The 144,179-nt window shown below is 37.7% G+C and overlaps 2 protein-coding genes and 1 long non-coding RNA gene across 6 annotated transcripts; 1 reads left to right on the top strand and 2 right to left on the bottom strand.

Moving 5' to 3' along the window:
* Window positions 1-28,838: 28,838 nt before the first annotated feature.
* Window positions 28,839-29,628, top strand: LOC132859870 (uncharacterized). The gene is made up of 2 exons (XR_009649768.1): window positions 28,839-28,909; window positions 29,167-29,628. It is a non-coding gene; the product is annotated as an uncharacterized LOC132859870 (long non-coding RNA).
* A 15,931-nt stretch (window positions 29,629-45,559) lies between these two features.
* Window positions 45,560-70,625, bottom strand: sar1b (secretion associated, Ras related GTPase 1B). 2 transcript variants are annotated; one of them, XM_060890717.1, is made up of 7 exons: window positions 70,577-70,625; window positions 60,099-60,174; window positions 58,016-58,135; window positions 51,288-51,353; window positions 51,075-51,178; window positions 46,960-47,091; window positions 45,560-46,812 (listed from the first exon to the last, which is right to left on the bottom strand). In XM_060890717.1, the coding sequence occupies exons 2-7, from the start codon at window positions 60,154-60,156 to the stop codon at window positions 46,696-46,698; spliced, it is 597 nt and encodes a 198-aa protein (XP_060746700.1). In that variant the 5' UTR covers window positions 60,157-60,174; window positions 70,577-70,625; the 3' UTR covers window positions 45,560-46,695. The 2 variants fall into 2 exon arrangements, with proteins under 2 accessions (XP_060746700.1, XP_060746699.1); XM_060890716.1 differs by lacking the exon at window positions 70,577-70,625 and adding an exon at window positions 70,082-70,228.
* A 9,631-nt stretch (window positions 70,626-80,256) lies between these two features.
* Window positions 80,257-141,056, bottom strand: dennd1a (DENN/MADD domain containing 1A). Of its 3 annotated transcripts, XM_060890712.1 has the most exons (23): window positions 140,909-141,056; window positions 133,323-133,381; window positions 132,093-132,136; window positions 131,664-131,713; window positions 131,461-131,580; window positions 131,310-131,379; window positions 130,873-130,953; window positions 126,078-126,131; window positions 125,739-125,849; window positions 122,694-122,794; window positions 120,785-120,830; window positions 116,938-117,039; window positions 116,720-116,845; window positions 115,607-115,708; window positions 115,442-115,529; window positions 110,783-110,823; window positions 110,632-110,703; window positions 110,190-110,246; window positions 109,964-110,089; window positions 84,357-84,427; window positions 83,513-83,641; window positions 82,723-82,978; window positions 80,257-82,189 (listed from the first exon to the last, which is right to left on the bottom strand). In XM_060890712.1, exons 1-23 carry the CDS (start codon window positions 140,929-140,931, stop codon window positions 81,299-81,301), a joined length of 2,820 nt encoding a protein of 939 aa, XP_060746695.1. In that variant the 5' UTR covers window positions 140,932-141,056; the 3' UTR covers window positions 80,257-81,298. The 3 variants fall into 3 exon arrangements, with proteins under 3 accessions (XP_060746695.1, XP_060746696.1, XP_060746697.1); XM_060890713.1 differs by lacking the exon at window positions 83,513-83,641; XM_060890714.1 differs by lacking the exons at window positions 80,257-82,189; window positions 82,723-82,978 and having other exon boundaries at window positions 83,546-83,641; window positions 84,335-84,427.
* Between the last annotated feature and the right edge of the window lie 3,123 nt (window positions 141,057-144,179).

The following is a 144,179-nucleotide window of genomic DNA, read 5'->3' as shown; positions in this document are numbered from 1 at the left end:
GTGCAATCATTAGTAACTAAATTTGGTAGTGTTGGTAAGGGTCTTGTACTTGCATTTAACTATTTGTTTCGAATTAACTGTAATAACGGTGCAGCTATTGCTTTACAGATCATATTGTATTTTCTATATGTACAGTTCAAATTATATTTGTCTAGGAAGGCTATATAGGTTACCATTGTCATCTATAATATCATTCACAAAAACAATTCCCTTTTCATACCAATCATGCCTGAACAGTGATTTCCTATTGATTCTGATGATTTCTAGAAATCTATTTAAACAAGTAGGAGGGCTTGATTTTCTTTTGCATTGTGATTCTGAGGTGACCAAAATTCCTGTTAAGTTGTCAAAATTCCACAAACAAGTTCTCCAATATTGGAAAATGATATTTACCCATAACTTTTCTCCTCACGGAAGAAACCTTATGGAACAATAGGGCCCTAAATTTAGTCTCGATTTTCTCTAAAGTGTCAGGATTAACACTCAGTATTAAAAAATGTGAGCTACTTGCCATTCACTCATCAACAGACTCTATCATCTCTTCAATTGAAGTCAAAGACGAAGTGAAATATTTAGGAATAGTTCTATCTAAAAATGCTATTAGAAGAGAAGACGTTAACTTTTCTAACCGGTTAATAGATATGAGGAAATCCTTGAGTCGCTGGCTTACCAGAGATCTCACTATTTTTGGTAGAGTCACTCTGTCTAAATCGGAGGGTATTTCCAAAATAATCTATCCAATAATCTATACAGTTAATGTTAAGAAAGCTAATTCAATTGTTTTCCAATTTCTGTGGAAAAACAAAACTCATTATATTAAGAAATCACAGCTGGTTAAAGACTATGATATGGGTGGTATTGGATTCTGAAGCAATGTTTGGGACATTTAAGATTAACTGGTTGAAAACATGTCTATCACAACCAATCTGAACAAAGAATCTCTATGTGGTTTCACATACCTAGAAATCAATTTAAACAGGTAGGAGGGCTTGATTTTCTTTTGCATTGTGATTTTGAGGTGACCCTTAACAACACTACCAAATTTAGTTATTAATGATTGCACTTTATTTCACAATAAATGTAATAATAAATTTATTAGTGATGCTTTGAAATCTATATTGTTCTTTGGTTACAACAGAGGATTGTGTGTACAGATTCCGAACATGGATACATTGTCCATAGAAAAATCACATTTTAACTTCATTAAATGGCCAATTTCCCCAAAAATTAAAGAGACCCACTTTAAAATAATCTATAAGATATAAATTTTATGTAGATCCTTGTGTTTTCTGTGAGGTGGGTGATGAGACTCTGGAACACGTTCTTTTCACATGTTCATATGTCCCCGTATCTAACAGCTTCTGGTCTGAGATACACAATTGGCTGTCACTTAAGATGGATAATATCCCTACTTTCAACCTGTCACACATACTCTTTTATATGGACAATATAGATTCATCAGTGTCTGATCTACTCAATATGATCATTATGATGGGTACATATCATATTCATTGTAGTAAGTGGAGGTGTTCTAAGCCTTCCTTTGTTTGGTTTATGAATGACTTTAAATTGTTTTTTTCCTCACCGAAAATGATAAAATCTACTAAAATTGCAAGGAAAATGTATAGTGACATATCTAGGAAACTACTATTTTGATGAGTCTCTCCTTATGTACTGTTCTAAATATATGTTTTTTACTTTCTTTAGGCTTTTTTGACTTGTGTATTTAAGCGTCTCCCCCTTTTTCTTTGTTTTTGTTTTTTATTCTTTATTGTTTCATCAAGAAATTTTTCTTGTACAGTGACAACATTTGTATTGTATATACACATGTATATCCTGTTCCCCAACGAGGGTTTTGTATGTTGGTGCTTTTTGTTAATAAATAAATAAATAAAAAAAAAATAAAAAATTGCATGAAAATGATGATACCAAACACAAATCATCAGATTTTCGAGTTGAAATCATATTTTTATCAACATATTGGCCTTTAATATCAACTATTATATTTTATATTATTTACCATAAAATAATGTAAAAAAGCTTTTTTCCGAGATTTCTGACATAAACACACTGTGTCCTATCATGTTTCATCATAACAAGGTGAAATAGCCCTTTTCAAGCTTGTCAGATGTGTGCAAATATAAGTTTACACGAAAAACCACTAAAGGAAGGCGCTAGAGCGCTGAGACTGCGGGAAACGCGTTTTCAGCTCCTGAGAAACACTATTGTACATGCATGCAGGGATTCACTCAAAACACATGCTGATACCTAAGATTGCATGAAAATGATCATACCACACACAAATCATCAGATTTTTGAGTTTAAATCATATTTTAATCAACATATTGGCCTTTAATATGAACTATTATATTTTATATTATTTAGCATAAAATAATGTAAAAAAGCTTTTTTTCCGGGAGGCACGGTGGCTTGGTGGTTAGCACGTTCACCTCACACCTCCAGGGTTGGGGGTTCGATTCCCGCTTCCGCCCTGTGTGTGTGGAGTTTGCATGTTCTCCCCGTGCCTCGAGGGTTTCCTCAGGGTACTCCGGTTTCCTCCCCCGGACCAAAGACAGGCATTGGCATCTCTGGAAAATTGTCTGTAGTGTGTGATTGCGTGAGTGAATGAGAGTGTGTGTGTGCCCTGCGATGGGTTGGCACTCCGTCCAGGGTGTATCCTGCCTTGATGCCTGATGACGCCTGAGATAGTTCGGATAAGCGGTAGAAAATGAGTGAGTGAGTGAGCTTTTTTCCGAGATTTCTGACATAAACACACTGTGTCCTATCATGTTTCATCGAAACAATGTGAAACAGCCCTTTTCAAGCTTATCAGATGTGTGCTTATAAAAGGTTGCACGAAAAACCACTAAAGGAAGGCGCTAGAGCGCTGAAACTGCGGGAAACGCGTTTTCAGGTCCTGAGAAGCATGCATGCAGGGAGTACTTTTCTACATGCATGCAGGGATTCACTCAAAACAAATGCTGGTACCCAACATTGCATGAAAATGATCATACCACACACAAATCATCAGATTTTCGAGTTTAAATGATATTTTTATCAACATATTGGCCTTTAATATGAACTATTATATTTTATATTATTTACCATCAAGGGTGTCGATTTGGTTAGGGACGTTAGGGACATGTCCCTACCAATATCCAGGGAACACTCAATTGTCCCTAGCAATAATTCATCCAAGCATATATATATACATAACCACTGATGTCCGTCTGTGTCTTGTGCTTTTTTACTTATTTCATTTAACATTTATCCAGGAATCATTAAATAAGTGAAAAATATTTTACAACGGCGTTCTGTAAAAAATAGCGCAACTTGTCGAACACAAATAGTTAACAGATCTACCCCCTGCAATGAATCCCGCCTCTGTAACTCACCTCTCTAAAAGGATTGGCCTTTGCCTTTTTTGAGTCCTGCTTTTTTGAGTGAACCCACGTCGCTGTTTGATTGGCTTTGTCTTTCTCGCTAATGTGTTGAGGTACAGTAGGAGGCTGCAGCTATATTCCTTTGTATGAAGCAATATGCAACATGATTATGCAGGCTACCGGTAAGAGTAAGAAAGTATTCTGTAAGAAAGTATACTTTTAACAGCAGTTTTATGCACAAAATACGGGGAATGTTGTCCCCACCAATGACAAATAAATTATGTCCCCACCAATGACAAATAAATTGTGTCCCCACCAATGTCAAAATCTAAATTACGGTATTGTTTACCATAAAATAATGTAAAAAAGCTTTTTTCTGAGATTTCTGACATAAACACACTGTGTCCTATCATGTTTCATGGAAACAAGGTGAAACAGCCCTTTTCAAGCTTGTCAGATGTAGTAGTAGTAGTAGTAGTAGCCTTTATTGTCACTGGTCACAGGTACCAGCGAAATTAGCCATCAACCTGCCCATACATACAATACATACAATACAAGGGGAGGACAGGACAGGAAGACAGGGGATTGAGAAGAGATACAGCATAACATGAGGGAAGGGAGGAGAAAAAAAACAACAACCCCCAGACTATCCTCCGGTGGGGAGTACAGTGTGGGAACAAGAAAAAAAACACCTCAGCAACATAAGCACATAAACAGTACGCCATAAACACATGACTTGCAACAGGGGAGTGGAGTGGGGGGTGGAGGTAATCCAGCACAGGCAAGCAGCCATCAGGTCCTGCGGCCTTTCGGCGCTGGTCACAGACCCGCTTGTCAGACTGGCGGTACAAAGCGGCGAAGGCGTGGGATGGGGGGTGCTTATACATTGAAAACCCTAAGTTCAATGAACTCAACCTATTGAGTAAACTCGTTCCCTCAATTGAATTGAGTAATGGATTTTCCAAAACTTGTTTATTTAAGTTCACTTAACTTGGTGCTCATGTAGACTGTACTTAAATTGTTAAGTTCATCTAACTTGGTGTTTTGTAATTTGCACTTAAACTATTAAGTTCACTTACTTACATATTTAAGTCAACTTAAAAACTAAACTGAAATTGCAAATGATTATAAATTGAATTGACTAACATCATTGTTGTTTTGACTGTTAAAGCTTTATTCAGTACAAAAAACACATTGAACATCATATTGAATGCATTTATTGTGCAAAATTGTTTAAACATTAAAACATATAAATTTCAATAAATGAAACAGAACTGGTCACAGCCACACTGTACAAAAATGTACAGATAAATGATATAAATTACATTTCAGTTTAAATTTCAAAAACATACTGTATCAGAAAACACCTAGGTCACAGCCACAGTCTACAACACTGTACATGTGGTAACAATATTATACATTAACTGCTGCACAACATCACTGCTAGAACTTTGTGCACTTTAACAACTAAACATTTTTTATTAACAAAAAAGCTGGTTTGCCAAAGACTGTACTTTGGTCTTGAGGGCATTCTGTCCCATTGACATCAGTAAACGCTGTATGAAATCAAATGTGTTTGCAAATGATTTGGGGTAATTCAGGTCTAATGCATAAATGAGACCAAGAGAAGACACATTGCTTGTGTGAGGTCCGGCATCTTGTCCATTACCACTTGACCTTCAAGTATTATGCCAATCGAGGAATTCAAATGCAAGGAGTTGGGGGGCTGAAGATCGGTGTGCTCGAATAAGATCCCCACTGGCACATCAAGGATCCAATTGCAATGATCAGACACCTAGTGAAGACAAAAAATAAGAAATCTATATTGTGATCATGCATTTATTGTAGAACATCAATGCATATTTAGCAGAATTCACACTAAATATATGCACATCACTAAACACATCACTTATATTGACATTGTTATTAGCCACATACTACCACATTAGCCACACACAAGTAAGCACAAAGCAAATTGTTAACTTATATAAATGTACTTACATTTCCACATGTTCTTGTTTCACCTGCAATATAAAAACAATTGAAAACATAAAATATTGACAGTCATTGACAAAACATCATAAAGAAAATGATATTTTATTATAATTAATAATATTCAAAATTAATGTTATTAATAAAACCAGCCTAAACCAGCAAATACGGATAGGTTAGCTAGACAATTAATTATTGATGATAAATGTGAAGATGGACTGATGAAGAACACTTTTTTCTTTCTAAAAACACACGATTAATGTATAAAGAATTTACATCTACTGTACATGTGGAAGAGTTGACAATAAAGAAAACTTGAACTTGAACTTCTTGTACAGTATTGTAACCACTTTGACAGGATGTCAGCAGAGACATGATTAAAGATAGCTTCACCAATCATGTAATAAAGATTAGTGTACTGGGCACCACTGCAAGAGAGGGATATGCCATCATTGTTGATGTCAACATCGTCATAGAGGGAACTGAGGTGCTGTTGGGATGTAAGAAGGAAAACACATTTGAAGTTTTTCATCTTTCTTGGGCTGGATGCTTCAAAATCTTCTCTGAAAGTTAGCTCTTTGCATAGAACGCTACTATTGTAAATCCGCTAGTTGGCCATTTTGTTTGACATTTGCAAGTGAGAATGTTCTAAAAAGGTTTGTTAATGTAAATTAGAGCAAAGTTTGTACTATACTGTACTGTAAAAGATACACACACACACACACACACACACACACACACACACACACACACACACAGAAGAGTGTACAGGAACATTGTTATTGGTTTTATCATTCCCTTTGTTTAATCTGTTTTTTTTTTTTCAGTAGTAATACATCACAAATTATATTAAGTAATATTTTAAATAATATTTAAAGTAAAGTTTAATCAGTATAACTAAAAAGATAACTATGGCTCTTGTGTTAAAAAAAAAATGTCGTCATTTATAAACATTACTGAATCAAAAGAGTCAATAAAATTTACTCAGAATTCCCAAGTAAACTTAACTTAAACATTTCTAATTAAAGCTACTAATAATTATGTTTAGGCTTTTAGTTGGCAAATCTTTGTAAATTTACTAGCCTTTTCTGACAAGTAAATCCTACTCTAATATGGTCCCAATAAATATTAAGCAATTTTATTTTTGATTTTCTTAATAATTCCTCTTCAAATTTACCATATCTGTCAATAAAGTTGTGACTAGAAGCACTATTTGATCTATTATACTATTTATACTATAATACTATTTGATTATAAATTTGATCCAAAATGAACATAATGCATAGAACATTCAAATTAATGCTCACAAGTAACATCAAACAATTTTACCATGGTATTTTAGGATAATTTTACCAAGAACCAAATTAAATTAAAGTCCGTAGTGTGTGATTGCGTGAGTGAGTGAGAGTGTGTGTGTGCCCTGCGATGGGTTGGCACTCCTTCCAGGGTGTATCCTGCCTTGATGCCCGATGACGCCTGAGATAGGCACAGGCTCCCCGTGACCCGAGGTAGTTCGGATAAGCAGTAGAAAATGAGTGAGTGAGAGTTAATTTATCTACCATTTTACTTTAAAAAAAAAGACAAAGTGTAATATTTACTTTTCATTTCTCTAGTGTTTTAAAAATATAGAAAGCATAAGATGCAGTGTTACTGAATTATAGAACTATCAACTACTATCCAAATAAAAACAAGCACAATAACACTAGATCAAAGAACTCAATTTATTGCAAAAAAATAAAGCATTTCAACGTCATTGAATTTAAAGAATTACAACGTCATTGCAAACCCATTGCCTTGTCAGAAAACAGAAACAGAAACATGTATAACATCATAAAAATGTTTACTAGAGAAAGCAATATGGCACTCTTCAGTGTAGCGATATTAGCTCGCGAAGCAAGGTAAATATTTATAAGTCATTATAACGTGTTATAGTTGAAAGTTGAAATTGACGGTAATGGAATTAACGTTACACTTATTTGGTCTGTTCATCCGCCGAACAGGCCGTGTAACCTTTATTAATTCTATGAAGGAGGTATCTTCCCGGCCAAGAAAGATTCACTTCCCTTTTACTTTATACCGTAATTTCAATTAAATTAACTTAATAGAGCATGTAGTTCAGACCAGATGTTGCAGGTACCGGAAACGGTTACTTGCATTGGCTTGCGGCACAAGAGTCTGGATGTAACGGAGAAATCTCTGAAGAGTCAGTTAGGGTGGGGTCAGATGTTCTTCCAAGTTCTCCTGAAGATCAGAGCAGCTGTTGTTCTTGGGAGTGAAGCTTGCCGGAAGCTCTTTGGAGGAAGATGGAGTCATCTCCAAGCTGTTCCAAAAGTCTGACCCCGAATTGGTGTTTGTGACATTTTAAAGGTCCCGAACTCCACCCATCTTTGGGGAGATGGCCAATACTACGGCCTGAAATTTCAGAGGGAAAAACTCCCTTTGTTTCAGGTGTCTGTGGGCGTGGTTTAGCTATAAAACTTTTAGATGACTTTAAAAGTTTTATCCAAGGTGTATTAAGACGGTATGGCGCCTTTCGTACTCAAATAAAATGCACCATTGTTTGAAAAATAAGTAACAGATAATTTTGTGGTCATTTGGATACTAAACATGAAGAGGAATGACGGCATAAAGGCAGCGGTACATTACATACACAGATCAGTAATCAAAGTGTAACTGATGTTACTATGATATTGTGTTCTGATAAAGGAAAAGAAAACAACAATAAAAACACAAAACAAAATTGCATTTTCCTTAGGAAAGTGAAAAACAGGTAATTTTGTACTGTATACATTCTGACATCAGACCTTAAAAGGACATACAGCATTAGAACAGGTATACATTATCATGCCAGGACCAGTAATTAAAGTATAACTGATGTTAATACAGTGTCGTGTTCTGATACATAAATAAAATACACCCTTGTCAGGAAAGTAAGGAGCAAATAATTTTAAGTCAGGCAAGCCTTAACAGAAGAGACACATTACAACAGGGTTAATGTCGTTGGATGTGGAGCATCTTATTTACTTGTTTTATTAGTAAAAGGAATGTCCCATTGTGTTGTGTGTGTGTGTGTGCATGTGTAGGTGTGTGTGTGTGTGTGTGTGTTTTATGGTTTGAGGGTCCCTGTGAATTCACCCAGGAAGGCCAGGGGGTTATCTGGTTCTCAGGGTGGTGTATGTGTGTGTGTGACACTGTGGAATGCAGCCCCTCAATAAAATTGTAAACTGGGTTGCTCATCGGTTGATTGAAGAGTAGATGCCAAAGTTTAAGAGGGGTTCCTGGGACATGAAATCTAAATGACCTGTACCAGACGCTACATCAGAAAAAGGGTCCTGCTTGTACATAGCCCATGAATTACCTGAAAGTGCTTATCAAGGTTGTTTGGACTTCCATGGTCACTTTTGCAAAGAAAACACTTCATAGTTTTATCTCAACTAATGCACCATTCTCACCCGCAACTCTGCAACTCTACTAGTCTCCTTTGTTTCCCCCATGTCAATGTTATAGATGGTTGTTTGCACAAAAGTGAAAAAGCTGCTCAGGGAAGAACTGTATGACGTACCAAAGACGTAATGGGCTTTAAAGAGTTCGTCAGAAGCTCCAACTGAACCTGTTGCCTTGCATGGAAGTGCATGTTTGTCAACCACAATGCAGTAGGAGTGAATGGTGCTCTGTGTGGATCCCTGGACGAGAAGGTAGGGCAGACGCTTTTGGTAATGTTGTCTAGATGCTGCTGCACACTGGTTCAAACCTACAACAAAACACATTCAATAGAATTGTTTTTGTGACTAACTTCTGACAATAGATCAGATCACCTCCAACTGCACAAGATTGAGGTGATGGAAGATATATTTTAAACAACTGTTAAAGAATTAGTTCACTTTGAAAAATGTTTTTCTGATAATTTACTCACCCCCATGTCATCCAAGATTCATGTCTTTCTTTCTCCAGTCGAAAATATAGTAAGGTTTTTGCGGAAAACATTCCAGAATTTTTCTCCATATAATGAAATTCCATGGTGACCAACGGTTTGAGGGTTCAAATGAAATGTCGGTCTCAATGTAGCTTCAAAGTCTCAACAATCCCCGCAGAGAAATAAGGGTCTTATATAGAGAAACGATCGGCTGTTTTCAAAATAAAAATAATACACTTTTTAACCACAATTGGACTTTTACAAATGGTTTTCTACAACAGGTGGGACTAAACAATTGGTGGCGCCAAAGAAAAGAAACAAACAAAGTCAAAGCCCGCTTATCTAACACTGCTTTATATTAGTCACGCTCATCTACAAACAAAGGGTGAAACCAAAATCCTAACTACGCTATATGTACTTCCCTCGCTAACTAAAATACAGGGGGAGACACCGCCCCTTACCTGAGGTATCTAGACAGAGAAATATACTACGTGGTGTACAATGTATGAGCGCGCTCCTTCTTACCTCTTCAAGCCCCGTACATAGAATAATATTGTACACAAACAACATTAAATGCAACGGCAAAATACACAACTTTCAAACAACTCTCACAACACGACAACCAACAATGAGTTGACACAATGTTCGCGCTTTTATGGTTGAGGACTTCTTGCGTCTCCGCCCTGCAACCGATATTGGGCAAACTGCATCGCACTCACGCAGCCAAGCCGCTGTAACAAAAGCATTCAAACCCGCAAACATACGTGCCTTGGCATATAACACTGTAAAAGGTTTTAGGCACTTGATTAATGTGAATTTTCATGTTTAAACCGTGTTTATGTGTGTGTGTGTGTGTGTGTGCGTGGTTGTGTATTTGTATATACATATGTACTATATGAATATCTATAAAAAATATCTGTGATACTGCAGTATTGCACTTACCTAGCATGAGCTTGAATGGTGAGTGCAATTTGTGTAACATATGTTATAAATGTTAATGTCAGAAATAGATTTTTTTTAAACAAATTTGAATAAATATACTGATCTTATTAATTATGTACCGGGTGTACCGGAAAACATTCTGTTTTCCTACTGGAGTTGTTATTCTTAGCCAACTTTTTATAAAATCACATGCACCAAATTCGCATGAGCCACATGCACCAAATTCGGATATGTTGTAGACCCTGGTCTGAAGTTTGTTGCTCTTACTTTTCTAAGTGATCGGAATTCCAGAATTCCTGGTACGGAAGCTCAAATCGGCCTTTTTTCCCATACACTTCCATTATAAACTTTGGAGGTTTATAACTCGGCACGTTTTCGAGTGATTTACACCAAACTCGGCCAGGTTCTTTAGGACCTTACTCTGGACGTAGTTTTATTTCGGGGTTCCGACGGAACTTTCGGTTTTCCCCACACATCCATCCATCTATCTATCTATCTATCTATCTATCTATCTATCTATCTATCGTTCATTCAACAGTAAAAATTACATGTACTCTTCTATGCAGTATAATAATAAGTAGAATACCATAATGACTGTACTATTGACACGGAATGTGCAAATCCTCAGTAGTCACTTTTGTTCAAAAGTATTGGCACCCCACCGGGTATACTGGTGACGTCACGTGTAGCCCCACCCCCAAAATAAGCGAAATAAAAAAAAAACATGGACATGTGACATATAAAAACACTCAGCACAATGAGGGGAAGTGCCTCACATGTATTCTGGCCACGTCACGTGATGTCACATGAAAATCAAAAATTTGCACAACATGGACATGTGACATATCAAAACACTCAGCACAACGAGGGGAACTGCCTCATGTGTATTCTGCTCACGTCACATGCTCATGTCCGCTCGCCTCCAAAAGTATTGGCACCCTAGCGGTCCAGTAGCTTTCACAATCTATCTGTCCACTTGCCTCCAAAAGTAACACTGACCCTTATGTCCACTCGCCTCAAAAACTCCGGCCTTTGTGAATACTTGCACCGTCAAAAAGCCAACATCAAAGTTTGTTGCGACGAACTTTACAAATCTAGTTTGAAATTTGACCAGTTAATTTATTTTGGAACAACTGCATTCAAGTTACGCAGTCATCTATCTGGCAGAGTTAAGGGTGCCTGAACACATACTAGAAAAGTGTACAGGTTCAGTGTGGAGTATAATCGCTTGATTAATATGCATCAAATGCTTATTGATTTTATCAAGAATACAAAGCAGTGTAATTGGTGTGGATTATCTTGGGATTATCCACAGTTTTAATGTACAAAAAAAGAAAAGCTTAAATTTTCTATTTACATGAAATCTACATGATGCTATTTTCATACATGAAATCAACTTAGTGTTTGTCAATGTTTTGTCTATAGGTCTTTGGTGGTCCCTATGTATCAAAGTCTGGATTTGGGTAATAGTCCATTTTAGCAGGGTGGACCATATATATATATATATATGTAGCGCCCCCTGCCCTACTTAGTTGTGTCAAGTCTAAGCTCTTTAGGGTGGGGCGACGGGTTCAATAACTTGGGGTCTCTCGACTAAAGAAATTACTATACTCTGATACCTAAACTCTGAAATACACAATAAAGAAACATTCTTAAAAAAACAGTTTTGTATTTATTTTTGTTACCGATATAAAATATTGCAAGGTGAATTATGGAATTTGTATATGTATATGTTTAAGTAAGTAAGTTGACATGTGTTACAACATATAAGAATGACTAACAATAACCAATAGGTATTATAACAAACAAAATTAGTGTCCAATCCAATGTTAACAGTCCAAACACTTCCCTTTGCAATAAACTTGAACACCCAGCAAGGAATATGCACTCAAAGGAAAATACTTAAACACTCTTACTGTTAACTATTTTAGTACCGGTGCAACTGCAAACTTTAAACCAACACATAAATTACACAAATTGCAAATTTCAAAATAAAATGTTAGTGGGCCCACTCACACAAGCAAACACTCACTCACCCAACCCCCCGATGCAGGCCTGTGTCGTTGCTTGAGTGCGTTGTGGCCTTGGAAATGTGTACAATTGGCCTCTTCACTCAAATGAGCCAAAACCAATAACAGATACCTTTGCTCTGGTAATCACTCACAATCCTCTGCGAATAGTGGTACGTTTCTCGTGACCAAAGGCAAACCGAACAGTCTTGATGAAGGCAAGTTTTCGCCACCGAGTGCTTTTCATTCACCCGATCACAACGTGAACTCAAACTGATCCCTCTAAGTGTCAAACTCAAAGTATTAAATAGCGCAACACCACGGTAATACGCCGAATGTAGTATATCCGTCCCGTAACGTTACGTATAGGCACTCCGGATCAACACAAACGGCGATTTCTTCTCCAAGGGGGAAAAAAAAAGGGGGTCTCACCAACAGTTGATAAGACGAAATCACAGTCCATTAACACATATCCTGGGTTAACATTACTACATAAACAAACACTTTCGCAAAGAAACAAATCCATATAACACGCGTTTAACGGTTATTTTAAATTTTGTCTTTGCTTTTTTTCTAGCCCCAGCGTTTCTGCTTCCGAACTCTCTCGAACGCCCCTCGTCTCAATCTCTCTCTTTTTTTTGATTGACTCATTAACCACCAATCACATTACACTCTCATATGCATGGGTGGGTATAAAATAATAAACATCCAATCACAGAAAAGATAAACTAGATGTCTTCCAGGTGCATCTTCACCAAACGTTAGTGCATACACGGGGTTTTTTTCTCAACTCTTTCGCCGCCATTTACGAATTAAAGGGATACACACACATTTTCAGGTCACATAAAAAATGTTAATCTCTTTAAACACAACACAGTTCACTGAATAGTTTACTTAAACCTTACTACAAAACAAACCTTTTCAGCCACAAATATCTGAATAGGGCAGATATTAAAATTAGCTTTTAAATAACTATGACTGGAGCTTTTATATGCACCTATTTTTAGTAAAAGAAACTAGTAAGAGGGTTACATTCTCCCCCTTCTAACTCCTCATGCCCTCATGAGGCAAAAATTCTACATCTGAACTACTGTTCTGACAGCAGGGCAGGGGTTCACAAGGACACACTGGGGACACTGGGCCAGGGGATGGCACCATACAGTGTTGCAGACTTTCTTCCTTACTTTAACAGCATCTTCCATATGTACGACCATCCCTTGATGAATAACTGTTAATGGTTTATCAGAGGGTCGGCCTAATTCATCATAGGTCAGTTTAATCAAAGGCTTTACCTCCCTCCGAGATCTGCGGCACACTGAAGGTTCTGTCTCCTGTTCTGAGACATTCTCGGGACCACTGTCTCCCCCTTCTAATTCATGACCCTCTGCCACTTCCATAAGATAATCAGGAAGTATTTCCGGGTCATCTTCTGCCACCCAATCTCTTATTACACACTCCTGGCCTTGATTATGGTCCTGACAGACGGTGTCTTGCTCTACTGTAAGCTGAGAAGTCGGCGGCCTACTTAGTATGCTGACTGGATCTGGGCGGTAGCACCAGAGATCATCATCATCACTGTCTGAAGTATCCACTTTCTCACATCCAGTAAGAGAAACCTTTTCCTTCACCAGTTTATTTTGGCGTTTTTTACCTGTTTGTGCTCTGGTTACCGGTGGTGGCATAATTTTGTTTGCGTCATCCGACCTAAACAGTCTCACATTGTCTCCAATGGGTAACAGGTGATCTCTGTGAATAGTCCTCTCACCTCCCATTCCACTTTCAGGCCGTAATCGGTATACGGGTAAGTCTTTGAACTTCTCAATGACAACATAGGGTAAGGAATTCCATCTGTTTTGGAGCTTGTGCTTTCCAGTGAAGGCAAGGTTTTTGATGAGCACTCTGTCTCCTACGGTAAGTATTTGGTGTTTCACTTTTTTGTCATAGAGTCGTTTGTTTCGTTGGTGGCTTTTCAGTGCAGTTCCAGATGCTAACTGATAGGCTTTTTGGAGTTCAGACTTAATTTTCTCAACATATTGCTGGTGTTTAATGCCTCTCTCACCTTCTGCAGGTATGCCAAAACACACGTCGATGGGCAATCGAGCCTCTCGCCCGAAGAGCAGGTAATAAGGGGAGTAACCGGTTGCCTCGTTCTTCGTACAGTTGTAAGCATGTACAAGCAAACTTATATGTTGACTCCACTTACTCTTTTGGGTTGGATCCAGGGTTCCAAGCATGGAGAGGAGGGTTCGATTAAAACGTTCGGGTTGTGGGTCACCTTGTGGATGGTAAGGTGTTGTCCGTGATTTGCGGATTCCTAACATTCCTAGTAGCTCTCGTATTAGTCGGCTTTCAAAGTCCCTTCCCTGATCAGAGTGAATACGGGAGGGTAAACCATAGTGAACAAAGAACTTCTCCACAAGGACTTTAGCCACGGTCACTGCTCGCTGGTCTTTGGTTGGGAAGGCTTGAGCGTAGCGGGTGAAGTGATCAGTTATTACGAGCACGTTGGAAATGCCCTTGGAGTCAGGTTCTAAGGACAAGAAGTCAATGCATACTAGGTCTAACGGACCATTGCTGGTAATATGGTTTAAAGGGGCAGACTTTGTAGGGAGGGTCTTCCTAGTAATGCAACGACCACAGTTCTTGATGTATTGCTCTATGTCCATGGTCATGCGTGGCCAATAAAACCGATCTCTTAGTAGCTCGGTGGACCGCTCCACTCCAAGATGACCTGATTCATCATGTAAAGACTGTATGACTACCAGGTGGTACTTTTTGGGCAGAACAAGCTGTAGTTTTTCTTTCCCACAATGGCGTTTACTGACTCTGTACAGTAGGTTGTTCTTAATGACCAGTTTTGGACACTGACGCTGTAGAAGTGTAAGGCTTGGGTCTGAACCTTTTACATAGGTAGGTGCTCTGCCACGTTCAATGTCTTGTTTGACTACACTTATGATAGGATCTTGTTCTTGGGCTTTCTTTAGGTCTGAATTTGTCATCTGCTCCATCTGTCCCATTTCCAGCTGAGCAGGATAGGAGTATGCAAGTGGGATGCTATCTGGTGAAACACCTAGCTGGTCTACAAGCCTGGTGGATTCATCGTCCCAAGGAAGACTGGCCAACTGACATATAGCTTTTACACCAGATTGTGGAATCTCAGTCCATAAGGTAGGAGCATCATCACTGACAGGGTAACGGGACAGCACATCAGCATCAATGTTATGTTTACCGGGCTTATACTGGAGACGGAAATTATAAGTAGCTAAAGCTGCTAGCCAGCGGTGACCAGTTGCATTCAGCTTTGCACTTGACAGCACGTAGGTAAGAGGATTATTGTCCGTCCGCACAACAAACTGGGCACCATACAAATAATCGTGATATTTATCTACGACCGCCCATTTCAATGCCAGGAACTCTAGTTGGTGGATCGGGTAACGCTGTTCTGAGGAACTCAGCTTTCTGCTCGCAAAAGCCACGGGCCGAAGACCTTCAGGATGTTCTTGATTTAAGACGGCACCCAGACCACTCAGACTAGCATCAACATGGAGGACATAAGGCAGGGTTGGATCAGCAAAGGCAAGTACTGGTGCATGTGTTAGACAATGTATGATTTTCTTAAAAGCAGCTGCGCAGTCTTTGTCCCATCGCACACCAAACACTTCTCTCTCATTGTAGTATTTCTTTCCTTCCCGCTTGCCTCGTCCTTTTGCGGGTGGATAGCCTTTCGTGAGCTCAGTTAATGGTCTTACAATGGCAGAGTAACCCTTAATGAAGCGACGATAGAACCCGCAGAACCCCAGAAATGATCGCAAGGATTTCAAGTCAGTAGGTGTCTTCCAGTGAGCTACCACTTCCACTTTCTCTGGGTCCGGGGCTATACCTGCTGCTGAAACAATGTGCCCCACATACTTCACCTGTGGTTGGCAAAACTGGCATTTGTCTATAGATACTTTTAGACCAAATTCCTCTAGTCGGTCAAGAACTTTCATCAGTCGCTCCTCATGCTCCTCGAGGGTGCGGCCAAATACAATGAGGTCATCAAGGTAGACAATCACTTGCAGGAGGTGCATATCACCAACCACTCTCTCCATAAGCCTCTGAAAAGTGGCGGGGGCTCCCGTGATACCTTGCGGCATGCGTTCAAACTGGTAGAACCCTAGAGGGCAGATGAAGGCAGTCTTTTCTTTGTCTTCTTCAGACATGGCTATCTGATAGTAGCCGCTACGTAAGTCCAAGACTGAGAACCACTTGCTACCAGACAAACAGTCCAAAGCATCATCGATCCGTGGTGTGGTGTATTGGTCAGGGATAGTGCGGTTGTTCAAGGTTCGATAGTCAATGCACATTCTTATAGCTCCACTCTTTTTCCGAGCTATCACAATGGGAGAGGCATAAGGGCTTCTAGACTCTTTGATAATGCCAGCGGCTAGGAGATCTTTAAGATGGCGTCGTACATCATCAATATCGGCTGGAGCGATACGACGAGATCGTTCTCTGAAAGGTCGGGAATCACTTAGTCTGATCTGGTGATTAACATCTTTTGCTAGACCTACATCCCATTCTTCAAGGGAGAACACGTTACTTCGTTCAGCCAACTTCAACCGTAATCTCTCTTCCCATGTTGCAGGTATTGTCGACCCACCAAAGTTAAACAACTCTGGATCAATAGGCTTTGAGTTTTGAAATCCAGGCGCCACAGTAACTGTGTCAGTAGGGAATACATGGGCAATTATAGTGCCAGCAGGAATGGACAGATCTTTGCTTGTTTCATTTTGGACCAAGACTCTAAAATTATTCGCATCCACAGCAGAGGAGGGCAATATCACCGGGGGAATTAACAGTCCAGCAGGAAGTGGATCAGCTGATGGAGATTCAAGTATGAAGATATCGTCTTTTAGTGGCTTTTTGGACTCCACTTTGCACGTAGCATAAAGCTCACTCCGGGACGGGACAGTAAAGTTTCCTGGGCCCACCCATTTCACTTTCCCTTCTGGCTGATCAGGATCAGAGTGTTTAAAGATCTGGGGTGCATGGCAGACTGGAGGAGTGTGAATTCGTAGAGTTTGGGCAGTATTTGTCACACTTGTGGGCTTGGTAAATGCTGTTAGTCTCTGGAAGAAACTGGCATTTGTGCCGATTATGACTGGAAACTGTGGAGGACCTTTGGGGTCTGGGCAGACTAAAGCAAGGATGGATACGGACTCTTCTACACCAGTGAGAGACACAGGAAATGAAACATCTACAATAATGTATCCTTTATAGGGATAACTGGACGAGCCAAGTCCCCAAATGGACAACCCAGTAAGAGGATGAATGGGCACATCTGGTAAGTTTTTAGAGTACCATGAGTCAAACACAAGAGTGACCTGAGAACCACTGTCCAAAAGAGCTTCACATGACTGTCCACAAATCTTCACTTTAACCATCGAAGTGGGTCCCACCAAACCCTTTGGTAGACCATTTGGCTCATAGGTGTGTATGTGGCTATTTTTTGAAAAACAGGTACGATCTCCAGAACAATTATTGTAGTTTGGATCATTTCTCATTTCTTTAGCCTTCCTTAATGAGCGGACTAGCTTATTGATCACTTGAGTGGAATTTTCAGGAGCTTGACATTTTGAAGCAATGTGTCCGTCCTCTCCGCACCTATAGCAAAAGTAATCACCCTTGTTCATGACAGGTTTTTGTCTAAAGGGAGCTGAGGAAGGCTGTGGCAAGGACGGGGTATAACTCATTGGATGACTGTGGCCAACACTCATAACAGCTAGCTGTTGTTGTAACTGCTGGACTTGTTTTTTCAAAGCTTGAACTTCTGAATCATTCTTTGTCTCGTGCTTGTCAGTGGTATTTGTATATCTTATCTTTGTCGTGGGCTCTACCATCATGGAAGAAGCAGGTAAAGCAGTTGGACGCCCCCCTTTCAGCTGAGCCCTGAGTTCTTGAATTTCTACTTTGAGCTCCCGTACAATTGATGGACTAATTTTTTCTTCTCCCTGCAGGTGTATGGGCTTTGCCGTGGCAGTGATCTTACGCCGAGTGGCTTCACTCTCTTCAGCCTCACGGATTTCATTCAGTAGGTTCAGGAAAGTAGGTGGTCGCTCTTTTCTCTCCCTTAGTCGCAACTGCAGGAGCATCAGGTCTGATTCAACGGCTCCTCGGATCAGCTGTTCTACTCTTGCTCTGTCAACCATGGCCGAAGACAAACCTCCTCTTTGAACAACTTTGGTCAGAGATTTCTCCATCCGTCTCAAGAAATCAGATAAGGATTCTCCAGGAGACTGGCGTAGTAGTCGAAAAGCAAAATACAAGTCTTCTCCAGACTCTGAGGATCCAAATGTGCTTTCCAGGGCTTCCAGGTACTGCAGGGCACTGACATCAGGACTAGAAAGACGAACTGCTTTTATGATTTCGAGTGCTGGTCCCTTTAAACTTTCTACAATTCTCCGACGTTTTTCTCTCTCAGAGCAGTCACATTCTGTTATCATTATTCTGGCCTGCTCAATCCAATGTTCCATGGTTTCCTCTCCTGCGGGGGTGGGAACAGTGCCCGAGAAGGTACGCAAACGACGGTAAGCATTGCTGTCACTTTGTGGTTTCACTGCTTTCTCCAGGATCTCACCCACAGCACGAATTATTGACTCAGGGGAACTGGTATTGGGGCCAAGAGAAGGAAACAGAGCTTGTAAGTCAGTCATAGACTTTCCCTCATCCATGAGAAACTTTGACAGTTTATTGGTGAATTCTACAGGGGCGGCAGGTGGTGAGTCACCTTCAGTGGAAACAACGATCTCCCAGGCCCCTTCACCATCATCACGCATCAGTTTGTTAGGACAGCGTGTGGCGTCAATGACTTCTCTACACTCACATAACACTAACAGAGTAGTTGGGGTGGGTCCATGCCGGGTATCTCGAACACGCACTCTTCCAAAGGCTTTTACACTTTGAGCCGCTTCCTCCATTTGTGCCACTTCCGTAGTTGCTGGTACGCCAGTCAGCAGCAGCGCATGCCTGGGGTCAATCCCTACCTCACTACACCAGCTGGTAAGTTCAGTTTGAAAAAGAGGGTTAGTTCTGAAAGACATGCTTCAAGAGTTTACAAATAAGTGCAGGAAGGGGTTAATTTCCTTTTCCACATCAACTGGGTATTAAAGTTTTATGTCTTCTGTTAGGGTACCAGAGGAAAGAAGAGATATCCCCGTACGGGCCACCACTTTATGTAGCGCCCCCTGCCCTACTTAGTTGTGTCAAGTCTAAGCTCTTTAGGGTGGGGCGACGGGTTCAATAACTTGGGGTCTCTCGACTAAAGAAATTACTATACTCTGATACCTAAACTCTGAAATACACAATAAAGAAACATTCTTAAAAAAACAGTTTTGTATTTATTTTTGTTACCGATATAAAATATTGCAAGGTGAATTATGGAATTTGTATATGTATATGTTTAAGTAAGTAAGTTGACATGTGTTACAACATATAAGAATGACTAACAATAACCAATAGGTATTATAACAAACAAAATTAGTGTCCAATCCAATGTTAACAGTCCAAACACTTCCCTTTGCAATAAACTTGAACACCCAGCAAGGAATATGCACTCAAAGGAAAATACTTAAACACTCTTACTGTTAACTATTTTAGTACCGGTGCAACTGCAAACTTTAAACCAACACATAAATTACACAAATTGCAAATTTCAAAATAAAATGTTAGTGGGCCCACTCACACAAGCAAACACTCACTCACCCAACCCCCCGATGCAGGCCTGTGTCGTTGCTTGAGTGCGTTGTGGCCTTGGAAATGTGTACAATTGGCCTCTTCACTCAAATGAGCCAAAACCAATAACAGATACCTTTGCTCTGGTAATCACTCACAATCCTCTGCGAATAGTGGTACGTTTCTCGTGACCAAAGGCAAACCGAACAGTCTTGATGAAGGCAAGTTTTCGCCACCGAGTGCTTTTCATTCACCCGATCACAACGTGAACTCAAACTGATCCCTCTAAGTGTCAAACTCAAAGTATTAAATAGCGCAACACCACGGTAATACGCCGAATGTAGTATATCCGTCCCGTAACGTTACGTATAGGCACTCCGGATCAACACAAACGGCGATTTCTTCTCCAAGGGGGAAAAAAAAAGGGGGTCTCACCAACAGTTGATAAGACGAAATCACAGTCCATTAACACATATCCTGGGTTAACATTACTACATAAACAAACACTTTCGCAAAGAAACAAATCCATATAACACGCGTTTAACGGTTATTTTAAATTTTGTCTTTGCTTTTTTTCTAGCCCCAGCGTTTCTGCTTCCGAACTCTCTCGAACGCCCCTCGTCTCAATCTCTCTCTTTTTTTTGATTGACTCATTAACCACCAATCACATTACACTCTCATATGCATGGGTGGGTATAAAATAATAAACATCCAATCACAGAAAAGATAAACTAGATGTCTTCCAGGTGCATCTTCACCAAACGTTAGTGCATACACGGGGTTTTTTTCTCAACTCTTTCGCCGCCATTTACGAATTAAAGGGATACACACACATTTTCAGGTCACATAAAAAATGTTAATCTCTTTAAACACAACACAGTTCACTGAATAGTTTACTTAAACCTTACTACAAAACAAACCTTTTCAGCCACAAATATCTGAATAGGGCAGATATTAAAATTAGCTTTTAAATAACTATGACTGGAGCTTTTATATGCACCTATTTTTAGTAAAAGAAACTAGTAAGAGGGTTACATATATATATATATATATATATATATATATATATATATATATATATATATATATATATATATATATATATATATATATACACATACGTGTATATATATACATATGTGTATATATATACACGTGTGTATATATATACACGTGTATATATATATATATATATATATATATATATATATATATATATATATATATATATATATATATATATATATATATATTTATATATATTATTGAAGTGCAGTTAAAAAAATAAGAGGTCTTTGACATTTATTTAAACAGAGGTCTCGGGTGGAGTGTTGCTTCCTCTCTCAGATGACGATAAATTCTTTTGAAAAGAGTGGATGTTTGACCCATCATCACCCATGTTTGACCCATCATCACCCATCACCCAAACACCCATGTTGTTTTAGGACTCACTTACATTGTCTAAAGTGAACCCACGTGGCGTGCACAACAACACAACATGTCATCCTCACACTTGCTGGCCTCCTTGCCAGCCCTGTACCTGTGCTACGGTAGTCAGTAGGAGAAAAGCATACAACATGGGAAAGTTAAACATTAAGTGGGCCATTAGGCTCACGGAGGCCTTGGAAGATCATAGGTACAGGTCAGTAATGAAAAGCAAACAAGAATATAGAAGGCCTTGGAAGATCATAGGCATGGGTCATTAATAAAAGCAAACAAGATCATAGGGACAGGTCATTAATGAAAAGCAAACAGTCACCAGCACACACACATACTAAGGAATAAAGGACTCATATACATGCAATGATAAATTTTAATAAAGAATGCTGTATCAAAAATCACTTCTTAATATAATATGGTTTAACAACACATTGCTGAGTATGTTGAGTCCTTTTGCTAACATGAACTGGTAGCAACTGCACTAAGAGGTTATCTTAAGATGCAGAACAGTGGAAGGACAAATAAAATCATATAAGAAAGAATGTTAATAATCATTAAGCTTACAAAGTTCAAGACAACCATACATACCCATGCCAGAATGAGAGTTGTGTTGGAAAAAGGCTCGGAGAAGAGAATAAAGATTAAGGCACACAAAACCAACGTATAAGCAGTATAGCTTGGAGAAGAGGGAATAGGCCCATATTTTGAAAGATAATGGAAAATGGAAAACTCTCCCCCATGGCCAAGACCAAAGAGCTGTCCAAGGATGTCAGGGACAAAATTGTAGACCTACACAAGGCTAAAATGGGCTACAAGACCATCGTCAACCAGCTCAGTGAGAAAGTGACAACAGTTGGTGCGATTATTCACAAATGGAAAAAACACAAAATAACTCAAACTCCCTCGCTCTCCATGCAAGATCTCACCTCGTGGAGTTTCAATGATCATGAGAACGGTGAGGAATCAGCCCAGAACTATAAGGGAGGATCTTGTCAATGATTTCAATGCAGCTGGGACAATAGTCACCAAGAAAACATTTGGTAACACATTTTTCTGTGAAGGACTGAAATCCTGCATCGCCCACAAGGTCCCCCTGCTCAAGAAAGCACACATACAGACTCATCTGAAGGAGACCAAAATCAAAACATTATGGAAACATTATGCTTTGGGGGTGTTTTTCTGTTAAAAGGACAGAACTTCACTGCATCAAGGGGACAATGAATGGGGCCATGTACCATCAAACTTGGGTGAGAACCTCCTTCCTTCAGCCAGTTCATTGAAAATGGGTTGTGGATTGGGTATTCCAGCATGATGATAACCCAAAACACACGGCCAAGGCAACAAAGGAATGGCTCAAGAAGAAGCACATTAAGGTCTTGGAGTGGCCTAGCCAGTCTCCAGACTTTAATCCAATCGAAAAACTGTGGAGGGAGCTGAAGGTTCGAGTTGCCATACGTCAGCCTCGAAACCCTAATGATTCTGAGAGGATCTGCAAAGAGGAGTGGGACACCACATTCTTGAATAGCTTTGCTGTTTAAACACCATAGAGACATCTGTAGAAAAAGTAAAACAATGTAATGTTTCTGTTTCAAGCATTAGCAGTGATCTCACAACAGACACAATTCTTCCAAAAAATTTTTTTATGTACATCAGTTATATAATTAATTAGATTTGCCCCCAGCAAACTAAGTTATCTATCTATCTATCTATCTATCTATCTATCTATCTATCTATCTATCTATCTATCTATCTATCTATCTATCTATCTATCTATCTTGCTGCAGTTGATGTCAAAGTGCATGAATCTACAATCAGAAAGAAACTTACAATCAAAATCAAAAAATGTAATTATAATGGAAGGTGTGCAAGGAGGAAACTTTTGCTGCTTAAGAAAAAAATGAGGGCAAATCTGAAGTTTGCCACAGAGACTAAAGCTGACTTCTGGAATAAAGTGCTTTGAAAGAATGAGTCTAAAAGTGAATTATTTGCACACCATAACAGAGGGCATACTTCACATAAACCAAATACAGCATTTCAGCAAAAGAACCTCATACCAACTGTGAAACATGGAGGTGGAATTGGTTATGGCTTAGGGATGCTTTGCTGCAGTATGACCTGGCCAGCTCACTATCACAATCCACTATGAATTCTACCTTGTATCAGAAGGCGGAACATGCTGAAGCAGAACTGGACCTTGCAACATGACAATGAAAGTAAATCCAGTAAATCCACCAAGGACTGGCTGAAAAGTAAAAAATGAGAATTCTGGAATGGTCAAGTCAAAGCCCATATCCAAATTCTATTGAGATTCTTTGGGGTGAGCCTGTGCCTGCAAGAAACCTCTCAATCACCACACAGCTAAAAAAAATTCTGAATGGAGGAGTGGGGAAAACTTTCTTCGAAGCAATGTCAGAATCTGGTAGACCGCTACAAGAAATCTCATTGAGGTTATTTAAGCCAAAGGGGGAAACACTAGCTATTAGGGGATATTTCCTTATTTTTTCCTCAGATAAAATACAAATTTTTGTTGATTTCTTTTGTTAATAAGTAAAAACAAAGTGATTTCTTTCAAGATCAGAAATTGATATGTTGACATTTCATAATAAAGAACTAAATATTTAATGGGTATCATTTTATGGTGTCCTTTCATGGTGTCCTTTCATTTTTTCCACATGACTATATATATATACCATGTGTCATACACTGAGTTTGGTTGTTAATTTCTGAAATCTGTTATTAAGCTTATCTTGATATGGATTTTAATACATCTTACCTACCAAGCTCCTTGAGCTAGGTCCCGGTTTGCTGATCACAAAACAGGGCTTTAGAGGCATGCAAAAAACAGAATTTATTTCATCATGTTGTAAGTGAGATCTAAGTAGTACCAGCAAGGCACATGAACAAAAGAAGAGAACATTCTTCTAACTCACAAATCGACAGTTCTTGACAGGTCCGTTAATGTAATCTAGAGAAAAAGGAATCATAAAAAAAAATCTTCTTACAATCTATTGCAAATAACACATCATGCCAGTTCCAGTCCTGACAGGTCATAGCTTAGCATCTTCAAAATAAAAGTCAGGTCCATAAATATTTGTTATAATAGCTGCCTACCACAATATATTGAAGCTGAAATTAAACAATGAATATGGATTATGAACATGAACTGTGCACAAATTACAGCACTTTTTATATGTAGCACCCACCCACGTCCCCAAGATATTTTGGCTACTTCAACTTCCCATGGTCATTTGGTATACCCTCATTATTTCACTTACAAGAAAGCAGAATAAGGATCTAGACTCTAGAGTTTGGTGTGGAATTTGCATTTGGATGTGGTTGTAAAAAGATAAATATACTGGTCAGCTCAAAAATTACAAAAGGCCAAACTAACTGTGGTGGTTGACAGAAGAAAAAAAAGGTTTGGGCAGAAGTAGGCATATAGGTATATTTGTCTCAAGAATCAAAAGATGACTTTACCAGAGTAAATACATAGGTTTTACCGCAATTTGTAAACCACTGGTAAGCCTTAGAAACAGAAATACCACATTAGTATTTGCCAAGTAAAAAAATATAAGGTTATAATACGGTCAATAAAAATATAATTTAGCCAAATTCTTCACATCTAATTGGTTGGCAATTTGCAATGCAGTTGGAAAATGGCACAAAGTATATTTCAGAAGCAACCAAAGAAGATTAATTTATTCTTTATTAATTTGTTCTTCAATGGTTAAGATAACCATGCTACTTAAATCCAATTGAGGAAAAAGTGAAGGCAAAACATCCATAGAACATACAAGAACTGAAGTCAGCTGCAATCATTTAAATTCTAAGGCATTACTCTGGTACTCTAGTACTCCAGAGTTCAGTCACTGGCTAAATGATTTGCAACCATGTATTGAAATGGCAATAAATTATTAGAAACCCAAAATGTGCTGTCATTCCTACACGCTCCACCAAATTTGATGTGAAGACCCTCAAAATAAAAGGTGAGGGTCTACACTACATCCAGGAGTCTGACAAAATAGCAGCCTTAATCTAGAAAAATAATCTAGAAAATATCTTAGACGGTCAGGTCCATAAATATTTGGGCATAAACAAATGTATTGTTATTAGCTATATATTACAGTATGTTTGAATTAAAATCAAATAATGTATATGATTTAACTTTATGAAATCATATAAAGGCTAAAATAAATTCTTTTTTTAAATATGTCATACAGCATAGATTCAAAACTGCAATCAATGAGACATGACATGTACCATATGTTTTTTCCTTCAGAAACATATAAGAGATCAAGTTACCAGTTTAGCAGGAAGCTGAAAGGTGTAGGTCAGCTTCAGTCTTTGGAAAAATGCTTCCTTCTCACATTCATCAGCAAAGTCAAAAAATCTTGCTGTCTCTGAAGAAGCCTCTTGGGTGGTCCTTTTCATGTCATTCTTATGGACATTATAGGCTCTTCTTTGAGGCTTAACTGAACCAGGATTAATCACTGATATGGTCTGCATGCTGATGACATCACTGAAGGTCACTTTTCTGCATTTTATAGGCATGGGTTTTCCTGTAAAAGGCTAAGTAAAGGCATTGCAGTTGGTGAAGAACCTCACTAAATCTCTTTTATCATAAATAAAGTACCTAAGTGATTGCTTTAGTTATTGCCATCAACTTGGAAGAAGGGTGGGGTAAAGCGCTCTGAAGGAAACTGATAACACTGCAGTGTTTCCCACAAGTTTACTTTATGTAGGCAGGCCACCGAGGCATACATATTAATAGCCAGTGCAATGCTGAACAAGAATTGCCCATCATTGCATGTACATTTCACTTATCTTACTGGAATACTGTTTAAATACTCCTTGTATTGGTGCATGTCTGTTTTCATGGTCAATAAGAAAAATGCAGATGTAATTGTTCATTCACAGCAAGTTGGTATCACCATAATACAAAACAGTATACTAGCGAGCTGTGTGGAATATACATAGATCAAATAAACTAATGCATTACTTAGACACAGAACCACAAGTAACTCAATAAATTAGCGTCAATAATTAAACATCAGTAAATACTATAGTAAAATTACTATCATAGTCAACAATGAAATGAAATGCAGGGACCAACCCAAGATTTAAATTTGTTCTAAATTTCAGTCAGCCAATAAAGCTGTAAGTTGGAGTGCTGAGGAAAGGTAGCATAAAAAAGCAGCATAATTTTAAGACAGATTTTTTAAAATTATTAATGCATTTAAATCTACTTCATACACATATCCAAAAATGTTTTTGTGAGGTGACATACGGCTAAGTATGTTGACCCATACTCAGAATTTGTTCTCTGCGTTTAACCCATCCAAAGTGCACACACACACAGCATTGAACACACACACCGTGAATACACACCTGGAGCAGTGGGCAGCCATTTATGCTGCGCCGCCCGGGGCTGTTAATTACATCTGTGTACTCATTTGTGACCACTCTCTCAAAACTAGCTTGCACTGACTAAAATGTTTCACTTAAAATTAAATTAAATTAAGATTTACCAGACCTGCTCCTTGTGGATTAGACATGAAAATTTTAAAGAATCATAATACTAAAAATGTGTTTCTTGAAAAACTGTACTGAGTTAATGAAACAAAGACTTACTCATAATATCTAAAAAGACAATAACTAATTTAGGAAAACAATGAATAAAGAAATCTAAATTAATCTTTTTGGTGTGACAGTATTTTAGTTTTGAGTTTGGAGTTTGGGATTAACTGAAATTACCACCTCTAGAAGCTAGACATCAGCACCCAACCTCTGGTGCTCCTGTGACTGAATAAAAAAGTGTGGAGACTATAACAACACCAAAAGGTGCAACAATTCAATATTAATGGTGAGGGTTTTGGAATGGGGTTTTCAGTAATAGAGTGTGTACATACATTTGTCCATATAGTGTACATGAATAACTCTTACTGTTAAAAATGCACACAATTAAGCATAATGTTACTAAAAGATATTAATAACAACAATTTGTACCTTTTTTTTCACAACAGGAGAAACTGCCACAACTATCTTAGTTAAAGGAGTCCTTTCTTCAAATCCAGGGTTTTTTCTTTTACCACCTTCATGCAGTACAAGTTCAGAATTAATGTGAATTCAGTGCAACATAGGGACACAACTTATTGAGGAATTTAAAAATATAGAAAAAAATACCTGAAGTATTCTTTTGGGACGTCATATATTCACATGGCCCAACCAAAGGTAAGGAGCTACAAAAAAGCAAAAAAAAAAACAAAAACAAAAAACAAATCTGCCTCTCTTGTATGCATAAAAGTAAAAAAAAAAAACAGCTCTAGTGTGAAAAAACAACAACAATATATGTTAGAACAATTGCATATTACAGACTCAAAATAAGAATCTGATATAAGTTAGCTCCTTCATTATTAGATATGTTTAAGTAACCATTCCATAGACTCTTACTCAAGCTTCCAACTCCCTCCTTGTGAAAAAAAGGTAAAGATCCATTAGACTGGACCTCTTACTTTCCCTTTGTCTGATATCTGGATTAGTGAATTACTTCCTATTAAAACTGCTGCTAAGAACTATTCCCTACATGACCTATTATTTAAAAATGACCGCCATAAACGCCATTCTAAACTTGAAAGAATAACTATCTATCTGTCTGTCTATCTATAGATAGGCAGACAGATAGATAATCAGATAACCCAAGGCCCTTTGGGAGGGGGAATCTCGGGCATGAAATATCAGAGAAAGCTTGTTCATAGATTTTGGAGCAAATACATAACTCTGTGTAAGGCATGGCCTTATTCACGTACACTAATGCATAGCAGTGTTTCCCTAGTATGCTATAGGTGTCAACATTCTCCCACAGACATCTTACAAGTGTTCTGGCTCTGTCCATCCTTATATAACTTCTGGACAGGAGTTTTTGACACCTTATAAGAATTAATTGGGGAAAAAATAGAAATGCTCTTACTGCATTGTCTACCCCAAAGGTATCAGTGTTCCTGACTGCTTCTGCTTTCTAAACTCGCCTGATCTCTTCTGATGCCCTACTTCAGGTTGGAGCTGTTGTAATGGTAGGCTTTGAGCTTGAGTCGCTATTATTAAACATTTGATTGCTTGAGCAGAAATAAACTTGCTTCACAATAAATATTTTACAATATAAAACAGTTATTCTAGGTCCATTAATTCGTTTGGATTGGCATAGTGTAAGAAATTATAAGATGCCTCAACCCAGATTTCACTCCAAGATACATGTCAGAAAGAGCTCATTCCAAAAAAAAGGCAAAAATATCATAGAGGTGTTCAGAATACTAAATAAATAACTTTTATCAAAAGTCATTCACCATTTAAATGAACGAATACATGAATACTGTACTGACCCCTTGTGGGAAGAGTTATTTGTGTTTTGTCCACGCAGAGCTACCGTAGTCCAGGTATTCTCTTAACATTCCTACAGCAAGTCATACTCCAGAGTGTTAAAGTCTGTAAACTAATATTTTGGCCCCTAAACATATCTGTCTGTAAGTATTTGTTTGATAGTGATCTTAGCTTCCATTAGATACCAAATTTAGTCATTTTAGCATGTTTTCTATTCGTAATTTATAAGAAAATATGTGGCGCTATTACTGTTAGCTTCCTTATGGCATTTTTCATGTATATTAGCATCGTGCTAATTGCTCGCTAATGAGACCGTTTTTTTGATTGTTTAGTTATTTCTAAGCTACTTATTTTATATTTATATTGTAATATGCATTCTCTTTGTTTCTGTATGTTACAGTTTTACAGTCTTTCCAGTAAAACACACTAAAAGAGCAAGACGCTTCCTAGTTCTTTATTGGAGACTGTTAGCTATCAGTAAAGCTAGTTCACACACACTAGTAAAGGCAGAATAAATACCATTTAAACAATAGCACCACCTATCCTTTTGGGTGATAACATCTGTAACAATTAACCAAGTCAATGTGTACGTGAACATGATTATCATTTAAAGACTTCCGGGCATCAAATAGCCATTTTTGTGCTACTCAATTCTTACACTCAATTTGCATTTATATCAAAAATTTAAATTACAAACATGAAAAATGGTATAAAATTTTTGAACAGGATTTGTCCTACAATCTTCTTGACTCTGATGAATCCAAAATACTCCATGTATTGTCACTGCTACACTGTAAAAAACTACTTCGTTAATATCTTCGATGCCTTCAATGTATTATTTTCTAAATAAAATGTGATTATATTTTGTGTTTGTTAAATAAAATTCCAATTCCTCTAATTCTTGAAACCATTACTGCATTTTGTCTAACAACCTGTGCTTTGCATGACAACACCCACTACTCTATCCAGCTGTATATATTTTTGTTGACAGAGCAAAAATGTAAATATTTGGCAAATATTCTCAGTATTAATTTCTTGTATATTTAACTGGTATAAAAACAATTTTACACATTCAATTTGAGTTGTTGTAATGAATCAGCATGGCTCTTTTTTTGAAACATCAAAAATAACATTTGAATTATATTAAGTAAGAAGTGAAATGTGTTGATCTAAGGTTAGGTATAAGTTTTGCTGACTTGGATGTGAAAGCAATAATACTCACCCAATAGGTGAGACAGGTTGGGGGGGTGTGAGAGAAAATGATTCTTTTGCAGCTTGTCTATCAAAAACAGGTGACAGCTCTATGGCGATAATAAGAAAGCACCAAAATTAAATATGTGCAAATCTCTATATTAAACATTCTATATTATTACTGCATTATTATATCATCTCTATATTCAGTCATTTTCACATAAGCAATGGTCTGGTAAATAGTAAAAGTGTCTGGTTAAGTCAAAACCCTTGACTCAATTGGACATCAAGCTGGGTTAAGAAAATCTTGTACCCTGCTATAAACTTTAGAATTTGTGTATGGAGATTTAAGTAATTCTACTCTAGGTTAAAATATAGCCATGGTCGACATATAATACCCAGAATGGAGGAGAGGTTTGGAGGGTGCTGCATGCCAATATTCACAGCATCACTGAAACTGAGAAGAGTTGAGTTCTTTATATAGCAGTGCAGCATTTCATCTTCACTGAATAAGCCTGTACCCTCATCTTAGACAAATAGAAAAGCAGACAATATTAACTTTTGTTCATTATCAGTTGAAGTTAAAATTAATGTCATCATTATTATATATTTCATAGAAAATATGCTATTCCTAATTAAAACACTTACCATAAGTATCAGCTTTGCACAAAGTCTCGATGGAAGGAAGTGGGTCACCTGTTTCCAGGTCTGAAGCCATACAATCCAGCAAGAAGCTGGAAACACCAGAGGGCATGATCATACCTAAATTGTAACAGGATTATGCAGCTTTTCATTATGATATGGCCAAATGGTAGACTGATTAACAAACTAGGATAACGAGTTCCAAACCCACTTGTGCAGTCCTGGCTGAGATCTCTGCCACTGGGAGTAACTATGCCCTAGAATACACAGGGTGACATTAAAGTAAAATTAACATGTTATTATTAATCAAACTTCCTTCCCGAGGTATTGTGGCAAAAAAGTTTGTACAGTACATTTTTCTTTTTGGAATAGCATCTCTTCACTCAACAACTTTTAGCCTCTGCTAAGCTCATTACTATATATGTAAGTACAAACTAATGTATAAAATACTTAACTTAAGTATTTTAAACATTAGTTTTTTTTACTTAGATATAGATAGTAAATGTTTAAATAATAATTAGATAGTAAATGTTTACATAACATGAAAAATTACTACTATTTTTTGCTTTTATTTTACTATTTTCTTCCCGTTTTTTTTCTGGGACGACTGAATATACTAAAAAATATTCTTTTACAAATAGCAAAATAGTTGATGTCTCTAAAAATATTTAAATTGTCCTCATTGGAATAAACGTTGTAGTGTTTTAAACTTGTCTCAGCCTCCAGAAACTGTATTATTGCGTTTGACCAAATCATCTAATATCACATACATACGCAATCTCTTGTTCATCCATATATACAATGATACATTTAGAAATGGCTGTTGAAACACAATTTTGCAATAACCTTCTCAGTCTTTGATTAAAACTGATTGAAAAAAGTTGCTAAAAAACCTTACTGTTGTTTCAGGTCCCCTTGAATATCATGTAGGCTGTGTCTTCTTGACACCACTGATCATACTTGAAAAGCTAAGAATGTGTTGTTGGTTTTAAGGGAACAGCGATCTCCTGGCTCAAGTTTTATTGGACTGAAGTTTGTAGACTTCTCTATGCATATATGTTTGGTGTTCCACAAGGTTCTGTTTTAGGCCCACTGCTTTTCTTCTTATTTACATTACGATATTTGGCAGGCGCCCATACCCAGTGCAACATACAAAGGTATTTTAAAATCTCTATAAATTAGTACATCAACACTGGTTCACTAGGCCACAGATTATAGAATCCATCAGTCTAAAACTCATTTCGGAGAAAATATAGTGCTTTTTTAAAAACATTAAACAAACATGAAAAAAAAAGTGCAAGTTTAAGTATTTCAGGAAGATGTAGAGCTTCACCGGTTGATTGAAGACAGCCATTGACTCAGCTGTTCAGACATCTGTTGGAAGTCCATTTCACCACCTCAGAACAGAAAAGATTTTTGACGTGTACCTACCTTGTACCCTGAGAGCGGGTGGGACCAGTCGAGCAGTGCTAGTAGATCTAAGTAGGCCTATTTTTGGCTTTGTAGGCAAGCATCAGTGTTTTGAATCTGATATGTGCAATTTCCAGAAGCCAGGGAAGTAAGAGCAGCAGTGGGGTGTTGTGTTTGGATCATTTGCAGAGGTCAGTTTGAGATTAGGAGTAGACCTGCCAATAGACAATTGCAGTAGTCAAGCATTGAAATGACAAGACTGAAGAAGCACCAAAGCAGATTCTGTGGATGAAAAATAAGCAAATCCTTCTGATGCTGTAGAGAACAAACTGACACGAGCATGTCAAATTAGCAATATGCAAGGAAAATGACAGTTGATTGTTCATGGTAACCCCATGGTTGCAAGCAGTGATGGAAGGGGAGGTTAGAGAGTGGTAAAGAGTAACCCCAAGTTTGTGAGCAGTGGCCAAAAAGGAGTTCAGAGTTGTGCAGGGATAACACAAGATCCTGACCTGGTAATGTATAACCTGGGATGACCAGCAATTCAGTTTTTTCTGGGATTGAGTTTCAGATGATGAGCCACTATGCATGATGAAAATGTCCACCAGACATGCTGAGAGCTTAGCAGAAGCCATGATATCTGAGGGAGGGAAGGAAAAGGAGATGTCAATCCATTCCATGTTACTTGATATAAGCGACCTTCCAGGTAAGAAGCAAACTATTCCCATGCTGCTCCATGAATTCCAAGACTCCTGAGGGTGGACAAGAGTGTCTTGTGGTTGTATTAAATGCTGCTGAAAGGTCAAGAAGGATGAAAATACAGCTTGGCTGTAGCAGAATGTAGTTTCTCAGTGCCACTTTAAAACCAGACTTGTTGGGATCTTTGAGGTTGTTCTGTGAAAGATAAACAGATATATGTTTGAAAGTAGTGCGTTCAAGAATTATAGAATGAAAAGAGAGAAGTTATACAGGTCTGTAGTTGCTGATGTCTGAAGGATCCAGAACAGGATTCTTTAGGATGGTAAAACCTTTGATCTCTTAAGGGTAGTTGGTACATGACCAGATGTTATGGACCCATTGGTGATTGTGGTGATGAAGGGCGGGAGGTCTGTGAGATGGTCTGGAGCATAATGGAAGTGATTGGATCCAGTGGGCAGATGTTAAAATCTTCAGTAATAAAGAAGGATGAAGCAGGTGGAGCTGAGGGGTTGGGTAGTGAAGCAAAGATGTTGTGGAGCTTACAAGGATCTTGTGCAGAGGCGTCAAGATTTTCTTTGTAACAGACAGTAATTGCTGTCTTTAAACAGAAACCAGAGTGTCTTTTGAAAAGATGTACGAGGATGAACGAGGATTACTGATGAAAAAGAGATTGCATGCAATCTCCCCTACAACTTTTTTCTGTAAATACAGTCATATATTACACTAGCTGGCTATTAAATTAAAGTTAACTGGCCACAAAAACAATCATACAAACAACATTTTATCATACATGTATTTAATATTACGTGATTTTAATAAATGCTAATCAACTCAATACAGTATTCAATTAGACCATTTACAGCCTGAACTAAATAGGGACTTGTAAGATGTAATCTGCAAGTTGATATATAATCATTTCCAATATCTGGGCATTCAATGTGTGTTTGTAAAAAGCAAAAACAAACATAGAAAGCAATAAAACGTTATATAAACATGGCTGCATGAATCGTGAGCAGTATAAAATGGGAGCATTGCTAGACCCTTTGTATGCTGTGTCTCATAAACTTTTCCTGATAAATCATTGTCTGATGAGGTACACCACTGAAGATACATCTGAAAATAGGCTTTTCTGTTTTGTGATTTTTATCATTTAAATCATTTGAATTATTTAAAATATAAAATATAACACTAGCTGAAACAAAACTATTCTTTATATCCTCTTAAATCCTCTTAAATACACCTTGCTCCTCATGCTTCTTCTACCTTCACATTTCACTGTGTAAACATCAACTTGCAGTCAACTGATTTAATTTCAGTTGTATATTCATAATACAACATTCTAACTGATGGCTGAGAAGATGTAATTGCCTAGCTAATGCTGTGTATTGAGTAGAATGTACATTTGTATATAGTTGAATGGAATCCCATTCCATTACAGACCTAACGATTTAAAAGAATAACATTAGCTTTTTAACTGCTAAAATAATGGTGTAAATCAGTGAAGGCTTTTTAACATGATTTGTTTATTTAGGGGCACCTAAATTAATGTTGTTAGTAATGTTGTTAATGTTGTTAGTAATTGTTTAAAAATTACACCATGGTAAAACAGAGTTCCAAAGTATACAAAAACAGTTTGTCATGGCCATGGCCAAACAGTTCTGATACCTAAAGTAAGCTTATGTATGCAGTTTAAAATAAAAAGAAAAAAGTAAATAAAAATATAAAATGTACACTAATAAAATGATCTGCAACACATACATTAATTTTCTTGCATAATATGAATAAAAAACAAAAAACACACTCCTCCCAAACCAGAATTGATTGGTGCAGCTTTTGCAAAAAAATAAAAAGAATTAAAGCTGCAAGCAGCATTTCCCGGGTTCAAGCGTTTAAGGCCTTTGGATTGACATGACAATATATGTCATGTCATGCTACATATGTCATGCTACAGAGGGTGCCACAACATATGTCATGTGAAGTACTCACCCGTCCAGTTTTCCCTAAAATAAACAAAGTCATATCCATTAGAGATGAGCCGGATACTTGGCTGAAACGAGTATCCGGTACGGATAAAGCACTTCTGCCGAGTACGAGTATTATACGAGTAATACGAGTCAATATCTGTGCTCGGATTGTATGAAAATCATCATTGGCTAGCTGATTGTGTCAGCGTTCTGTGATAGGCTAGTCACAGCGCCCCTCCCCTACAGTGATAGGCTAGTCACAGCGACCCTCCCCTACAGCAATAGGCTAGTCACAGCACCCCTCCCCTACAGCGATAGGCTAGTCACAGCGCCCCTCCCCTACAGTGATAGGCTAGTCACAGCGCCCCTCCCCTACAGTGATAGGCTAGTCACAGCGCCCCTCCCCTACACACATACAGATGTATTGTGTTGCTGTGTCTCGCTCTGCTCACTCACAGTCACACACAGAACAGTTCTCTGTCTCCCCCTCAGTCACTCGGGTTCGCGGGTCTTTTCCGTTAACGTTTAGGGTTTCTTCAGCTTTTTACTTCGGGTTGTAACGTTAATAATACGTACTTACTAACCAGTAGAGTTCTGGTAAACGTGGGTTCGTTCAGACGTGGTGCTTGCTTGGTAGAATGCGACTCGCATTGCGTCTCTGCTGTTGGAGATTTTTTTCTTTTTTAAACCTTCAACTGTCTCTAACCAGTAACCAGACACTGCGTGTCTGACACGTTTTTGCTGTATTTCATAAAAACATAAAGGTAGTAAGCTAGTGTTATAAATATTACAAATTAATTATTACCGGTTAAAGCCCCGCCCACTTCAAGACAAGTCCCGCCTACTTCCTGGTTAGGCCCCACCCACTCCGAGTCAGAACCAGAATCAGAATCTTTGCCTTACAAGTCAGCACAAAATTGGGTTTTTGGACTGTTGGGGGCGCTAGAGGGCTTTTTTTTTTTAAATGGCTGTTTTTAGTGATTTTTCCGTTATAGGGCCAATCGAAGTGGCCAATCGCCACGGTTTTTGAACTGTGACCACAGTTTGACATCTTTCACATGTGTCCCAAGTTTGGTGTTGATAGCTCATTTAATTCTTGAGTTATTGACATTTTAGTAAAACTGGCTCCTCACAGTCCAAACTTTTTGGGGTCCCTTAAGGACCCTGAATCAAAATTTTGACTTTTTTTTTTTAAAATTATTGTCTTTGAGACTCCAGAGAATATTACTGCACTGCATTGGTCTTGATCAGGCGAAAAACCTAGGACTAGTTAGCAAAAGTAGGTTTCGGATAATATGCGCGATAGCGAAAAAATTTAATGGCGCAAATGAAATTGGAGATATACGTTTTTTAAGTCATGAGCCAAGGATTCCAATGATATAAAGCACTTGAGATTTGGACATAGGGGTTTTAGGGGTTTAGGGGTTATGGGGACAAACACGTTTTGGGGCGCTGATTGTCCGATTCCGCTGAAACTTTGGCCCTGAGTAACTGTGACCAGTACTACCATCTGACAAGTTTGAGCTCTCTAGGCCTTACGGTTTGGGCTGCACGATCGTTTCTAGGGCGGAATAATAATAATAATAATAATAATAATAATAATAATAATAATAAAAATCCTAACAAAAACAATAGGTTTCCAGCGCTTCGCGCTTGAACCCTAATAAATAAATAGAAAGAATAAATATATCTTCCCTGGGAGGGGCTAAGGAGAGGAGATGTTCATCATCAGTACATGAGTTACCTATAGCGTTAGCTCTCTAACATTTAACCGTAGTGGCTCAACAGTTAGGACTCTAGGTTACTCATGAGAAGGTCAGGGACTCTAGCTGCCACTGTTGGCCCTTCATCACTGTATCATAGCTGACCCTGTACTCTGCCCCAACACTCTAACAACCTGGGATATGTGGAAAGGCTGAGAAAGCTTCTTATTTTACCTAAGCTACTTGCTATTGTCCTCTGTAATTGCTGTCCAGCTATTTCAGTCCAAAATATTGCAACAATGTTTAAAATCCATTAAAGTACAACTGTACCTAAGACATACACCATGTGTTTGAATGAGGAAAGTAGAACAGCGAGGTTACAGGGGGCTGAGGTAAAGATGGTGCCAGAGTTTAGGTATTTGTGGTCAACTGCCAGTGTGAAGGGGAGTGTGGAAAAGACTTGAAGAGGCTAGTGCAGGCAGGCTGGAGTGGGTGGAGAAATGAAGAGTGTTGTGTGACAGAGGATTGTCAGCTAGAATCAAAGGAAAGGTGTACAAGACATTAGTGAGGTCAACTATGCTGTATGGGTTAGAGACTGTAGCAGTGAGGAAAAGACATGAGGCAGAAATAGAGGTAGCAGAGATGAGGATGTTGAGGTTCTCTTTAGCAGTGATGAGGAAGGACAGGATTAGTAACGAGCACATCAGAGGAATAGCTCAGGTTGGCTAATTTGGAGATGGGGCTGCCAGGTCAAGAGGAAGGCCATAGAGGAGATATATGGATGTGTTAAAAGAGGACATGAAGTTAAGAGGTGCGAGAATAGAGGATGCCGAGGATAGAGTTAGGTGGAAACAGATGATTCGCTTTGGCGACCACTAACGGGAAAATCCTAATGTAGAAGAAGAAATGCAATAGTACCAATAGACACACCGGACCGTAATTGTAAAGGTATTGAAAAGTTTTAATGACCTTTATGTTATTACACTAAAGACACGCTTTCAGGGAGGCACACATGCCTTTTCCGGTGTCACATTTCGAACGTCCAGCGATCGTAAATGACGTTAACGCAGCTTACAAATGACCACTTACGGCATAAGGACAAGAAATAAGAACAACGCAACATTAGAAAAATAAATAGTGATTTAAGGTTTTTAACAGTCTTTTGAGCGAGACTTTGGTAAAACTTTAATTAGCTTTCTGCAAGGTTTAGTTTTGATTTGGTTTTCATTTTTTGATCAGATTAGTGTTACATTTAATTTTTGGTGCTGTTAAAAGTACATTTTCGCATCCAGTTTAAAAATCAATTACGTCCTAACATCCTAACAGCTTTTGTTTTTGTAGACAGCTTACAGTGAGAATTTATTTTGACTTCCTACAAACGGCTGAATTCACATGACCGTTTCTGATAAAAGTAGTAGGAAAATCATAATGCCCAGTTGTTGTTAACGTATTATTCTTTGACTTTTCCTATAAGTCTTGCTTCACCAGAGAATCTTATACTTTTCAGCGGTAAAGGTGGCCAAGAACCACTTACTTTGACAGACTGCGGCAAATTCACAGACATGGCAAAAATATGACCAACAAAAACCCTTCGTTCAGCACTGTGTACAACCCCCACCAGAGGCACTGTGGCTATCCAGTCCGCGTTCCTGCACTGCAAATTGTGCGCAAGCGCATATTTTACTACGCGTTACGACGCGGCCCGAACTGTACTGCGCATGCGTAGAATTTCACGACATTACAGCGCATTTTGTGACATTTCATATTAATGTATTTAAAGTTGTTAAAGGTTTTGATTAAAAATAGTAATACTACAATCACACAATAAGCGGTATGTTTTCTATTTATTAGCTATCTTTTACTTTCACATTAAGTTGTTAAATTACTAAATATTACACTTATACACTTCTAATAATAATAATAATAATAATAATAATAATAATAATCACAATAATAATAATATTTATTGTTGTTATTAATAAATATTTCTTTATATTAATATTAAATATTTCTGTATCAAAATGAATTATACTTTTGGCCAAAAATAGTCAAATTTGCATTTCATTTGTTCTTATTAATAATATGTTAATAAAAACAAATTACTTAAATCAATATGGTTTGAGTTTAAGCCATTTTATAAATCATTACATAGAACCCAAGAATGTCTGTGCATTCATTTGTCTTCTGTTTCAGAATATATATATATATATATATATATATATATATATATATATATATATATATATATATATATATATATATATATATATATATAACATTTATTTTAAAATATTCTAAAATCTAGAAATCAAATATAATCAATCCAAATATTAAGAAATGTTAACTGAGTTCCATGGAATATGAACCATCTCAAAATTTAAACAAGTTTATAAACATAACAACATCTATGACTGCTAAGCTTTTAATAAAACTGAATTATTATTAATATTCGTAAATTGTAACTCCTGGAGCATCCTGTTTTTTTTACTTGGCATGTCTATCAGGATGTAACCGAATCTAAATATAAATACAAACAGGAATCACACTATTTGCTTTTAATATTGAATGTTTTGAGACTATATATTTAGTAGCCACAAAAAAGTGGAGCAGATTTTTTTTACTAGAACTTTCCTGCAACGTGCCTTCTCTCAGGCAGACTACAGTCTGCACTCCTTTTTTAACACATAGATTATTGTTGATAGATATGTGGTAGTGAGCAAATGAGTAGTGAGTAACAAAAGACAAATAACAATATTTCTTGCAAGCAAAGGTCACAAATACAGTCATAAAAATGCTTAACTATGTTGTGATGTGTGAAATTTAGAGCAGTGGGTTAGTAACGGTTGTAGAGGACATTTGTAGGGGAAGAAAGCTTAACTCAGGATGACCAGCTTCAGCAGAGTTGCTTTGGAGTTTCATTTAAAAACTCACTAAGTCAGGGACTAAAGAATGTTTTGTTCTTGCATTTTTTAAAACTTCAAATAGTACAAACAGTCATTGTTCACAGCCTTTTGCACATAAGAGCAAAGCAACTTTTATCACATCAGATTATTTAATGGGTTTTAATTTAGATAAATTATAGATTTTGGTTAGATATGTGGTAGCATCTTTTAACAGGTTGTTGTTTTTTAAACGGACTTTGTAAACGGAATCTTCGCATAGTCTCACCCACTTAGTGGACCATGGGCCATCATGTTGGTAGTTCTTTACCATGACTTCATCAAAAATAACTTTGTGATGTTGCACATCTTGAATAAAATACATCTTGTTTTCCTGACCGTGCCAAATTTGTTAAGTGACTTGGTGATAAATAAAAGGCGAGGAGTTACACAGATTCTTGAGCTGTTTACTCTGTTTACTGTAGCCTGCAACTAATTCATATAAATCTTTAAGGGAAAATTTGCATTCTCTGTAAATGTGTCCCTCCTTGCCACATGAATAAAACACTGAAAGGATATCAGGGTTATAAGTGAGTGTTTTTTTCTCTCTACCTCTGGCAGCATGGTCATTTTTTCCATGAAATCTTTCGAACACTGTTCTCATGTACTGGGCTTTCTAACACCTATTAGAGATACAGTACAAGATTTCTTTGCATTAGTGTGACAGTTGAAACACTGTCATGTTAGCAATTATGTCATTATTTCTGTGCCAAAGACAGCGGCATGCATGGTTGCAGCGGCTTCTATAGCTCCAGGTAATAGTGCAACCTTTTGTATTAATACATGTCATAGAGACTGTAGTCATGACTGTAATGTAGTATGTAGTGTGTTGACACACACTTGGGTTCCAGCTGTTTGTGACTCTCAAAAATACAAACATAAATAACACTACTATACAAACTATACAAGACAATGCAGACGATGAGATACAATATAGATAGTATTAACTATGAATATAGAATATGAACATAAAGTGTTATGTACATAAAGTGTGGGAGTGCAAATAACAATTGTTACGTCCCATATTATTTGTTTTTTTTTTTTTTTTGGAATGGTGTTTTTGTTTTCTTCCCTTTTTCTTTTTTTTTCTTTTTTTTATTAACAAAAAGCACCAACATACAAAACTCTCATTGGGGAACAGGATATACATGTGTATATACAATACAAATGTTGTCATTATATAAGAAGAATTTCTTGATAAAACAACAAAGAATAAAAATTCAAAAACAAAACAAAAACAAAAAGGGGAGATGCATTAAATACACAAGTCAAAAAGGCTAAAGAAAGTAAAAAAAAAAACCAAATATTTAGAACAGTACATAAGAAGAGACTCATCAAAATAGTAGTTTCCTAGATATGTCACTATACATTTTCCTTGCAATTTTAGTAGATTTGATCTTTTTCAGTGAGGAAAAAACAATTTAAAGTCATTCATAAACCAAACAAAGGAAGGCTTAGAACACCTCCACTTACTGCAATGAATATGATATTTACCCATCATAATGATCATATTGAGTAGATCAGACACTGATGAATCTATATTGTCCATATAAAAGAGTATGTGTGACAGGTTGAAAGTAGGGATATTATCCATCTTAAGTGACAGCCAATTGTGTATCTCAGACCAGAAGCTGTAAGATACGGGGCAAAAAAAGAACATGTGTTCCAGAGTCTCATCAGCCACCTCACAGAAAACACAAGGGTCTACATCAAATTTAAATCTTCTTCTAAGAAAGTCGGCGACCGGATATATCTTATAGATTATTTTAAAGTGGGTCTCTTTAATTTTTGGGGAAATGGGCTATTTAATGAAATTAAAATGTGATTTTTCTATGGACAATGTATCCATGTTCGGAATCTTCTGTTGTAACCAAAGAACAATATAGATTTCAAAGCATCACTAATAAATTTATTATTACATTTATTGTGAAATAAAGTGCAATCATTAATAACTAAGTTTGGTAGTGTTGGTAAGGGTCTTGTACTTGCATTTAACAATGTGTTTTGAATTAACTGTAATAATGGTGCAGGTATTGCTTTACAGATCATATTGTATTTTCTATATGTACAGTTCAAATTATATTTGTCTAGGAAGGCTTTGTATTCCGATAGGTTACCATTGTCATCTATAATATCATTCACAAAAACAATTCCCTTTTCATACCAATCATACCTGAACAGTGATTTCCTATTGATTATAATGGCCCTATTGTTCCATAAGGTGGATCCATGAGGAGAAACGTTATGGGTAAATATCATTTTCCAATATTGAAGAACTTGTTTGTGGAATTTTGACAACTTAACAGGAATTTTGGTCACCTCAAAATCACAATGCAAAAGAAAATCAAGCCCTCCTACTTGTTTAAATAGATTTCTAGGTATGTGAAACCACATAGAATCTGGTTGTGATAGACATGTTTTCAACCAGTTAATCTTAAATGTCCCAAACATTGCTTCAAAATCCAATGCTTTAATACCACCCATATCATAGTCTTTAACCAGCTGTGATTTCTTAATATAATGAGTTTTGTTTTTCCACAGAAATTGGAAAACAATCGAATTAGCTTTCTTAACATTAACTGTAGAAACATACAGGGAGTGGCATGGGTAGATTACTTTGGAAATACCCTCCGATTTAGACAGAGTGACTCAAAATAGTGAGATCTATGCAAGTTAACCAGAAACCGTGGTTGATGATTGAGGTTCATGTCCTGCTTAGACAGAGGGATGCTGCTTTCAAGTCAGGAGAATAAGGACCTCTCAGGCCAGTATGGGCTCAGCTTTCAAAGGCCATCAAGAAAGCAAAACACCAGTATGAACAGAAAATTAACAATTACTTCTGTGATACTAAGAACCCCAGACACACGTGGCAGGCTCTAACTGATTATAAAATCATATTACATGCCAATAACAGTGATAGCAATATCCCTGATATGTTAAATGAATTCTATGCATGGTTTAAAGCTCTGCTCCACATGAGCATGCAAGTCCATGAGGAGCAGGTGCTCTCCTGACCACCTCTGACATGAGGAGGATACTATCTAGAGCCAACCCATGGAAAGCTGCTGACCCAGTTAACATACCAAAGAGAGTACTCATGGACTGCACTGACCAGCTGGCAGATGTCCTCACAGACATCATTAACATCTCCTTGAGCCAGGCTGTAATCCCTGCAAGCTTCAAAAGACCTCCATGATCCCAGTGCCTAAAAATTAATCTGTGAGGTCTCTAAATGATTAGGGCCCGGCAGCACTGATTCCATCATGATTAAGTGCCTTAAACATCTGGGCAAGAGGCACATTCACTCCACTTTTCCCACCTCACTGAACCCACTGCAATTTGCATACTGTCTCAACCATTCCAATGACGCAGCTCTAACACCCTGCACTCTTTGTCTCTCATCTGGACACAAATACAATTCAGTTCAAATTGAATTGCTATCAGGCAGGAGGTTCTGCAGCATCAGAGCATTGAAAACTTTGGTGCCACTCATCACCAGAGCATTGAAAACTTTGGTTTTCACTCATCACCTGCTGAATTGTGCATTGAAAATTGCTGGTTGCTGAATGGACACTAATGCACATCTTTACTCAGGCACTTTTGCTGTGCTCTAAACTGTACATTGGTCATATAACACATCTGCAGACATCTGGACTCACAAACTTTAACTGTTATTATAGACACCCAAACAATCTGCTATAATATGCAAATTAGACATTTTGTGCTTGTAATTAAGAAATATAACAACCTCACACCAAATTGCAGTTACTTTAAAAAACTATAAAGCTAAGCACTTTGCTGTAGTAACTTTAGAACCAACAATTCCAATACTACTCTTTCACCACAATGCAACTGGTTGATTCAGTTCCATTAGAATCTGAAACTCAAATGTAAAGGATAGGCTTCAGAACTCCTAGCATTAACGAGAACTTCTAGCATAACTAGAAGATTATCATCATCAACTTTGGAGTCAGATAATTAATTACATGTCTTGAAGCCATGAATGAATGGCAAGCACAGTTATTGTTTGTGACACCCGAATCCGCTGCCTCAAATAAATCATCCGAATGCCACCTACCTGCACCATAATTTTCTCTGAATAAGATCGACCCACATCCGATTGTCACATTACAATCATACTAATTCTTAGTTTTCATCATGATATTATGTTGAAGTGGTAAATGGATTGTTCTTTTTTAACAGCGCATTCAGTGCGATCTGTAAGTAACAAAATGCTGAATGGATGCTGCTTTTAAATGAACATTTATTTATCTATCTATCTATTTATTTATTTGTTTGTTTGTTTGTTTGTTTTATTGTATATTAAATAATGAAACAAATCTTTTTGGCCAGATTAAGTTACTTTTTTTTAAAAGCATAAACATAGGAAACATAGTTTCAGACTTTAGCTGGAATGTCAGTTTCTTTCAACTTCCCAGACAGGCGAAAGCACATACATGAACACAAATGAAATTTGCTCAGCCTGGATATTGGCTATTAACCCCATCTTTTCAAAGTACAATTTGGAATATTGTACTGCACATTTCCAAAAAGTAACAATTAAATAAAGTTAAAAATTAAATATAATGTGGTCCAAATAAAAAAGGCAACAGGTTTCTGGATGGGATGGCTCCAACTTAAAAAGGTCCTATTTATGTGTTATTTTTCCATTTGTTTAAAAGAAAACTTGTGTGGTTTTTTGAATCGATCTTTCTAAAAAAAGAAAATGCTTGGAAAATGGTTGTGTGTGACATTTAACATTGTTGAACACCAAGTTTATGAAAGATACTGTACATAAAATAGTGCCGACCAGTATTTAGTCTCTGTGCAAAGAAAAGTATGCTTGTAAACATATGTACACATACGTTAGAAGCAGCTGGTAGCAGCACCGAAAAAAAGGGGTGCTATACATGTAGATGTAGTATATTAAATATGAATGCACTTGTGTGTGTGTAAGTTCAGTCTAGTTCTGAGTATTGATGAGTCTGATAGCTTGAGGAAAAAACTGTTACACAGTCTGGTTAAGAGGGCCCAAATGCTTTGTTAATCTTTTTCCATATAGCAGGAAGGTAAAGAGTGTGTGTGAGGGGTGTGTGGAGTCATCCACAATGTTGTTGGCTTTCCGGATGCAGAATCTATTATAGATGTCCATGATAGAGGAAAGAAAGACTCAGATGATCTCAGCTTTCTTCTCTATCCACTGCAGGGTTTTGCGATCCGAGATGGGGCAATTCTCAATCCAGGCAGAATGCTTTTGATGGTCCATCTGTAGAACATGGTCTCAATGGGTGTGGGAGATGGGCTTTCCTAGGAAAAAAGTAGCTTCAGCATTCCTGCTGATGGAGCTGGTGTTCTTCCCAAGATGAACACCAAGGACTGTCTTCACTCCTTCAACTTTCAGTGGAAAGTGGTCACTCTTTACACTGCTGAAGTCAACAACTATCTCTTTTGTTTTGTCACCGTTCAGAGTCAGGTTGTTGGCTCTATAACAGGCTGTTAGCTGCACAGTCATGAGTCAGCAGAGAAACAGCAGTGGACTGAGAACACAGTCTTGAGTGAGATGCTGTTTCCCAGATTGGGAACATCAGTCCAGTCCAATGATTACATTTGACCTAGTTTGTAATCAGTTTGTGCTGATTAGTTTCTCAGGAGCTCTCGGTGGCACTATTATATACTGTTGTAGCAGTGACATTATTTAAATTTACATCATTTCCTGTCCAGTGTCACCTGAGCCTGGTTCCTCTCGTTTCTTCCTCATATCATCTCAGGGAGTTTTTCCTTGCCCCCGTTGCCTCCGGCTTGCTCATTAGGAATAGTGATATATATATTTATATAGTATTTTAAATTTTATAAACAGAAACATAGCTATGCTAGCTAAACAGCTAACTCATTAGAGAGATAGCAGCTACATTTTATTAGTTAACATGGAATTAACTTGATAATATATGTACAGTTTGCTATAGGACTGCAAGGTAAAATAAATGATTAATAAACAACAGCTACTCATAATAGTTCATTTAAAAGCTAGTTGTTTGTAGAACATAATTTAATAGAGCATGCAACAGCAGCTCAATTTGTGAAACCAGTGATCTCAATGTGTAGAACCATTTTAAAAATAAAGTACTAAAATAGCTAAGGATCTCCTGCTGTTATTTTTTTCTAAGATGTTCTCAATCTATGTGCCTATATTATTAGTTACTAATTTTACTATCTATTGGTAATTATCAATGTCTTAAAAAACAATGTTCGTGGAAGGATTTGCCATTTTATATTTATTTATTTTTTAATGTTTCTCCATTATATGCAGCAGCTTATGGAATGACAAGCAGGATACAAAGGAAGAACAGAAATAAAGTGGCATTGTGCCTCCTTAAAATGACTTAAAGAGGCTCCTCTAAACTGTTCAAAATGTTATGTGGGTAGCCCTTTTTTGCAATTTTTTTTTAGATATTGTTTGATGATACTTGGTATTTTAGCTTTTGATGTACATATTAGTAAAAATCAATAACTCGAAACCACGGATTACAATCCATATGATATTCAAATAGACCCATTATGTTACATACTGTATATAGTGTAGTTTATGGATAGTAGATGTACAGTTCTTACAGACTTCTGTGTTTGCTTAACACTGAAGATATCTGGGGTTGAGATCAAAAGTTGAATAAAAGGACAATAGATCAAAAGACACTAAATGGGAATTTCAGTGTTCATTTCATGGCACCACTTTTTGTGTGTGGGAGCAATAGAGTTGTACAAGAGATTACAAGATTTAATTTTTTGTTTTGTTAAATAAAAAAGCCACACCATTCAAAATGACTGTGTGTGGTATGAAAGCAAATAATTTGAAAGGTATTGGCAGCCCCATTTTTTTTTTGTATAATTTTGCAATTATACAAAATCTTGAAAGCAAAGATTTTCTCACAAAATCCCATAGATGGATACTATTAAATCTAAAAACATCCCAATGGTTGCAAACATATTATTAAACATCTCAGTTTCTTAAACAAAGTGGTGCCAATATCATTCAAATTATTTGCTTTCATTCCACAAGTTACAGATTTCACACATCCAGAATTAAAAAAAAAAAAAAACAAAAACAAACAAAGAAACAAAAAAAACAAAAACAAAACAAAAAAACAGAAAGTCATCTATTTGGCTTGCAAATGGAGACACTGATATGCTATTCTAAGAAATGTTTTAAGGGGAAATAAACAGGTGAATTACACGTCTACCCAACAAAAGTTTATTTAAATTAGGTTGTACTAGGGAGTGACTACTGCTGTTTTCTTTTGGAGCGTGATGGCAGGCTGAAAAAGAACTGAACATAAGTTTGAATTTGGTTAGGCAGTTCCTGGTGCAGCTCCTTGTAGAAAGGCCTCTAATCGATGTATTGTGAAAGCCAGCGGAAGCCTTCCCCATATCCCTCTCTCTTTAGCACACTGCACATGAACACTTCTAGTGGTCTGGTATTCAGCTCTTTCAGGGGAATATTACCCTAGAGAAAGAGCAAACAAGATAAGCAGCCTATATCATTTCATTTTGGCAGTAGCTGAGTGGATTCTTAAAATGTAAGCAGCAAATCTGATCATCCTCTAAGCACTTATTAGAAACATATAAATAATGTTCAAAAGGCTCGTCTTACCTTGCCAGTTGTCTGACCATACAGTCCAAACTTTTCACGAAGTTTCTCCTCACTTATGGCCTCTGGCTTATCAATCTTGTTACCAAGAATCAAGATAGGCACATTTCCAATAGTTTCATCTGTCAGTAGTGCCTGTTGTAGGAATGCACAATAAAATGCAAGATTTGTAAATGATTAAATTTAACTTTATAATGGGTATCCACAAATTTCATAATTTATACTGATATGCCACATTTTCAAAAGTTGCTTAACACAGCAACTAAATATGTATCTCCATATCACCACTGTTTACTGATAATAGTATGACAGCTCTATTGGCATTAACTGCACAGTTTTTGGCAGTGCCCTGTAGGCAAGAGAGACTAGGCTGTCTGCAAATATCTTGTAAACAACTGTAGTGCTAGGCTAGATGCCGAGTGGCCAGCAATATGTGTAAGACCTGGGACAAGCAATATGTGTTATGATTGTCATGGAATGTCTTTGCCACTGTACACTGCTCATACATAGACTATATGTATATTCCTTTTTATAATACCTATTGCAACCCTGGACATAAGTCATCGGCTCGTACGTACGTACGTATGTATGTATGTATGTATGTATGTATGTATGTATGTATGTATACCCCTAAAGAAATTGTAAAACATTGCCATTTATTTGGAAAATATGACTAATGATACCTGAAACCACCTAAACAACCCTGATCAAAAGTTTACATATCCTTGAATGTTTGGCAACATTAAAAACACACAGAGGTTTAAATGCCTATTAAATGGAAGTTTCCACACCTGTGACTCATTGTAATTGTAATTTGTGTCTTTGCATAAGTAGTCAAGGAATTTGGTGAAATGCACTGACTTGGCTGGATTCTGCACTATGGGAAAAACAAAAGAACAGCCAAAAGACCTGCGTAATAAGGTAGTTGAACTTTATAAAGCAGCAAAAGGATAGAAAACAATATTTCAGCACTTGAAAATTACAGTCATTACTGTTCAAACTCTGATAGAGAGGTGAAAAATAAGAGGTTCTGTGGATACTAAGCCACAGTCAGGTAGACCAAGAAAGATTTCACCCACTACTGCCAGAAGAATTGATCAGGATGCAAAGAAAAAACCACACACAACTTTGAGACACAGGTTGCTCTGGAAAAAAGTGGTGGCGTGAGCACCCACTCCAACCTGCCTGCACTCGCCTCTTCACCTCTTTTCCACACTCCCCATCACTATGTATCGTATATGTACTAATACTTAAACTCCTGCACCATCTTGACCTCAGACCACTGAAACTTCACTGTTCTACTTCCCTCCATCTCGTTTAAACGAATGCATTCTGACTTAATAAAACTGACTATTATTCCTCTTATTTCCAAACAGTCCTCCACCTTTCCAGTTGTTTCTCCACCTGCTCCCTACTCTCACTACAGATCACAATGTCATCCGCAAACATCATTGTCAACCGAGATTCCTACAGTATCTGACTTCATCTGTCAACCTGTCCATCACCATAGTAAACAAGAAGGGACTCAAAGCTGATCCTTGATGTAGCCTCACCTCCACCTTGAACTTCTCTGTCTGACCTACAGCACATCTTACTGCTGGCATACTCCTTTCCTGGCATGAAGCCATACTGCTGCTCACAAATATCCACTTCCTTTTTTAGCCTAGCTTCCACTACGCTTCATTATGTGGCTCTTCGACGTTATATCTTTATATATCACCCTTGTTCTTAAGGATCGGCACCAGAACACTTCTCCTCCATTCCTCAGGCATCTTCTCACTCTATAAAATCCTGTTGAACAATCTAGATAGAAACTCCACTTCTGCTTTCCTAGACACTTCCACACCTCCACAGGAATGTCATTAGATTTTGCACTCTTGATTTGCCTCAGAGCCTTCCTCACCTCATCCTTTCTAATCTTTGCTATTTCCTGCTCTACAATATTCACCTCTTCCTGTTGTCTTTCCCTCTCATTTTCCTGATTCATTAGCTCTTCAGAATACTCCCTCCATCTTCTCTGCAAATTCTCCTTGGCTCTTAGCACCTTTTCATCTGTATCTTTAATCACCCTTATCTGTTGCACATCCTTGCCATCTATATCTCGCTAATCAATACAAGTCTTTCTCGCCTTCCCTCATGTCTATCGTGGCATACAACTTCTCGTATGCTTTCTGTTGGGCCTTTGCCACATCCCTATTTACTTTGCACTGCGATTCCTTGTAATCCTGTATATTTTCTTCTGTCCTTTCTACGTCCCACTTTTTTTTAGATGGCCTTTTCCTATGAATGCTGTCCTCCATGAATGCTTGTTCCACCACCATGTTTTCTTATCTTCTTTTCTCGTTCTAGATGACACACCTAGCACCCTCCTACCTGTCTCTCTAATCACATCTGCTGTAGTTTCCCAGTCATCTGGAAGCTCTTCCTGATCACCCAAAGTGACATCACCATCCAATGCTGTTTGGCTACACTCTCTCCTACCACCACCTTTCAGTCACTAATCTCTCGCAGATTGCCTCGTCTACATAGAATTTATTTGACCTGTGTACTCCGACCACCAATCTTAGATGTAATTTTATGCTCCTCTCTCTTCTGGAAATAAGTGTTAACTACACCCATTTCCACTGGATTAGCAAAGTCTAACACCATCTGTCCTTCTACGTTCCTTTCCTTAACACCAAACCTGCCCATCACCTCCTCAACACCTCTATTCCCCTCACCAACATGCCCGTTGAAGCCTGCTCTAAATACTACTCTCTCCCATCTGGGAATACTATCTATCACCTCACTCCAGAATCGCTCCTTCTCTTCAAACTCACAGCCTACTTGTCAAGAATAACCACTGACGACATTCAACCTTCAATTTCTAACTTGAAACTGATTACACTGTCTGACACTTTTCACCTCTAAAACATTCCTCACAAACCCATCCTTCAGGAGTACTCCTAGCCCATTTCTATTCCTATCCACACCATAATAAAACAGTTTGTATCCCCCTCCACTGCGTGATTTGCTCGCCTTCTACCTGGTCTTCTGCACATACAGTATATCTACCCATCTTTTCTCCACTATGTCTGGCAGCTTTCTACCATTCCCGGTCATTGGACCAATGTTAAGAGTCCCTATTCTCAGACCTATACTCCTGCCTTTCTTCTTCTCTCTCTGTCTACGAACCCTACACCCTTCTCTTCTTCTTCGACCAACAGAAGTCCAATTTAGTAGTCCAGATACTACAACTTTCAATGTGCTCTGAGTTTTTCCAAGACATTCAGTGCTAAACAACTGCAATTTAAATGGTCCTCTCTTTGTATACTGCATCCCACAGTCCTGACCTTGCAAAGTTCCTTTTACTCCCCTGCTAAACTAGTCTAGTGAGTTCTCAACTCAAACACTGTAGTCTTTCAACCATTGGGCTGAAATGGGGTCTTTTGCACTGACTCATTCTCCCAACCAGGTCCTCCCAAGGCATCTCTGCATAGACAGTTCCACATGCCCTGCCATTTAGCCAACAAGTGTGTGGTCTCTGGTTCAGACATTCACTGGCCGTCTATGTGGCAATATGGCAGAATTAAAACCTGATTTGGTATCAAATTTGACAATTGCAGCTGCCTAAATAGCATGATAGATAGAAATGAAAAGTAACAACTATTAACTGAATTCAAATTCTAGTAAATTTTAGTAATTACAGTTTAAAAAAAAATAAATAAATAAAAAAATAAAGCCCAGAAAGCTATATAAAAATGTATATAAATTATAAACCTTCATACAATAGATCAGATTTTAAGAATAATTTTTTAAAACGTTGGTATATATTTTGTCAGGATAAAGTTATTTCATGGTATTGCATAAGAATAAGATGTTAGGTCAGAAATCATATCTGCACTTCATATTAAACATCACTTCAGCCCCTACAACCCATGGTTTCCCTTGTAGGCCTTTAACCTCTACAAATTGTCCACATTAATGTTTTTACATGTATAGACATGATATTTTCAGTTTGTCCACAATTCTGCTTCCCTTTATATAATTTTAAAAAAAAAATTTGTCCACAATTCTGCTAAGCAGAAGTTTATGGTGATATGAAGGGTTTAAGGGAGAAACATTGGATGGGGACTCACATCAAGTTCTGTTTTGGATTCAGCCAGTCTCGGGTGGTCCACACAATCAACAAGAAAGACAATGCCATTGATTGCAGGAAGGTAGTTTTTCCACACTCTTCGAGCTGAGAAACAAATTAAAGATGATTTATTTGTGTAATTTGCCAAAGAGGCATTTATATACACACATATATGAAGAATGAAGTACGTCATGCCACAAGGAAATCTACTTGCCCTGTGCATGTCCACCAAGGTCAAAGGTGGTAAAGGTCATACCAGCAATCGTCAACTCTTCTGAAGCTAAGGGACAAAATGCAAAGATACTTGTTTCTTAAAGCCATGGCATAATCATCATAACAACCAATTTAGCACAAGTTTGAATAGCATACGATATAGTAGGGAATGGATAATCTGGTTAAATTCACTTGGTGAATCACTGATCTACAACCCGCAATCAGGAAAAGTTGGGGTGTTTAAATTTGAATAAGATGAAAACAAAAAGAATTTTCAAATCATGTGAGCCAATATTTTATTCACAATAGAAAATAGATTATAACTGTTTAAACAGAGCTATTTTACAATACTACTAAATGAGCTCATTTCAAATATGATCACTGCTACAGGTCTCAAAATAGTTGGGACGGTGGCATGTTTACCATGGCGTAGCATCTCTTCTACTTTTCAAAACACATTGAAGATATGTTGGCATCAAGGTTATAGCTTTCTGGAGTTGGAATTTAGTTCCAGCCAATAAAGGTCTTCAGCATTGTTCCTCATGCACAGAGATTTCCCCAGTTTTTCTGAAACTTTTGATGATGCATCTTTTGTTATGCACTGTAATGCACTGTAGATGAGATTTACAAAGCCTTTGCAATTCGATGTTGATGAATCTTGTTTTTAAAGTATGCCATAATCTTTTTATGCACTCTTTCACAGATTGGAGAGACTCTGCCCCTCTAAGACCATCCCTTTTATAGCTAATCATGTTACAGACCTGATATCATCTTACTTAATTAGTTGCTAATGTTCTCCTGAATATTTTCCAAATTTCATGCTTTTTCAGCCATTTATTTCCCCCGTTCCAACTTTTTTGAGACCTGTAGCAGGAATTAAAATTGAAATGAGCTCATTTAGTGGATAAAAGTGTAAAATTTCTCAGCTTAAAACATTTGTTATCTATGTTCTATTGTGAATAAAATATTGGCTTGCGTGAATTGAAAGTCTTTTAGTTTTCATTTCATTTAAATTGAATAAGCGCCTAATAACGTTTAATAAACTTTTCCGGAATTCGCATTCACTATGACATTTTGAATCTTCCAACAAGCTTCCTTAATTATTACAAATATAACCAAATACATGATACAATGGAAAGATGTACATCATATACTGAAGAAGTTTGACCAACAAATAATATTTTCCTTCCTTGGTAAATTAGGACACATTTTTTTTACCTCCAATACTGAACTACATGTTTTTATGATGTTTGAATAGCTAGGAAAAATTTAGAAAATCTTGTAAGCCTGTTTGGCAGCTTCTGTCCTTAGTATGAACTTGCATTGTGTGTTTGGTCACATCAAACCAACAAAATATCACAAAGGTCTGTGGACATGGACAACTTCTAACAATAGGCCAAATATCCTCAACTAATAGTCCCCCAAAACCAGACCAAGTATGCAGCCACAACCCTCACATAGAGTGGGCACATCCAGGGGAGGATGTAATCCCTAAGATGATAGCTTTCATGATTCAGTACAAGTAGGGTTCAGTATACTCTTTTCCCAGTTTCTTGTAAGCCCATTGCACTTTCCAGGTTTGATGTGTAGTTGTGCTTCCTGAAACTTGCAGACCTCAGAGAAAGGTACATATATATTTTTGTACCAGAAAATACACTGAATACTGCACACACTGCATACACTGCAAGATACTGTACTTTTCAATCTTTTGATTGTTGGGGAAACTATTTTCTCCAGCAAAATGTGAGTTGCTTCCCTTTCTGGCTAAAAATGAACATGTACTAATATATGCGCATCTGGGAATATTTAATCTGCCCTGATAGAGAGCCAATAAAGCATATTAACAATAATGGCATGCACTCTAGTGACTGGATTTGAGCCTGCACTGTACGCAGAATTATGAATGCCAACCATTATTTAGGAGCACCTGTGCACATATGAGTGTGAACTGTGTATCTGATTTACAAAGCAATTTTTTGTTCCACAGGGCACTCTTGAACACATATTCCACTCTACTCTGGAATGGCAAGTCCAATTAAATATTTGGGCTATACATCAAGTCAAGAAGCTTTTATTGTAATTTCAACAATATATAGCTGTTGGAGTACATTTGTACACTTGTACATTTGTACACTTGTACATTTGTGAAATCAGATAACATTTCTCCCAGACCATGGTGCTACATAAAACAAAGACAGAAATTAAGTAAGTAGTCCTAGCTACATAATGTGCACAGTGCAAACAAAAAATACAAGACATTTCACAAAAGACAATGCATAAAAGACAATACACAAAAACGGCACCAACCAGTGTAAATACTGTATGTCAATCAATATGCATGTGCAGAAATACTGGACTGAACACATTCGTATTATAGCAGCAGTTACATGAGGTATTGTAATGTATTGTGCAAAACAGCAATCAACTGAAATGAGAAAGACAGCATCTGCAAAGAGCAAAAACGGTGTGCAGAAACAGCATGTAAACAGTTTGATATGGTGGTGCTGCAGACATGGCTGTATATTGAAAGAGTGTGTATTTGGTGTAGGTCAGTACAGTGCACACAGTTGATTGTGCATGTGTGTTTGTGTGTGTGTGTGTGTGTAATATGCTTGGTACAGTTCAGTTCAGTTACTGAGGACTCTGATATCTTGTAGAAAGAAACTGTTACAATTCTGGTCGTAACCCGAATGCAACTTCTCAGCTGTCCTCACTATCCGCTGCAAGGTCTTGCAAACTGAGATGGTGCAGTTCCCAAACCAGACAGTGATGCAGCTGCTCAGAATGCGCTCAATGGTCCATCTGTAGAATGTAGTCAGGATGCGGGGGAAGGAGATGTGCCTTTCTCAGCCTTCGTAAGAAGTAGAGATGCTGCTGAAATTTGGTGCTCTTGACGATCTCTACAGGTTATCCATCAATGTTCTGTGCTCTCCCAAAGTCAACAACCATCTCTTTAGTTTTATCAGCATTTAGAGACTTTAGAGACTTAGAGGTTGTTGGCTCTACACTAGGCAGTTAGCTGTTGCACCTCCGCTCTGTACGCTGACCCGTCGCTCTTGCTGATGAGACCCACCACGGGTCATTGGGAAAACTTGACGATATGGTTTGATCTGTGCATTGCTGCACAGTCGTGAGTCAGCAAGGTGAACAACAGGGGGCTCCACTCAGTCTGTAGAGTAAGGAAAAATGGGCTGCATGGGACCAACTGATCCCATATAGTCGGAACCAGCCCACCTACACAGGGTCAAAACTCCTTCCATTGTCAGACACAGTTCCAGTTCGCATGCACTTCTCTAGCTCTCTCTCTCTTCGCGGGATTTTCTTTCTCTCACCCGCCCATCTGCACTCATTGGCAGATGACTGCTTAAAAATGACTCATGAAAACAAATAAACTTGACTGGATAACATACACATAGCCCCACATAATACAAGATGCTGTAAAATGCAAAGCATCCATGTACATTAAATCACATGCAGCAAATAACACACAGGGCAACAAAATTGACAAAATTCAATACAGTGTTATCCATACCCATACTTTACAGTTTCTTACAAACATATAGTGCACTCCACTAATATTAATACTTTTGGTAAATGTACCAAAAGGTTTTGTTTTTCTTGGCCAAAAAACATCATCACCTGGAAAAAATAGGTAATTGTCTTCCATTGCATAATTACAGCAGTGAGTAAGATGTCTCAGTTAACTGAACATGAAACAGACCTTCTCATTCATACATTCACAGGACTTGTGTACATGGAAATTGTGGACATAGTTTTCACACCAAATTGTTTCCTGTGTCTGTGTTTAGCTTGTCACAACCTGAGTCACCACTGAAGGTTCAAATTACTGTTCTGTATCAAGCAAAGAAAACAATTAAGGAGGTTAGGAAATGTCCAACGCATTATTAAAACCTGTCAGGATAGTTGTGAACCATCATCATCAAAGAAGAAATGCGGTCCGAAAAAAATCTTGAATTATCATGTTCCGACATCACAAAGGTTTGGTGAAATCAAACACGCACAATGTGAAGAGAACTCAAGGGATTTAAAGTAAAAAGATGTGTATCAAGAAAACCACTTCTCAGTGAGGCTAATTGGAAAAAATGATTTCAGATTGCTAGAGAAAACAAAGATTGGACTCTGGAGGAATGGATAAAAAGGTCATGTGGTTTGATGAGTCCAGATTTAGCAGATCAAAAGTGATGGGAACCCAAAGGTAAGAAGAGAGATGGATGAAGTGATGCATCCATCATGACTAGTGCCTAATGAGCTGGGGTTGATTCACTTGGTCAGGTCTAGGTTCAGCAACGCTACATGCCGATAAAATTAACAGACAGCTGAATATATTAAATGACCAGGTTGTTCCATCAATGAATTCTTTAGCTATCAGACTCCTTAACAACTGAACTGAACCGAGCTCAGACACACACAAACACACAGTGTATTTGGTGCAGATCCACACATTTCACTCATTCAATATACAGCCATGTTTACAGCAACACTCATATCAAACTATTTACATGCCAGAGTTTTTGCAATCTTTGCACATGATGTCTTGCACATTTGGTCAATTGTTGTTTTGCACAACTTAATATAATAGCAGTAGTTATATGAGGTATTGTAATAAGTGTTCATTCCTATATTTTTGTACTGTACAATATACTGTATGTAGTTTACGAGATGTCCTGACCCCAAAACGCAACTAACTTCAATCCTTCAAGCTGTAAACTAATCTCTTCAAAGTGCATAGTGTCTATAAAATAAACTGTGGTGTTTATTGCATAAAACTGTGTTGTGTTTGCAATCGTTTGATAAACATGAGAACACGAAAAGAAGAGGTTACAAAAATATACATGTCGAATATACCAGTGATTTTCAACCTTTTTTGAGCCGCGGCACATTTTTTACACTTACAAAATCCTGGGGCACACCACCAACCAAAATGACACAAAATGACACCAACACAGTACATATAATTAATAATATAGTTTTTTAATGTATTTATACTAACTTAGTGTGAAACCTGGGGCTGTTTCGATGAACACAAAATGGATATCCTGGCAGTAATGGTAGAAAGACACACACGAAGCTCTTGCTCAACAGCTCTCAGTCTCTCTGTTTTTAGTTTTTATCGCAGTCAAGCTTGAGAAGCTCAGCTCACACAGATATGTGGTTGAAAATGGGAGCAATGTCAAAATAGCTTTGTTGGCCAGAATGGGGAACTCCTTGGCAACAGATAACCAAAAACTGTCCAAAGGAAGATCAGCAAAGTTTAGCTTTAAACCACGATCTTGTTTCAGTTCAATGAGTTCCTCTTGCTCCTTTAAAGTCATGTCCTTTCCAGCAACTGATGCTAAGCTGTATGGGTCCCTAACCCAGTCAAGGCATTCTGTGAAGGCTGAAGAGAAATAAAATGACAAATTCTCCTCAAGAGTTTTCAAATGTGTGCCAATCACCTCGCACATAGCAGTGCACAGCAGTGTTGCCATAATGCAGTTTCTCAGTGAGTGGGAACATCTCAAGGTTGCCACGCTGCACATGTTGCCAGAGCTGCAACTTTAAACGGAATCCGTTCACTTTATCAGTGCTTGTAAGCAGGTTTTCATTTCGGCCTTGCATCCGTGTGTTCAGTTCATTCAGATGATCAAATATATCAGCCAGGTATGGCAGCTTTGCACACCACTCATCACTTGCAAGCAGCTAATATCCGTGGACTCATCCAAGTTGCAAGGCAAATTTCTTACTGATGCGCATCTTTTCTAAAACAACAGTTTTGATATCCGCAGACATGTCATCAATACGTCTGGCAATCGTGTTATCTGAGAGAGGCACTTTAGCTATCTCTTTGGCCGTGTCAGGGCCGAGCATCTCATTTACAATGGCTTTACAAGCTGGCAGTATTAATGTTTCTGCCACAGTTTGGGACTTTTTTGATTTAGCTACGAGTTCAGCAACAAGGTAGCTAGCTTTGAGGGCTCTCTCGTTTATCTTTGTGGTTTTTCTCAAAAAAATTGCCTGTTTCTCATTGTTTGTACGTAAGAGTAAAAAATAGTCCATCGGCTTGTTTTGAACGGAAGGGTGTTTCGTTTGGAGATGGCGTTTAAGCTTGCTTGGCACCATGGCGCTATTGGATAGCTTCTTGCCACACACCAAGCACAGCGGAGTCGGTGCAGTTGCATCCACGGTGAAAGTGAATCCAAATGAAAGACAGCTTTCGCTGTATTGCCTCAAGCTCACTGTCTTTTCTTTTTTCTTTTGTTAACCACTCATACTAGGGCCTTCATCTGGGTCATAATTTTGTCCAGGGCCCTGTTCGGCATTTGCATTTTCCCTTCTCAAAAACTTCTCCATCACTGTCACTCGCTCGTCTTGCTGTGACCCCAAACTGCCACTGTCACGTGTCGCGCAGCACTAACTAAGTCCTTAGCTCTGTCTTTGTTTTATGTAGCACCATGGTCCTGGAGAATCACTCTCATTTCACTATGTACTGCAACAGCTATATATTGTTGAAATGACAATAAAAGCTTCTTGACTTGACTTCACCACAGAATATTCAGTGCCATTGTCAAATACTAACTTGTTGCTGATATTAAATCATGTGAACATCTGAATTTTTTTGCCCAATATATTTCTGACCTTTTTAGTTTTTAACATACAAAAACAAATAGTGAATATTGAGGTTAATGTAAATAACTGTACATCTTTATTTATTTTGTTGACAGAACTCACTTGGATGTAACGTTGGCACATGTTGCCCCAGTCGATCATCTTTAAGCATATGCAGTAGTGTAGTCTTGCCAGCATTGTCCAGACCAAGAAATACTAGTTTACCAGATTTTTTATACAGTCCTAAAAGAATAAGAACAGTTTTTCAGAAAAAGTCTCTACTGACTTAACATCTCCATGTACATTTTGGTATCCCACAGTACCCAAGTCAAGCACTTAAATTATCTACCAACTTCCCTGTGAGCAGTTCATACAATGCAAAAAAATCCAAATTGATGTACAAAGTCTATATAAAACTCCTAATCTAATATGGATGCTGTACCTTTCCATCAAATATTGAAAATGTTTGCAAATAAATTAGGCACAGCTCTGCAACCATTTAAACCTATTATTACTGCATGTTAATGATAGCTGACAACAGGAAAAGCAAAACCAAAATCCACAAAATGTTGAACTTAATAAAAACTCCAAATTAATGTAACAGTTAATAGTTACAGTGGGGCTCGAAAGTTTGGGTATCCCAGGTAAAAATTTGTATTAATATGCATAAAGAAGCCAAGAAAGGATGGAAAAAAAATCACCAAAAGGCATCAAATTGCAGATTAGACATTCTTATAATATGTCAAAAAAGTTAGATTTTATTTCCATCATTTACACTTTCAAAATAACAGAAAAATGGTGTCTGCAAAAGTTTGGGCACCCTGCAGAGTTTATAGCATGCACCGCCCCCTTTGGAAAGCTGAGACCTGACAGTGTCATAGATTGTACTCAATCGTCTGGAAGAACCAGGTGATGTCAATCTCAAAGGTTTTAAATGCCCAGACTCATCTGACCTTGCCCCAACAATCAGTACCATGGGTTCTTCTAAGCAGTTGTCTAGAAAACTGAAACTGAAAATAGTTGACGCTCACAAATCAGAAGTCGTCTATAAGAAGATAGCAAAGCGTTTTCAGATGCCAGTATCCTCTGTTAAGAATGTATTTAAGAAATGGCAGTCATCAGGAACATTGGAAGTTAAAGCAAGATCTGGAAGACCAAGAAAAAGATAGACAGAACAGCTCGCAGGATTGTGAGAAACGCAAGTCAAATCAAACCACATTTGATTGCACAATCCCTCCAGAAAGATCTGGCAGACACTGGAGTTGTGGTACACCATTCCACTATAAAGAGATACTTGTACAAATATGGTCTTCATGGAAGAGTCATCAGAAAAAAACCTCTTCTATGTCCTCACCACAAAAATCAGTGCTTGCAAATGAACATATAGACAAGCCTGATGCATTTTGGAAACAAGTTCTGTGGACCGATGAGGTTAAAATAGAACTTTTTTCTCTGGAATGAGCAAAGGTACGTTTGGAGAAGAAAGGGCACAGCAGCCAGTGGCACAGGGAACATTTCACTAGTAGAAGGAAAAATGGACTCAATAAAATTTCAGCAAATTTTGGACGCTAACTTGATGCCATCTGTGAAGAAGCTGTAGTTAAAGAGAGGATGGCTTCTACAAATGGATAATAATCCTAAACACACCTCAAAATCCACGGTGGATTACATCAAGAGGCATAAACTGAAGGTTTTGCCATGGCCTTCACAATCTCCTGACCTCAACATAATTGAAAATCTATGTATAGGCCTTAAAAGAGCAGTGCGTGACAGACATCCCAGAAATCTCAAAGAACTGGAAGACTTTTGTAATGAAAAATGGGTAAAGATACCTCGAACAAGAATTGAAATAGTCTTGGGTGGCTACAAAAAGCATTTACAAGCTGTAATACTTGCCAAAGGGGGCGGTGCATGCTATAAACTCTGCAGGGCGCCCCAACTTTTGCAGACGATTTTTTGTTTGTTTTCTGTTATTTTGAAAGTGTAAATGATGGAAATAAAATCTAACTTTTTTGACATATTATAAGAATGTCTAATCTGTAATTTGATGCCTTTTGGATTTGATTTTTTTCTCTTTTCTTGGCTTCTTTATGCACATTAATACAAATTTTTACCTGGGGTGCCCAAACTTTCGAGCCTCACTATAGGAAAAACTCTTAGAGACATCTACGGTATTTTTAAAATCTACATTCAAAGAGGGTCTTACCAAGAAACTGCAGTACATTACTAAAACCACTATAAATCCAATCAAATATGAAGGACATATCCAGACCGGGTCAATCCTAAAAAAGAGAGAGGGAGAAAAAAAATACAACAAACAACTTGAGCATGAAATTATTTATTTATTTTCAGATTTTCTCGTTTCAAAAATGAGTAAAAAGCTATTTTCCAGACAATTTTAAAAACTAATTGTAAATTGCAAAATCACATACTACCATGTGCATTTTCATTCACAAGTTATGGCCTTTCATATCAAAATAGAATTTTAATGATAAATATTCACAAAATAGTGAATGGACTGGAACTTCTTTCGAAACACAGCTGCACTTTGGATGATTCTCTTACTGCTATTATATCAGATATTGTAAAGAAGACAAATAATCTTTCAGCCTTTTTGAAGCATGATGGACTTGCTACTAACTACAGAAGAGATTGTTTTTATAGAGAGAACTTTTCTGTAATTAAACTTGTGCAGTAAATACTAGATACATCTTACAACAAAATGTATGTATACATACTTATTTTTCAAATTCCTGAGTGAACTTTTTTAGTCAAGGGACTATATTAGAAAAGCTGCTTGAGACAATTGAGCCTCTTTAAAACATACAGATATGGACTTAAGCAAAACAATATTCTAAATCTCTGATGATTTTTGCCTCTTGGAATATGAATGAATGAATTTAGGCATGTATTGCAGAAAACAGAGTTTGTGCTGTGTATTGGGACACATCAAACATGTCTGTACGAATTAGGTCATCTTTTGCATCAATAAATCTAGCCTGTCTGTGCTACAACTGTGATGTGAAGACATACGGATATTCTAAGATTCTTGATGCATTGCTTTCAGATATTGAACATCTTGAACAAGATGGCCTGTATGCAAAGAAACTAAATAAAGTAAAGACACTGGGTAAAGGGAACTATTTTGTTGTGCCAGCAGACAACTTGGGTGCACATTCTTTGACTGGGTTTCAACAAAGCTTTGTTGTCAGGTTTTGTCATTTTTGTCTTGCATGCTTTGACGATATACAAGAAAGAAGTCAGAGGAGGACAGAACAGGACAGAGGACTCTCACAGTATTTCACTTCTAACACTGAAGGAAAATGAGGATGTTAAATCAGTTGATGGAGTAATATATGACTGTGTACTAAATTGACTTTCACACTCCACCACTTTCAAAGGGTTCGATTCTAGACTTTATTCACGATCTCTTTGAGGGAGTTATTCCAAATGAACTGAGTCTTTGTCTGTGTGAGCTCATTCTTAGGAAATACGTTTTCCTTTACAAATTTTCGGACATAAAATTATAATATACCACAGGAAATTTTTAAGCTATCCTATTTAAAGTCACCAGTTGGTGGCAACAGAGAATCAAAGTTTGGGAGGTGTTAATGCATTAAGACATTGTTGACATTCTTACTTCCACACAATTTTCTGAAGTAGTACTCTGGTACTTGGAGTCAAAAATATCTGGCCATTGGAACTTTTGGAACATTGGAAAAGAAGAATTAACAAACTAAAGGCTTTAACCTAAGTATCATTTTTAGAACTTTACCCTGGTCTGATTCACATTAGCCCAAAGCATAGTTGTGCAATTCAAACTATGCCAAAAATATGTCGCTTGCATTAGCACCAAGATATCAGCTTGCACTGGAAATTGAATTTTTTTTAAAGCCAGACTACGGCTGGGCAATATGGCTGAAAACTGTATCACGGTATCAGTGTTTCCTAACATAAGTCTAAAGTCACAATGAACACTTAACAATTATCTCTTAACATTTAAGGTGCAAAATGAAAGAAAATGTAAGAAATGTTTAATAAAGTGTAATAAAATAGTGCAAAGTGTATACTGGCCAGCTGACTTTCCTCTTTTATTTACAATTTCTTCACATGCTGCAGCGCTCATTTGGCCGCATATTCACAGATTCGAATTTCCAGAGATAGTAACTCCTGAGCTATACGCTGTTACTAGCAAAACATGGTTGTAGCTGCCTCTCTACATTACTTTGATAGAAAAGGGGTGTTATTTGTGTAGTAACAGCGTTTAGCTCAGGAGTTATTGACTCGGGAAACTCGAATCTGTGAATATGCGGCCAACTTCCCTTCAGACACAACTGAATGCTGTCCATGTGTGAATGTCCTACGTAGTTTGACTGAACAGTGACTGGCAGGAGTCAGCCATCACTCAGGGGAGATAAAAGTTTGAGTGCAACAAACTGAGTGGAAGTGAAAGACTTTCACTCTTTAATTCCTCTATATTATAAGAAGAAATGGATTCAGGAATGGTGGAATACTTTTTTGGTTCCTGAATACAGTAGGTAAGACATCTGTTTTCTAATTTGATGGGGAACCTATGTAAACATTGCAAACAGATTGGTTTGACATGAGCTGAAAACGGTCATCGAACCCTAATAAAAAAACTACCTCAATGCTTATTGTCACACAGAGCAGGACATTGAGCTGGCAGGCTAAAAGCTAAAGCAATTCAGTCCTTCATTGAATCATTGGTCAGGAAATAAAGAATTAAACAAAGAGAGAGCCTTGTGGCTAAGGGTTTTCCACACAAACTGGAACCAATGTTGCTCCATTCAGTGATGGTTTCAAACAGCTGAAGTGTTTATTGGTTAGCTTGTGTTTATTGTGTGAATAAATATCATCTATAGGTTTCAAAACTGGACTCTGACCAGGCCAAACATAAACCTGCTGAACATGCTCTCAGACCACATTTTAATGTTTTTTGCAGTATGCGCAGGAACATTGTCTTTTTGAAAAATAACATCTGTATCTCTCACCAGATCTTCCAAAGACAACTCTCTGGTGCATTTACATTCAACTCGAACCATGATTCATCACTTCAACTCTGCCGAACCTCTCTGAAACAAACCTTTCATATTCTGCCAATCTGTCTTTGATGTTTTTATGAGAGAGCAATGGCTTTTTAACACATTTATAAGCTTGTGTGGATAACCAGGTACATGTGCATCGCATATCTGGGAAAGGCACAGCACCGGGGCCGCACTATGAGAAGAAGGCAAGCTGCAGAGTTATGTTCTGGGAAACCTTGTGTACTGGCATTCATCTGTCCAGAGACATACATCTTTATTATTCTGTGTGCTTTAGTGTCATTTACACATGTTGGGCTTGCTGTCAAAAACTGTTGTGGAGTACTGTGGTATGTTCTTCCCTGTATTTTTCTACCTTCTGCAAGCAAACAAAAATATTTTGAACAGTTTGAACTAACCTTAACAAAAAAGATGCTGGGTTGAAGGTTACTTTCAAATAAAATGTTCAATGTCTAATTGAGTCCTCTTCGTATTCATGACATCAAAATTTTAACACTTAAGTAAAGTTGGCCGCATATTCACAGATTCGAGTTTCCTGAGTCAATAACTCCTGAGCTAAATGCTCTTATTACACAAATAACACCTCTTTTCTATCGTAGTAATGTAGAGAGGCAGCTACCCAACCCAATTTTCCTCAAAATCAGCTTTCCTCCACGGTGGACAAAATAGTCTGCAAAGTGCAAAAACCCGAAAAGCGAATACTAAAAAACAGTCAATAACTTCACTGTAATACACTGTACTGTGAAGTTATTGATTATGAAAATCATAAAAATTAAACTAAAAGACATTTCACCCAAATAAGTGTTGTAGTATAACTATCAGGAAATCAGTGATATGTGATCTGAGTTTGGTGACAGTACAGTGTATTACAGTGAAGTTATTGACTGGTTTTTGTATTCGCTTTTCGGGTTTTGCACTTAGCAGACGGTCCCTTGGAATCTGTCTCAGAGACTTGTGTATTTTGTCCACCGCGGAGGAAAGCTTATTTTGAGAAATATTGGGTTGTAACTGCCGTTCTACATTACTACGATAAAAAAAAAGAGGTGTTATTTGTGAAATAAGAGCGTTTAGCTCAGGAGTTATTGACTCGGGAAACTTGAATCTGTAAATATGCGGTCAACTTTACTTAAGCAATTTTAACTTGCCGGCTGCAGCAAACCAAAAATGCGTCTGCTTCTGTGTGTCGAATTTTGCAAGTCAGCAGTTATGACGCATATTTTGACCGACAAAAAAATTAAACACGGTTTATTTTAATGTTACAAGAGCATCATAATCTTAGAATTTCATTTTTTTTTAAAAACAAACTAACTAAAATAAAATAATTTTAAATTAAATATTTATTTTCCAAATCTCCGCAGCAGAGGGATGAAAGAGCCACTTGTGGCTCCGGAGCCGCGGGTTGCCGACCCCTGCACTAAGCCAAAGAGGAGCTGTTCAGTGAATTGGCAAGTTGACTCACAGCCTCCTGACTCACAAGTTACAGGTTGTAACTGCAGGTGAAACACCCTCAGGATTTCTCCCTCAGCAGCAAATTTCATCTTGAACCAATAATGATTTAATTGAAATAACATTTGTAATTCGAAATGAAATTAATATAACAGCAAAACGCTTTGAAAACAAGAGTGTGTTTGTTTCTACTGCTTGGCTACATGTCACCTGATTTTCATTTGCAAAGCAAAATTGCTGCTGATAATCTAAAAGTGTAATTTTCACTCGGGCAGTTTTAGTCCCAAAATATTTGTCCATGGTGTCTAAGAGTACTTTGTATGAACTTTTTTTGTAACGGGTTCTGTTTCTCTAAGTACCGATACCCTTGATAGGTCTATTTCAATTTTAGGAAAACTGGTGCAGTACATTCCTTTAAGTTGGCTGATTTGCCATTCTCACCTGAAAGGTACTCTGTTACTGATATTTTGGTATGGAGTGTGTTGGTTTACTTGGCCTGGTTACAGGTACAATTCCTCTTGCAATAAAGAATTGCATTGCCAGTGGATGGTGTAAGCCTTAGCTTAGGGAATGACGAAGATATGGAGGATGTGGTTTTTTCCTGTCCAATTGTTGTAAACAGGCCATTTGATACACAGGAACAGAAATATGAAAAGGTGGCAAGCATTGCTGATTAGTTCTTGATTCCTACAACAGATTGTAGTGAGTGTACTCATGTGATGCCTTGGCAAATTATTCCAGTAAACAATTCCAGGGATGGGATGAGCCGTTTGAGCGATTGATTCTGGAATATGTTAGGCCTTTACCAAAATTCAAATTGAGACATGAGTATATTTTCACCCAGATGTGTGCTGCCCCTGAATTCATTCATTCATTCATCTTCTACTGCTTATCCGAACTACCTCGGGTCACGGGGAGCCTGTGCCTATCTCAGGCGTCATTGGGCATCAAGGCAGGATACACCCTGGACGGAGAAAAGGCAGAGGCAGGAATCGAACCCCCAACCCTGGAGGTGTGAGGCGAACTTGCTAACCACTAAGCCACCATGCCCCCTGCCCCTGAATTGTCAAAAGCTATTCTACTGCATATGCTCATAGCCAATGTGTTAGTAAAGATCTTTTTTGTTAGTTTTTTCCTCTGCCATCCAAGTTGCATGTGGATGCAAGTTCTTTAGATCAGGGGAATTTGGAGGCCAATGTTTGTCATGTTTCTTACACCATTCCTGAATAATTTTTGCCATGTGGCAGGGTGCCATCCTATCCTATCTTGAAGTGTGAATAGGCATGTTTTTATTATTAAATTATATATATAAAAAATCTAATTCATATGCCAGGGCCAAAAAAATTTAAATTAAAAAAATTACCATCGATTTTTAACACCAATAATTAAAAAAAAATATATAGTTTTACATAATTTTCAGTTGTTTGTTTTAGAAATATTGTATGGTTTCAACTGATAGTTTTTATCAATAAATGTATGTATTTGGTCAAAATTATAATCAATATACTTTTATAATATATTAGGACTATTTGTACCAATATTTTTGCTCACTTAAAAGGTTTTGTGTAGCCTATCGGCAAAGATGCCATATTCTAAGTTGTTCAACACACGTTGATGAAAATAAAAGCTGAAATTTTGAAAAAATGGCTTTGCCAGTCCTGTGTCATCTGTGGAGTCCTTCAAGATTCTGGGCACTACCATTTCCCAAGAAATGAATTGGGAGTGTAACATAAACTCCATCAAAAAGGCCCAGCAGAGGATGTACTTTCTACGTCAATAAAGAAGTATGGTCTGCCACAGGAGCTGTTGATGCAGTTCTACACTGCAGTCATTGAATATGTCCTGTGCACATCTATCACCATCTGGTTTGGAGCAGCAACAAAACAGGACAGGAACAGACTGCACAGTGTGGAACAGACTGCAACACACAGTTAAAACAGCAGAAAAAATAACAGATGCCCCCCTGCATTTTTTTTACTATACAAGAACCAGAAACCAGGTAGGAAAAATCACTACTGACTATGGCTGCGCGATAAAATGATAACGATATGTATCGCGATAGACACGTGATCAATATCAATAAAAAATGTGTTCGATAAAACGTTCGATATTTTTTATTCTTCGTCAGAAGAAAACAGAGGTTGCGAAGCAAGTTTGGTTGCGTTAACAAAGGCACTCGCTCTCTGGTAACACGCTAACAGTCAATCATGTCGAGCTGACTTTTCCTCATTTATTTACAATTTCCTCGCTCGCTGCGGCTCATGATGCACTTATTTCCAGGGATTTCAGAACAGCGTAACAGATATTGTGTCATCGGGTAGGCGTGGCCCATTTGATAATCTAACCCTAACCGTAGTTTTTGTTTGTTTATTTGTGTTCGAAAATAGTTAACTGTAAGATAATAAAGCATAATAGATATAAAATGTATGACTGATTTGTCCTTCATTATCCATTGCAGGTATGCTCTTTTTTTTGAAAGAGGGCGATTTCTAAACCTCCAGAAACTACGCCCACTTTACATTGTGGTAACGAAACCCCTGGAATTTAGTGAATTCTCATTTCAATGAGCACCGCCGTGAGCAAGGAAATTGTTAATAAAAGAGGAAAAGTCAGCTCACCAGTATGGCAGTTTTTTGGATGTTATAAGTCTGACCGTAGTCTAAACTTGCACTAAATTCTCAGGTTTCTCTATGTTTATATTTAACACTTTTCACTATTTTACTACACTTTATTAAGCATTTCTTACATTTTCTTTCATTTTGCACCTTAAATGTTAAGAGATAATCAGGGTTCCCACTCTTTTTCAGAGATCATTTTCCAGGACTTTTCCAGGACATTTCAAATTTAGCAAAAAAAGACAAGGCTCACAGATTCACGGCCTAAAGTAATATGTCCTTCTCTCCAGAAGTCTTAAAAACAACGTACACTTTATGACTATTACTTAACTATACTTTTAAAGACAATTTGTCATGTGAATGAAATTTCAACATTTATAAAATAAAAAGACCGCACATATTAATACCCTCTCCTTTCTCAGGCCAATCCCGTCATGCATGCTTTAGTTTGCTGTGCATTCCCCTTGCACATGATATTCAGATTAACAAGGTTAATATAACCTGCTTACCCGTCACCATTTGCTGAAAACATTTGAGCACTTAAACCATTCCTAGCAGCTGAAACCACCAACACAAGACAGCGCCATCCGTCACAGCGAGATTAAACAGCATAACAAAAAACTCGTCAAAACTCAGCGTCCCTGAACAGAGCGCTTTCTGTTACTAACGTTAATTGTTTCGACCAGTTGTAAACTGTTCTTTAAATGATCAAGAACATTTAAAAATAATAATTTTCCAGGACAACAAGATTTTTTCCAGGACAATTTATGTTTTCTCTCATTTTCCATGTGTTTTCCAGGACTGGAACATTGGTCATTAATTTTCCAGGATTTCCAGGTTTTCCAGGACGCGTGGGAACCCTGATAATTGTTAAGTGTTCATTGTGACTTTAGACTTATGTTTACATTTTATTTATTTGAGTTTTCCATGGTTGACATTTCTGTCTTAATAACTGAGGGATTATGATCAGAGGAAGGTTAAGTTTAAAAATAAAAATGTTTAAATGTAATATATTTTTCTCCTGGTCCTTATTTTAAATGGGTCATAAAAAAGATCAATAATTATCGATATCGACCGATAGGAAACACTGATATTGTGATACAGTTTTCAGCCATATTGCCCAGCCCTACTACCGACCCTTCACACCCTTGACACAACCTCTTTCAGCTCCTCCCTGCTGGCAGGTGCTACAGAACTTTATTTAAACTGCCAGACACAGGAACAGTTTCTTTCAGCAGGCCCCTTATCACCCTGATTAACAACTCACCATAATTATGTTCCCTGCTTCATAGCTATAAGTACTGCATTATCAGAACTGTCAGTCATCACATCATCCGTATATGTTACACACTACTGCTGCTGTATATTGTACAAAAGCATAATATTGCACAATACTGTTATTTGCACTACCATGCACTCTCACACTTTTTGTACATAACTGATCTGTCATATTCTGTATTCTTCTTTAATACTCATACTGTCTATATTGTATCTCATCGTCTGTATTGTCTTGTATAGTCTGTTTTGTCCTGTCTTGTATAGTCCAAGCTAAATGTATAGTATAGTGTTTAGTTTAGTTTATACATAGTATAGAGTCACAAACAGCTGGAACCAAATTCCTTGTGTGTCAACACGCCAGACCAATAAACCTGATTCTGATTTGGGAAAGTTATAGTATTAACTCCCACCCAGAATGTTTTGTGTGCTAGAGAGAAGCATGGGGTGAATCAGTAATAGCTGATGCTTCACTATCATGGCATTCCATAGGTCCACTACTTGTGCTAGATGGGTGTGTCACTGCCAAAGATGACCATGCCATTCTGAAAGAACATGTGCATACAGTGGTTTAAACCTTGAACCCTGAAAGTTTATCAGGGTGATAATGCACCAATACACACAGCAAGGCTGGTGACAGTGTGATTTGTTGAACAAGTCAGAAAACATATTCAGGTAGAGACCTGGCCACTGTTCTGCAAGAGGAATAGCTTAAATCCCTCTGGGCACTGTGCAGGACTTGCATCTGTCATTCCCAAGACAAACTGTTGTTGTACTGGCTACAAAAGGCAGTCCTACACCATACAAGATTTAAGATTCTTTTACTGTCACTATAATGAGTGCTGCGAAATTAAAGCAGTCCTTACAGTGCAATTCACCTATACTAGTAAAATTATTGTGGTCTAAAACCAGGTGTTTCAGATCCATTGTCCAACCCCTGTGTTTCCTGTAACTAAACAAGGTCGTTTCTCTTTTATATGGAAAGTCTTTCTATTTATATGAATTAATAAATCACTAAAATCTAATGGACATATACGAGGGTGCAACCAGCAAAAACTTAAAAGGGGAATTACTATGTCGTCCGTCGAAGATGAAGTTTAAACTTTAGATGAAACTTTATATAATTATAATAATATATAATGAAACAAAATGAGCCGAATCGAGATATCTGGTATTAACTGACATCTGCTCGAGGTTCGCCAGCTAATGCACAGTGTGCTCTCTACGTGCTTCCTGTTGATCTTCTCGCTTGCGCAGATCTTCCTACATAATCTGGCTCGAATCCCCATGGTTGGATGGCAGTGTGCAAAACTCAAAATTGTCATACGTGGAGTGATTCCTGAATAATTTATTCGCTCAATCGAAGCAATTAATTTACGAGGCAAAGCGATTGCTCACAAGCTAAAAGTGTCCTACGTGTCACTCGTGCGACGGAGAATAAAAAGAACCGTTGACGGCTATTTAACACCATACACACAGACATACAGATCAATACAGAATATATATAAATTATTTATAAGATAAATAATATCGGACGTCGTGCATCTAATTATTTAACTCAGTAGCAATTTATCCAAGCATCATTTGCAGTGTATATGACATGAACAGTATATTCACAGTATACACAATGAGAACTTCAGTTACTGTGATAGTAACCGATCGTACAGCTCTTGTTTAAAGTTTGTATACCAATTTCAATAAGCTATGCTTGTGAGCAGCGAAGTTGGATGAACCAATCAGTATTGCTCACCATGTTAAATAAAATATCAGTCGAACACATAAAAACATACCTCCTATCTATATGTAGATGTAGAGACGACTGTTATACTCTGAAGTTGGAAAATTCGTCCTGTTAATTCGAATGACCGTAATAAATATTTTCTTAGCCACTTTTGCGTATTACTAACACAGCCACGACACACAGCAATGGCTAACTTGCAATGGCCATGTCCCGCCTAGGCGCTTCCTATTAGTGTTACCATTCAAGCCTTCCGGGAGGTACACCGTACTCAACGATATCTGGGTGTCCGAACAAACATAGTACAAATAGGAACTGACTTGTGGAGATAGCAATTTGGTAATACTTTACTATTATTTTTGTGGTTGTCAAAAATGTTTGTGATTTTTTTGTGACCATATTGTAAGTTAATATAATACGTTTTGTCCAGAACGTTAGAGAATTTTTTAAGTGCATTAATTCAAAAGGAAGCGAACGCATTGCTGATATATCCGCTGTATATTGATTTGCGTATATTGAAATAATAATAATTATATTTATATTTACCTAATGTTTTGTTAATTCAAACATTCTTCACACTTTCAACAAAAATTGTGCTGGTTTCCAGTACGCTTGTACACATTAGAACCGGAAATGCCACGTGTATACCAACTGTAGACACGTAGTGATGGATAAAACTGCGAAAGAAAAGAAAAAAAAGCCGATTATTGTTTGCAAATACTATTTTCAACATTTAATATACTTACAACGCTAAAACAACATTATGTGGTCATGATTGCAGCCCAAATTAGTCGTTAAAATTGGAGCAATATACAAGTAAATTCTAAACACAAAATATCCTCCCTGTAGGTGAAATAGGCTTGAACACACAGATACACAGACTTTTTTTAAGTGCTAAGTTCTTAACGACATTCATATCAACGGTGCCTTATAAATAATCTGTCATTATTACATTTAATTAATAATAATAATAGTAATAATAATAATGAATAAAAATCACAGCGTTACCCAGTCGAGTTACTCCATTCATTCATTCATTCATTCATTCATTCATTCATTCATTCAATCAATCAATCATTTCTACCACTGTTCATCATTCAGTTTTAATTTCTCGTCTTGAAACTTTTTTTGGTGTCTGTTAGTGTTTTAAATTGGTTTAAGTCCTACTTCAATGATCGGAAGCAGTTTGTTATTTGTTAGTTAGTTAAGTGCTATCTAAAGCAAAGGTAATTAAAATATATAAAATGTTGATCATATTTCGAAATTGTTATGTTCTTCTATTTATAGTCTCATTGTGAATGTATAGTGCCGGTGTGAATGCTCTTGTTAGCTTTCTCTTCCACCCTAGGCCTATTTTTGAGCCTCTGGCTTGAAAATGACATGCTTAATTTGAGTATATCTACAAGGTGTATTTGAATAATTCTGGTACCAAAATAAAGGTAACGTGAGATTTCTTCAGTAGTGTTCACACTCAGGGGTTGCAAGCCAGTGACTTCTGTGCCGGTCCCAAGCCCGGATAAATAGAGAGGGTTGCGTCAGGAAGGGCGTCCGGCGTAAAACGTGGAATTTTTAAAATGGAATTTCGGTGTGAATTCCATACCGGATCGGTCGAGGACCGGGTTAATAACGATTGCCACCAGCAATGTCGACCAGAATACTGACTCTTAAAGTTGGTACAATGACAGGGAAAGGTAAAGAGCTGGCGGACAGTGGTTATTCTCAACAAGTGAGAAGTTTGGCTGTGAAGGTTGAAGAGAAGGAGAGATTCGGGAGTAAGTTAGATTAGGTGATGGAGAGTATTCCCAGATGGGAGAGAGTGGAAATAAGAAGAATGTTGTGAGGAATTCAGACAGAAGCTGAGACACCCTTTGGGTGGTCAGGAAGAGCTTCCAGATGACTGGGAAACTACAGCAGAAGTGATTGTGGAGAAAGGACGGAGAAATCATCTGGAAGGAGAAAAGAAGATAAGCAAACATGGTGGTGGAATGAAGAAGTACAGGAGACAGCATTCAGAGGAAGAGGCTAGCTAAAAATAAGTGGGATGTAGAAATGACTAAAAAAGTAGACAGGAGTGGAAGAAAAGTATGTCAGAGTAGTTCAATATATGTATGAGAGGAGTATGACAGCAGGGAGATGGTGCTGTAGATCAGACGGAGAAGTTCAAGGTGGAGGTAGGGCTACATTAAGAATCGGCTGAGTCCCTTCTTGTTATGCTGATGGACAGGTTGAAAGATGAAGTCAGACAGGAATCACCATGTACAGTAATGTTTGCGGATGCCATTGTGATCTGTAGAGAGAGTAGGGAGCAGGTGGAGGAACACCTGGAAAGGTGGATCAGATGGACAGATGGTTTGGAGGAGGGAGAGTGGTTATATTGGTATTTTTGGTTTTTATTTTATAGTTTTCATTCATGTTAATTGTTAAAAAAATCTACTTGCCATGTAGGCAGACATTGATCATCTTACATTTTTTAAAATATTTATCTTAAATACAGTAAAGTGTATGTATGAGTCAAATTTGTGTGGTGGAGGGCTGTCTGTGTTTATCCAACCCTGCTGTACTATCAAACAGAACTTTGCTGAATAACAGGTGCAATTGAGCTGCATTTTACAGCACTAATTTTTCAATTATTTTTCTCCCTTCACTGTAGAATTACAAAAAAATTAAACTTTCTCTCTTTTCGTCAACATTGAAAATACAGCCATCATGTCTAAATAAACTTTATTGGAATTGTCCATGCACAGACACAACCATTCATTCCTTCACATTGTGGCTGACCCATACAGTGTAATCAGAGAGATCAAAGGGTCTGGCCAAGAAGGAAAGGCAGATTAAAACATAGTATTTCCTTCACGATTGTTGTTTGTCAGACTGTACAAACATGATCCCCATGTCATACTGTCTGGGGTTTTACTTGTGTGGGGAAAACAATCTATAGCGTTTTAAGTTTTCCTTTCTGCTGTATTTTTCCACCTGAATAATTACGAAATCTTTCCTGAGGTGGTTTGACGTCACTCAAGTTTTCCCTCCTATTGGTTCTTGGTTTGACGCCCGTCGTAGGAGATGTCACACTACAGGTAAGTGTCTGAAATCTTCAGACACTGCCAGAACTGCATCTGAGGAAAAAACCGATCGCAACGGCCATTAATCCGCTGCCAGTGACCATGTCAACCAGCGGTCAAAGCCTACAGATTTTTTAGGCTTTTCAAAATTTGTCTCAGATGACCAAATTGTGGCCAAAACCACACAAATGTAGTGAGTTAACATAGTTTGTCACCCTTTACTGTCTAAGTTTGTAGGCCCTTTGTAGGCTCTTTCCTCAACAGACTCTACAGTGGGACATCAACTGACAATCTTTGTATTTGACTGTCAGTTCATATATTTAATGTGTTTTGGCAGTGTGCAGGCAAAAGAAAAATATGTCATTCAAGAGTCTATCGAGGAGACCACTGATGGAATCTGTCATAAAAAAGCATACCTGTCATATCCCAGAAGACATTGAAATTGTGTTTGAAGGCCAGATAATATTTCAAGACCTGGATAATGTTGCATTAGCCACCGCCATGTTGTTTGTCCTATTGTATGCTTTAAGTATACATTTGAAGTACTGAAGAAAGTTGTCATGGAGCTTGAGGGAAATGCACTATCCAACAAAGCACAATCTCTTAAAAACAGACTCTAATGAGCCGTTGGGAGGTTTTGGCAAGGCAGAAATGTAGTTTCTCACGTTTGTCTCTTGGACTGTTTTGGCCGTTTCATGGCAGTGATGGTGGATTCAGTGTTTATCCAAACACTGAATCCACCATCACCCACCATCATCCGCCTTGCCTTTGGATAGAAGAACTTAAAGAACTCAATTTGCACTGCATTTTGAATGCTTTTGTATGGAGTGAGGCCTTGAATACTATGGGTAGCTATGTTTCAAAATTACAAATCTTTGATGTATTCAGATTTGCTCTAATTTAAGAGCCCACCCTTACTGACCATTGTTGCTGTTCAACTGCATTAATGGTGGATTTGATGTATGAGTAAACATGTGCATTCAAAAGCTTTTGGATAAGCATTTATAGAAATCAATTTTAACTTCTTTTTGTATACTACCTCACATTAAGATGGATAGAGATTTTCAATATACAGCACATGTGGAATGATGGTTTTTTGTGATGCGAGGTTTTATAGCACAAGTTGTTATATACTAAGTTGTTTGACATTTTTTGTTTGTGTATTTTGGACATTTGGCCAAATTTTAATGGAATACTGGTTTTGTATGTCCTTAGAATACTTGTTAATAAAAATAATTGGGAACTTCTTTATTCATTGCAGATTACTCCTACTGCTTCCAAAGTGACACTGATTAATTTATTTTATCTGATAAATGGTTCTTAAAAATTTACCAAAATGATTTATGGCATAATATCAATATCAAAAACAAATATCAATATCAAAAACAAATATCATAAAAATATAAATGCTTTATTGCAGTCTCTATCGTGTAAGAAAGCTTTATTTATTTATTTATTTATTTTGTATTTTTCTTTTGGTGGGGTAGATGGCAGGGGTTTTACTAAGTTGTGTTACATTAGGTTGTATCTGGCTCATGTGAGTGCACTTCTCAAAAGCATGGTTTCTATTGCATTATGCCTGCAATTGCCTCTTAAATAGTTTTTGATTAAGGTGGAAAAGTATGTTTAAATGGTCCCACGTTAAAGTTGTACAAATGACTAAATATAGTTTGTTGCAAGAAAAGTTTGTTTATACCTTCTTTGTTGTACAGTTGTCTTTAAGAGTTAAAAATTTAGGTTGGGTCAGTTTATGGAGTAACAATTATTTCAAATTATGCTGAAGCTTTGTAACTTAATAATGTGAGACTTAATAGAGCTGGCAAAATTATTGCCTTAAATTGGAAATGGAAAAAAATTATAGATAAATTCCAGAGACAGGTCTGTGCAATGAAACCTATAGGCACTTTTGGGGTTAATTAAATATAACATTTCATAATGCTGTAATTAAAAAAGGAATATACAATTAAAAAGTTTCAAAAGAAGTAAAGTGTATTTTCCACTCAGGAGAAATTAGATATGAACATGTTCCAAATTCAGTTAGACACGAAATTCAACTTTTATGAAGAGAAAGTGGTGCCTTCATCAGATCAAGACAAATTGCTTGAACAGGGTGAAAAAAAAAATACAAAATACTTCCTTGGGTTAGAAAAACAACATGCTGAATTTGCAACAACAATTAAACTAATGGTCAAAATGACACCTTAAATGAGGATCACAAAATAATTTCACAGTTTGTGACTCAATTCTGAATTCCTCAGCCTCATTGACACTTTTCTATACAATATTTCAGCAAACATTAGGAAAATAAGTAATGACCTCAAACTGTTGAATGCAATAAATGCCTTTAAGAAAACAAATCAAAAGGCAATGATGGTCTGACAGGGGAATATTATAAATACTTCTAAAAACTTGCACCTTTTCTCCTAGCCATGTTCAATGAATCAATTCCAAATTGTGAACTTCCTCCCACATCAAAACAAGGAATAATTACACTAATTCCTAAACCAAATAAAGGCAAGCTTAACATTGAAAATTGGTGACCTGTTAGTTTATTTAACAATAAATTATTTGCTCTGATATTTGCCAGAAGAATGAAAGTAAGTTTACACAAAATAGCAGATGTAAAACAATCTGGTTTCATGCAAAAAAGATAAATTATACATTAGTAATTATATTTGTTTGATACTGGGTATGATTGACTATTTCATTTTATAAAGCCTTTGAAATAGTCAAACGTTAGTTTACCTTTAAAGCCATAGATTTTTTTGATTTTGGAAAAATTTAGTTCAAATATTATACAAAGATTGTTCCAGCAGTGTTAAATTAGCATATTTCACCTCTGGATGACTCAATATTTGTCATGGAATTAGCCAAAGCTGCTCAGTATCGCCATATTTATTGGTTAGTTGCTGAAACAATGGCTTCTCACCTCAAAAAAAAAAATCACAAATGTGGTGGGAAGAGAATTCACATGATCTCAGCTGGCAGATGATACTGCAATTTTTTTGACAGAAAAAAAAAACATGAAAACATTAACTGTTACTGATATAAAGATTTTTGCTATAAAAAAAATCTGAAGAAATTTCTAGACCAGAATACATCATTATCAATGTAACAAGACCACCTGCCACTCCCCCACCAAACCAAAAGAAGGAGCCCTCACTGAGTTCTGATCACTTCTGGGTCACCTAATCACAGGATCTTTTTCATACAAAAAAGGACGGTGGGCTCTGGCCCTGTATAGACTACAGGGGACTTAAAGCTATCACAGTCAGATACCCCTATCCACTACCTCTGTCCCCAAGTCTTGAATTGCTTAGTGAGGCAAGGATATTAACCAAATTGGACTTGAGTGCCATAGGGATATGAGTAGGGACAAGTGAAAAACAGCATTTCTGACTCTGAAGGGGCACTGTGAATATTTGGTAATAATGTAGGGACTGACTAAAACACCCACAGGCTTTCAGTCATTTGTTAATGAAATGTTTAAGATTAAAGCTGTAACGGAATGGCCAATCCCTTCTAGCATCAAAGTCTTGGATTCTACTTACATACATAATGGAGATTGGTCCAGAGTGCCCACCCATTCGACAATACGTGCCTGCAAACATGCATCAAAGAACCATCCAATAAGTTCATACATTAAACCAGGAGCTAGGTCGTTATCTATGAGACCACTGCAGCCAAGAACAACAAAAAAGTGAGTTTCTTCTGTGGGCAGAATATGCCCAAAACTCCTTGACCCGGTCTTGCCTCACACCATTTCAATGCATCCTCAACTACCAACCTTCCCTGTTTCCATGGTCAGATGAGCCATCCAACATCTCAGAGGGGTGTGGGAGAATGCCCATGTAAAATTGCAGAGGCCGTTTCGGCACCAGCAAATACAGTAAAATCGCAGTTGGCTTTCGGAAAAAAAAACTTTCATCATGTAAAAAGCCCTAAATATATTGCCCCGTTCAAGGTTCTATGAAAAACCAACCTAGTGATGTACCTCCCAACTATGTATCACATCTCTCCATTGTTTCATGCCTCCTTCTTCAAGCTTGCTCACACCAACCCCAATCCACCACCTACAGAAATGAATATGACGCAGATCCACCAATCCACCACCCAGAGTTAAGATCATGCGTCAAATCAGAGAACATCCTTGACCCTTCACTAATAACAGAATTCCACCAAGCACACCCAAACCAATCAGCCCCCAGACCTCAAGGAACCCCAAGAAGGAGAACACCAGGAGATTCTCCTAGGGGGATTCTGTAACAGTGCCACCTGCACTTCCCCCTCTGACTGGACAGAGAGAGCTCTTGGTGGAATATTGAGGCTTCCACCAGGTCATGCCATTCACTTCACAATCATTTAATCCATGCTCAGGCGGTTGTACAACATGAAAAATTGTGAGTTTATCGCCGATTCTGAGCCATTCAGTGACATCTATCGCATTTTCCATTGTGTTCTGACCTTTTTCTGTTTTTTTGCATATGTATTTTGGATTGTGTATTTTTGGATTTGTTTGCTATGCAGACTATGCTTTCTGTCTTTACTTGCGTTTGTACCACGGATTAATTTTGACCAGATCAGAGTTCAAATTACATCTGTTCTCTTGATATTTAGTAATCACACTGCCTAAATAACTTTTAAGTTTATTGAAATATTCAAAATAGAAAGTGCTCTACAACACAATGTTTGCTTGTCAGAATCACAATACTTAAATAAACCCCTTACAGAAAATGTAGCAATTGCAGTTGCTCACAATACAATCTAAAGTAAATAAAGTATAAGAATTAAAAATAAATATACATTTAAATTTAAATTATATGTACATACAATGGATGAATTTTTTAAATACACTGTTCGAAATATGTGGCAGAAAAATACACAAAGACATCCTTCTTTCAGAAACTATTGTCAGAGAGTCCAGCTAATACCCAGCATCATCATTGGCCTTGCAGATGAATCTGTCGAGACTGTTGGTGTCTGCCAACTCTGTTAGTTGGTGTTAACTCTGTGCTGATTCTGAGTGAGGGCAGTATAAAAGTGAATCAAACCTGTTGAGTTTTCATAAATCACAATCCAGAAAATCTGTATATTAAATTTTTATACTCTGTATTTGCTTTAGGCCAAATAAAAGATGAGAAAATTTTAAAGTGGTGCATGATAGAAAACATGATAAAAACAAGTGGAGCAAAAATTCTTACATTACTGGGAAAGTGTTACGACGGCAGAGCATGCACCACCAGCCGACGCAGCAAATAAAATCGCTTTCTCTCCCTCTCTCACTCCCTCACCCCCACTGCCCCAACACCAAATAAACTGCACTGGTGCTGTTTTTTCACTTGGCCTCCTGACTCAGTGCTGTTCTTTCGACAGCACCTCTCTACATTGCCCTACAGTGTCCATATACAAAGGTACATGTTTTAAAATTTTGAAAGGCATAAATGGTAGAAAGCACATTATCATAAATGATTATGATAGTCTGTTTTACAAATAAAAAAACAATTATAATACATTCAAAGTTAATTGAATAAAAAATTATTTTAAATTAATTTATTAAAATATAAAGTAAATCAATAGAAAATCAAGAAAATAATGTATTCTATAGATTAATTTATATTATTCTGTATTATATAGATTTGTGATGTGTTTATTTTATTGCATTTGTGTTAATGAATGAATCCAAAAACATTTTATACTTCTAAGCATTTCCAATGAAAATGAAATGTAATAGAAACATGTTTGCATGTCAATAAAAACAGCAGTATATAACAAACACTTTTCAGCCACACCACCAAAAAACCCAAACCAAAACAAAAAAGCATCATGAAGCCGCCTTGGTTTTACATTCAAAAAGGCATATGCAACATTGCCATATAAACTGTGGAAGATTGCCCAAGATACTCAGTAAAATTACCAGCCAATCTCAAAAATAAAAATGCACAAATAAGAAAAACAAATTATGGGTCACCAACCTTATTTAGTCACTGTTGGTCACTAATCGAAAAAATTAAGATTAGAAAAAAAAATATCTGATCTTTCAGATGATAGAAATTCTCATTCAGAGAATTCTGATTCTGGCTGACAAAAGTGAACCCGCATTCTGAGACACTTTTCTGCACACAATGATCGTAACGACTGCGGAGTTATTTTAGTGTTCCTGTCAGCTCAAACCAATCTAATAAGGGATTAGGCACAAGGTGAAGAAGATGCCTGACTGGGTCCGCTTCTTTTTTGCTACAGTTTTAGCCATCATACTCTCTCCTGAGTGTCCATCGGGGCCATTTATCCCTTGTTTGACTGCACATTTGCGGTGTATGCAGAGGTATGTGACCATGCACAATTTGTCCTACAATGCTGGGCTGTCATTACCTCCAGTTTTGTTTGATGAATTTATGTTAAATCCATAATAATTCAGAAAAAATGCTGATGAAATTTCTGGTGTGGTTTATTTCAAGGTTTCTTCCTTATATAGTCTCAGGGTGTTTTTCATTGCTACCATTGCCAATGGATTGCTAAGGGTTAAATCTTAAAAAAGTGGTATCAGGGTGCAAAATAATAAAATTGAAAAAGTGAAAGGTATATGAATACTTTCCAAACCGAGTATATATGAAATTTAATGTATAGTCTGTACACTTTTGCTAAAATTATACACAAAGCAGATCTTAAAAATGCCTAGCATTTTACGTCACCTGTGACAATGGTAGCAAATGACACAAATGACTTGCTACTGAGAACACAGTAACCCTGCACTCAGACTATAGTAGCTTTTCTGTTTCACATGCTCAAAAGCTAATTGCTAGTTGGTTTGCATGTCTTTAGTCTCCATTTCACTGCAAGTTGTACAAGTTATATACTGTAACTGCATATAAAATCTTAAATCTTGAACTACTGCTTCACAAGCATGTTATATAACATTTCAACAGGTGATCTGTCTGTACTTCTCATACAGTCTCTGTAGAAGCATAGTGAGTGTCACCAACCTTAAATGCATCAGAAGTCACATCTGGTTCCATTGTTTTCTTGTTACTTCCTACTGGTGTGAACATGAATTTAATTTGAATTATCATTTTAAATACAATTACAAAATCTGATTTCTTGTTCAGTATTCTATCCTAGTGAGGATTTAACACAAAATTGTAAAAAAATAAATAAATAAATAAAAAAGTTATAAATATTGACATTATTTTATTAATTCAACAACTCAAAATAGAGATTTATAAAGTGTAATAAAATAGCCTTAACCCTGCACACACATTACAATTTCATGACAGTGATATATCAAATTTGCAGTGATTAATTTGATACTACTAGGACTATTCATGCCACAGTTTACTGGAAATATAGTGTACTCTTATTAGATCAATGACATTTTTCTTCATTGCATGTACTCATTCATACAACAGTGCGTTTTTATAATTCTACTTTAAAATGGTTTCTAGCATTCATATTACATTCTATATCATTTGACAAAGGAGAGAGAGCAAGTATGAAACATTCTTTCATAAATATTTATGTAAATTTTGAACCCACCAACCAATTTATATCAACAACTTTGAATATATTCCCCACTTTCAGATTTATGATGACATGTGAGAGGGACTATAAGCAGTAGATTTGGCTAACCAAGTCTAATCTAGTCTAATGGGTGTTCAACTCGCATTAGATTTGTGCTTGAATACCAGTGAACTCAAATCAAGGGAACAGCTACTGGTTAAGGTTAGGGGATTTATTGATAGGCCTTATACAGCCTTGCTCCAAAGGAGAAGCAGTGATTTAGAATGTGTGAACATGTCACATACACCAAATGTAACTTAAATTTTCATTTTGATCTGAAAACCATTATTGAAAAGTATTTTTTTTGGATAAACATATTGGAGAAGGGTTTAGCTTTTTAATCTACTGTGTGTCTCACTCATTTCAAATCACAACCATGCAGTCATTCAAATCAGTTTGTAAACTTCAAACGTGGCACTGCTCAGAAGCCGAAAAAACAAACATTAACAAATAACATCACTGGTTTCCAGACTGGAGGATGTGTTTGATATAGCAACCACCCAGAGTGAAACACCAGGTTCCTGTATAACTAGTTTATCCTTTATCCTTTATTAAGTGTTTAACCTTTACTGTAAAAGTAGGAACTGAATCTTTAAACAGGCTGAGATATATGATGTCTGTTTAAATACTGCAGATCTTTACTGTTTGGTAGGCTAGTCAAATGTCTCCCATTTTCTATGCAGGTCTTCCATTTTCCTTTTTGATTGTGTGGTTATAACAGTGGATGTTGTTGCCATGGTGAGAAGGTCACTAAAGGGGTCATTAGATTTATCTGTCTGGTGGGTGGGGGGCAGAGCCTTGGATAGACAGGCTGGCGCTGGAGAATCAATCAGATTGCTGGAGGCTGGTGATGCTCTGTCAACAGGCCATGATCCATTCATTGTAGGTCCAACCATAGTGGAAGCCTGATTAAACATTAAAACAGGAGAGGTATGGAAATATGCAGTAGTTTGTGGTGAGAAGTAGGCAGTGCTAAAGGGATTGTCTGGAGGCACAGGGTTATAATATTTTTGGAGGACAGAGTGGGGGACCTGTGTGAACGGGTTAGGAGAGCAGTGGCCATGAAATGGAGTAAAAGTAGGCTGTGGTGGAAGTGATGAATTTGAGGACACTACTCCTCTTCTTACAGGGTCTAGAAGGCAAAGCAGGTCAGGCCCTGGATCTGTGCTGGGTAGTTGAGACTCTGTCATAGGGGATGAATTGAGTGTCTGTCTTTTCACATTTCCCACCACCAGTTCTTCCTGTCGCTGGCCCTGCAGCAAAGTCACTGTTGGTGAAAGTATGGCTCCTGGTTTTGTTATTTTTTTCTGTGCTTGTGGTCGAGGAATTGATATACTCCTTTCTTCCATCAGTTCTGGGCCAGGGGGATCTCTGGGAATACAGGGCTCCAGTGGTAGCACAGACAATTGCATATTAACAAAGGATGAGTCTTGGCTGGAAAAGGGTACAGTATCTGGTAATGACTGGGTCCACAGTTTGTTGCAAGTTGAGTGATTCAGGGCCAGAAAAGTCTGAATATTTTCATCACCACTGAGCTCCTGGTGCTACAGGCACACAAACAACCAACAAAAATACATAATGCATAAACATTTAAATGTAACATTTAAATATAATTAATGTAATTTAAATATAAACACATTTTGAATACAGCACTGTGCGAAAGGTTAAGATAGGTTTGAACAAATCGCAGACAAGTCAGGTAGGCTAGTAAGAATGCTTTCAAAGAATACTAGGCTAGGGTGGTAAGAATGCTTTGAAAAATATATATTTATATTGTATCTTTTTTTGTTTTTATCAATTTACAAAATGCAAAATAAGCAAACAGAAGAAAAATCTAAATTAAATAAATATTTGTGTCTAACCGCAAACCAGCATCTTGCACATTTTGTACTCTTGCACAAACTGTGTGAAAGTCTACCTAGAAGAATTGATGCTGTTTTGCAGGCAAAGGGTAGTCACACCAAATATTGATTTGATTTGGACTTTTCCTCTGTTCACGTACTTTAATTTTGTTAATTTACATGTAGAAAAGATAAATACATGTTAAGTGAAATGAACATTACATTGTAGACAGTACCTGGTAACTGAAGTTGTCATCCTGGTCAACTTTTTTGTTGATGGAACTTAGCTCCTCAACCACTTTGTGTGTGCTGTTTATTGTATGTAAGGCATAGGTAGGCTTCTCCTGCTGGTTGCCAAATGAATTATCTAAAAGGCTCAGCTCAGATAACTTAGAATGCATTGGCCCATCCATAGGTGTGTTACCCTGGAAACACACTTCTCCTTTTTTTCCCACAAGCTCTGTGTCCTTTAGAGATTGATAAGATTGAGACCTAACGCACAGACAAACACATGCATGCATGCATGTGCGCACACACACACACACACACACACACACACACACACACACACAATAAGTACATTATTCATTGCATTAACCATTCTTAAGTATTTCTAGCTTTTCTATATAGATATTATATTACATATTCATCTGACATTAGAGTTCCAGTTATTGTTATACTCCAACAAGTCTTCAACGGTCTGCTGTAGAATTACATCATTCTTAGTGAAGGAATATGCTCAAAGATGTACGCTGAAATATGCATGTTCAATTTTGCACATTCAAATCCAAAATATATTTATTTTGGAAGAATTAATTGATCAAATCCCAATTGATAATAGTGCACACTTTGCTTGATTTGTACCAATTACATTTTGGCTTTTATTCTTTATAAATGCATCATAAACTTTGACACATTGAGATGCATCATACATGGAGATGAACTCTAGAAATTACAAAGGGTAACTACTGGTAGAAAATGGGGGCAGGCTGTGAGTGGTTCAAAATGCAGATTTAAACAATAGACCATTCAAAGTGTTTGGAGAGAAGGAAGTGATCAGGAAAAGAAGGGATGACGTCATCATCCTGTGACAGCTCATCACCAGAGGAGTCCTCACACAGAAACACAGTGTAGTGACGTGTAGGGCGCATAAAGCTAGATTCATTGAGAGAAAGAGAGAGAGAGACAGACAGATAGACAGACAGTGTGCAGGAACACATGCACACACAAAAATAAGAAGCTAGTTGTTAGTTGTGAATACATCTGAGTGACCCATAGACAAACACCAACCCAAGAAGAAAATATCAAGAGAATGTGACAGATATAAATATAATTAAAAAAGTCTGATTGAAATTTTGCATAAAATAAATGGTGATTTCTTTGTTTTCATAGCTATTTCACAGTAACTAATTCAACATTTAAATCAAAATGTTTTAGATATTTTATTTTATTGTATTTATTATTTTGTAATAAATACATTAATGTGTAAGCTAATTTTACATTAAGTTGAATAACTTCTATGATGACTGTGAAATTACTAACCAACATCAATGTCTTCATTGTCATGTACTACTTAATTTGATTTCATGGGTTCCCCTTTGAGATTATGCAACTGACCTGTGTGTTCTGAATGTCCCTAAGGATAAGTGTACAAGATGGAGTTTTTCCAATAGTCTTTACACAGTGAACCCAAAAATCTGAACAATTTTTAGAAATGTAGTATATTGCTACATGAATAGCTGTTGTAATCGAAATAATCAGATTATTTGATCCTCAAACCCATTATGTGAGCCTTCCCTAAACCTAAAATACAAAAAAAAAAAACAACAACAACAAAAAAACCACCACTGTAAATGTCTCATTGTCTTACTGTTCATGACTGCCCTCAAGGTCCATGTTGCTGCGCGGTCTCTTTGCTGCTAGTGGCCTAGGATGGAAGGACTACACACACACACACACACAGCAGTTACATACAAAAGTATGTATTAATAAATTACTGAGATTTACAGCAAAATATTTGTGCTGCTTTATAATTTAATGCAGGGCTTAAAATTTCTAAGAATTCACACTTCATTTTGCTTCACACAGTTCATTGTAGGTGGTCATGAGGTACCCTGCAGGCATGAAAATTTAAATACATCTGTTGTACTTTACACAATTTCCACCAGATGGATCATGGAACAAAATACTACAACACACAGCAGCTAGGCAAGGTCAGACTGCTCATGGTCACTAATAGGCTTATATATTATTGCATTATATATGTAACATAGAATAATCATTCTATGATAATTGCATGTCCGGAACAAAAAAAAAATCACAATAAGCAAAAGTAAAAAAAAAAAAAAATAATAATAATAATGATAATAATGATTAAAGCTGCAGCATTTCCCGGGTTCAAGCGTTTAAGGCCTTTAGGGAGTTTAAGGCCTTAAGGGATTTTCACATACACAAAGTGACCCGCAAGTTACAGAGGGTGGCACCCGCTCCTAACCTAGTGTCTCTAATACAGAAAAGCTTACCAACGTGTTGCACAATATATGTCATGTGAAGTACTCACCTGTCTGGTTTTCCCTAAAATAAACAAAGTCATATCCATAAATCGAAGAAACACAAGCATCCAGATGCAGAACGAGTGACCCGCAAGTCACATACACAAAGTGACCCTCAAGTCACATACACAAAGTGACCGGCAAGTCACATACACAAAGTGACCCTCAAGTCACATACACATAGTGACCCGCAAGTCATATACACAAAATTTTAGGATGTTGAATGCATGGAATGCATTGGGGTTGTTTACCATGTTGCTATGACAACATGGTAAACTCTGATTCTAGAAGTGTGTTCAGACTGTGATGTCACACAGGATAATGAAGATTGACAGGAGATGTCCAATGGTAGGGTTCTGAAAAGATAGATAGTGGAGCAAAGAGAGAGAGAGAGAGAGAGAGAACAAGAACAAACAATCGCCGCGGTTTTTGAACTGTGACCTCAGTTTGACCTGTTTCACACGTGTCCCAGGTTTGGTGTTGATAGCTCATTTAGTTCTTGAGTTATTGACATTTTAGTAAAACTGGCTCCTCACAGTCCAAACGTTTTGGGGCCCCTTAAGGACCCTGAATCAAAATTTCGACCTTTTTTCGAAAATTGTCATTGAGACTCCAGAGAATATTATTGCACTGGATTGGTCTCGACCAGGCGAAAAACCTAGGACTAGTTTGCAAAAGTAGGTTTCGGACAAAATGCACTACAGCGAAAAAATTTAATGGCGGAGATGAAATCGGAGATATACGTTTTTTAAGTCATGAGCCAAGGATTCCAATGATATAAAGCACTTGAGATTTGGACATAGGGGTTTAGGGGTTATGGGGACAAACATGTTGAGGGTCGCCGAAATGCCCCAAATTGTCCGATTCCGCCGAGTCCTTGGCCCTGAGTAACTGTGACCAGTACTACCATCTGACCAAGTTTGAGCTCTCTGGGCCTTACGGTTTGGGCTGCGCGATCGTTTCTAGGGCGGATTAATAATAATAATAATAATAATAATAATAATAATAATAATAATAATCATAAAAATCCTAAAAAAAACAATAGGTTTCCTGCGCTTCGCGCTTGAACCCTAATAATAATAATAAAAATCCTAACAAAAACAATAGGTTTCCAGCGCGTCGTGCTTGAACCCTAATAAAAATCAGAACGAATACAATAGGGTTCCAGTGCTTCACGCTTGAACCCTTAAAATCAGAACGAATACAATAGGGTTCCAGCGCTTCATGCTTGAACCCTAATAAAAATCCTAACAAAAACAATAGGTTTCCAGCGCTTCGCGCTTGAACCCTAATAATAACTATTATTATTATTGCACACACACACACCTGAAGAGATATTAAAAAAGTTCATAGTACTCTTTTTTATTTATTATTATTTACATGCATTATTTAAATGCACTTTTTCAGAGTACTGATATTGGATAATAAAAAGTGCTTTAAAAATAAATAAAAAGATGATTTCCTAGATTTATAACTATTTGATTAATTATTAATAGGTTACCACATTTTCTTAGAATTGTAGTAGTTGTCCTAAGTTTTTTCTTTTAGTTATTTTTGGTAGATACCCATTTTAAAGAAAATTATTCTAAACCCACTAAACAGATGAAATCATTCACACTTTTTTGTTTGAGAAACCTTATCCCTATCAATATACCTTTGTGTGTAGGAGGAAGGTTCAGAAAAAAATAAAAGAAAATGCCTTTTGTGTCAGAGTGAAGTGTTACTTTTCAAGTAAAAGCTTGTATGTGTATAACATCACTTGTTGCAAACCCATAGCCTTAATTCTTATAACTGAACAATGTCCATTTCATGTCTGCATGAAACCCAAATGTGACTCTCTAAGCTCTTCCTCTGGACCTGAATTTGTGCACACAACCGTCTTATTCTTATTTCACAAATTTCCCTTTTTTCCCTTTTATTTATTGCGAAAATGCAATAAAACCACACAAAATTAAAACTGAGTGTAAAGTAATGCATTTAATTATGCATCAATGATTAAATATTTAAAAGTAAATTAATTATTAAATAAATATGAATTGACTTGTTTATTCATATCAAATTTACTAAGTTATGATTACTAATTAATATGACCAAATTATAATAAAAACTAATATATTAACCGAATACTGAAACTAATTGAAATCAAAATAAGATGCCAAACGTTAAAAATAAATGCTATTAATAACCCATTTATTACTGTTTTAAGGCACGTGCATAGTAGAACTACTGTACAATAAACTCGAATTAAGCTCAACAACATTTAATGTGCTTTGTTGCTTGTAGTGAAACGGTCCTAAGAGAGGTTCACATATCACATACCAGGAACATGTATATCTTTGGCTTACATACAAGAAACAGCACCATTTGGCTTGAAAAAGACTATCTGCTGTATACATTATATGACTACATCTATACTTGAAGCATGTTGGTGTGATGATACTGTGTATGGTTAGATAAATAAATTGATAGAAAGATTTACAGTATATCCCATAAATCTCCATACTGTGTCAGCTGAGCATGCACCCCCACCTTTCAGCAGCATTCTAACGCTCCTCCCCCTACTACTGCAGTGGTGCTGGAAAGACAGCTCCACTTCAGCACCATGTTCGTTTTGTCGCAGTGGGTCAGGGTGGCAAAAGCCTGATAAAAAGGCAGCAGCCAGTTAGAGCAGCAGTCCCAAGAACTCCAGAACTCCTCACACTCCAGAAGAAAAAGAGCAAGCTTCATGGGGTGCAGTGTTTCCAGGAAGGTAAGCTTGCATTCAGCCAGTAAACTAATGCTGGTTCTTTGTCTCCTACACAGACTGCCCGCATGGAATAGGAGAAAACAATGCTTCCTGAAGTGCTGAACCACACCAGCCTCCTAGGTCCTGCCAGGTCATTGCTCAGCCTCCGAGAATGCCCCGTGCTACACTAAGCCTCCACCAGTGCAAGCTAAAAGGATTTTCACCTGAAATATGCTGTTGTTGGACACTGTTGTTGGAAGAATTGCTAAGTACTCTGATTGAGCTTTGATTTAAGCTTCTTTGTGCTTCGAGTTAGAAAAAATATCAAATGTCTGTGTCCTGCCATTAGTTGCCATAGTACTTTAACAGTTTTTAGAAAAATGTCTTCCAAATTGTTCATGCTTAGATTATATTAGACATTTTATAAGAGTGCCATTAAGAATGCCTTTGTCAATAAAAGAACATCCTGAAAATAATTCTTATGACTGGTTCAGGAAAAAAGGTTGCAATAGACCTTTGGCAGCTGCATTGGTATGAATAGAAGATAGAAGGACTGTCAGCAGCTCCCATCACAGACAAAGCTGGAGTATTCAAACATCAAGAGGGCAGTCCCACTACACGTTGGTGGTGAAACAGATCAACATGCTGGTGACGCTGGAGAAATTTACTCATTATAAAGAAATAGTTCATGAGTGGGTCATGTGCCACTGGTCTACATCTGTGAATGAAGCCTTTCACCTGGTGAAGGATCACTTTGGGTGGTCCCTGGTTCAGGCATCTCTAATTTTGTCTAGTTCTACCCTCTTTCATTTCCCCTTGATCCAGCTACATGGGCCCTGAAAGCAACACCCTGGAACTGTTTTCCGCCTCACTTTTCCTCGTCTGAGTATCTAGCACCTCCCCATGCCTACCAGAGCTGGGAAAAAGTCTAGGCAGGTGGCTATCCAGGAACTTCCAGGACCAATGTTCCCACGACTCTAAATCTGAGCATAAGCATGCGGCATACTGGTAAGTTATGAAGCACGAAAAAAAATTACGTTGTTCTTGGGCTCATTATAAACCCATTGTGGAGCATCTAGGACAGAATAAAAACACTCAACAGTCCAATTGCTTGTTTTTTTTTTTTTGCCTGGGCATTTGCAGCAATGTGTATATATGGTGTATGGCATGATGCAAAATGTCAGATGGTGAAACTGCCAGTAAAAGTGTACATCACACAAAAACATTGTCCCCTTCAAAAAACTGGTATGGGCCTGGTCATGCGCAGGTGTCGATCTGTGCTTCAATCATTAAAAATTACATTTGGAACTGAAAACAAAAGTCCACACCATGATAGCCAACATAGGAAAATTAGGCTTAAGAATGTTTATTCTGTGTGTATAATTGGCTATGAGGATTCATACAAGAAGATAATTTCCTCATTTTACTACCCGCATAGAGCTCTTATTTGCAAATTGTACAGGACCCTTTGAGGTCACTCACCTAGTGGTGGGAGTCAAATATGATGTCAGGAGAATGGATGCAGGTGATGCACTACAAAATGTACAGTATGTGTGGCTCTAGTAATGATGATTCCAAAGAGAGAGGAGCTGGGACCAGAGGTGCCTTTTAGAGAAAGTTTCTTGCTGGCTTTTATTTGTGAGAAAGTTTCTTGCTGGTGTTTATTAAAGATTTCTGCCTAATTTTTCAGATATCACTAGCCTACTGATTGACCACAGTAAAAGGCAGCACCAGATTCAGTCCAGTATATGGCCAGATTTGTGCAGCCAAGTAAGAATTTTTGTATGAGGGGTCTGCTGTTGCAATCCACTGACTTTTCTTTCACTATTGTTCTGCAGACGGATGCATCAGACAAAGGGGTTGCATCAATACTATCAAGAAAGAGTGTCTACACGATCACGTATACAGCATAACTGAGAGAGTGTGTCTGGGCATCAATTGGGCCATTCCATTCTGCCTACTGTAAGAAATTACAGAAATTGCACCCAAATTCCACTCCAAGGTACACATCTAAAAGAGCTCATTCCTAAAAAGGTTTAAGTATCACAAGGTAATAAGGACTCTAAACGTATAAACTCGATTCAATTATAAATATGAGAGCGGCAGCAGGACATCAGAGATCACCAAGAACAAGGGGTTTATGTGACCACGATTACCATTTAAAGTGACCATTTGGTTGATAACAATTGTAACAATACCAAGCCAAGGTCTGTGTGACCGCAGTGACCGCGATTACCATTTAAAGGGACTATTTGACTGATAACAATTGTAACAATAACAAGACAAGGTATACGTGAACGTGATTAACATTTAAAGACATCTGGCTAAATAACAAGGTATGACCCAGCCATTTGGGAGACACTCAGTTCTTACGCTCAATACACATTCAAAGCAGAACTTCATTTAAACTACAAAGAGGAAAACAGTATAAAATGCGTGAGCAGGATTTGCTCTGGGTTCTTACGGACTCCGACGAACCCAAAGTACGTCATGTATTTTGTCACTGCTATGCTGGAATAAACTTCTTGTTCTTCATTAAGATCTTCAACATCATCTTATTTTTACACTACGCATTTTTTAATTCTTACATTGGTGAGCCACCCAGCGAGGATTCCAAAAAAACAAAAAGTGGGGAAAGGTAAGAAAAGCGGTATTTTCTTCTTTTACGCTGTTTTGATTCAGGGAACCCCCTCGTTTAAAAAAAACTAGAAATGTTTTAGTGTAGAATAGAACATAGAGTAGAGTTTACTTATCATAAGCAGGAGGTTATTATTGTTAAGCCTATTCTGTACATTTCTGTTTAAGATTCTAACGGAACTAATTAACCCGACGCAGTGTGGTGACAGTTGTATGTGAATCGTTGTTTCTAAAGTAAATGAAGCAAAGTGCTTAAGCTGATAGGTTTCTAAAGTAACTGAAACTTGTGTGTTTGTTAGAATTCTGTTAAGATTCTAAAGTAACTGAATCAGCCCGACGCAGTGTGGCAGTTGGATTATAGCTAAAGGTGTTTCTAAAGTAACTGAAAGAGTGATAGTGTAAAGAGCCCGACGCACCACGGCTCTGTAGAGTTTAAAGCAATAACCCGAGGTAGTGTGGTGTTGTCTGACAGACTGTAACAGTGTTTTAAACTTACGTTTTAAGTCCATGTACTGTGGTGAAGTAAACGGTTAGGTTTTAACGCAAAGAAATCCGATGTACTGTGCTTTTGTCCGACGTACTGTGATAGTATTAAACTAACGTTTTAAGTCCAAAAGTGCTGTGGCTAAGAAAACTGCTGAAAAAAGAAAACGTACTGTGACTGTTACATTTTAAATGGTCTGTTTGTGAGTGTGTGTGAGTGTTTGAGAGTTGTGAGTTTTAAGTGTTACTGTAGTTGACCTCGAGGCCAGATGGAGCATGTCTGCATCCGAAGTAGTGAGACTTTTGAGTTTAAAAGCCTGACGTATTGTGGCTGTTTCGTTCATTTGTGTCCGAAGTACTGGAGCTGTGAATAAATAGACTAACGTTAACTAGATAGCTTATAGTCACAGAAACTGTGTAAAGTTTAAAGACTAAGATTTAAGGAAATCTGTGTGTTTGTAAAAATGGAGCAGCTGATTGTCAAATACATCGCTAAACACGGTTCTCAGGGAATGTTTGATGGAATAGAGAACATTGTTGATAAACCGTATGAGTGGGCTATTTCTAAGTTTGAAAATGATCCCAAAATGCCCAAGAACAAAAAAGGAAAAATTGCTAATCCACTGCAAGCAGTTCTTGCATCGTATAACGTCATTAGAAAGGCTTTAAATGCATTAAAGGCTGAAAATGAGCAACTGCAATCTAGACTAGATGATGGGATAATCTCTAAAAAGAGATTACCAGATTAATGGAATACTCTGGAAAGAAGAAAAGATTAGGATGCAGAATGAAATTGTACACCTTAGAACTAACAGCGTGCTTAGTTCATCTGTGGAAACGTTCAAAGATTTAGAGGAAGCAAAGTCTGCTTGTCAATTCCTGTTAAAAAAAATGGCACAACTGAAACTAGCACCCCTGCGATGGGTTGGCACTCCGTCCAGGGTGTATCCTGCCTTGATGCCCAATGACGCCTGAGATAGGCACAGGCTCCCCGTGACCCGAGGTAGTTCAGATAAGCAGTAGAAAATGAATGAATGAATGAATGAATGAAACTAGCATCAGCAAGACATCTGTATGTGGCATGTGGAGTCATCAAGTTCCTGACATGTTAGACAGTGATGGGAACTCAGAAAGAGATTCTCAGTCAGTCAGGAGTCAATACTCTGACTGTACAGTTAAGTTCCCCATGGCTCCAGTTCACTTGACTACGACTATGCATGCTAATGAAGAAGCGGAGGAACCAATGACTTCTACTATTGTCAGAGGGTTTAATCCCAATGAGTTAGAAGCTGTGATTAAAAGCATTGGGAAATTTGATCCTGCCAAACAAGATCCATTAGATTTTCTTAAAGTTCTGGAGCAATATGCAGACATTTACAAATTCACAGATGGTGATGCATGTGTGTTGTTAACTGTGTGTTTGCCTGACACTTTGTCTGGAGCGTTAAATCAGAAAGACAAAACTAATACTGCCAATAAGTTAGAGAGGAAACAGGCACTGCTTGAAGTCCTAGGTGTGATGTCCATTAACTGGGATAAGATATCTGATGTGCACATAAGGAAAGGAGAGCATCCAGTAGCATTTTCAGAGCGATTATTGGAGACATTCAAAACTTTCAGTGGCAATCCTGACATCACTCAGGATGATGCCAGTTTTAAATCTGCTTTGCTTAGCAAATGTGATCCACCCACCCGTTCTGCTGTGACAATGTTTGTGACCCACTTATCTGAATATAAGGATATCATTGACCTAATTTTACAACAATAACACCAATGCAAAGAAATCTCATGCTGCATCAGTGGTAGGTGTCAGAAAGCCCTACCAGAATAGTGGCCGCAAGGTGTCTTGGAAAAATGAGAACTACTCTGCTGGTGATCAGGAGGAAAGACCACCTCCTTTCAACCCTGATAGCCACATAGTGTGTTACTCTTGTGGCAAGGAGGGACATATTTCAAGGGAACGTAAATTTTCCCTTAAGAAAACAGGCTCCGAAGGTGATCTGCATCAATTACAAGCCACAGTAAGCAGGTTAAGCAAAGAGAATGAGAGACTGTGTTTTCATATGGAAAAACTAAACTCTCAAACCAAATCTTCTTCAGCATAGGATTCCCAGGCCTCCATAACACATGTAGCACCCCTGTTGAGAGACAGACACAGTAGACCAATTGTAAACGTTGCTGTTGGAGGCCGAAGCAATGATTGGTTAGTGGATTCTGGTGTTTCATTAACAATTCTTCATTCAGATAATCCCCCACAGAATGGTAAAAACACACTGACACTAGAAGGTTTTCATGGAACGATTTCTCTAGCATCACAAACAGATAAAATGTCATTTCAAATAGGCAAAGATAAGTTTAAACACAAAGCATGGCTAAGCAGAACTGGTGATGGTCACAGTATTTTAGGCTCTGACATTATGAATAAGCGTGGTTATGTTATTGACTATGGCAATAATTGTATCTGGCGTAACCCTCAGAGTAAAGACAAGGTTGTGGAAATTTCAGATGTGCATGCGGTACATGCAATCAGAAAGTTAGATCTAAAAATTAGATACGTTGTTATCGGTTGAAGATCCTGAGTTATCAGATGTTTTATATCAAAAACAGAGGTGTTTTTGCAAGATCAAAACATGATTATGGCTGAATTGATACAAGTGTGATGGAAGTGGATATTCAAGGAAGTGACCCACCCTCCCTTAGGCAGTACAATTATCCAGATGAGGCGAACCCATGTATACAGCATACTGTGGATTCTCTACTAGCACAAGGTGTTATTAGACCTTGCTTTTCTCCATCATTAGCCCCAATCTGGCCTCTTCAGAAACCAGATAATTCCTAGAGATTATGCATAGACTACCAGGAGCTGAATAAATGCACTCAGACTTGTGCACCTGTAGTGGCCTCCACGCCGGATGTGTTAGAATCTCTCTTACCAGAGGCTAGTTATTGCTCAGCTCTTGATATGTCTAATGGGTTCTGGTCTAGTCCATTACACCCAGAGTGTCAATGCAAGTTTGCTTTTAAGTTCAAAAACACGCAATACACATGGAATGTTCTTCCCCAAGGTTTTGTAAACTCTCCTACTCTCTTTCACCAATGCTTGGCTAAAATTCTTGAATGGTTTTCTAAACCTGAATGTTTGGTTCAGTATGTGGATGACATGTTACAGACGGCCACCAGGGAAGAACATCTCACGTTGCTGGCAGAATTTCTTCAAATACTGAGAGAGGCAGGACTCAAATTGAATCCAAAAAAAGCTCAGTTACTTAAACCAGAAGTCACTTATCTAGGCATAAAGATAAGCAAAAGGGGCGTACCCCTGACCCACACAAGGTGGAGACAATTCAGAGACTTCCAGTACCAGTATCAGTGACAGCTTTAAGGTCATTTCTAGGCATAGTAGGATTTTGTCGAGAATTCATTGAGGGCTTTGCGGACATTGCAAGGCCTCTGAACACCCTACTGTCAGGAAATAAGAAGAAGGAGGATTCCTTGACTTGGGGGCATGAAAATCAGACAGCATTTAAAACCTTGAAAGCAGCATTAATTGATGCACCAGCTTTACGTAACCCTGATAGAACACAACCGTTTATTTTACAAACTGCTGCAACAGAGGAGGCAATTTGAGCTGTTCTCCTTCAAGAAGAGCAGAGAACATTGCGCCCCATTGCGCCCCAGTGGAAAAAACTTTTGATTTGTGTACCCAGCATCTTCTGTCTGTTCACTGGGCAATGTCACATTTTGAGTACATATATGGTTTCAATCACGTCACTCTACAAACCCCACATACACCACTGCAACTTCTTCTCAACGGAAATGTTAAGGGAGTGTCTAGTGCTAGACTAGGCAGGTGGACATTAGATTTAGGATCTAAGAATTTGACAACTGTGTACAAACCCAACTCAATGCTACCCCGAACACTCTTGTATGAAGGTACGCCACACACTTGTGAAAATGAACACACTCGGTCTCCTGGGAGTGTTTTTGAAGTAAAGGCTATTGAAGGAGCTGTGGATGTGTATGTTGATGGTTCTAGATACTGGCGAGATGGGACAATACCATACTGGTTTTGCCATTCATTCTGATAGAGGAGATTTCCTGCATAAATGTCTGGCTCAGTTTTCAGCACAGAAAGCAGAAGTAACAGCGGTACTAAAGACGTTAAATGTCATCCCTGATTCAGACTTGAACATCTATTCAGATTCGGCATTTGTTGTTAATTCTCTTACAGAGTATTTGCCAGTTTGGCAGAAGAGGGGTTTTACTAGTGCAGATGGTCAACCTTTGGTTCATTGTGGCCCAATTCAAGCTTTGTGGTCAGCTGCGAAGAATAGTACCCAAAAGATTGCATTGTTGAAAGTCAAAGCCCACCAAAAGAAAGGGACAGACAAGCATGGTGATGGAAATTTGACGGTTGATGGGCTAGCAAAGAAGGCTGCTGTGAAAGGATCAACATTTTCAGATATCACAGAGCCAGAAGTAATTGCAGCCATTAACATTAGAGAACCAGTTGATCTGAAAAGAGCTCAACAAAGTGACCCATTAATAACAGAAGCAATTAGAATCAAGAAAAATGAACAAAGGATTGTGGTTGGCCCATTTGCCCAGTATGATACGCATTTTCTGGTACATGATGACATACTGTTGCATAAATGTAGACACTCCAGTGTGGGTTCCACCTACAGGATTGCGGACTGATATTTTGTATCATATCCACAATCAGGGAGGACACTTAGGTGTAACAAAAGTGAACGACAGGATAGGAAATATGTTCTGGTGGCCAGGAATGGATAAGGATGTGAAAGATTACTGTGCGAATTGTTTAACATGTGCTCAAATTAACCCATCATCGGTTGAAAAGAAGGGCTCTTTAAGACCGACATGCCTTGCTGAAGGCCCATGGACAAATCTCCAGATTGATTATATTGGTCCTCTACCTGCAGCAAAAGGTGGATATAGGTATATTCTAGTGGTTATTGACACATTTAGCAAATGGATTGAGGCATTTCCTATCAAGTCTGACACAGCACTAACACTGCGGGAGTACTGTGGGAGCAAATTTACTGTAGATTTGGCCTCCCTCTGAAAGTGATAGAGGTACCCATTTCACTGGGAAAATTCATACGGATCTTGCAAAACTGCTTGGAATAAGGCATCGGCTTCATATAGCACACCACCCACAATCCTCAGGAGGAGTAGAAAGATCAAACCGAACACTAAAAACAGCTCTGAAGAAAATGGTGTTGGAAAACAGCCCCAATTGGGCTCAAAACCTTCCAAGTATATTAATGTCAGTAAGGGGAGTCGTCCACAAAAGCACAGGTTATAGTCCCCATGAGTTGATGACAGGAAGAAAAATGAGACTACCTGAACACCTTTTTTTGAAGTCCCCAAAACAATGATTGAAGGGTGGACATCCGAAACATTTAAAAAAAAAATCTGTGTTGCTCTTTACCTGCCATGTGTAACCAAGCTGCACAGCAGATTGGACTCAGTCAAAGATACAACAAGATGTATTATGATCAGGGTGTACACAATCATAAATTTGTGCTTGGTGATGTAGTCATGGTAAAGAACTATCATCACGAGGGTCCCTGGACAGGGGCATGGACCATACACAGTGATTGACAAATGTGGAGATACAGTCTACAAAGTCTGTCATAAAGCTAAAAACAGACAACCAGTGAAGAAATGGTTCCACATTGATCAACTGAAACCATACAAAGATGCAGATGGCACTCTTACACCACCATTGCCAACAAAAAGTTAAAACTGAATATCTTATTAGGACCAAGTTAAGAAAATGTGTCCTATACTGTGAAAAAAAAAGGGGGGGGGGGGGGATTGTTTTTTTGTGTGCATTGGTTTTGTGTGCCTTTGCATGTTTTTGTGTGTACATCATTCAAATGGCCAGGATTTCTTCTCATCCTATTCCTGCTGGATTTTATAGCCCTTTGGATTATGGTCCTTTAATGGAAGGTGTACACTTGCCATTCATTCGCCGTGGAGGTGAGCCATCAAAATCCACCAACAGAGTTCCACCCATTCAGGTTTTGAGGTGGTGGAATGAGACTGTGATCAATAAACCTAAGAACACTTCTTGGGCCTGCTCGGCCGGTAATAGTTTTGAGAGATTTGGTTGTTTTATGAGACAAATGTATGCTATGCTTTTGACTATTTCTGTACCAGTATTTCAAAAAGAGCAAATGTTTGAAAGGATCCTGAGTGTGAACAATCTGGGGATATTACAGGAAAATGTGTTAAAGGAGAGAAGGAATCTACCCAGATTTATCACACAGTTACCATCAGGAGAATGGCGAGTACTGAATACAGAGTGTTGTGACAAAACTCCATTTGGTTTTATCTGTGAGTGTGATGCCTTAGAAAAACAACCATTATGTGGGGCACCCCAAACTAATTATGAGGCTTGTGAAATCAATCTAACGCATGTCCGCAATAATTTTACAAGAGGAAAAGTTTCAAACAGGAAGACATGTCACCACAACTCTAGATCACTTTTCTGTCTTTGTTAATGATAACCAGACACTTTTTAGATTAACGATACCTCAATTTTGTATAACACCAGATACAGCTTGGTCAATAGGAAAGTATTACTTCCCATATGTGAATATCACCCAACAAACTGTCATTGAATCCAGAGGAACAACTAGGTTTTGTGGAAGATATCCCAGAATTTGATTTTGAGTTACCGAAGTTGGATAATATGTTAATGACATTAATGCAGAGAAAAGACGACCATATTGTTAAAGCTCAACAAGGTCTTGAGGATAAGGATAACGTTTTAACTAAACAAATGCATGGTAGTGATTTGGTTATTGCTTATTCTGATCTAATTTGGGATGTAACTTTCAAAACTGCTGATCTATCTTTCTCATTCTTTGTCAATGCATTATGTTATGCTGTATGTGTACCATATTGAGACGGCAGATTGCAGATAATTCAATGATCAATGTGGGACGTTCCCGTTGGCTGTGATGGTTTCCGAATGTCTCTGCTCCAAACCCAAGTAATATTTTACATAGAACCAAATTTTAAGAAGAAAACCTGTGATAAGTTTGCCTTATGGAATGGAGCTAAAGCCAGTGTGCGTGAGGTGAAGTTTCGATGACGGGTAAGATTCTCTGAGGGCCAAAGGGGAACAACCTAAGGCAGGGCTTCACCGACACTGGGCACCTGCCCAAAAATGGGAGGTGTGATCTGTATTAAGGAAGTGATGTGATGCTTTAGGGCCAAAAGCATCAAAGGGGGGACTGTAAGAAATTACAGAAATTGCATCCAAATTCCACTCCAAGGTACACATCTAAAAGAGCTCATTCCTAAAAAGGTTTAAGTATCATAAGGTAATAAGGACTCTAAACATATAAACTCGATTCAATTATAAATATGGGAGCGGCAGCAGGACATCAGAGATCACCAAGAACAAAGGGTTTACGTGACCGCGATTACCATTTAAAGTGACCATTTGGTTGATAACAACTGTAACAATACCAAGCCAAGGTCTGCGTGACCGCAGTGACCGCGATTACCATTTAAAGGGTTAAACATTTAAAGACATCTGGCTAAATAACAAGGTGTGACCCAGCCATTTGGGAGACACTCAGTTCTTACGCTCAATACACATTCAAAGCAGAACTTCATTTACTGTAAATTACTACTATAAAATGCGTGAGCAGGATTTGCTCTGGGTTCTTACGGACTCCGACGAACCCAAAGTACGTCATGTATTTTGTCACTGCTATGCTGGAATAAACTTCTTGTTCTTCATTAAGATCTTCAACATCATCTTATTTTTACACTACGCATTTTTTATTTCTTACACTACACTAACTAAAGAATGATCCCTTTAACCTCGGTTCTGATTTGCACTCTGCTCCAGTGGTTCAACCATATAAAGGATGACAATGTGTTGATCACTTGTTGGTATCTGACACCAGCTTGGCAGTTTAAGGTCCACAGGCCAGGGTTGAAGATGGTGGGGGTGGATTACCTCTCCTGCCAGGACGGGAAAGTCAGCTATGAGCTGGAACCTTAGGAGTTCTGTGGCAGTTCTTTTGCAGCAAGGACATGGTTAAGCATCAGCTGTAGACGGAGAGGAAGTGGGTTGAACTGGCAGGTAATACATGATGATTCTCGCATGTGTTTTATTACTGCCAGCCAGTCTACTTATCTTTATTTCTTTGTGATTTCAGTTTTCAGTAACTTCCATAACCTGAGAAAGAATCACACTCACAGAAGACACACTCACAGAATCAACTTTCAGCTTGAACTGACGAAAGCCACAAGCAGTTGATGACTACTTTTCTGGCAGTCTGACCCAAATCACCAACAGAAATATTATTGCAGACCAAGTACATCCCATCAATGGTGATGGTTTCTAAAAACAAAATTAAACAAAACTTCTAGAAACAAACAAGCATATAACCTCAGTTGACAGAAGAAAAACTGATTTTTTTTCTCATTAAGCATGAAATATTAGCAGCCAGATGTTACTAATGAAATTCACAAAATTTGTTAATCATTAAAGACTGGGACAACCTCTATAGCCATCTGCCAAATTGATGTTCTGGAACACAAAGTGTTGGGTCTACATCATGCCACTAAATCAGCCTCAGCCACAACCTCAGAGAAGCAGTTGTTGCTCCTCATTCTGGGAAGGGTTTTAAAACCATCACCAAATAAGCTAATTAAATGCTTTTGTTTATGACAACACAAAAAGAAAAGGTCTGTACAAGGCTTTCTTGGAATGGGTACAATTTCTTTTTTTCTATAAAAAGAATATGGCAGCATGGCCAAAACATTATCAATACAAAAATCCCATACCTAATGTCAAGCTTGACGGTGGAATGTGCTTGTTTTGCAATAACAGATCTTGGCACAGAAAGGTCATTCAGACAAATACTTTATTTGTTTATAAAGTGGGTAAAGACTACACAATTGGTATTTAGGCCCATTTTAAGCATGCTTTTCAGCTGGTGAATGGAGAAGCCACTATAAAAAAATAACTGAAAAAAGGTTCATCTGCCACCTAATGCACCATGTTCTAAGATTTAATGATCAGGAAATAGAAGCTGGAAATCTGATCAATTATCTCATGTTGTTCTTCATATAATCATTTGAATAAGTCTGAATACTGTCACAAAAGTGATTCACAATTCAAAAAGGATGGACATGTGGGAAGCTGACTGAGACCTCCAGGCCATCCAGGCAAGTTGAGATAAGAGCATTTTGAGATAAGAGAAGAAAAAAAGCCAAGCAAGTATCAGCACAGTTGGCTACTGGTGTCAACTAGTGCTTCTTGCGACAATATACACTACAGAGGAGTGGCATGCATAGAAGTCATCCACACAGAAAGCAACTGGTAAAGCCCATGAACAAAACAGCATATCTAGAATTTTCCAGAGCTCATGTTGACAAAGTGAAGACTATTAAGACTGTATAATTTGAACTGATATGACAAAGAATAATGTTTTTGGCTCTAATGGGTTCCAAACTGTATGGAGTCACAAGGGTAAGGAGTTCATGCATGAAAAATGCATAGTACCAACATTAAAGTATGAAAGTGGCAGTGTTCTTTTGTGGGGATGCATGACTGCTTCAAGTGTCGGGAGTTGCATTTCATAGTGCATCATGAATTTACAAATGTACTGTAAAATACTAAAAAAGAAGACGCTACCATCACTCAGTACCTTAGGTCACCAGGCACTCTTTCAACACAGTAATGATTTAAAAACTTACATGTGACTCGTTTAGTTCTGAGGACAACAGGGTAAAAGGGATTATGTGGTCAAGCATGTCACCAGACCTCAACACAATAGAACACTTCTGAAGAGTTCTGAAAAGATAATTTAAAATATCATTCTCCATCCAGCATCTGAAAAAGTTCATTCTTCAAGAATGGAGAAAGATAGATGTAACTTTATTTCATCAACTTATTCAGTCTCGACAAACTGGTGCTGTTATTTTTTGCAACATTTCGTTTGAATTAAATGTATAATTTTATCAACATCTTCGGTGATCACAATCTTATATTTATTAAAAATGAATAATTAATAACACTGTTGTCAAAATGCAGCAAATTGGTCTCATATACTCCAAAAAAATCTCATTTATGCTGAGCACTTTACTAGCAAGAAACAGAGTAAGCAAGAAGGTGGAGTTATTGCTAGTTTATGGATATGTCACATGCAGTAATTATTTGGGCTTGCTTATTTATTTATTTATTTATTTTAGATACATTATGCAGGGTAACTTTGATGACTCTTCCGTGATATAAAAGGCCCACTTCCAAGAGTCACTGAATGGGTCATGGTTGTCATAACATTGATGACACTTACAGATACTCTGTGTGTGTTTGCTTTTGCATCTAAAAGCAAAGAGAAAATGATTTATGACTCTTTTTAAAACTCTTAAACAGATGATCATCCACCTTAGTAGTAGTCACCAAGTAAAGTAGTAATAGTAACCTTAGTAAATTCTACAGAGTTTAAAAAAGCAAATATTAGTGGATGTGGCATAACGCTTCTCCATGTGTTCCATTTGGAAGACCCTAGGTGTAAGGCCTTAGAGGGGGCACAAGAAAAATCATTCTTTCATCATAGGGCACACCAGGGACATTTCAACATCAAAACAACTGGTTATTGACCAGTGAAAGTCAGGTAATTAATATAAAATACATAATGTGCATAGAATACAATTCATGATAATTAGTGTAATAAGTTCTCATTTAATTCCCTGTTACTTTGTTCTTGCAGACCCAAAAACAGAGACACACGTGTGTACCAATATTTGAAGAAGCACAACTAATCCAGTTCATAAATTAATCCCAAAGGTGTACATTGGGATCAGCATTCAGGAGTAGATAACTAATCCAACTAATAGATGATCACAAAGAAGAGGCAATCATGAAATACAGTATTTATGTGTGGGGTGGAAAAATGCAAAATGTACAAAGCAGAAGTGCAGAAATAGATAAAATACAACAATAGGAAATGAATACAAATGAACTAATCTACTCAATTTGTTTACTTTTTTTCTCGTTGCTGTTTAACTTTACTGTAAGGGAAAAAAGTGGTTAACTAGAGAACTAGTATGTAGAGTGCACAAAAGGTTCACAGCCTCCATTCCACCATGCAAACTCTAAGAAATGATACGTAGTGTTCACACTGCTCTGAATTCACAGCAGGTGCATAGCATAATGATTTGCATTGTGCAAACATATCTATCAGTGCTTAACTAAACTGGATAAGCACTATCCTATTTCCCATTGGAAATAGGCACTTTCCATAAGCAGCTGTAGGTGCTACTGTGACTGGCTTGAGAGGGGCCTGCATGTTGTATTTTTTTTGCAATATACAAAATTAAAGCATTATTGTTCTACAGATCTGTACAATTAAATGAATATTATTTGTTATTTAATTATTTAAGCCACATTCTACTGTCAAATAAGGTTTCTAAACTAATTAGTGTGCCATAAAACTATTTTAAGATACCTGTGTTGGAACATGTTTAATGTTACAAATTATTTTGTGTTTAATTTGGTAACCCATTTAATTATTTAATGTTATCCATGGTACTAATTAACCTGTTCAGTTTTGGTTTAGAGCTCCCTCTAGTGGCAAGTTTGATGTCGCTGTAATTCTGTTATTTCCGGTATTCACGTGAATCAGGAAGTAAAAATGCTCCATGCGGGCATCGGTAATGATGGCTCTCTTTAATCGACATATATTTGTGTAATCTTTAATCCTGCGACAGCATCGCTTGTAAGTATTTGTATAATTGATGTGGAAGTACATTATACTTGCATATGAGTGTTGTTATGGTTTAAGATCCTTTTCTTTTTATAATTTTCCATCCGGCTATTGCATTAGCCACATTGTGCTTTAGCGTCATGTGTATTCACTATTGATATATTTATTTGTTCATTTGTAGTTTCACTCCATACCCAGACCATTAAACCTGTGGACAAATGAACTTATTGTCTTCAGAGTCGTGTGAGGGAAGGGAGTTTATCTGACTGTCAAGGCACTAACACATGTTGAGGACAGTACAGTGAAAAAGCGGCTGCAAGAAAGGTTACAACAATAGTTGAGAAGATTCAAGTAAATTGAACGAGTATTGTGTGCACAATGGAATCCACGCCCTCACTTAAAACCAGATCATATTCGGGTAGCTCTTCCACAATTACTGCAGCTGCAATAGCCAGAGCTAAAGCTGAAGCAGCTAAGGCACGTTTAATATATGCAGATGAGGAGGAAAGAATAAGGGGGGAGAAAGCCAAATTGGAAGCAAAAATGGATAAGATGGTGTTAGTGAGAGAAGCTGCTGCAGCTGTGGCTGAAGCAGAAGCTTTAGAAGCAGCTGTTGAAACCAGTGTCCATAGTAATCAAGATCCTCCACTAGAAATATCTCCTGTTGATGTTATGCAGCGGACATGTGAATACGTTGAACAGATGAATCTACATGCAGTCACAGAATCAGTGTCAAAAGCAGAAATACTCCCTCCAGATGAAACCACACAGCCTCACACAGAGTTATTTGTCAGAAATTCTGTTCATGCTACACGTTTCAAGGTAGAGAGTTGCTCAGACGATGCTGAATTTTATCACATGCAACCAAAGACATATCCTGCTCAACCACCACAGTTCTCACCAGCCATGGATCATCTGGTAACACTCAAGGCGATAAACAGCACAGAAGGCACACACGTTTCGCCCAAAGCAACACGTCACCTTTCCCAATATCAATGTCTCGGCAAGACGACAGACATTTCAGACTTTGTCAGATATTTTGCTCGCCGCGAACTTGTGAACACTGGTTTAGTACAGTTCATTGACCAACCGGAGAGCTTGGCAGCGTTCCTTTCAGAATGCTGTAAGTGGTTTGAACCTGACACCTAGTGAAGAAATGGACTTGTTAGTCAAATGGTTGGGAAAAGAATCAGCCGAGCATGCTAAACGCATGAGGTCTGTACACATTAATCAGCCATTGAAGGGGCTTGACATGATATGGACTAGACTGGAAGAGTGTTATGGTGCTCCAGAAGTTATCGAAAGAGCACTTTTCAAGCGTATTGAAAATTTTCCAAGAATTTCAAACAAAGAATACGCAAAGCTTCACGAATTGAGTGATCTTATGGAAATAGAATCAGCCAAGGCTGATGGATACCTTCCATCATATCATATCATAGCCTGTCATATCTGGACACAGCTAGGGGTATCAATCCCATAGTTCAGAAGCTACCATTTAATCTACAAGAAAAGTGGTTGTCACATGGATCTGGTTACAAAGAGAAGTATCGTGTTTCATTTACCCCCTTCGAGGTCTTGGTTGACTTTATTAGTCAGCAAGCTAGAATAAGGAATGACCCAGGGTTCAACCTTTCTATTCAAACAGATTCATTTAAAAAGACAGACAAGGCTATCTGGAAGCCAAGTAAATCAAGAGAAGTCTCAGTTAACAAAATAAGTGTATCTTCCCCTGTTCATTTTGACACAGATAAAGACGAACGGAAAGCTGAGGATGCTGAGAGACTTTGTCCTATTCACAAAAGACCTTACTTACTTAGGAAATGTCGTTCCTTCCGTGAAAGGCCTTTGGAGGAACGTTTTGCATTTTTGAAAGAAAAAAGAATCTGTTTCAAGTGTTGTTTAGCCACTACACATACAGCCAGGAACTGCAGATTTGTGACTAAATGTTCTGAGTGTGGAAGTGAGAATCACATTTCTGCACTACATCCAGGCCCAGCTCCAAAGATTCAAGATGTAGCCTCCTCACCACAGCATGGCGGGGAGGAAGTTTCCAAGCCACCGACAGAAGTGGAAGCTCATTGCACTGAAGTTTGCAAAGGTGACCTTAGTAATAAGTCATGTTCAAAAATCAGCTTGGTGAAAGTTTACCCTAAAGACCAGCCTGGAAAAGCACTGAAAGTCTATGTGATCCTTGATGAGCAGAGCAATAGGTCTTTAGCTCGTTCCGAATTCCTTGATGCCTTCATCAGCTTCTCTGTATACCCTTAGAACCTGTTCTGGAGTGACAGAGATTATAGGTCGAAAAGCATCTGGCTACCAAATCGAGTCCGTAGATGGAAAGGTAATCCTCTCCTTACCAAATTTGCTAGAGTGTAACAACATTCCTGAAAATAGAGCAGAAATTCCCTCACCCAGTGCTGCGCTCCATCACTCTCACCTGAAGCCTATAGCTCCATTCATACCAGAGATAGAGCCAGATGCCCCTATTATGATTCTTCTGGGTCGTGACATTATCAGAGTTCATAAGGTTCGCAGACAGGTAAATGGTCCTCACGACGCTCCTTATGCACAGAAGCTTGACCTAGGATGGGTGATAGTTGGCGATGTTTGTCTGAATGGCATTCACAAGTCTACTACTGTGAGTACATTTTTCACCAACACTAAAGAACAACGTCCATCCGTCTTTGATCCTTGCCCTAATGTTTTTCATGTGAAAGAGAGAAACAGTAATGATTGGAGAAATTGCAATGGAATGTGTTCTATGGAGCAACTGGTTTACAATCACAAAGGTGTTCAGTTTTGTCAAGAAGTGTGTAAGGCTACCTGCGATGACGACAAAGTGGCCCCATCCATTGATCTGGCGTTTCTTCACATTATGGAACAAGAATTAGAGAAAGATGAAAACCACAGCTGGGTAGCGCCACTGCCCTTTAAAGCTTCAAGGCGCAGACTCCCTAACAACAGATGTCAAGCTATGAAAAGGTTGTTAACCTTGAGACGAAATCTTGAAAGAAACCCAGAGAAGAAACTACACTTCTTTACCTTTATGGATAAAGTTTTTAGTAACAACCATGCTGAAGAAGCTCCCACTCTCTTGGAAGGAGAGGAGTGCTGGTATTTGCCTCTCTTTGGAGTATATCACCCTAAAAAACCTGATAATATAAGAGTTGTCTCTGATTCCAGTGCCCGTCATGAAGATGTCTTGCTAAATTATGTTCTTTTAACTGGGCCAGACCTGACCAATACTCTTCTTGGGGTTCTTATGTGATTTCGCAAGGAAGCTGTGGCCATAACAGCTGACATTGAACAAATGTTCTACTGTTTCCTAGTGAGAGAGGAAGACCGCAATTTCCTAAGGTTCCTGTGGTTCCGTAATAATGATCCATCTGAGGACATCATTGAGTACCGCATGCGGGTCCATGTATTTGGCAACAGTCCATCTCCTGCTGTGGCCACCTATTGTCTTAGGCAGTCCGTTAAGAGTGGTGAGTCTGAGGTCAAGAACTTTGTAAACCGTGACTTCTATGTTGATGATGGCTTGAAGTCTCTGCCTACAGTCAAGGCAGCAGTAGACTTGCTAAAAAACACACAGAGGACTTTAGCTGGTTCCAACTTACGGCTTCACAAGATAGCTTCAAACAGCAAAGAGGTTCTAAAGGCCTTCCCACCTCAGGATCATGCCAGTGATCTCAAAGATTTGGATCTTGGATCTGATATACTTCCTACACAGCGAAGTCTAGGATTGAATTGGAGCCTGAAATCTGACACCTTTACCTTTGAAATAGTTACTGATGCAAAACCCTTTACTCGTCGAGGTGTCCTGTCCACCATTAATAGCATCTTTGATCCCCTTGGCTTTGTTGCTCCGGTTACAATCCAGGGCAAATTCATCATGAGAGCGCTTAATAACCAGAATGATGACTGGGACACTCCTCTTCCCAAAGAAATGCAGGAAAAATGGGACATGTGGAGACTTTCGCTTATGGATTTAAGTAAGCTCCAGATTCCAAGATGTTACACAAACGTATCACCTTCTACAGCTACACGAAAGGAGTTGTTTGTCTTCTCTGATGCATCAACAAAAGCAATAGCTGCAGTGGCCTACCTCAGATTGACAGATTCATGTGGAATCAACCATGTCGGCTACATCATGGGTAAGGCGAAACTCAGCCCTGAACAAACAGTTCCCTGTCTTGAGTTGTGTGCTGCAGTTCTAGCAGTGGAACTGGCGGAGTTCATTACTTCAGAAATTGACATACCCTTAGATGACACAACTTACTTTACAGATAGTAAGGTAGTGTTAGGCTACATATATAATGAGACTCGACGCTTCTATGTACATGTCAGCAACCGTGTCCTCCGGATTCGCAAGTCTTCACATCCAAATCAATGGAAGTATGTTCACACAGCTGAAACATTGCAACAAGGTCCGTCACTGCTCATCTCCAAGACACCAATTGGCTACATGGACCAAAGTTTCTGAAAAACGACCCCCGGACCCTACCTGAAGAGAGCACATATAAGCTTGTGGATCCTTCTTTAGATGCAGAGGTACGTCCTCAAGTCTCCACATTGAAGACCACGATGATGAACAAGAATCTTGGAGCACAACGCTTCTCCAAATTTTCCACTTGGAAGTCTATCACTCATGCCATTGCACGTCTTCTTCATATATCTCGTCAGTTCCATAAAGGTTCTACAACAGAAACATCAAGCTGCAAGGGCTGGCATTACTGTCCCAATGCTCCAACAGTTGAAGAACTCTTATGTGCTGAAAAAATTATCATCAAGGCAGTCCGACAGGAGACATATGCCCAAGAGTATAAGGACTTGGAAACGGGGAACAAGCTTTCCAAAAAGAGCCTTCTTAAAGGTTTAGACCCGTTCATAGATGCAGACGGCCTGTTAAGAGTAGGAGGACGATTAGCAGAAGCACAGATTGGGCTTGACATAAAAAAGCCCCTTATCATCCCTGGGAAACATCACATTGCAACACTTAGTTAAACATCATCATGAGAAGGTGCAACACCAGGGACAACATTACACAGAGGGTGCAGTGCATGCTGCTGGTTATTGGATAATAATTAAAACATTAATTGTTTGCAGTGTCATTCATGAATGTGTTACATGCCGAAGACTACGAAGAGAACCTCAGGCTCAAAAAATGGCTGACCTTCCAGCAGATCGTGTGTCCACTGATCCTCCGTTTACGAATGTGGGATTAGACGTTTTTGGCCCATGGAGTGTGGTGGCACGACGTACCAGAGGTGGTCATATACAGAGCAAAAGGTGGGCAGTAATATTTACCTGCATGAGTGTGAGAGCTGTGCACATTGAGCTAATTGAATCTTTAGATACATCTAGCTTCATTAATGCCTTGCGCCGCTTTCTTGCCATTCGAGGGCCTGTGAAGCTCATTTGCTCAGATAGAGGAACAAATTTTGTAGGTGCTTGCAAGGAGCTTAACATTTCCTCTAATCTCAACAACACCTCTGTTAAAAAATTTCTTGTGGACCAAGGCTGTATCTGGCAGTTCAACCCGCCTCATGCTTCTCATATGGGTGGATCCTGGGAGAGGATGATTGGACTTGCAAAAAGGATACTAGATGCAATGTTCCAACAGCTTGGACCTTCAGCATTAACACATGAGACACTCTCCACTTTAATGGCAGAGGTTACTGCCATAATCAATGCTCGACCTCTTGTCCCAGTGTCAACTGACTCAGATGACCCATTCATACTTACACCTAATGCTCTTCTAACTCAAAAGGTCACAATTGCTCCTGCCCCACCTGGGGATTGGGTCAAAAACCTTCATAATTGACAGTGGAGACAGGTACAACACTTGGCACAAACTTTCTGGGATAAATGGAAAAAGCAGTACCTACCTCTTTTGCAACCAAAAAGAAAGTGGCCTTCTAATAAGCTTGACCTTGAACTAGGGAGCATCGTACTCTTGAAGGATGAACAACAAAAAAGAAATGAATGGCCTATGGGAGTTGTTACTCAAGTCTTCCCAAGCAAGGACGACAAAATCCGTAAGGTGGAAGTCAAGGTCTTTAATAAGGAAGGCCCAAAGGTGTTCATATGACCTATTACTAAGACAATCCTTCTCCTTACTCCTGAGAAACTTAATTAGATCAGTCTAAATGACTCGTGAGTAGTGACGTGTTATCCACGCCAGACGGGGAGTGTGTTGGAACATGTTTAATGTTACAAATGATTTTGTGTTTAATTTGGTAACCCATTTAATTACTTAATGTTATCCATGGTACTAATTAACCTGTTCAGTTTTGGTTTAGAGCTCCCTCTAGTGGCAAGTTTGATGTCGCTGTAATTCTGTTATTTCCGGTATTCACGTGAGTCAGGAAGTAAAAATGCTCCATGCGGGCATCGGTAATGATGGCTCTCTTTAATCGACATATATTTGTGTAATTCTTAATCCTGCGACAGCATCGCTTGTAAGTATTTGTATAATTGATGTGGATGTACATTATACTTGCATATGAGTGTTGTTATGGTTTAAGATCCTTTTCTTTTTATAATTTTCCATCCGGCTATTGCATTAGCCACATTGTGCTTTAGCGTCATGTGTATTCACTATTGATATATTTATTTGTTCATTTGTAGTTTCACTCCATACCCAGACCATTAAACCTGTGGACAAATGAACTTATTGTCTTCAGAGTCGTGTGAGGGAAGGGAGTTTATCTGACTGTCAAGGCACTAACACATGTTGAGGACAGTACAATACCACTGAAAATAATTTAAATAACACAAAATAACAGGGAAAGAATATTATACCTAATATAATCCTGATCTCTTTTTTGCAGAATACTCTAGCAGCTACGTTGCCAGCTCTCAACTTGAAATCTCAGTTCTTATAGTTTAGCTGGTATCTGGCTAGTAGCTTTCAAACTAAAACAGGAAAAATGCATCATATTTATTGGCTAAATTTAGATTTTTCATCACAACAACTAATATGCGATTAAATATATAGAGGCATTCTCAAAAAAACATTTTTTTTTCCCTAGAAAGATTCTTTTTCTAATCTCAGAGCCTAAATTATTGGTTAGTTGCTAGATTATTAATAAAGAAAAGAAAACCAACTTAGATTACGGCTCTTGCTATTGTGTCCCGAGTTTGAATCAGAGTTTAAAATGCCTGATCCACAGTTAGAACAATTTTTTTGTTCAATTGCTTTTACTTCATTGTTTGTAAAACTATTTTTATAATGTCAATAACAAGAGAAAGAGTGTGAATGAGTGAGCAGAGTGTTGTCAACATGTTTTCAAGAGAAGGTCCTGCCTACCTGTCCAAATTGCACTGTAATTGGTCTTCTCTGTTCCCAGGAGTGGGCATCCTTTCTTTGTGTAGACACAGAATGGGTGGAGGTAGAGTCATCTGTGCTACTGGAGAGGTTGCTCTCTGCCATTTCCTGCAAAAGGTTCTAGGGTCATACATGTCTTTTTGGCATGTATGTATGTATGTATGTATGTGTGTGTGTGCAGGTGGTTCTGTCAAATATGTGGGTATACTTTTTGCTTAAGACGACTCTTCACTTCTTTGATACCCATCTTTGCATGGTCCTTTGCCTGCAAAAGACAGACCGTAGGATATAGAAATAAAATATAGAAATAAAAGCCTAAATAAGGCATCATACTTAAAAATTAACACATGGTATGTATCTGAAAATAAACTTACAGAAAAATATACTATATATGGCAATATACTGTCTATATATGCAGAACGTTGCCAGCTACCCCCCAAAAAAATTACACATTAACTATAGACATAAAATCATTATATATTCTGAAAATACTTTGAGATGTTTTAAAATTAGCATAGATTGTATATAATTTCTGAAGGTGACATGGCAGCTGTGTTTTCCCCTGTTTTTTCCCCCAATATTTATAATTTTATTAAGAGTGCATTAAATTGTGGTTCAAAGTTTGAGCTATATGTGAGTAATGGACTTACAAACTTGTAGACAGTTTTCATAGCAGGGTTTGCTTTTGTCTTCACAGTGTTAAAGATGGCCCCGCCACTTTTCTGTGAAGGTAATGCAGGGGTTTTTATCATGCTGACAATAAACATGCGAGATATGCAAAAACACATACTGTACACCAACCTTAAATGTGAGAAGCCACTGATGGTATACTTTATCACTGCCTGTATTAAATAAGACAGAATATAAACATGCAATATATACAGAAGACAAATACTTAAATATTTTACATAAACACAGATACCACCTGAATATAGTTTCATTACCAGACTGAAATCCTGAGAATTTGCATTAGATAAGAACACATTAGTATAATAATAATAAACATTGTATTAACTAATTAATATTAATTAAATAGCTCCTTCTACAAAAGAGACATCACAAAGACTCTACTGTTGTGAGCCAGTGGCATGTACGAGATGGAGTTGCAGGATTCTACATACCCGATACTGGTTCTCTTAATACTGATTCTCAGCAAATAAATAAAAATAAATATAACGATACACCACGACCAATTATGAACTTATCCGTCAGTAGACAGACAGACATAGATAATACAAAGAGAAGGAGAAATAGGGAAAGAAAAGAGAAACGTAAGGTGAATAAACAAAGAAAGATTGATGTAAAAATACAAAAAGGTGAAGAATTGGTTGAAGAGTTGAATATGAGTGTTTAAAAGAAGACACCGAGGGATCAGACGCTGTACCTAGACAGCTGGAAGAAGATTCCAAAAGAAAAGAAGATTATAATGCATTATGTGTTATGATTTATTTTCAGAATGTTCAAGAAAAATTCTGAAATGCTTTTCTTTTTATTATAATCATGTATTCTCATGGAATAGAGTTGATTAGATTAATATTGTTTATTTTACTGTAAACTTTCTTGTGGTAAACACTTATAAAGCTTACTGTGTATTATCACTAGGGAGTATCCGCACGCAAAGTGTTTCAAGGCCTGCTGTTGAAATGAAGCTTTCTGTGTATCCGTGGGGAGTGACCTGCACGTGTAATGTTTTATAGCTCGCTGTCAAATTCTATGGCGGGAGAAAGCTTCACAGCCTGATAAGTTGCAGGAAGTATGACCATATATAGACATTAGCAGCGCACACAGAGTCGCTGGCGAGATATGTTTGGGAAACCGAGAAGTGTTTATGAAATAATATGGTAGCCGTCTAAAAGGCACAAAGCCAATCAAACTGGCCACGGTAAAAAAGTATAAAAGCCCGCCTTGAATCACATTGTGTGTGCATTCTATTGTAGACAGCCTTAGTGCATGTTATACTTTAGGTGCATCAGGGAACAAACGCAAGTTTACACTTGGAGAGTGTTTCTTGGTTTGTTATAATCTTTGCATCTTAATACTTTCTACTTATTCTAGTACTGTTTGATTATTTGAAGGAAGATTTTATTTGTAACATTTTCTTTTTATTTTAATATTACACACACCTATCTGTATTACACTACTTTTAATAAAAACAAGGCCTCCCATTGTGAGGATCCTGAAAAGACAAGAAGGTACAAGTCTGCCTCCTTCACTTAAAGATTCAAACAATAGCTTAATTAGAAGACCTTGGAGAGGAGCCTTTGTTAGAAGACCGAAGGGACTTCGAAGGACCCCTGCGTTCAAGGTAAGACCAACTTTGATAGTTGATCTTGTGTTTCCAACACGACTCCGTGCCTATTAGGACACATTCCTAAGCGGGGGCGCGCAGGGTTTAATACGCAATCCGAAAACACGTGTCGCTAAGGGACAAGTACGTCAGTATAATTACATCACTACACATGACTCTTGAAGGGTCCACAACATTTTTTATAAATTTCTTAACCCGTCTTATACTTTACCATCCTAACTGACTGCTAATAACTTCACTACCTTCTTTGACAAACAATCTGCCATTCCTGTACTACGGGATTCCCCTCATCTCTTTGACACCCGATCAACTGAAAAGATCCTGAAGATATCCATCCCTTCGAGAATGCTCCAGGCCATCTCACAGTACCTTCAGCTCCTCATCTCTTCTTTTATTAATAATTGCACTAAACAACTACATTCGAGACAGCTAACCATCCTAAAGAAACACACACTGCATTCCTCAGGCACTGGTATTACTTACATCTCTTGAGATTGGGATTGAATATTTCTGACTAACTGTGAAGAAGAATCCGCTGCCAGGAAGAAGCAGTGGCGGTGCAGCACCTGGCCAATGCTGCTAACAGAATCTCGTTCATTCATCACCAAGGTCAGCTTGGCTGGGACAGAATGCAAGGTGGGGTGGCCGAATTCCCAACAAAGAATGGCAGACCAATGAGATGCACCAGCTAGAGGGAGGTAAGGCTGAGAACAATATGGATGAAACTAATGCGCTGTCTGTTGTGAATTAGACTTGTTTTTCCTTTTCTGCTTTATACTACATTTCCCACAATCCTCTGCAGACTGCATCACCATTTTTCTAGTGCACTTCATTACCCATAATCCTCAGCTGAGGTCTACAAATAGACCTCATTTCCTCCTTTGTTCCTTTATATTGGGGAGGTGTGGGCCTGAAGATGGGCACTCAACCATGTGTTTGAATCCTTTCCATAAGATGAGTTATGTAAGTTTTGTATTGTCTTGTTTCATTGAATTTGATGAGTTGTATATTTGTCATTAGTAGGGTTATAGATATTATATTTGATGTTGTATGATTTCCATATTTATTATTGTTTGTGAGCCTGATTTTCTTTGTTATATTGTTTGTAGTGACCAGAAAACCATCTTTAGCATCCTTATCATCTTTATCATATTTAACATCTCTCCTGCTCACCCTGTGTCTCTTATGCATTCCATTTATCCTGTGGAACCTGTGTACTGTGTTTCAAGCCTTCTTTGTCAATAAGAATAAATGAGAGCAAAGGGATTAAGTTGTCCCGTGTTTTAACAAGACACACCACCAAGTACTACATGTCCACTGAACCTTGGATACTTTTAACATCTGTTATCCAACACTGTCTCCTTCTGTTATTTTTTTTCTCCACGTAGAATCTCCTGGATAACGGACGCTTTCCCTGCAACTGAGCCACCGACCTCATTCCCCACTGCTGCTGGCTGGACTGCTTGGCTCTGTGACACTGGAATTCTTGCATTTCACTTTGCATTGTCACAGGCATAACATTATGACCACCTTCCTAATATTGTGTCCCCATGTACTGCCAAAACAGCCCTGACCCTTCGAGGCCTGGACTCCACTAGTCCCCTGAAAGTGTGCTGTGGTATCTTGCACCAAGATGATAGCAGCAGATCCTTCAAGTCCTTTAAGTTGCAAGGTGGGGTCTCCACGGATCAGACTTGTTTGTTCAGCACATCCCACAGATGCTCAATTGGATTGAGATCTGTAGAATGTGGAGGGCAAGTCAACACTTCCAACTCGTAGTTGTGCTCCTCAAACCATTCCTGAACCATTTTTGGTTTTTGGCAGGGTGCATTATCCTGCTAAAAGAGGCCACAGCTATTAGGTTATAACGTTTCCATGAAAGATCTCTACCTGGCCTGTAACAATGCTTAGGTATGTGGTACGTGTCAAAGTAACCACAAAGTATCCACATTGATGGCAGGACCCAAGGATTTCCAGCTGGAACCAGACAGTCCAAAGTTGTACAAACTCAGCCTGCTGTTTCAAATAATGTAAATAATCATTCTCCAGAGAGTATCACTTGCTTTCAGTGTAGATGTTGGCTTTGTGGAAACAGGGTCCTTAAGGTGGATATTAAGTTCTGCTGTCACTTTTCCTGCAGCAGTTCTGGATTGTTTGGGCACAATCATTCCTACTTTTTGCTGGTCCCTATTATTAAGTTTTGATTTCATCCACTATTATTCTTAGCTGATGAAGTCCTGCCATTCTTTGTATATGCAGTCATAATCGTGAAGACCGTTGCTCTTGAAACACCAAAGATTAGTTGAACTGTAAAGGTTACAGATTCTCCTGCTAAATAGGCTCCCAGCATCTGTTCCCTTTGGAAGTCTGAGAAGTCTCCCATTTCACCAATGTCTTAAACTAACCACTGTTGAGCACAACTGGATTTATACTGTCATGCAACCTGGACAATATCTAGCAACGAAAAATAAATAAATTATATATTTTTCACAGTAGCCTACACAAATAATATTAACCCCTATAACAATGCGTGTTCACAGTATGTGCCTGTGTATACCATAGTTAATTTGAGATTTCATTATTGCATCTCACTTCAGAATACAGTATCTACTACTCTACCTCTTCACTAATATTTAAAATCAGCACTTATCATATAATAATTATATTATACTTACTATATTTAAACAATCTCTGTTGTGTCTGTATACTGAAGTAACCTCCTAAAAAGGGTTTATATACTGATGGTATCCCTTTATTTTTGAGCTAATGAACTAGCATGAACATGTGATTTTTGATATAGAGTTCAAAGCAATTCTGTGAATGCTCCATTATTCACAAATCATACCTAAAGGTCTGCTATTTTCTAATTTACTTTTTTTTCTTCTAAATAATAATAATAATAATAATAATAATAATAATAATAATAATAATAATAATAATAATAATAATAATAATAACAATACTAATAATAACAATAATAAATTATTGTTATTATTATTATTATTATTATTAGTAGTAGTAGTAGTAGTAGTAGTAATAATAATATAAAAAATCTGCTATGCCCACTTTGTGTAATCTTCCATGTATAATGCAAGAATATGGCCCTTTGCGACCAGAAAAAAAATGCATGAAATATTTTAAAATATCCTCACCAGCATATTCTCCCATATTAATCTCCTCCTCAAATACATCATTGAAGCCTTCACCAGAGTTCAGCAATTCCAAACGTCCATCTATAAACTAAGCATTTACAATAACACATAGAAACACAAAAATATACATAGTAGATACAATTGTGTGTACATGTATTTGCATACTTGTTTAAAGAGCTGAAGCTGTGTGGCATTCTGCAGAAACTGTCTCATTGTGTTAGATCTGTGTGTGATAAACGCCTCCTCATTGAATGTAATTGGTTCGTCCTGAAAGCAGAAATTTTTTTACATTATTTAAATGTATTTGTCTAAAGAGCAGAGCATTTCTGCAAATCAGCAACATGTTCATTATGAAACTTTACATAGATAATAGCAGGCAAAACAGTAATGAAGGTAACAAATGTTGCATTCCTAGTTTTGTGTGTTTAAAGAGCACGTGATGATCCCAGCATTACTAAGACAATCCTAAAGGTAGACAGAAAAGTTACATGCATTAGCATGAATGCTAAAACATTTTTTGGTGAATGGATATTAAACTGCATTCTTCAGAAAAGTTGGGATTTATAAGCAATGAGCTGAGTATTCAAGTTTACTTTATACAACTATTATAAAATGTTGCAAGTCTAGAGACAAAAATGCTTCCTTCCTTATCTTTAGTCTGGCATTCTTATTAAATCTTTTAACAAAGCATTTTGTTTTTTGTTAAACATATCTAAATGAAATTTAGTAAAACAATTAAAAATAAATAATAAATCTAATGTAAAATCGGGGGGCACAGTGGCTTAGTGGTTAGCACGTTCGCCTCACACCTCCAGGGTCGGGGTTCGATTCCTGCCTCCACCTTGTGTGTGTGGAGTTTGCATGTTCTCCCCGTGCCTCGGGGGTTTCCTCCGGGTACTCCGGTTTCCTCCCCCGGTCCAAAGACATGCATGGTAGGTTAATTGGCATCTCTGGAAAATTGTCCCTAGTGTGTGAATGAGTGTGTGTGTGTGTGCCCTGCGATGGGTTGGCATTCCGTCCGGGGTGTATCCTGCCTTGATGCCCGATGACGCCTGAGATAGGCACAGGCTCCCCGTGACCCGAGGTAGTTCGGATAAGCGGTAGAAAATGAATGAATGAATGAATGTAAAATAATACCTTAATTATACCAGGTTTCCATATAAGCACTACATATTTCTTCAAGCACTGTTTGGCAGCTGAAATTATTTTTTCAGTTCACAATCTGCTAATTGACAAACCTTGCTGTAGATTTAGCTACCTCTAGTATTTGTGTTTTACCGGTTCTATGCGCAGAGCGCTCCTGTAGCTGCCAAACAGAGCTGCCTGTGATTTCAAAAAAGCTCGTGCTGCCCCAGCTCCCATAGTAGTAGATCCTTTTTTCAGACGATTCTTTAGAGTCGAAACCTTCAAAATACACACAAAGGGTATGATTTCTTATTAAAGTTAATACAAGATCATGTAAGGCAGCAAAAGTGTGCGTGCATGTGTACTCTCACCACATCATTAGGAAGGTTCTGTAGATCATCAAATGGAGTCTCTAGTGTGTTAGTATCCACATTTAAAATGACAACATCATCTAGAGCCATCACCCGCACCCTCTGCAAACAGACACACAAATTTTCATTTTATGAATGACAGAGTCAAGGTAGAGTTAACTAAGCTGCTGAGTGAATTTACATATTACACTGAAGTTCTTTGATAATGCTCTTAATATTGATTACAATAATAAGTTGTGTGTTTTTTTTTTTTAGCATGTAGGCTGAATCAACACCTTTTAAAACCATCAATATATACATCAGTATACCATCATGTGCAAGTAGTTCTTAAAAAAAAAACATTTTAAACTGAGAAATGCTGCTTGCGTGTATTCATCTCCTTCAGTATTTGGTAAAACAACTTTTTGCTTAAATAACAGGTTTATCTCTGTTTGACAGTGATATTCATCCATTTGTCCTTGCAGATTAGTGCCACAGATTCTCGTTATTTAGTAGTATGGGTAGAGCTTTGTGATAGACTTTACAAATCATTACAGCAACAGTTACTAATAGTAGCATTTCTACATTATGCAGATGAGATTATCCACCAAAGCAAAAGTTGAATATTAAGGCATAAACTGTTTTCTGGAAAATGAACTCTGTAGGATGTCTATACTCCCAATAGTACTGGGTGAATGTGTGGATTAATAAACAGAAGGAACAGAGGTAGGGCAGAGGAACAGTGAATCTGGTAACAGGTAAAGTGAATCTGGCTATGGCAACAGCAACACTGTATATATGGAGCTCAAATGATATAAGGAACAGAGTATTAGATATAAAACATACATTGTATTAAAATGTTATCATGATACTGTACCATTATCAGATTCAGATTGTAAGTGGGGATTTTGTAAGGTTTACCTTGACAGCATTACTAGCTCATAATGGGACATCAGCAACACCTTCACTACATCATCACAAAAGTGATCATGTCGGTATCAAAACATCCAACCAAGAAAAAGCCACACCTTTCCCACACAGAAATATAGGACACTGATTAGCTGGCAGAGTTGATAATTAATTCTGCATTTAGGATCTGGATTAATTCTGGATCCAGGAATTTAAAACAGTGTGAAATCTGCCTTAGCTGGTGATATGCTTCCAAGTACACACATGGACATTATTGTTGGTACCCTTCCATTAAAGAAAGAAAAAACAACAATAGTCATTAAAATGACTAAAAGAATTTACTGAAAACAGACATTGCTTCTGAATTGTGGTTCAACAAAAACATTCAAAACAACTAATAAAACTGGCCTGAACATAAAAGAAGGTACCCTTTGAAAAATATTGAAAATAATATGACCATAGGGACATGTTAAACTTCAAACTTGTAATCAGACAGTGTGCCTATTTAAAGGGTTGAAATTATTCACTGTGCTGTTTGGTATCATGGTGTGCACCACAGTGAACATGGACCAGTGTGGTGCAGCTTGACGTTCCTGAACTACAGTTGTACATATTATTCGGGACTGTAGCCAACCTCCCTGGACGTGGTCACAAGAGGGAATTGATGACAAATTGAAAAGACAGATAATATGAATGCTAACCAAAGAGCCTTGAACAACCTTCAAAGTGATTAGAGGTAAAATCCAAGGTAAAGGTACATAAGTGTCAGATCGCACCATCTGTTGCTGTTTGAGCCAAAGTGGACTTAATGGAAGACGACGAGGTGTCCACAGTTGAAGCAAATCATAAATTTACCAAAATGCATATAGACAACCCACAAAGCTTCTGGAAGAATGTCCTTTGGATAGATGAGCAAAACAGAAGTTTTTGGCAAGTCACATCAGCTCTGTGTTCACAGATGCAAAAATAAAGCATACAAAGAAAAGAGCACTATACCTACTGTGAAAATGGAGGAGGCTTGGTTATGTTCTGGGGCTACTTTGCTGCATCTGGCACAGGGTGTCTTAAATCTGTGTAGGATACAATGAAATCACGACTATCAAGGAATTCTGGAGCAAAATTTGCTGCCCAGTGTCAGAAAGCTGGGTCTCAGCCACAGATCATAGGACCTCCAACAGGATAATGACCCAAAACAGACAGCCAAAAGACCCAAGAATGGCTAAGAACAAAATATTAGACTATTCTAAAGTGGCGTTCAATGAGACCTGATCTGTTGAAAGAGCTGAAACATGCAGTCTGGAGAAGGCACCCTTCAAATCAGCTGGAGCAGTTATCAAAATACCTGTTGACAGGTGCAAAAATCTCATTGAATGTTACAGAAATGTTGATTGCAGTGATTGCCTTAAAAGGTTGGACAACAAAATATTAAGTTACCATAATTTTTGTCTAGGCCAGTTGAACAACCATTAGTTGTTTTAAATGGCACAATTCAAAAGCAATGCCTGATTTTTGTCAATTTTCAGAAAATGTTTATTTATTACTTTTGTCAGTTTCAAGTTATGTCAGTGACCATTGTGGGGTTTTTTTCTTTAATGGAAATGTTAAAACAATTTTGTCAGTGTGTGTACGTTGTGTAACCAGGAGCCAGCCCTATTTTTTGACCAGAACCAGGCAGTGACTAGACTGTGCTATTAATTTCTAGCCATATAACTATACTCTGAAAAGATTTAGGAAGGTGTGAAGAAATGCTGTAAAATAGGAATGCTTTCAAAAATTCATATTTTAATTGTTTATTTTTAACAATTTTATAGAAGTGAGGACAGAAGAAAAATATATTATTTGGTGACATCAGAAACATTCAGCAATGCCATCAGCAAAGAACTGGCAGAAACAGGTGGATCCCGGGTGTATCTATTATCCTGAGAAGTCTGGCTAGAAGTAGTCTTCAAAGAAGAACGGAAGCCAAAGGAAACAAGGATAAGCAACTCAACTATGAACAAAAACATAGGAACTGGGGTGCAGAAAAATGTAAGCAGGTCCTCTGGACTGAGGAGTCAAAATGGTGAGTTAAAATATTTGGCTGTAGCAGTATACAGGTTGTTTGCTGAAGGGCTGGAGAATAGTAAAATAATTAGTGTCTTCAAGCAACAGTGAGGCTTACAAGTTTGGGAATGCATATCTGCAAATGGAGTTGTAGATTTGGTTATGATTAATGGTGTCTTCAATTCGTGTCTGATTTGGCCCCAAATTTAGCAGGACAATGACCCCAAACATACAGCCAATGTAATTAAGAACTATCTTCAGCATAGAGAAGAACAAGGAGTCCTGAAAGTGATGATTTGGCACCTGCAGTGCACTAATCTCAACATCGAGTCTGTCTGAGATTACAGGAGACAACAGAGACACAAGGAGTTGACAGTCAATATCCACAGATGATCTGTTAGATCTCAGAGATCTTTGGAACAATCTACCTACTGAGTTCCTCCAAAAACTGCGTGCAGATATAATTGAAGAAGGAGTAGAATACATATGCAGAGTTTAATTAGAAAACATGAGCATAAAATCCAAAACATGCGGCAAAATGTATAACAGGAAACATGCAGAGTTCTATAACCAGCATTATCAGGCTGTCAGTCAGAAAGAAAGAAAGATAAAATTACATGAAAATAAATTCCTAGACTGCAAACTTTCCCAACCCAAATGACTACCCCATAACCCATCAAAATTCCATAAATATTAAATACACCAAAACACAATTATTAATACCCCTGAAAACTAGAATTTCCCTTCAGGAAATGCAAATCTAGTTACAAATTGTAGGCTGTGAATTTTAATGCTCTAAATAGTTACATTTTAGTTTACTGATATCCTTAAATATAACCAGTCCCTTTGAGCACTTTGAGTACTCCTTAGAATACTAGTAGTTGGTTGGCTGGGGACTGGTTAGGAATGGTCTTACCTCCATCAGGCTGGAGTGGACTCCTATAAGGTATGGCATAGGAGCACTAGCAAAAGGAGAGAAAGAAAGAAGTTATGCTTTTTACGTATACAGGCATACATTATTCACAGTAGTAGTAGCTTTATAGTAGATCTTTTATAGTAGATAAAAGATATCTTATATCTTTTATAGTAGATTTAGCTTGGATTTACATTTACATCTAGATGTGTAAACAACATGTAAAACGGAATCTTTTGTTGAACCATTTTTCAAGTGATCAAAAAATTGGAACATTCAATTCAAGTTTATTTGTATAGCGCTTTTTACAATGGACATTGTCTCAAAGCAGCTTTACAGAACAAACATAGAACAGAAGATAAACATAAGGAGAAGTACTGTATAAAGAATTAATATAATAAAAATTCAAGATATATATAGTTCACGGTGTGTGTGTATGTATGTATGTATGTATGTATGTATGTATATGTATTTATCCCAAATGAGCAAGTCTGAGGAACATGTGACTGACAAGTGTTTCTTGTCATGTAGATGTGCCCCATGAGATTTAGATTTCTAATTGAAATTGAAATTTATAATTTTGATATAGCCCTGGCTGTTTCCGGTGAAGACTGCATAAAGAAAACTGAAAACATAAAGACCAAAGAGTTGACTATGGAAGAAAGGCAAGCTATTTCAAAGCTGAGGAAGCAGGAAAAGTCAATCAGAGCCATTGCATAAATCATGTCCTAAATTTTTACGTAATGTTCTCTGATTGGTTTATCGCTGCCAGCGTACGTAGTGTATGTATGTATTACGTCCCTGTGTCAGCGGGAAATGATCCGACAGTCAATCAAGCGGAGTGCTTACCAAAGTCGCACAACAACATTTTTACAGATACATAAGGCGCACCGGATTATTAGGTGCACAGCCGATTTTTGAGAAAATTTAAGGCTCTTAGGTGCGCCTTATAGTGCGGAAACTACGGTACTTTAAAAAAAAAAAAAAAAGATAACTCGCTTAAAAATTGGGTAGTCTGCAATAAAGGTTTCCCTGTTCACACATCCAGATATAAATATCAGGAAACAATAAAGAAACTCTGATTTGACAGAAATTTGATTTCTAACCCAAATGTTTTCAGTGTACAGCAAAAAAAATGCAACACTAATATATTGAAAATATTTCTTTGCACCATTTCAGTCAATACTACTACTACAGACCTCTTAAATAGGATTAATTAAATATCAATACAAGTTTACTACTGTCACAGCATATTTTAGGCCATTTCAAAAGAAACAGTGTGAAACACTTTCACAAGGGTGTAAGGGCTAAATCATTTTTGGTGTCTAAAGTTGTTGCAAAAGTAGAATAGAATGCTTTCTGTAAGGGCAGGGAAGACAGAAATATTAATATAAATCTGACATAAATCTTGAAAAATCGATAAAGTGGGACAACTTAAAAGAACTTGTATGTCCACAATTTCTAAAATACCTACAAATTAATGAGTACAAAAATACATTTTACACAAATGCCAGCACATTTTATGTCCTGAGACCAATATCTGTGTATAATGTTCCCATACAGGAAACTATTCTTTGTTTTTTTTAATTGCTCTGTCAATTCCACAGTGCACCACAGCATGCTTCATAACTCGACCAACCAAGTACCAACTACAGTATATTTATTGTCAAATTTCAATGACAGTTGACCATTGGCAATTACCTTACATATGTACATAGTATGCCTGTCTATTTAATCTTCAACAAGTATTAGGCACTGTGTTGCTGTGTTAAGTAGTTTTATTTCCTTCAGCTGTAAATCATCACTGAGAAATGCTCCTACTTGAAATTACAATCTTACTAATCAATGGCTATGTATGTTGTGGGGTTTTGGTATTGTGTTTTCTGTGTATACACTGTATACATGTTCTTACCAGCAGTAGTCTAGAAGATGCTGTGGTAGCACTGGGATGTAAACATGCTGCCAGTACATAGGATACAACATGGCTGCTGCTGCATGGACACATGACGTTAACTATAAGAGAAAAATGGAACAGAGAGAGATATCATACACACATGTACACACTTATGTATGTATATGTGTATATATATATATATATATATATATATATATATATATATATATATATATATATATATATATATATATATATATATATGTGTACACACACACACACACACAGGAGTAGAGGCAGGGCTGGTGAAATGATCTGATACCATGGAAATCTCCCAAGGAAATAGAATTTGTCATGCTAGAACAACTCCTTGCCCTTGTACAGCAGGTTAGCCAGTGACTCATGGGATTGTTGTGGATGGAGTCGCCTGGAGACTGTCATGCCTTCTTTGAACCATTGTTGTGTCAGTCAGCTGTATGTTCTGGTCTTTATCAGCAATCATTTGAAGACTTTGACAGAAAGAGATTAGTGTTAGGTCTGTGGTGAACTCAGATTTTGTGATGACCCATTAGTTCCTAAGGAGCTCTCGGTTGCACGATTATAAACTGTTGTAGAAAGGACATTATTTACATTTATATTATTTACTGTCCAGTGTCATCCAAATGAAGATGGGTTCCCTTCTGAGCCTGGTTCCTATCAAGGTTTCTTCCTCATATCATCTCAGGGAGTTTTTCCTTGCTGCCGTTGCTTCCGGCTTGCTCATTAGGGATAGGGATAGATATACAATATTTTAATTTTTAAATTAATATTTGTATTTAATATAATTAATTATAAACTTTAATTGTATGTATTCATTTATTTATTTATTTTTATTATTTTTTTCTTATTATTATAATATATGGTTATACTTTCTTCTGTTTCTATACTTCTGTAAAGCTGCTTTGAGACAATGGGAATTGTGAAAAGCACTATACAAACTAACTGAATTTGAATTTTGAATTTGGTTCAAGGCAAGGCATTGGGGGCGGTAAAATGAAGGTGATTTTTGTGCACAGAAGCATTCACAAATATCCCATGATAGCCATTACAATTCAAATTTGGGGGCAAAAGCATAGCCTGACAGTTAGTCTCTGCCCCTTCTGCTAATTTTAGGGTCCAAATGGACAGCATTTTCTCTGTTATTACAGGGAATATGCCAGGTATGGGATTTGTGGCGTTCTGGGGTTGGCTAGAGAGGCATTGCTGAAAGCGTTGGTGTCAGCATTGCATCAGGGAAGCAAAAATGAGACAGAGGGGTCTTTCTGATTATTTTGCATTGAATTGATCCAGACGACGTCTCTGACATACTGACCAATGGCTTCATCAAGCAGTTAAATAAAACACTCAAATATGATTCATAAGTTGGTTCATCAAGATGCATGAAATTGGCATAAGTGGAAGTAAACATTATTGTTTGTAGTCTGGGTAAACGGGATTCCCCATTTGAATTACTACACAGACATAGATCTCACAGCATGCTCAATTGAGCAATGTTTTAGACTCATGGTATCTTAAGTATGTAACCTTGTGAATGTGTGAATAACATAGTGAATAACCATGTATCCAATGGTAGAGACTAAAGCATTTCTGTACGTTGCTCTGGATAAAGGCATCTGCCAAATGCTGTAAATGTAAATGTCGAGAGAGAAAACTGAAAGGAGGGACCTTCAAACAGTGAAAATGAAATTCAATATGTTCCTAATCTGATATTGGACCATTTATCATTGGAGAATTTGTCACAGGCACAAAAACACCAAGCCCAGCTATAAGAGTTTGCACTAGGAGAAAGAGTTCTCATTTTACGACCCACTTTGTGCTCCAAATTACTGGAAAGGCCCTGTTGAGGTCACACAGCAAGTTTGGTATGTCGACTATGAGGTTAAGCAAACGGATGGAAGAGAAAGTATGTAGAAAAGTGAGACACCCTCGTGGGGGTACGCAGCTGTCCCTGACGATTCCCAAAACATGAAAAATTAACCAAAAAATGGCATGCTCCAAATGGGCGTTATCAAAGAGTCACACAGTGATTGGTCCAGCTCAGTGGTTTTGCTGCCAATGTCTGACAGATAAGTCTAATTTGGTGCAGACTTCTGTAAAAAAAAAAAAAAAAAAGTCAATGCTGTGTCTAAATTTGTTGCTTATCCAATAACAAACGTATCAATTTACAACCTGCTCGATGAGCTATGTGCAAGCACATATTTAGTTGACACTGGATGAAACAGATACACAAAAAAATGACCTTTTCCACCCTGTTTGGCTTACAGAAATTTTATGCTTATCCAATACCAAACTTAATAGCACATTTTTAGATAACACTGGACACTTCCGTTCAGACTGATTGGAGCCCCAACAAAGTTTCAGTAGCTAATTGGACAGAATCGTCTGCCTGCGGGCAGTGTATGCCACTGCCTATTGGATGAGAATCAGACTTCCTCTCCTGCCATCCTTAGGCAGGTGGTGGTTTATAGACCTGCCAGCAGTGAGTTGCAGTAGTCCAGTCTTGAGATAACAAGACACTGAACAAACACCTGAGCAGCCTGTGTGGACAAAAGTGGCTGAATCCTTCTAATGCTGTAGAGAAGGAACCGACATGACAATGCACAAACATTGCCGTGCTCATTCATATCAGCCAATCTATCCAGGATCGAGTCATAGCAGCCAATCCATCAACACCTTTGCTAAGGCTCTGTATTTTCTTTTAATTTGTTCTAGGAAGCAGAACTTGAATACTTCATGTCATACTACAAAGCCAGCAGACTCATTCAGCTCTTCTGCCATAAAGAACGTTTTTGGCAATCATTTTTATTATACACCTTATTATAACTCATCTGTGTGTGATAAATGAAGACAATACTGCAGAACCATCTATACATACCCTTTGTCATACATATTGTTCACGGTAATCATTAACATTCCTACCTAATAATAAATACAAGGTACATTTGCCTCAACAATCAACATATACATTTTTAAAGTGTAGATAGAATATAATGTTGAAACATTGAAGAGAAGGATGACACTTACAGTGCTCAAATTGCTGGAGCTGATTAGGACTCTTCGTTCGTGCAGCATGCTTGCATATAGATGAAGCATATTGTTTACATCTACTGCTATAAAATAGTCTGTCATGTTTCTCTGAAACAAAAACAAATATCAGTTTCATTTACTGAAATAATAATAAGGGTTGGGTTTGATACTTGCACCTGTATACACACCAATCCTCATAAAACAAAACTCAAAAGTGATTGTGTGTGTGGCACGCAGTGTGCATTGTTCGAGTATCTGGTGTGCAGTTCCTTTTGTATATGGTAAATAGGTTTTTGGTGTTTATTTTATCGTCATATTATATTTCACATAACTCACATTTTCAGGTATACTTGGCAGCTCCCTTGGATCAGGCACAGTGAAGCAGGCATGCTAGATATTGAAAAGAAGCAAGAAATGAAGCAAAAATTTGTAAACATTTTTGTATTGGTTTACAATCCTGTAAACTTTTGTATTGTTTCATGTCCTACTGGTATAGAATTTATTCTATAGCCCAAAAGGAGACTTGAGAAAACAGAGTGAACATTTTGAAGACTGTACAATCTTTGGCTATTGATTCCAAGGCTGTCTAAAAAGACCTTAATATTAAGTCAGTTTGAAAATGAAAACCAGCTACTCAGTGTAATATAAAAAAATTGGGAAATCAAATGGGGTGATGCAAGGAAAAACACTTTCAATCAAGAGGAACATAATGGCTTGTCTAGATTTTGACAAAAAAAAAAAACAAAAAAAAAAAAAACACACTTTGATGATCTTTGAAGCCTCTTTTACACACAGTTACATACTCTCTCAAACAAACCACCAGAATTTTTTGATAATCTCCTTCTCATACAGTATCAAATCTTAGTGATTGTGAGGTTTCTTATATATTGTGGGTTTGTTTGTGTGTGAGAGAAAGAGATTTACCAAAGTTTCTCTCACATAATATCAAATTATGACCATGCAGAGAAACGTTAACTTCGTGTGAGAAAGTATGATTGCTTGAAAAAGAGGTTTGTGTGTTACAGATCATGTGTTTTTGATATTATGCTTAAGTAATGATAGTCTGAGAGCTAAAATTTGAAATTTGTCTGTAACAGCCTCTCATACACAGATACTAAAACACTCACTCAGATACATAATTATTTTTCATATTTAAGTAGCTGATCAATGAAATGAATTAGTTTGAAAGACAAAGGAAGAAAAGCATTAAAGACAACGTCGTCTTGGTTGCCACTTTGATAATGTAAGGAGTCAGAAAAAAGCCATCTAATATTATTTCATTCAGTTAAACTTAATGTTGATATATCAAAAATGTTGATATAGTGTTTAATACTCATAATTTGAGTCTAATAAAGTCAATTAGGGTGCATAACGTATTTCCTAAAAAATGTCATTTCTAAACTAACTAAAAGCCAGTTTGTAGGCAGTTTTTTAATGACAAAAGCATTCAGTCATCTCTCTAACTTCCCGGACCCCATAATCTTAATCAGTGGCCTGATTAACAGTGTGATCCCAAGAATTAGACAGAACTAAGTACACATAAAACATGAACTTACCAGAGTACAGAAACAATGTCAATACATGCCTAACTTTGGACTTAACAGTTCAGTACAACACCCAAACACAAAGGAATACAAATATCACTCATCAGCTCATTGTATACACTCTGGCACAATGAGTTCTTTCTAACTATTAACTCAATGATGTACAGCATTATCCAGTGGTTGACCGTCAAGGCCACAGGACCTTCCCTGCTGGTCCTATAAAAAAATTAAATGTGTGTTTAAAAAGACTGAATTGTATGGAACAGTGATTTCAACTCGCTGGGGCCAGCATTACAGATACTGCGTACCTTTTGTTAAAAGACCATATATATGAAAATCAGTAAATTAAATTTAGATGTTCAATGACAGGATGCCTTCTGGGCCCAGCAACATGCCCAACATAACCAGAACTTTCCTTATGAATTTCCTAATGTAGACAAGTGAATTGTTTGAAAAGAAAATGGCAGCTACTGTCATTGCTATGCATGATCTTGTTGCTGGTCTACTAAAAACACCTTTTTCAAGGCACCATTTTGGAGACAAACGAGAAATACTTGAGAAAGGTAGACCTACAATTAAACTGGATTCAATAACAAAAGGTATCATCTTTCCTCAGCCACAGTTTTTACAGGGATGTCAGGAAAAATTAAAAATTATCTAATAAATGCAGTGGCTGAAGTGTTAAATGAACATCAAAGAAGAGATTTGGTAGTTATGGTCAATGAGATGACTGACTCCAGTAACACAACGCAGCTCTCTCAGATATATCACTGAAATGGGGATAAAGGAGAGATTTTTCAAATTTGAGGACATGAAACTCTAAATCCAAATTATTGTCATAGTGCTACAGTAGCGCAGCTGTAATAGCATTGAGGCTAAATGGAGTACAGGCTCGCATAAAAGACCCTCCCCAGGCCCTCTTTGTGCAGACTTTCATCCTAGGGATGTTTTGGCAAAGACGGCTGCTGCACGTTATACAGGTAAGGTGTAACTGTAATGCCAAGCTGGTGTGCACTGTCCATGACAAAAGAGTTTTTCCAGCACATCCTTGACAATGATGAAGATTTTGACAGGGAAACTGTACACCGTGTTGAAATGGAGCGAGCTAAATTTAAGGACAGCCGAGCACACTGCGCAGTAAGCCAGATACACGCTCCCATTACAGCAGAGGTAATGAATTACTGCCAGCAGTGCCCCCAGTGCCAGCACACCTCCCACCACAAACCTGCCCTTACTCAGATCATGGACTATGCCACACAATACCCTGAGGTGCATTTGTTTGGCATAGTCCATATACTGTCTGTGTATTTTCTATTGGTTTTATATGGAGTCCTCACAGAGTTGAGGACGAAAGAGTGATTGCTGATGAATATGCACCGGAAAGTTTCTCTTACAGTATCTCATAGAAGGGAGTACACCCCTCACATTTTTGTAAATATTTTAATATATATTTTCATGTGACAACACTGAAGAAATGACACTTTGCTACAATGTACAGTAGTGAGTGTACAGCTTGTATAACTGTGTAAATTTACTGTCCCCTCAAAATAACTCAACACACAGCCATAAATGTCTAAAGTAAAAATGTCCAAATTGGGCCCAATTAGCTATTTTCTCTCCCCGGTGTCATGTGACTTGTTAGTGTTACAAGGTTTCAGGTGTGAATGGGGAGCAGGTGTGTTAAATTTGGTGTTATTGCTCTCACTCTCACTGGTCATTGGAAGTTCAACATGGCACCTCATGGCAAAGAATTGTTGCTCTACATAAAGAGGGAGTAGGATATAGGAAGATTGCCAACACCCTGAAACGGAGCTGCATGAGACCAAGATAAACTTATTTGGTTCAGATGGTGTCAAGCGTGTGTGGCGGCAACCAGGTGATAAGTACAAAGACAAATATGTCTTGCCTACAGTCAAGCATGGTGGTGGGAGTGTCATGGTCTGGGGCTGCATGAGTGTTGCCAGCACTAGGGGGCTACAATTCATTGAGGGAACCATAAATGCCAACATGTACTGTGACATACTGAAGTAGAGCATGATCCCCCTCCCTTCAGAGAATGGGCCACAGGGTATTCCAACATGATAACCACCCCAAACACACCTCTAATGCCCCTTTTCCACCAAAAAGAACCGAGTGCTGGTTCAGAGATAGCACTGGTGTTGGTTCAAAGTTGGTTCCACTGGCGAACCTTCTAAGAACCAGTTTGCCTTTCCACCGGCTAAAGAGCCATCACAGAGCAGAGTCTGACGTCACTGTATACGTGTCACGTGTCCCAGCAACTTTAGCGCAGCAGCGGCAAACACAAACACATCAACAATGGCAGATGTTGCTTTACTGTTACTGCTCATGGCTTTGTGAACCTACATTAGTATCCAAACGCGTCGAAACCAACGTGTACGTGCAGCTCCATGTAATTTGTATAAACGGAGGTTGTAATCGAGAAAGTACATAACGTTATTTTTCATTAACACAGAAAAAAGGTAGCCTTGGCATGTAGCTACTTGTAGCTATGTGTGCTTAAAGTAAAAAAGTATTAAACATTAGTATACTTAAGCTACATTATCAAATGCGCTAGCAGTAGCCCTGCCCCCAGCCCCTGACACAATCCACCTATTCCCAGTTAATATAACATGTAAAATAACTTATTAATAAAATATACAGTTCCGGCAGTTGTTTTGCTATACCTGATTTCTGGATAAAATTCGTAAGGGAAGTAGATAGAATTTTTTGTCTGTTTTTGTATAATAGACTAAGGTAAATTTAAATGTACTCGGTATCAAAGAAAAGTTTTGTATTCTATTGGCATTGAATATAAATACTTTGGCAAAGTGCATGTAGATGCTGTGAGAATAATTGTATAAAACAATCTTTTCTGATAATGTTGCAGACTTTTTGGATAGAGCACATTGTTCTTTCTCTCTCTCACACACACACACACACACACACACACACACACACACACACACACACACACACTCTCCCCCACACATAAACATTCCTTCTCTATCTTACACATACACACAGATGCCTTGACCTTAGTTTAACCCCCTCCCCACCATAGTGGCACCCCCTTCTTTGCAGGTATTGCACTTGCAACACCGAAAGCAGTTGTAAGAAACATGATACTTTGGCTGGGAGGTTCCTACATTGAGATAACGGCCAAGGCTGCTTTTGTGGACACTAGCATTAAGCACTGCACACACACATTATGCCATCCTTCTTCTTGTACGACTATATATTCCTGTTTTACTTAATAAACTTTGGAACTTCTCTCTGAAAAGACTTTGACTACTGTGTTTCATTGAGACTTCCCCGAGTACTCGCCGGGAACCAGAAACCGAGCAGAGGTCCAAGAGGCTCAATTTACGGTTATCCTGCACTAAGAGCAGATGAAAGAATTGTTATCCTGTCTCCAGACGGAAGATGAGAATTCCATACAGATGCATTCTGTCTTATGAAATTAAAAATGCATCACAAAGACATGCTTTCAAAAACATGATAAATGTGTAGACAGGGCTTTAAACAATGTTAATTTACTTTTACTCAGTCATGTATATCTTCCTGTGCATGTTTAATAAGATTATTACCGTATTCAGGTATACAGACATTCCAGGGTCAGGAATTGATAATGCATGTAGAGACTCCATCAATTCCTTCTTTAAATTCTCCTGTAACAGGCACACAAAAACACACATGCCAACATTTTATTTTAAATACCATACACATTTTATTTCCTTCTGGACTAATAACTCTCTCCAACCCTGAGCAGCTTTCAACATGTTACCACCCAATTGATTTACAGCCTTTTGCGTTAGAAAACTGGTGCCTATCCCTACATGCAGTGAGCTTTAAATGTATAACACTTTCCAAACATTTACTGGATATATAATCCACAATCCATATTTTAGGAAAATATCAGGGTGCAAGTGGCTTGGAACTCAAATACATAGTTACACCTCACCAACAAACACATATACACACAACCAACAGTGACCAAACTACTTATTTCTGTGACCGTGCTTACCTGTCCTTTATTAGTGTAGTTAGCCAGCATATTCAGCAGATTATAGAACACTTCAAACCATGGCAGATAACTGTATGAACAAACCAAAACATTCCACATGTTTATGAAATTGTTAGAAGACATCAAACCACAATAGATCACTGAATCTCACCTGAGGAAACAGTAGCCACTCTGAGCTCCATCAGATAGTTGGCAGAAACCAAAACGCTGCTTACTCTCAACATCAGTCAAGACAAATGTGAAGTTTTGTGCCACCTGTCCCACTGCCGGACTGAAATAAGAAAATGGGTCTAAAGATCTACATCTAAGTACGAACCAAAAATGTAGGCATGTGTGCATGAATGTGTGTTATACCTGTCCATACTGAAAGGGAAGCAAAACTTAGGCACAGTCTGCAAAGTTTCCTGTGGAGGAAAGAAAGAAAGAAATTGAACATCTAATAAGAGTGTGTAAAAACATGCAGGAGATGCCTGACATTACAAGGATTTGGCTTTTATGAATAAATCTTAGTGCTCGCAGAAGCAACAATGTATACTTTGTCACTGAACCCATGTCAACAGTTCCAATCTAATTTCTGAGATTTTATATACTTGTATTTGAAAACAGTATGTGTCCTTCAAGTAATATGTGTAAATAGGTGTGTATTGAGGAGAAAAAAAAAGAAAAGGTGTTTTTTCTAGAAAAATGGTTAAGCACATATATGCATAAGACCACATATAAAAACACATGAAGAATACACACAAGACGACACAGGTGATTAAAGCATAATGACAACATGCAGACCTGGTCAGTATAGTCCTCAGGGAAAAGCCAACACATCTCTGCCCCTAAAAAACAGATTAAAAACACAAACGAATGATAAAATAGAATAAATAAAAACTACTACTACTACTACTACTACTAATAATAATAATAATGAGAAATAAAAAGAAAAACTCACAAATAAATTCATGAATTTATCAGGTATAAATAAGATATAACAATTCCCTTATAGCAATTCAGATTCCTATTTAAAATTTTTTAGAAAATTAAAAACATTTTAATTTTCATGCATCCCTTGTTACTGTGGGTGCAGGCTCGCTTTAACTTGGTAGTTGTACTGTAGATTGAAAAAAGCTTCAGTTGTCCATTTTCAGTTAATCTAATTCTGTGTAAAAGTTTAGGCAGGTGTGAAACTGTACAGTTTCCCTGTCAAAATGCTGTAAAGTAATAATGCTTTCAAAAATAGATATTTTAATTGTTTATCTCTTTACAAAATGCATAGTGAGAAAACAGAAGAAAAAATCTAAATCAAATCAATATTTGGTGTGACTACCCTTTTGCTTCAAACCTGCATTAACTCCTACACTTTTTACAATTCCAAAAAGTCAAGGATTTTGAAGGATTAGTGTCAGGTATATGATTAACCAGTTATACCAAGAGGGGGATAATGATCATCAATTTCACATGTACTGTAGGTTGAAACACAGTCAATAACTGAAACAGAAACAGCTGTGTAAAAGGCATAAACCTGGATGAGGAACCGCCAAACTCTGCTACTAAGGTGAGGTTGTGTAAGAAAGTTTCAGGTCATACACCATATGGCCAGGAACGAACAGGAAGTGCTCATGTTAATTGTACAATTAAAGAAAAACAATATAGGACATTTGCCATTATTTTTCATACAAACTGTTTAAAATCCAGCACATTTTTAAATGTCTATGATCTACAAGAGAAACTGACACAAATATACTGGGAAAAGGAAGGGATAGTGTGACCCAGAAGTATTCAGAATTTAGCTGAGGGCTCCCTCTGTTGGTTCGGAAAGGGAGAGGGAGGTGGAAAATGAGTGCGGAGGTGTCGCCAAAGTTGGTGTAAAAAGTCCCTGTTGGTGTAATGGTCATTTTTCCATATTGTAGTTATCTAATAAATATAAAATATATACACTTCTATATCAAAGCAATGTATACTCATACACCTTTTATTATATATGCTGGGGTATATGTATAAGTTAATGTTGGAATGTGTATTCACCTTTTGCCTCAGAATATTTCACCTCCATGTAAGCTTCAAAGATCTTCTTAGGCTTGTCCCTGAAATAAACAGGTGTCAGAAGACAAAAAATGAAGATATTAAATATCTACTCATACTCAGCAAATTATAAGAAAACAAACTAGACTATTATGTCCAGGCAGTCTGTTGGTTTATTTTGCAATGTTTTATTTTAAGCCTGGTTTATAGTTCTATAATCTAGTATCTTCTAGCACATCAGAGCATGTTTATGAGGACAATCAAGTCAATAATCAAGTCTAACCTGTACCAAAACCATTTCAAAAGAGTTTCCACTTGTCTGGAACAAGTAGCAATACATGGTCCATATACTGAAGTTATACACATTTTATAATTATAGATGCTGTAAAATTGTTTAAAAAATTAGTTGTCTTTTCGGTGGATAGCTACCAGGGGAAGTCAGCCATTTTAATGACTTTAATTTACAGCCATGTAAATACCCTCAATTATTTATATAGGCCACCAAATTATGATTTAAATTTAATTTAAAGAAACTTTAATCGCAGAGGACACATTTTATTATACCACTATAATAGACTAACATGAACAGCAATAGAACATATTTAGAAAGAATAGTTTGTCACACATTGTTATAAAATTATACATTCCCTTAAGAAAGTATTAAAATTACAATACTAATTCTTTAGTTTTTTGCTATACACTGAAGCAACAGACCAAGATATTAATTAATTTATTCATTTATTTATGCTTACATATATGTCAAGTCAAGAAGCTTTTCACAATGAAATGAGAATGTTTCTCCAGGACCATGGTGCTACATAAAACAAAAGCCCTATTCGGACGGGACTAGTTTTACAGGGGGTCGTTAGAGAAATTTCAGTTTCACAGACGTACTTTGTGATTTTAATCCCGTCCGAATCTGCCATGTCTGTCTTTTTCCTCACACGACCTGTGTAAAAATTCCAGAGCAAATTACCTACTGTTTTTCAGCAAAATCGGCGCTCCTCTGAGAAATCTAATCCCGTCCGAATGCGAATGTCTGTGATTGCCGAAAATGTTCCAAAACGCGTTTTCTTGTCCGTTTTGGTCAACATGCACTACCGTATTAACCCTAGCGCACCGGTATTGAAGTTTCTGCTTTCTACCCTACCCAAACCTTGTGGTTGTGTATACAGTTTTCAAACTGAAACTGAAACGTAGGTTCGCTCCAAACAGAAATTAAACCCAATGTTTCCTCCCGACTCCAGTGTCGTGCCGCTTCCTTTTTCGCCGCCACTTTACTATTGATCGGTCATATGACCATACGCAATCCACGCATCCTGGACATGTGGTCATGAAATGACAGACGTCGGCTGAAAAAGAATTCTAACTCAAACGTCGTTTGGAAAACTAGTCTCGTCCGAATAGGGCTTTAGCCACATATGTGCAACCTGGTGCAAACAGTGCAGGACAAAAGAGACAACAACTTTTGTCACTGCAGGACAACAAAGAGACAACTTGCATTATTGCAAACAAATAATGCAAGGCATTTCAAAAAAGATACACAAAACAGCACAGAGCAGTGTAAGGTGCAATCAATATTGCGTGTGCAGAAATACTGGAATGAACACATTAGTATTATAGCAGCTGTTACATGAGGTATTGTAATGTATTGTGCAAAACAGCAATCAACTGAGATGTGTGTCATACAACTTTAAACATGTTATCCTTTGTTTGAACCCATGCATTTTTCAAATGATCAAAATATTGGAGCATGCAGAGACTGGTGTCTCTTGTTGCTCAGGTGTGTTCTGTTGCCCTGATTGATTAAACACTTAATAGCTCTGAATGTCTACTCTCGGCTTAACCCCTCGGTTTAGCTGGTGAAGACTGCATGTGCTGTTAATCAGGATAAAGCAACAAAGTTCATACAGCTATATATGAAAAAAGACAACTCAAGCATAGCCATTGCACAAACATTGGGCATAGTGCAAGTTAATACAGAGATTAGACACAAAGGTTCTGCACCAAGATTAACCTCTACCAATATGATGGGAAGGCAAAAGTGTGGAGGTAAATAATGATCTGCCCATGATGAAAACATAAAAGCTTGCTCAAACAAAGTGGAGGTTGTTTCATGGATTGGGATCGCATGACAGTTTCTGAAACTGGCTCATTTATCTTTTGCTGATGATGCAACTAATGATGGCAGCAGGAGAATGAAATAGAAAGTCTGCCTGCCAATGTACAGCAAATATAACACTTTTTCACACAGGGCCATATGGGTTTGGAATTTGTTTTCCCTTAATAATAAAAACTTTCGTTTAAAAACTGCATGTTGTGTTTCGTTGTGTTATCTTTGACTAATATTTTAATTTGTTTGATGATCTGAAACATTAAAGTGTGACAAACGTGCAAAAAAAAAAACAGGAAGAAGCCAAACACTTTTCCACACCACTGCATATTTATCTGAATAGTCCCGGGCAATTTAAAATAACTTCCACATTGTCCCTGATTCACACATTTGGGTGCTTAATTAATCGGTTAAGCAGACCAATCAAATTAGACATCCTTAGGAAAGGAGGTGGGCAACACTGATTTTAAGGGTGAAAGGAAAAAACAAAAACAAAAAACACTGTAGTGCCAAGGTGTTCCCATAAAGACCAACAATGCCAAGAGATATCTGATGACATCAGGAAGAAGGTGGTGACAGCCCATCAGTCTGGGGAAGGCCATCTCCAAAAGATTCCAGCTCCAAAAATCCACTGTAAGACAAATTATCTACAATTGGAGGGCATTCACATTTGCTTAGAAGTGGATGCCCATCAAAACTATCTTCAAGAAACACCATAAAAATAATACAGGAGGTAAATGTCAACCCACACATCACCTCTATAAAGTTGCAGACCTCTAGTAGATGCATGTACATTTACTCCAAATGCTGCCAATCAGACAAAAATGAACAGGCATGATACTTATTAAAGTGTTGCTAGAAGGAAGCCATTGCACAAACCTGAAGCCTACTGGAAGTACATTCTCTGAAGAGATAAAGTCCAAAATAGATTTATTTGGTCATAATCAAAACCACTATGTTTGGAGACAAGCCAACATTGAATTCCATGAAAAGTATCTTCCTCCCAACTCTGAAGCATGGTAGTGTGAATGTGAAAGTCTGGAGCTGCTTTTCTGCCTCTGGTCCTGGATGACTGAATATTAACCAGGCAAACTTGACTTCTCAGGACTCCAGCCATCAGTCAGGGATCTAAAGCTGGGCTGATGCAACAAGAGAACACCCCAAAGCATTCAAGCAAAACCACCAAGGCCTAATAGAAAAAAGATTTGTACTCTGAACTGGCCTAATCAAAGTCTGAACCTCAATCCAATCAAAATGTGGCTAGACCTGAAGCAGGTGATATATGACAGATGTCCAGCCAACCTCTCTCAAATGGCTGAGTTCTGCAAAAAGGAGTGGGCAAAAATCCCCAAAGACAGATGTTAGAGACTGAACAGTGGTTTCAGAACACGTTTAGTTGAAGTAAGGTCTGCAAAAGGACATACCACAAGCTACTTAACAGGGTTCACACACTTCATTAGCTCTACTTGACCTTAGTGCTGCATTTGACACTATAGATCACATCTTCCTAGATCGCTCACAAAATTACACATGTATTCAGGGACAGGCTTTAAGTTGGTTTAGATCCTACCTGTCTGATCGATACCATTTTGTAGAATTACAAAATTAATTATGGAGTCCCTCAAGAATCAGTTCTAGGAGCTCTGCTTTTCTCGATATACATGCGTCCTTTACGGAACATAATTAGAAGGCATGGGGTTAATTTCCACTGTTATGCTGACGATACCCAGTTATATATCCTCATCAAAACCAGATTAAATAGCTAAATTGTAAATTTTCTGTTGTTAAACTTGGATAAGACAGAAATACTACTCATCAGTCCACACCTCAACTTCCATTTAGAGGGATGTACCGTTACTAGTAGCTCAACAGCAAAAGACAAGCAGAGTGTTATATTAGACAGCAACTTGTTTTTTGAAAATCATATCGCCCATACTACAAAAACAGCTTTCTTCCACCTTAGAAATATTGCCAAGCTACAAAAACATCCTATTTTTATCTGATGCTGAGAAGCTAGTTCATGCATTCATGACCTCTAGCCTGGACTATTGTAATGCATTACTAGGTGGTTGTCCTGCATCTTTAATAAATAGGCTACAGTTGCAGCTGAGAGTTCTAACCAGGACAAGAAAATATGATCATATAATCCCAATCCTATCATATTTACACTGGCTACCTGTTAAGTTTAGAATTGATTACAAACTGCTGTTACTTACGTACAAGTCTCTTAATGGTTTAGCTCCCAAGTATGTAACTAGTCTTCGAACAAGTTACAATCCTTCACGCTCTCTCAGATCACAAAACTCAGGAGTACTGGTAGTTTCCAGAATATCTAAGTCCACTAAAGGCAGTAGAGCGTTTTCGTATTTGGCTCCCAAACTTTGGAATAGTCTTCCTGATAGTGTTCGGGGCTCAAACACTTTCCCAGTTTAAATGTAGATTAAAAACTTGTCTCTTTAATCTGGCATACACACAATACTTCCCTTAATCTTGTGCTCTAATACATTTGACAAAATGCAAATTATCATTTAGTGCCTGATAATATTATGAACAGCAGCTACAGTATGTTAATTCCTCTCCACCGCTTCTCTCTTTCTACCCATCCCGAGGCATCCAGAAATTGTACCAGCTCCGATTGTCTTCCGTGACATGAAGATTTTGGACCTCCACTAAGATGAGGCAGACTCTGTGAGGATCCTGAGGCATCTAGAGATTTACCAGCCCCAGTTAGACTCTGCTATACTAAAGAGGAGATGCCAACTACATGTGGTCTTTGAGGACAACAATCTCCTCATCAATACAAGATTGATCAGACTGTATATTTATAATCACACTTTCCAGGGTCACCCATATGAGGATGGGTTCGCCTTTGAGTCTGGTTCCTCTCAAGGTTTCTTCCTTTACCATTCAAGGGAGTTTTTCCTTGCCAATGCTGCCTGAGCCACATCAGACTTGCTCGTTGGGGATAAATACAAACAAATAGATATCTAATATTAATATAGAATTTTGTATTATATTAATCTTTATATTATTCTTTATAATAGCCTTTTGTTCTGTTTATGTTCTGTAAAGCTGCTTTGAGACGATGTCAATTGTAAAAACACTATACAAATAAATTTGAATTGAATTGTGCACATCAAATTTTCAGTTTTTGTGAAATAAACAACTTTTGTTGAATAAATAATAATATATTCATTGCACTTCTTTTTTGGGGTCCATCATTGGATAAATAAGGTTTTTTTGATGTAAATTTGCTATTTTAATATTCTTACAAAAAATTAATGACCACGTCTATCTCTATATATACATATACACACACACACATACATACACAATATAATTGATGTTTATATAGACTTCAGCCTTATATCATCCTGCTCCTTTCCTATAGTGTACCTCAGTATTATCTGACCAGTCAAATTTGTAGTTATGCTGCACCCGTGAAAACTAGGAAGGGTCTACCATACCCACTCCCTCTCTCTTATGGCAAAATGAGTGGAGGGAGTCTAAAAATTGGGTAGTCTGATACAAAAGTTTGCATGTTTAAATGTTTAATAAAGCTACATGTAAATACCAGGAAATAGAAGCTAAAATCCTAAACTCTCTTTTCATAGTAATCCTTTGATCTTAAACCCAAGTGTCAATTCCAAAAGACTTCAGTAGATTCTGCTTTATTTTAAGACTGTCTCTTTCAATACTTTTGGTCATTTGGCAACAAAATGTACCATAGTACAAAGTTAACACATTTAGAAGTAAACAGCAGGAAAAGAATCATGAGATTCTGATCTACTGTCTCATATTTATGTTTTGATTTTAAACCCAAGTCTTCAGTGTACAACAAAATACTTTAGGAGGGGTCTGAATTTCATTAGGTCAGAAATAACCTCATAATTTTTGAAGTATTAAAACAGTTAAATATAAATATGTGCCAGGTTAGATGAGGTGCTGAGTGAGTTCCCCATCCATTAAGGGAAAATGAACTTTTCCCCATCAGCCTCAACTGAGGAAAGGAGCAGCAACAGTTCTTAAGTGGAGAACAACTGGAATAATACTATACATCAATAATGTAAGTAATGTTTTTTTTTCTTTTTGTACATTTAAATTTCTGTAGTTCAATAGAAGTGAAATGTTTAAAAATATATGCATGCATTTGAAAAGAGTAGCATTCATTTTTAGCAGTATTAAAATTAACTGCTAAATATCTAATTCATTCTATGAATCTATGACTGTGGTGTTATTTTTATTTAAATAGTGTTACATTCCAGTAAGATAGCAGCCCAAAAAAAGGGTCATAAATCTGCACACCCTTGCAGTAAGTATTATTTTACAGCAATAAAACTTGATAAATTTAAGGTATGTTTCTGTACATGGTAGTCATTTGACCAATTATGGCTGTGCTATTTGCTACCCTCTTTAGCATCTTTGTTTTCTCAATTAGATGTGGCTGGCAAACAAAAAGCTCCAGATTCACCTACAGAGTTCACCATGTGGGCAATACCCTGTATGTCTCAACCCGTATCTTTAAACTAGAGTATTTAGAGAAAACGCCTAAAGCACAGAGAGAACATGAAAACTTCAGCATATAAGGCAGAGGCTCAAACCTCCATCCCTGGAGGTGAATGGCATATAGTTTAAATTAAATGGCATTTATGAAACATTTTTAGATACTAGTGTTGAATTAAATAACACATTTAAAATTAAGCAGTTACATTATGGGAAGAGCTTTTATTGCACAAGCATTTGTGTCTGACAAGCTTATCATTGTTATTATCATCCCGTTGCTGTTCATTTTAAATAAAAAGTCAAGTGTATTGTGAATCCCTTAGGTAATGATTTTTATTGTGTTTATCTGGGTTGATTTGGACCTCTCATATAAAGGAGAATTTTATCATTTAAGATCTGCTGCTGATGGGTCTACTAAAATGATATTTATGTGCAACATGGCAAAATAAAATAAGTTTGACACTCCTGGCCTAGCTAGAATCTTACCTAGTGGAGTATGCCATGCATGTTTTAGACAGGTCTTACTTAATCCATTAACATACAACCCTAATGTCCCATTTCTTAAAAACTAGCTTCAGCGCTGTTTAAAATAAAAAAACTCTTTACATATATTGTAATGTTGCTGCTACACTATACACTCTCGTGTATAATATACATGTCTTCTAAGGTGAATAAGAAGGATGCACGAGAGAAACACACACACACACACACACACACACACACACACACACACACACACACACAATTATTATTATTATTATTATTATTATGCTCGGGTTGTTTGAGACAAATAAACAGGGTAATGAGAGTAACAATCCTAAACATATGCAATTATCATGTGAACCTGTCAGAAAATTACGAAAAAATTCCACCCTCCAGGAACAAGTACAATCGGGCCTACAGGGGTCTAGGGCTCCACATTGGCAACCCGCAATAACCTGAAACAGATAACGTTAGATGACAAGGCACTTACTTGATCCGAGATCCCATTTTCATCTCTTTTTCAGCGTCAGTTTAGTGATGAAGCATTAACTTGTTGAGGGAATAAAAGCCATTTGACAGCCCCGTTAGATACGAACTGCAACACGTGACGATCACTAGCGCGTGGATGCAGGAATTCTGGGAGATGTAGTTTTGTAAAGACCCACGGGAAATTCGCTGGAACAGAAACCAAAGCGCTAATGAACTTCATTTACCAAGCAACTTGTTCAATATTACGCGCTAGCAGCGTGATAAAAACATTGGTGTATTCGGGTTAACACAGGTCGCGTGCGGGCGGGCGTTTATGTATGTGTTTGGATGTGTCAGTAATGGGATTTGATCAATGGCAGGCACTTATTACAGCGTAACAGATATTGCGTCATTGGGTAGGCGTGGCCTATTTGATAATCTAACCCTATCCCTAAACCTAACCCTAACCATAACCGTAGTTTTGGTTGTTTATTTGTTTTCTAAAATAAATCTACCTGTATGACTGTTTTGTCCTTCGTAGTATGCTGTTTTTTTTAAAGAGGGCGTTTTCCAAGACCTCCGGAAACACGCCCACTTTACGTCGTGGTAACGAAACCCCTGGAATTTAGTGAATGCCTTTGAAATTCAATACTGGCCAACCATGATAAATATATCTAACAGATTAAATTAGATTTTATTGTACTTTCATATATAGTTGTTACAGTAGCTTTTTATTTATGCTTATTCTGCATCAGTTATACAACATTATTGCCTATATACATATTCATGCCTACTGTTTATGGCTGAATAAGAAACAGTACAAAGAATAAGAAACAATGGCTAAATAAGAAACAGATGTTTTAAATCGGTAAAAACCTTTATTTGTTGTATACTAGTAAAGGGAATTGTTAATTTACTACACCCAATTTTATATTTTGGCTTTGAGCACATTAAGAGACAAGGTATGGAGGGAGCAAGTGAAACAAGCATGCATGTGGCAGACCAGGTCTTTGCTAATAATGTTGTCAAATTGTTAGCATAGGTGCATAACTGAATGTAATTAGGTTTCCAGAGGAGGGAGAGTGGTTATATTGGTAAAAGGACGTTGGAGATGGAAATGCCAAAGAGGAGATATATGGATGTGTTGAAAGGGGACATTAAGTTAATTGGTTCAAGAGTAGAGGATGCCAAGGATGAAGTTAGGAGGAAATGAGGAGATGATTCACTGTGGTGAACCATAATGGGAAAAGCCGAAAGTAGAAGAAGAAAGAGGTGCAAGATATGTTAAATTATATATTTATTTAGGGGTGTAACATAATGACTGAATGGAATTTGTCACACAAACACTGTCTTTATGAAGCTTCAGTTATATTTACATTGTTAAAATTTTTTGTGGTTGCTGTATTTAAAATAATATCATTTAGTTTAGCTTTGTGCAATCTTTTCAGTGTAGCTGACACCCAAGGCAGGGTATATTCTAATTTTCTGTAGCCTTTTCATGACATCCAAATTGAGATAGCAGAGTACAACATTTCATGGAATACATTACATTATATTACAATTGACCATAATGTTAAAAACTGTGTTTGATCATCCCTCACAGGGTAGGGAGTCAGGATAAAAAAATAATTTGTAGGCTATAAAAGGAAAACAGAAAGAAGCAGCTTTTATTTTTTGATTAAACAGCTGCTGATTGGTTTCTCTGTCATAGTTCAACACATGGACACTGTTTTGTATACGGTGGTGAATGGGCTCATACTTAAAATGTCCTCTCTTTCTGTCCTTATAGTATCCATGCCATAAGTGTGGCCCAGTGTCTTGCTCTCCTGGTCAAGCACTAAGGTAATTAATGCATTCTTGGAAGAGTCTGCAAAAAAACTTGGTAATATGAGCGATGAATTGCGAACATTGTAATAAAAATCTAAATCATTCTTTGTTTTTTTCTGTCATACTTATGAGGTTTGGAGAATTGTGGGAAGGAGCAGGGAGTCAGCTCACATTGCAATGATTCGCAGTCTAAGTTGATTCATTCATAGCCAGTTTTGCGTGTTGACTGATTAAGTGTTTGTACCAGTTGAGCGGCTCTGTTTGTTGGTTAAGCACGGTGGCTTGGTGGTTAGCACGTTCACCTCACACCTCCAGGGTTGGGGGTTCGATTCCCACCTCCGCCTTGTGTGTGTGGAGTTTGCATGTTCTCCCCATGCCTCTGGGGTTTCCTCCGGGTACTCCAGTTTCCTCCCCCGGTCCAAAGACATGCATGGTAGGTTGATTGGCATCTCTGGATAAATTGTCCGTAGTGTGTGATTGCGTGAGTGAATGGGAGTGTGTGTGTGCCCTGCGATGGGTTGGCACTCCATCCAGGGTGTATCCTGCCTTGATGCCCGATGACGCCTGTCATAGGCACAGGCTTCCCGTGACCCGAGGTAGTTTGGATAAGCGGTAGAAAATGAGTGTGAGTGAGTGCTACTTTAAATTTCCTCACTGAAAAATTGTTTGTTAGATTTAATTAATTCAAATGTGTACATTGGTTCCATGTGTCTGAAATGAGTAACTTTAAATTGAGTAACCGTACTTTTCATACATCCAGCATGATTTAAGTGTTTATTTTCAAATCCCCAAGTAAAATCAAAGACTACATCTGAACTGAAACTCAAACCAATTATGGCTGCGCTATTCTATCATATTTTTTTTCAATTCAATTTATTTGTGTAGCGCATTTGACAATTCACATTGTCTCAAATCGCAAATATCTTTTAATAATTAAGTAGACATTCCATGCAATTTGGAAGAGTACACATTTGTAACGGTGCTGCCTGCTACACAAGGGTTCCAGTCAGAGCAGTGAACCATGCACATCCAGGGGTCTGGGATTTTGCACTTTGGTGGTACTCACATGTTAACTGAGAAACGCCAACACAGGTGTCAGCACCAGTGCAAATATTGTGGCTCCATCACTATACATCTAACATTTGGGCCACCACTAATAAGTAGTGGTTAGTCCACTACTTATTCCACTCATGTTTCCAGCTTACTGTGTAGAAAAGCCATGTTAATGAAGAGCATTCTGTTTTAGCCCTGGTAGACTCAGGCTGAAGGCAGAATCTACCCTTTATTCCTACCAGAAACAATTGCCATGGAGGACTATATTGATGAGGTTCTGGTTTCATACGGCCCTCTTCCTCCCCGGCAGGACCTGGTGTTTTCTTTGTGGAAAAGAAGGATGGAGGTCTCGGGCCATGCATAGACATATACATATACATATATATATATATATGTATATAAATACATATATA

The sequence above is a fragment of the Tachysurus vachellii genome, chromosome 17 (genome assembly GCF_030014155.1).
Source record: "Tachysurus vachellii isolate PV-2020 chromosome 17, HZAU_Pvac_v1, whole genome shotgun sequence".
In the NCBI taxonomy this organism is placed as follows: domain Eukaryota; kingdom Metazoa; phylum Chordata; class Actinopteri; order Siluriformes; family Bagridae; genus Tachysurus; species Tachysurus vachellii.
Note: the sequence above shows the minus strand (reverse complement) of the source record. Positions and strands in the feature narration are given on the sequence as shown.

Bases quoted from the DNA above. Each gene is read 5' to 3' on its own strand.
- dennd1a (XM_060890712.1), bottom strand. From the start codon at position 140,931: ATGAAAATGGGATCTCGGATCAA. The intron at 122,795-125,738 runs GTAAGTGTCATC...TTTCTCTTATAG, and splicing joins GCTCCAGCAATTTGAGCACT to TTAACGTCATGTGTCCATGC. The intron at 110,824-115,441 runs GTGAGGATATTT...TATTTAATACAG, and splicing joins TAATATGGGAGAATATGCTG to GCAGTGATAAAGTATACCAT.
- sar1b (XM_060890717.1), bottom strand. From the start codon at position 60,156: ATGTCCTTCATATTTGATTGGATTTATAGTGGTTTTAGTAATGTACTG. The intron at 51,179-51,287 runs GCAAGTAGATTT...TTTGTTTCTCAG, and splicing joins CCTTGGTGGACATGCACAGG to CTCGAAGAGTGTGGAAAAAC. The intron at 46,813-46,959 runs GTAAGACGAGCC...CTCTTTCTCTAG, and splicing joins ATGGTCAGACAACTGGCAAG to GGTAATATTCCCCTGAAAGA.